The sequence below is a fragment of the Microtus oregoni genome, unplaced genomic scaffold, assembly GCF_018167655.1.
Source record: "Microtus oregoni isolate MIOR12 unplaced genomic scaffold, Mior012 000015F_ref0000493, whole genome shotgun sequence".
NCBI lineage: Eukaryota > Metazoa > Chordata > Mammalia > Rodentia > Cricetidae > Microtus > Microtus oregoni.
In genome coordinates this window covers 18,553,811-18,688,386 of record NW_024543074.1, presented here as the reverse complement: position 1 = coordinate 18,688,386, position 134,576 = coordinate 18,553,811, and the positions used below count along the sequence as shown (strand labels likewise).

General features: G+C 42.9%; 3 protein-coding genes across 9 annotated transcripts; all 3 read left to right on the top strand.

The window, feature by feature from the left end:
• The first annotated feature begins 6,699 nt into the window (after positions 1-6,699).
• Adap2 (ArfGAP with dual PH domains 2) lies at positions 6,700-35,593 on the top strand. Its single transcript, XM_041664629.1, has 11 exons — positions 6,700-6,856; positions 7,512-7,642; positions 9,684-9,775; positions 13,475-13,554; positions 14,917-15,029; positions 22,661-22,807; positions 26,078-26,161; positions 30,171-30,233; positions 32,049-32,126; positions 32,994-33,222; positions 34,551-35,593. Exons 1-11 carry the CDS (start codon positions 6,763-6,765, stop codon positions 34,583-34,585), a joined length of 1,146 nt encoding a protein of 381 aa, XP_041520563.1. The 5' UTR covers positions 6,700-6,762; the 3' UTR covers positions 34,586-35,593.
• A 5,874-nt stretch (positions 35,594-41,467) lies between these two features.
• Rnf135 (ring finger protein 135) lies at positions 41,468-53,187 on the top strand. Of its 2 annotated transcripts, XM_041665137.1 has the most exons (5): positions 41,468-41,815; positions 44,461-44,607; positions 46,906-47,068; positions 50,689-50,766; positions 52,461-53,187. In XM_041665137.1, the coding sequence occupies exons 1-5, from the start codon at positions 41,474-41,476 to the stop codon at positions 52,988-52,990; spliced, it is 1,260 nt and encodes a 419-aa protein (XP_041521071.1). In that variant the 5' UTR covers positions 41,468-41,473; the 3' UTR covers positions 52,991-53,187. The 2 variants fall into 2 exon arrangements, with proteins under 2 accessions (XP_041521071.1, XP_041521072.1); XM_041665138.1 differs by lacking the exon at positions 44,461-44,607.
• Positions 53,188-61,821: 8,634 nt separating this feature from the next.
• Rhot1 (ras homolog family member T1) lies at positions 61,822-134,106 on the top strand. Of its 6 annotated transcripts, XM_041664743.1 has the most exons (22): positions 61,822-62,072; positions 76,106-76,164; positions 80,407-80,488; positions 83,183-83,226; positions 83,646-83,699; positions 84,922-84,974; positions 91,245-91,353; positions 91,712-91,813; positions 100,729-100,827; positions 101,276-101,384; positions 102,386-102,506; positions 107,294-107,378; positions 108,965-109,110; positions 110,738-110,838; positions 113,632-113,762; positions 114,544-114,627; positions 117,222-117,341; positions 118,529-118,731; positions 119,708-119,803; positions 121,383-121,505; positions 131,534-131,677; positions 133,035-134,106. In XM_041664743.1, exons 1-22 carry the CDS (start codon positions 61,997-61,999, stop codon positions 133,150-133,152), a joined length of 2,259 nt encoding a protein of 752 aa, XP_041520677.1. In that variant the 5' UTR covers positions 61,822-61,996; the 3' UTR covers positions 133,153-134,106. The 6 variants fall into 6 exon arrangements, with proteins under 6 accessions (XP_041520677.1, XP_041520678.1, XP_041520679.1 ...); XM_041664744.1 differs by lacking the exon at positions 119,708-119,803; XM_041664745.1 differs by lacking the exon at positions 131,534-131,677.
• Positions 134,107-134,576: the final 470 nt, after the last annotated feature.

The following is a 134,576-nucleotide window of genomic DNA, read 5'->3' as shown; positions in this document are numbered from 1 at the left end:
TGGCAGCCTGACCCAGTGCAATTCACAGACCGTCAGTGGGAATGATGTTTTCTCTGTGTTTTCTGAGTTCCCTATAATTATAGTTTTCTTGAAAATTCTAAAACTAATAAGTACAATTTTTTATTACATTTTCAAAGGGGTCATGCTCTATTCCCTGGAGATCTCAAGCCTGTTCCTGGGAATGTTGTGGAAATCTTTCTTCCAAGCCGGCTGTGGTTAATCTCAGCTGGACAGCATGATCTTCCACCAGGGCTAAATGTTTGTGTCCTGAGGAGCCCTGGGAATTTTGTTTACAGAGGACATTCTGTCCCGGGGTCCTGACTTCTCCATCCCCCAGCAGCTGCTGTCTGGACTGAGCACCCCAGAGAGGCTGCCTCCACCCACCCCAAGTTCTGGTGTCAGCATCATCAGTGGCCTGGGGCATGACAGTCCTGTTCCCTTGGGTACAGCTTCTAATTTCTTTTCTTCTTTTCTCTGCTCCTCCCCTCCCTTTTCCTTTCTTTTAAAAACATTTTAGGTTTATTTATGTGTGAATGTTCTGTGCACCATGTCTATGCCTAGTATCGGTGAAAGCCAAAAGAGGGTGTCAGATCCCTGAACCGGAGTTACAGGCAGTTGTGAGTCGCTGTGTGGGTGCTGGGAACCAAATCCAAGTTCTTTGCAAGACCAGCAAATTCTCTTAACCACCACCTCCACCCTCCTCTCCTTTCCTTTTTTTCAGTATTGAGCATTGAACTTAGGTCTTGTATGTGCTAGGCAAATCCCTTCCACTAAGTTACAAAGCCAGCTTTCTTTTTTCTTTTCTTAAAGATTTATTTTTGTCCTGGGTCTTTCAGCACCTCAAGCACAGCACAGTTGCTCCGCTGTGTCTGTGACATCAGGGCCAAGAGCAAGTGTCTATTTCTACGTTCAGAAGCCAGTGAGCGTTAAGGATGTTTATAGCCTGACATATTGCAGAGCTATGATGAGATGGCCCTGGGGTTTGGCTTTGATGCTCTTGGTCAGACCCCGGTGTCAGAGATTTCAAGGGCTCAGCAAAGGGTCACTTGGTCAGCATTTTAGCAAGATACAACTTTAGAGTTGAGGGTGTGTGGAAACTGAGTTTTCTGGGGGTCCTTCAGAAGGGTCAGGAAAACACAAGGAGCTATCTATCCATCCCTTTCCATTTTTCCAGATCCAGAAGCTGGGAAAAATAAGTCTCACCTCTTGGCCATGTGATGGGTCAGGACAGGTTCAGGTATGATTTAAGGCCATCGAGCTCAGGTGTGGCCTCTGGAACCTCACCAGGGACCTACTGAACCAGCCACCCACACAGGCTCTGGGCAGCTCCGCACTTACCGTCCTGATAGCCCACATCCTAAATTATGAAGGACATTTGGGTTGACTTGGGTTTGACTGTTCTTCCAAGACCGGCGAAGTGAGGACGGTGGTAGTGGCACTAGGGGTGGGGGACCTCTAAGACCCAACCTTCCCATCCACTCAACTGAACAGGGCCTTTGAAGTGAGAATTATATAGGAGGGGAAACTGGCCTATAGGTGCTGTGGCACAAATTTGTTAATTCTTGGAAGAAAAAAAAAAGATTAATTTTAGGGCCAGAGAGATAGCTCAGAAGTTGAGTGCTTTGGCTCCTATCAAAGACCAACGTTAAATTTCCAGCACCTTCACAGTGGCTCATGAGTGCCTTTAACTCTACCTTCAGGGGATCCAGTGCCTCTGGATGTTACAGGCACCTGCACTCACAGACACATAACCGCCCACAGACATATACACATAATTTTAAAATGTTGAATATTTTTGGGGCTGGAGAGATGGCTCAGAGGTTAAGAGCATTGCCTGCTCTTCCAAAGGTCCTGAGTTCAATTCCCAGCAACCACATGGTGGCTCACAACCATCTGTAATGGGGTCTGGTGCCCTCTTCTGGCCTGCAGCAGACAGAATATTGAATATATAATAAATAAATAAATAAGTAAGTAAAAAATAAATAAATAAATAAATGTTGAATATTTTAAAATGAGTTTTATACACACATACACATGTGATAAATAATAATATAAAGACTTTAAGATTATGTGATGTACTTTTATATATGTACTTATATGTGTGTGAAGTGTGATGTATGTAATGAAAAGAGTATCAGATCCTCTGTAGCGGGAGTTGTAGGTTGTTGTGAGCTGTCTGAAATGGATGTGGCGAATCATGCCTGGGTCCTCTGCAAGAGTAGCATGTGCTCCAGCCCCCCGAGCTGTCTCTCCAGCCCCTCTTTTTACTTTTTATTTTGTTTCACTTTTTTTTGTTTTTGTTTTTCTGAGACAAGGTTTCTCTGTGTACCCCTGACTGTCCTGGAACTCACTCTGCAGACCAGGCTGGCCTCGAACTCACAGAGATCTGCCAGTCTCTGACTCCAGTGTGCTGGGATCAAAGGTGTGTGCTACCACCACCCAGCTTTACTTTTTACTTGGAGACAAGGTTTTTTTTTTTTTTTAAGTTATTTATTATGGATACAATGTTCTGTCTGCGTGCATGCCTGAAGAGGGCACCAGACCTCATTACAGACGGTTATGAGCCACCATGTGGTTGCTGGGAATTGAACTCAGGACCTCTGGAAGAGCTGGCAATGCTCTTAACCTCTGAGCCATCTCTCCAGCTCCTGGAGACAAGGTTTTGCTGAGGTGCGTTGGGAACTCACCATGTAAGTCAGCATGCCTCAAGCTCTCAGCCTTCCTGCCTCTGCCTCTTGAAGAACTGTGTGGAAAGGACCATCACTATACCTCTGAGTTGTGACTTCTGGACACAGAAACAGAGGGAAACTTTTATCATGCCAAATCCAGGAGTGAGTAACAAAGTTTCTGTTGGAGGTGATGAACATACTTTAAAAATCAGCAGTAAAAATGTAGACTACAAACTTTTAGTTATAAGATGAACACAGCAGGCTAGTGGTGCATGTGGATTTCTGTTGTTCTGGTATTGATGTGTGTGTGTGTGTGTGTGTGTGTGTGTGTGGTTTTTTTAAATTAAGGTTAATTTTTAAAATTATGTGTAAGTCTATGTGTCTGCACATGATTGTAGGTGCACTCAGCAATCAGAAGAAGGCATCAGATCTCTGGGAGCTGGAGTAACAGACAGTTGTGCACTGCCATATGGATGCTGTGAATTGATCCTGGGTCTTCAGGAAGAGCAACCAGTGCTCTAACCCCGGAGACATCTCTCCAGCCTGGATGTGTTGAATCTGATGATTATTGCACAGTGTACCAAATCATCACTTTGTATGTGTTATGGGTATTCATATGAAAGGATAAGGAGCAGAATTATGGTTCAGCGGCAAAGTGCTTGCCTAGTATGCACAAAGTCATAAGTTCAATCCCCAGCACAGAAAGATAAACAAAAATCCAGGATGAGAAGGAAGAGCAGACTAAATGATACCATGACAGGAATTCGGCTGTAGGCCCGTGATGCATACACCATTTGACCACAAGACCTTAGATAACCATTCCCCTGGGGCTCAGCCTCTTGCCGAGATGTCCCACCAAGAGACATCCTGAAGCACAGATATCGATGTCTGGAGCTCGGTCTGCAGAGCACCAAGCCAGTGTTATTTACCTCCCCACCTCCAACACAGAGCAGGAGGTAGAAACAAACCTGGCACAAAGTACCAGGGTACTATCATTTTTCCTTCTTAGGATGGGCTGCAAGTCCGCCTTAAGTCTTTGCTAGCTTTTCAACTAAAACCTCCAAAAATGAGGACGGGAAGAGAAACCTGAGGGGGGCTTGCAGTCTTGGACTCCTCTCTGAACTGACTGCTGCCATGATGCATGATGGGCCTTCCAGGGAGGGCACAGTTAAGAGTCCAGATGCTAGAAGAGACTGAGAAAGGCTGGGGCTCCAAACAGCCCAACTTTGCCCTGAAGACAGCAGAGGACAGATGTCCTTGGCTTGGTCCTCTTTTCCCCCTACCCACTTCCCCTCCGTTCATACCTTTCATTGTTGTCTTTCCCATCCTCCCCCTGGGAGACGCATTTCTGTCTTTTTTTTATCTAATGCGGCGGAAATGAATCATCTCTGAGTTTGTTTAGTAAATAGTTTTCATGCCTCCGGACCCCAGCTGTCTCATCTACTGGTTCCTTTATTATGGGTGCTCCTGACCTAGCAACCCCCAACCCCAAAACCTAGTCAAGACCTCTAAGGATTGACTGCTTCTGGAATGCGCTTCTTCTCCAGGTCTGGTGGCTCTACCTCCTCCACCGTGGGAATGATGAGAAAGGCAGCCTAGCCTTCCAGATGAGTCCCACCGGCTGAGCAAGAGGTAGAAGAAGCAAGGAAAGCATTGGATGCTGAGAGCTTTGTGTGCTCTCTCAGGATTCCTCAGAACCCTCATCTTACATATGAGACCAAGGTTCGGAGAAGCGATGGCACAAACTTCCTTCACAACAGCTAGGACAAGACAGAGTCGGAGCCAACACTCATATCTCGAATTTGTGGAATCCTGGATTCATCCCAATATATCATGCTACAGTGTGTGCACGTGTGTGTGTGCATGTGTGTGTGCACGCGTGTGTGTGCGTGTGTGTGTGCATGAACGTGTGTGTGCACGTGTGTGTGCATGTGTGCGTGTGCGTGAATGTGTGTGTGCACGCGTGTGTGTGCGTGTGTGTGCATGTGTGTGCACGCGTGTGTGTGTGCATGTGTGCGTGAATGTGTGTGTGCACGCGTGTGTGTGTGCGTGAATGTGTGTGTGCCTGTGTTGAATGTGTGTACTGGAAAGGCTCAGGTCCTTCGGGATAGAAACCCAACATCTCTGTGCATTAAGCTTTATGTGTGTCATGGATGAATGACAGGAGCCGAGAGAGTTATAGGGGATGGAGCCAGAAAAGGGATGTAGTGAAATAGGTTCGAAACCCCCCAAGCCCTGCCCACCTCACAGTGATGGAATTTCACAGGCTCCAGCTTTGGCTGGGTTGGTCTACTTCCTGGTGAATCCAGTCCTGAAACTTTCAGTTTCTCAAAATGGACAGAGGCTGTTTCCCTGAACAGAGTCTTCTGTTTCCCAGATCAGAAAATGGGCACTGAACTCTCGTGAGGCCACAGGGATTGGAATGAACACAGGTATCTAAGCTGCTGTGGTGCGGCATAGATCACCGGTGTGGTCAGGGCTACAGAGGGTCGATTACCCTGTGAAGGAATTGTAGCAGGACCGATGGAGGGATGGAGACTGGGAATCATGGAGGGTGTTCTGAGGAGAGGGCAATGGCATCTAGCTGTCTCTAAACAGATGTAGGACCTGCAGAACACTTTAACACAAGTTAAAGCATGCTCAGTGTTTCCAAGGAGCTCTGGAGTGCAGACATGCCTGCTGTGTCCCTTTCCTGAAGAGACATGAGCAAATGTCTCTTCGCCCTATGCAGGACAACAATGATAGACCAAAGAAGCTGTACCCAAGTCTAGCTTGACAAACCAATGGGTTTATTAAGGCTACTTATAAGAACATGGGTGACTCAAAAGAAGCAGCATTGCCAAAAAGCCCATCCAGTGTGAACGCCCACCCACAAAAGCTATTTAGCTGTATTTCCTGCTCAGCTTACAGGCAGCTCCAACAAAGGGTCTTCTCTCCCCAACCTTGTGAGTCTTCTACTTTCTGAACTTTATGAGCCACTCTTATCCGCTCAGAACAGAATGTTTCATGAAGAAATAGTTACACGCTCTTTTTTTTTTTTTTGGTTTTTCGAGACAGGGTTTCTCTGTGGCTTTGGAGCCTGTCCTGGAACTAGCTCTTGTAGACCAGGTTGGTCTCGAACTCACAGAGATCCACCTGCCTCTGCCTCCCGAGTGCTGGGATTAAAGGCGTGCGCCACCATCGCCCAGCCATGCTCTTATTTTTTATTTATTAGTTTTTTGTTTTGTTTTGTTTTTTTTCCTGAGACAGGTTTCTCTGTAGTTTTGGAGCCTGTCCTGGAACTAGCTCTTGTAGACCAGGCTGGCCTCGAACTCACAGAGATCCGCCTGCCTGGGATTAAAGGCGTGCACCACCACCACACGGCTCTTATTTATTTTATTTCATGTGCATTCGTGTTTTGCCTACATATGTAAAGGTGTCTGATCCCCTGGAACTAGAGTTACAGACAGTTATGAGCTGCCATGTGGTTGCGGGGAATCAAACTTAGGTCCTTTGGAAGAGCAGCCAGGGCCGGGCGGTGGTGGCGCACGCCTTTAATCCCAGCACTTGGGAGGCAGAGGCAGGTGGATCTCTGTGAGTTCGAGGCCAGCCTGGTCTACAAGAGCTAGTGCCAGGACAGGCTCCAAAGCTACAGAGAAACCCTGTCTCGAAAAACTAAAAAAAAAAAAAAAAAAAAAAGAAGAGCAGCCAGTGCTCTTAACCACTGAGCCATCACTCCAGCTCCTCTACTGTCCTTACATGCCCCCTTTTCAGATGTGGAAACTGAGGCTAGAGAGACTGGAGACTGAATAAACCATGCACTCGCAGTCAGCAAGTAGCCAGTCAGGATTACATCTGGTGCATTCCTGTCCCTCCCCTCAGGTTGTGGAACTGGACTGCCGGCCGTGGGGGCGGGGTATATTGTCCAGGGGCGTGGTCGAGGACCTGTAGGCGGGGCATGCCGTGCCGGGGGCGGGGCGGCGGGCTCACACGCCCGCAGGCTTGGCGAGCTGAGTCCTTCTCCAGAGCTGGGCAAAGACAGGACCATGGAAGTCCAGGAGCGGGAAGCGCGGAGGCGGAGCAGCTAAGCCCCGCTGAGACCTCTGGTCCGGCCATGGGCGACCGTGAGCGCAACAAGAAACGGCTGCTGGAGTTGCTGCAAGCTGCGGGCACCGGCAACACACACTGTGCCGACTGCGGGGCTGCGGGTAAGGGCACGGCGTGCGGGGCAGGTGCAGCCAGGCATGGCCCTAGCCCCTGGCTCGCCGGCCCCTTCTCTAAGAGCCCATCCAAGCGCGACCCATACTCGTCCCTCGCCTGGGACCTCAGTCCTTCTCGCTGGAGCGTCTCCGGCGGCCCCGACGGTTCTCCGTCTCCCTGCTCCCGAAACCCGGGACCTCAGTCCTCACTTCGCAACAGATGTGGTCCATACCCCTGGTCCCTCTTACTTTCCCACCGGGCATCCTACCACTCTGGACATCATCTCCGACCCTGGGCTCTTCCCGTACCCTCGGACCCTGAGGTCCTCACCTCCGATGCCTCCTGGGCCCCCGCGACCCTTCACTGCGGCGCGTTGACCCTGAGGATGCTGATGCGGCTCCCAGTCCTGAGCCTCCGAGCGGGTCCCTCACTTGCCCCTTCTCGGTTCCTCCTTCCGAGGTCTCCTCGGTGTCGCTGTGCCAAAGGGTGGGCTAAGCACGGTTTATGATGTTATCTCAGTTGTCCAAGGTTGGGGACCAAAAGAGAAAAGATTCCCGGCGTGGGCAGAGCTGGCCTCCGAACCAGAATCCGGCCCAGCCTGTCCCTGCACCCCAGCCCAGTCCTGCCTCGGCTCAGCGGAGATCCTGCCCTTCCACTCCGCAGATCCTGATTGGGCCTCTTACAAGCTGGGGATTTTCATCTGTCTTCACTGCTCTGGCGTCCACCGCAACTTCCCAGACGTCAGCAAAGTTAAATCCGTGCGACTGGACTTCTGGGACGACAGTATGGTGGAGGTAGAATGACGCGCGCGTACTCAGATTCTTGGAGTTGGGCGTGGCGAGAGGAGGCGGGACACAGGTGTTCCTCCTAGTCCTCAGAGGAGGAAATGGAGCCTAGAGAGGTGCAATGAGTAATGAGAGGAAACAGACTAGACGGTGGTGGCTTAGACGAAGATCCTGAGTTCAAATCCTAGCTAATCACTTGCTCCTCTTACAAGGGACGAGGCCCTAAGGAGTGCCTTTAAGTGTGTGTGTGTGTGTGTGTGTTTAAAGATATATGTGTACCTAAGTGTATGTGTGTGCACGCCACATATATGCAGGAGCCCACAGAGTTCAGAAGAAGATAACAGATCCCCTGGAACTGGAGTTACAAGCCGTTGTGAGCAGTCATAGTGGCGCTGGGAATTGAATTCAGGTCCTCTACAAGACCAATAAGTGTTCTTAACTGCTGAGCCATCTCTCTAGCCCTTGGGCTAATTCCTTAACTTAGCTATGGATTCTATTTCCACACCCATTTTATGGACTGCACCACCCTCTCACTGGCTGCTGTAAGAATAAACACAGTCCGGCCCCGACGGTGGGCCTGCCTTTGATCCCAGCACTTGAGAAGCACAGGCAGGCGAATCTCTGTGAGTTTGAAGCCACCCTGATCTACAAAAAGAGTTCCAGGACAGTCAGGGCTACACAAGAAACCCTGTCTTGTAAAACTGGGGGTGGGGAGAGAAAAGAATACACAGGCACTAAGTGAATCAACAGTTGCTGTCTTTCATGGGAGCCAGGAACTGAGGAGAAAGACGTCCTGTTTCATAGCCCACGGTCCTTCACACCTCCCCAGCCTACTCTGCTTGCCTGCCCAGTTAGCATGGAGGAGCCCTCTGAGGAGAGACAGGTCTCCACCACACTGGTGAGCTGAGGGGCTCAGGGCCACTGGGGAAGCAGGTAACACCGTTGAGCATTCCTGTTCTGTGGCAGGATCTGGACTGTGCCTGTCACTATTCAGTCCACACAGATGTGACTCTAAAGTCCTTGACGGGGAGGAGCACACACAATGAGACAGGCTGTCTAGCCAAGGCATTCTGTGCAGGGGAAACACAGGGACTCTGCCAACCAGCCCACACGCCCACAGGTTTGCCTTCGAACTCCCCTGTAATGTCTTCACTGGGACAGGTGAACTCCCCAGAGTCTCTCATGCTCAGTGGGGGTCCACAGGCAATACACGCTTAAGCCATAGCCCCAGAGCTCCCAGGGAGGGGGACAGTGCTCACTGTGTCCAGAGATAGGATTTACAAACCTGCTGTTCCTGCCCTTACCCCAGCTATGTCCCTGTCCACTGACACATCAGCATATCACTGGACAGAATGCCCACTCTGAGTCTCAGACGACGGGGGTGGGGTGGGTATTATGTGGAGCTGGCAGCCACTTCCTTGCTCCAGCTAGCCCAGTCTCCTGTAGACTTTAAGGGCTGGAGTGGGGGGAAGCTTGGCTGTCTGTGGAAAGAGGGAGAGAAAGAACATGAGCTTTGGGACCCAGCAGAAATGGGTTGACATCATCACTTTGTATCAACTAGCTGTGCTGCCTTGAGCAAGCCACCCAACCTCTCTGAGTCCAGTGCCCTCTTTAAAAAAGAATAGCAGTGTTTAAATGGTTGAGAGGACCCAGTAAACTATCGTGTGTGAACTGTAAAGAGTGTTTCTATATAAACCGTGGTTATCAGCCCCCCATGTTAAAACAAACTGAGGCTTTCCATGCCTGGTGAGATGCCGCCTTAGAGGCAGGTTCTCCTGGCCCTGCCTCAGAGCCAGTGAAAACCACAGGCTTTTTACTTTTGATTTTTATTTTTTGAAACAGGGTCTCTCTACGTGGCCCTAGTTACCTTGGAATTCACTATGCAGAACAGGCTGTCCTCGAACTCACAGAAATCCACCTGTCTCTGCTGGGATGGAAGGTGTGCACAGCACCACGCCCAGCCACCACCATCTTCTGGGTAGACCGTGGTTTCATTCCACATATTTTTTTCTAGGTTCTAAAATTACGTCCATTTGCTCTTGTCTTACAGTTCATGACCCACAATGGGAATCTCAATGTGAAAGCCAAATTTGAAGCCAGAGTCCCAGCTTTCTACTATGTCCCTCAGGCCAGCGACTGCTTGTAAGTCAGGGACTCCCTAGCATCTGGGGAGGGTCTTCCCAGCCCTTCTCTGTTCCTGGTACCTTTGTCTGAGGTGAGTTCTCCTGTGACCTGGTTGGAAGGTTATTTCAGGGATGAATTTGGTGTCTGGCACACAGGAATCCTGGATTCAACCAGGTGTGGCGACCGAAGCCTGGAATTCTGGTGCATCGGAGGTGAATAAAGAGGGTAGGGTCAGGAATTGAAGGTCAGCCTCAGCTACTTGGAAGACAGCTTGGGCTACCTGAGGCTCCGCCTCAAACAAAACAAAAGCCGTTAATATTTGTGGAGCTGTACCCGTGTGCTGTTGTCAAACATTCTCAGCAAGTGTGACTGTTACCCTCTTTTTGAGAGACAGGACGTGATGGGTGTGAAGGAGCACAGACTTGGGTGTGGATTATCTGGTACCATGAGATCATAGTATGACATTAGGAAAAAACAATATGGCAGGAGGGTTGTAAAGGTGAGGGCTGAGGAGGACCATAGAACCTAGTGACCCCAAACCTCTAAAAAGCTGACTCCCTGAGCCTAGGCCTCCTTCTCAGGGATTCGGTCTCATTCAGGGCTGTCAGGTAGCGTCCTGTGGACTCAGGAAAGGGATTCCTCTGGGTAGACACAGTCTCATGCAGGCATGTCTGGAAAGTAGCATTGGAACCTCTGAGTCTCTGCGTGGTGCTTTCGGGCCTTGCACAAATGCATAACTGTAATGGGTGGTTCTGTAGCTTTGCAGTTACGTGGCCCGAGGGTGGCTTGTACCACGTGGAAAGGCAGGGAAGCTTTTTTTTTTTTTTTTTTTTTTTTTTTTTTTGGTTTTCGGAGACAGGGTTTCTCTGTAGCTTTGGAGCCTGTCCTGGAACTAGCTCTTATAGACCAGGCTGGCCTCGAACTTACTGAGATCCGTCTACCTCTGCCTCCCGAGGGCTGGGATCAAAGGTGTGTGTTATCACCACCCAGTAAGGGAAGCATATCTTTTTATGCAGAAGACCTCAGGTCCCCCCCACCACCACCAACACTACTGCTACCCAGCTATAAGAAGCTGGCCAAGCCACCAAGCCCCTTGGATGTCCTACTGCATGTAGTGCAGGTCCCTCTTCAAAAGTATAGACAACAAAACCAACGAAATGTAGATAAAATGACATCATTTGTTAAGCATCTCCCCTGTCAGCTAGCATGGTAGTGTTAATGCATTTCTTAGTGTCAGCCTTACAGTGATACCAGGTCCCTGGCGCCTCTGAGGGCTATGTTGGCCATCATTTGAAAGAGCCTCTCCCAGCTTGCCTCATTTGCCACTGTTCAGCCTTTGCTCCAAGCCCTTAGACAGCATCTCTTACATGGGCTTTCTACCCTGTCCCCTCCAGCCTTGTTACTCATGACTCCTACAACTGTCCCTTCATTTTTATTTTTTTCGAGACAGGGTTTCTCTGTGTAGCTTTGGAACCTGTCCTGTAACTCACTCTGTAGACCAGGCTGGCCTCGAACTCACAGAGATCCATCTGCCTCTGCCTCCCAAGCGCTGGGATTAAAGGGGTGCACCACTACCACCTGGCTATGTCTTTGTATTTTAATCCCCGTTGTTTAGGGCTGGTGGCTACCTTCCTCCAGTTCTAAAACAAGGAAAAGGAGAAGGGGAGATGGAAGAACCACACCAGGGGCTCCAGTGTGACCCCGTCTTTCTGATTCATGTGGCGCTTGTCCCTCCATCTCCCTCAGTCAGACTTTTACCAGCAAATCGCTTGCAGGTTCATGCTGCTTTACCCAGCACAGCCCAGAGAGGACTTCCAGTCAGTCTCTTAACTTTTGATCCCTTTAACCCCGAAAGGCCAGGGCAACCCAGAGTTCCAAGTGACCTGTTTAGGCCAGATGCACAGCTCCAGGTCACTCCTGGTCCCAGGGCATTTGGTCAGCTAACCTTTGAAACATGTACCTGGAAAAGATAAGAAGGTACAAACTGAAAATAAGTTTGTTCTCAGCTGCCCAGTTTTACTGCAGCCAAGAATAACATTTGGTTGACATTAGCATTAAGAACCTACTGTGGGCTGGGTAGTGGTGGCACTCGCCCTTAATCCCAGCACTTGGGAGGCAGACAGAGGAGGATCTCTGTGAGTTCAAGGCCAGCCTGGTCTACAGAGCTAGTTCCAGGACAACTAGGGCTACACAGAGAAACCCTGTCTTGAAAACAAAAATAAAAAACAAAACAAAAAAAAAAAAAACAAAAAAGACAAAACAAAACAAAAATAAACCAGAGCCTGCTGTGGGCCTGGTATTGTGAAGCGCACCTTAGCTATCTGGAAACAGAAGCAGGCAGAGCTCTGCTATACAGTAAGACCCTATCACCTTCAACAACAATGACAAAAGCCTATTGTGTTTTTAGTACAGTGCTAAGTTCTTTGCATACAACTGCCCACCCCAACAGCACTAGGGAAGGCAGGTATATTGCTAGCTCATTTCCCAAGCTTAGAGATGTTAGGTAATGTTCAGTAATTTGGTCTAGGGGTGTAGCCCAGTCGGGAGAGTGCCTGCCTAACATGTTTATATCCCTGAGTTGGGTCCCCAAGCTACATATAGCTGGTGTGGTGGCACATACCTGTAATCTCAGCACTTGGGAGGTGGGAGCAGGAAGATCATGAGTTCAAAGTCATCCTCAGTTACTTTAGACACCTCGGGGTCAGTCTACTCTAGGCAGTGTGGGGATTCCGAGTCCATCAGGAGGTCCAGGACGTTTTTGGCTTAAGTTTACAAGCAGAGTAAAGCACGGTTAATAAAAACTCAGAGACAGAAATTGGGGTTCAACCTAAAGGTCAGAAAAGTCAAATAGCCAGTCACTGGCTCTTACCTCTACCTCAGTCCAAAATGGCGATCCTGCCTCCAGGAATCTCAGAATGAGACTGAACATGAGAGCTGTTTCCTCCCCTTTTTTTTTTTTTTTTTTGGTTTTTCGAGACAGGGTTTCTCTGTGGTTTTGGAGCCTGTCCTGGAACTAGCTCTTGTAGACCAGGCTGGTCTCGAACTCACAGAGATCCGCCTGCCTCTGCCTCCCAAGTGCTGGGATTAAAGGCGTGCGCCACCACCGCCCGGCCTCCTCCCCTTTTATAATCCTCTCTAGGACAGGAACTAAAGGTGTATACCACTGGGATTAAAGGCATGCATCGCCTGGTCTCTATGACAAACTAGCGTGGCTACTGGGATTAAAGGTGTGTGTCGTTGTTGCCTGGTCTGTAAGGCTGGCCAGTGTGGCTGTTTTACTTTTCTGGTCCTCAGGCAAACTTTACTGATTAAAATACAAGCGAAATGCCACTACAGCAGAGAGCTGGGGTGGGGGTGCTGGGGACATGGTAAGTGTCTAGGGAGTCATATCTTCATCATTGACTTAGAGGGCTAAGGGACAGTCTAGTGCTTCTCAACCCACTAGAAGACAAATTTCCCTGGTGTGACGTCTGGAAAGCAGAAGCTCCTGGAATCTAGGAGGTTGAAGCTAGAGGTACTGCCACACATTACATAAACCACCCACCCCCACTACAGAGAATCATCCAGCACCAATGTTAACTATCCTAAGGCCAAGCACCTCCGGGTATCCTGAGAAGGGGAGGCTGTCCCCACCCTCCACTGATGGGTCTTGGAAAGTCACTGTGGGAACGGGAAGACAATGCATCAGACACAGCTAACCAATAGGTCTCTTTTTAGGGTCTTAAAGGAGCAATGGATTCGAGCTAAGTACGAAAGACAGGAATTTATAGCTGACGAGAAAGCTGTCTCAGCCCCAGGTAAAGTTACCATGTTGTCTGCATGTATGTATGTGCACCACGTGTATGTAACGCACCCAGAGGCCAGGACAGGGTATTGGATCCCCTGAGACTGAAGTTGTGACAGTTGTGAGCCGTGTGGTTGTTGGGATTTAAACTTGGGTCTTCTGGGAGAGTAGCCAGTGCTCTCAGCCCTGAGTTATCTCTGCAGCTGAAGTTTTTTGTTTAATGTTTTGAGGTCTATGTTCTAATGAGCTCTAGAGAAATGAAAGGTAGGGGTAGACTTGGTGAGGGGCTTGAGCCTCTCTTTCCACATTCATGCAGGGCACAACCTGGCTGGCAGCCCTAGACCCAGGACAGCGTCCATTCCACTGACTTGAATTCTCAAGCTGCCGCTGCCCCAAGAACAAAATTTTCCAGGATTTCCAGAATTCAAACTATTCCTCAAACGAGTATCTTGGGGTCACTCTTATACTCTTCTTTTTCTATGAGGCAGGGTTTCTCTGTGTTGCCCTGGCTGTCCTGGAACTCACTCTGTAGACCAGGCTGGCCTCAAATTTAGAGATCCACCTGTCTCTTCCTCCTGAGTGCGGGGATTAAAGTCATGAGCCACAACTACCATCCCTAAATTAAAAAGAAAAGAAAAGAAAAAAAAGAAAACAAAGAAAAAGTCGGGTAGTAGTGACACACACCTTTAATTCCAGCACTCAGGAAGCAGAGGCAGGCGTATCTCTGTGAGTTCAAGGCCAGCCTGGTCTACAAAGTGAGTTCCAGGATAGCCAGGGCTGTTACACAGAGAAACCCTGTCTTGAAAAAAAAAATAACCTTATTTTTATGTGTATGATTTTATGTGTATGGCCTGAATGTATGTGTGCACCACATGCAACACTAATACCCTCGGAGTCAGAAGAGAGTGTTTGATCCCCTGGAACTGGAGTTATGAATGTTTGTGAGCAGTTATGTGGGTGCTGGGTCCTGGGTCCTCTGCAGAGCAAGTGCTCGTAACTGCTGAGTCATCTCTCCAACATCTTGTCCTTTCTTTGCTTTGGCAAGCTGTGTGGCCAAGGCTGGTATTGAAATCATGACCACTCTCCTTCCTCAGCCGAGATGCTGGGATTACAGGCCCTGCCACATCTGTCTTCCAGTGAAGTGGGTTGAGCTCAGGGAGAGTCAAGACAGAGAAGTTTTGTGCAGTAGGTGGCTACTGAAAGTCTATAAAGTTGGCCCAGGTAGGACCCTGTGTCCTGCACCTGAAATAGCCCAGTTAGGTTGGCCGTATTTGAGTGGCAGGTGGGGGCACTTCCTACCCTCAGGAACTTGAGGCATTCTTTAGCTTTTTATGTTGACTTCATGATTTACTTCTTCTTGCCCTTGGTGACTCAGGTGACAGAGAAGGGTTCCTGTGGAAGCGGGGGCGCGACAATGCCCAGTTCCTGAGAAGGAGGTTTGTCCTTCTGGCAAGAGAAGGCCTCCTGAAGTACTACACGAAAGAGGAGGTAAGAGGCCAGGCTGCCTGTGCTTCCTCAAAATTGCTCCGCTCGCCAAGGCCTTCGTGGACAGTTTCTTGTCTTTTTTTTTTTTTTTTTTTTTTCGAGACAGGGTTTCTCTGTAGCTTTGGAGCCTGTCCTGGCACTAGCTCTGTAGACCAGGCTGGTCTCGAACTCACAAAGATCCGCCTGCCTCTGCCTCCCAAGTGCTGGGATTAAAGGCGTGCGCCACCACCGCCCGGTTTAAGAATTTTTTTATTGATATTTATTGAGCTCTACATTTTTCTCTGCTCACCTCCCTGCCTCTCCGAGCACCCCCCTTCAAACCTCCCCCAAGGTCCCCATGCTCCCAATTTACTCAGGAGATCTTGTCTTTTTTTACTTTCTACTTCCCATGTAGATTAGATCTATGTAAGTCTCTCTTAGTGTCCTCATTGTTGTCTAAGTTCTCTGGGATTGTGGTTTGTAGGCTGGCTTTCTTTGCTTTATGTTTAAAAACCACCTATGAGTGAGTACATGTGATAACTGTCTTTCTGGGTCTGGGTTACCTCACTCAAAATAATGTTTTCTAGATCCATCCATTTTCCTGCAAAATTCAAACTTTCGTTATTTTTTTCTATTGTGTAGTATTCCATTGTGTAAATGTACCACATTTTTCTTATCCATTCTTCGATTGAGGGGCATTTAGGTTGTTTCCAGGTTCTGGCTATGACAAACAAAGCTGCTATAAACATAGTTAAGCATACGTCCTCGTGGCACGATTGAGCATCCTTTGGATATATACCCAAAAGTGGTATTACTGGGTCTTGAGGAAGGTTGTTTTCTAATTTTCTGAGAAATCACCACACTGACATCCAAAGAGGTTGTACCAGCTTGCATTCCCACCAATAGTGCAGAAGTGTTCCCTTTTCCCCACATCCTCTACAGCATAAGTTGTCATCAGTGTTTTTGGCCATTCTTACAGGTGTAAGATGGAATCTCAGAATTGTTTTGATTTGCATTTCTCTGATGACTAAGGATGTTGAACATCTCCTTAAGTGTCCTTCAGGCATTTTAGATTTCTCTGTTTAGGTCTGTACTTCATTTTTTATTAGATTATGTGATCTTCATTTTTTATTAGATTATGTGATCTTTTGGTGTTCAATTTCTTGAGTTCTTTGTATATTTTAGAGATCAGACCTCTGTCTGATGTGGGGTTAGTGAAGATCTTTTCCCATTCTGTAGGCTGTCGTTTTGTCTTGTTGATCATGTCCTTTGCTTTACAGAAGCTTTTCGGTTTCAGGAGGTCCCATTTATTAATTGTTTCTCTCAGTGTCTGTGCTACTGGGGTTATATTTAGGAAGTGGTTTCCTGTGCCAATGCGTTCAAGTGTACTTCCCACTTTCTCTTCTATAAGGTTCAGTGTGGCTGATTTTATGTTGAGATCTTTGATCCATTTGAACTTGAGTTTTGTGCATGGTGATAGATAGGGGTCTATTTTCATTCTTTTACATGTTAATATCCAGTTATGTCAGCATCACTTGTTAAATATGATTTCTTTTTTCCATTTGATATTTTTTGCTTCTTTATCAAAGATCAGGTGTTCGAAGATGTGTGGATTGATATCCGGGTCTCCTATTCGGTTCCATTGGTCCTCCTGTCTGTTCTTATGCCAATACCGAACAGTCCCTTGTCTTACAGAGGACTTCAGCCCTGGCCAGCAGGACATTCTCGTACGTTTCCTTGGCTACTGTCAGTCCAGTCTACTCAACAACCACACTCTGGTCACTTAAAATCACTTAGCTTGGTCCATTTCATTGTTGTTGTTCTGTACTTTTTTTTTCCTGTGTGAGACAGAGTGTCACTACGCAGCCCTTACAGCCCAGAATTTGATATGTAGTTCAGGATAGCCTTGGGCTCATTGAGAGCCGCTGAGGTTTACTTCTTGAGTCCTGGGATTAAAGGAGTATATCACTATGCCTGGCCGAAAACAATTTTCATTGAGATATATTTACATATGTGATTTCCTCATTTAAATGAGACTAGACAGAGTGGCAGGTGGGTGGGTGTGAGCTAGGGGCCAGACTGGGGACATCCAGGGGCTTCAGGGTTTTTTAGAGAAACCCTGTCTCAAAAAAAAAAAAAAAACTGTTATAAGACTAAGTAAAACAGAACTTTCCCTCGCTTGCCCAGGTACCCAGAACCCCTGTGGCCAGACAGTTGCCTCCTCTTCTATTTTTTTCCCTTGTGATGTTAGGGATTGGGCTCATGATTTGTGCACTCTAGACAAGCGCTCGGTCACCGAGCTCTTTCCTAGTACAGCTGGCTCAGTTTCTTTATGGCGTAAAGGCTGTTTTCTTTCTTCTTTTTTTTTTTTCATATTTATTTATTGCTTTTTTTTTTTTTTTTGAGATAGGGTTTCTCTACGTAACAGCACTGGCTGCCCTGGAACCCACTTTGTAAACCAAGCTGGCCTGGAATTCACAGAGATCCGCCTGCCTTTGCCTCCCAAGTGCTGGAGTTAAAGGCATGCGCCACTACTGCCATCGGAGGCTGGCTTCTAAGCCAAAGCGATTGCTGCTGGATGTGGTGGTGTTTGCCTTTAGTCTTTGCCCCCTGGAAACAGAAGCTGGTAGATGGATCTCTATGAGTTCCTAGACAGCCTGATCTACATAGTGAGTTCCTGTATAGCCTGGGTTGTATAGAAAAACCCTGTCTAAAAAAGAGCTGGCAAAATGGCTCAGCAGTTAAGAGCACCCTTGCTCTTGCAGAGGACACTGGTGTGGATCTCAGCACCCACATCCTGACTCCTAACCACCCGCAACTCAAGTTCTAAGGGATTTCACACCCTCCTCTCAACTCTGCAGGCATCAGGCGTGCGTGTGGCACACATACGTGCACGAAGGCAAAACACTTACAAGTCTTGCAGCCAGCTTTGCTTAACGGAAGGGATGCAATTTTACATCTTTATGGGTAGAGCATCTGGGACCTACTGGGAAAGAAGGAAGTGGTGAGGATATCTTTGGAGGCTGGCTACCACACTGAACTCTGGGGCATTCCAGATTAGAGAACAGAAAAACAAAACGTGCTAACACGTCAATGGGAAGAAGCAGCTGAGCGAGAGAGCGAGCGGATGGGGAAGGGCTGAGCTCTTTGGCCGGCACTTGAGGCATTCAGCCTGTGTGTTTCCTCTGTGGCTTTCCTAGAGGAACAGGCAGTGGTAGAAGGCGAGCTGCTGTGTTGCGGTCTGGGACGGAGTGTGTTTCAGGAGCAGAGTGCTAGCCCTCCCAGTGGAAGTGAGGACCGGACCTGCAGTTTCAAGGTCTGGCAACTTGTTTATGTATATATGTGGGGTTTTTTGCATGTACATTTGGACACCTGAAAGTGCTGGATCCCAGGGAACTACAGTTATAGACAGCAGTGATCCAGCGTGTGTGTGCTGGGATTTGAACTCAGGACCTCTGGAGAACAGCCAGTGCTCTTAACTGCTGAGCCATCTCTTCAGCCCCACCCCACCTTTCTTTCCCCCCAAGACAGGGTTTCTCTGTATAGCCTTGGCTGTCCTGAAACTCACTTCAGACTGGCCTCAAACTCACAGAGATCTGCCTTCTTCTGCCCCTTGACTCACCCAAAGGCATGTGCTACCACTGCCTGTCTATAAAAAGTTTCTTATTTATTTATTTATTTATTTATTTATTTTGGTTTTTCGAGACAGGGTTTCTCTGTGACTTTGGAGCCTGTCCTGGAACTAGCTCTTATAGACCAGGCTGGTCTTGAACTCACAGAGATCCGCCTGCCTCTGCCTCCCGAGTGCTGGGATTAAAGGCGTGCGCCACCATCGCCTGGCTATAAAAAGTTTCTTTTTTTTTCTTTTTTTCTTTTTTTTTTGGTTTTTCGAGACAGGGTTTCTCTGTGGTTTTGGAGCCTGTCCTGGAACTAGCTCTTAGCTCTTGTAGACCAGGCTGGTCTCGAACTCACAGAGATCCGCCTGCCTCTGCCTCCCGAGTGCTGGGATTAAAGGCGTGCGCCACCACCGCCCGGCAAAAAGTTTCTTAAACAAGTTTTTCATAGAAACTTTATTTAGCTGGGTGGTGGTGGAGTATATAAAAAAAAGCGGGGGGGGGGATAGGGAGAAACTTTATTTTAGCTAAATTCTGGGGAAAAAAAGCAAAAACAAAATCAACATCCATGTCTAACTAGCTAAACAAATGACGACATAACTGGAGAATAGACTCCCATCCAACAGCAGAAAGGGAGGGGCTAGGCTTTAGAGAACAGCTCAACGGTTAGGAGCGCTCGCTGCAGCTCGGTGTGGCAGTGAGCACGTAATCTTTGTTAGGAGCGCTTGCTGCAGCTTGAAAGAGCGCTTGCTGCAGCTTGGTGTGGTAGTGAGCACTCGTAATCTTTGTTAGGAGCGCTTGCTGCAGCTTGGTGTGGCAGTGAGCACGTAATCTTTGTTAGGAGCGCTTGCTGCAGCTTGGTGTGGCAGTGAGCACGTAATCTTTGTTAGGAGCGCTTGCTGCAGCTTGGTGTGGTAGTGAGCACGTAATCTTTGTTAGGAGCGCTTGCTGCAGCTTGGTGTGGTAGTGAGCACTCGTAATCTTTGTTAGGAGCGCTTACTACAGCTTGGTGTGGTAGTGAACACGTAATCTTTGTTAGGAGTGCTTGCTGCAGCTTGGTGTGGTAGTGAACACGTAATCTTTGTTAAGAGCGCTTGCTGTAGCTTGGTGTGGTAGTGAGCACTCGTAATCTTTGTTAGGAGCGCTTGCTGCAGCTTGGTGTGGTAGTGAGCACTCGTAATCTTTGTTAGGAGCGCTTGCTGCAGCTTGGTGTGGTAGTGAGCACTCGTAATCTTTGTTAAGAGCGCTTGCTGCAGCTTGGTGTGGTAGTGAACACGTAATCTTTGTTAGGAGCGCTTGCTGCAGCTTGGTGTGGTAGTGAGCACGTAATCTTTGTTAAGAGCGCTTGCTGCAGCTTGGTGTGGTAGTGAGCACGTAATCTTTGTTAGGAGCGCTTGCTGCAGCTTGGTGTGGTAGTGAGCACTCGTAATCTTTGTTAGGAGCGCTTGCTCCAGCTTGGTGTGGTAGTGAACACGTAATCTTTGTACTCGGGAGGCAGAGGCAGGAGAATCTGAGTTCAAGGCCAGCCTGGTCTACAACGTGAGTTTCACAACAGTGAAGTCTATACAGAGAAACCCTGTCTTAAAAAACCAAAACCAAACCAACCAAACAAACAAACAAAAAACCCTGACAATTGTAACAATATAAGTAAATCCTAAAAATATCTTTCTAGAAAAAAAGGACAGGCAGGGGTGGCACATGTCTTTAATCTCAGCACTCAGGAAGCAGAGACAGGTGAATCTCTGTGAGTTTGAGGCCAGCCTGGTCTATGCAGTGAGTTCTAAGACAGTCAGGGCTACACAAAGAAATTCAATCTCAAAAAAACAAAACAAAACATAAAACAAGAACAACAGCAGAAACAAAGAACTCAGTGAGTAAGTGAAGCCCTAGATTAGTCCCTAGTACTACAAATCAAATAGATAAGTGAACACACAAATAAATAATGATGAAAAGGAGCTGGAGGTGACCTTTAGGGTAGAGCACTTGTCTAGTAAGCTCAAGGTCCAGTGCTTGGTCCCCAGTACCACAAAGCAAATTAAAAACCTACATAGGACAATAAGTTGATCATAGATACATGCCTATGAGCACACGTGTGTGTTTGTACAAGTATGAGAAAGGAAGCAGAAGAATAGGCTTGAAACTTATGACTGCCTTCCTGTGGGAAACACAGAAAGGGTGGAGTAAGCTTCAGGTAATGAAATTGTCTTTTAGTAATGGGATATGTGTGTGTGTGTGTGTGTGTGTGTGTGTGTGTGTGTGTGTTGCTAGGGCTCAAACCCAGAACCTCATGCAAACATTGTAGGCAGGCATTTCTGTCCCACCAGCCATTCCCCAAATAACCACACAGAGACTTAATATTAATTATAAATGCTCAACCAATAGCTTAGGCTCGTTTCTAATTAGCTCTTATAATTTAAATTCACCCATTAATCTACTGCCCCAGGCTCCTTTGCCTCGTGAACATACTTCCCATCTCATGTCTCCTCACAGCTCCTCAGACTCTACCCTTCTTCCCAGCATCCTCCTAGTCTGGTTCTCCCACTCAATCCTATCTTCTTTTATTAACCAATGGGAGTAATGCATATTTATAGAGAATAAATATTGTTCCAAAGCAATACATGCTTTACCATTGAACTGTAACTCCATCCTGGTGATGTCATATTTCTTTTGAAATTAGAAAGAAGGTTGGCATGATGACACACACCTTTAATCCCAATATTCAGGAGTCAGAAGCAGAGGGATCGCTGTAATTTCAAAGACACCTACGACTGCATAGTGAGAGATTGACTCAAAATAAAGAATGAATATTGGTATAACTATATTTTTAATGTGTTCACAAATAACCTTCATATATAATATGCGTATTTATGTGTATTTTTTTCTAGCCAGGCTTTCTCTGTGTAACAGTGCTGGCTATCTTGGAACTCACTTTGTGGACCAGGCTGGTCTCCATCTCACAGAGACCTGCATGCCTCTGCCTCCCAAGTTTGGGGATTAAAGATGTATGCGACCTACCTCAGCAATATCTCAGCAAAAGTCGTTTAGCGTATGTTTGCATAGTCATGCAGTTACTTCCTTGTGGTAAGTTCTTGGATGCAAACTGTAGGTCAGACATCATGCTCAGGTCATGAAGATGACTCAGTGGGTGAAAGGGCGTACCCCACATGCCTGGCAGTCTGAGTTCAAATCCTGGAACAGAGGGTGGGAGGGAAGAACTGACTCTTGTCCTCTGACCTCCACACATGTTCTGTGGCTCGTGTGTACCCACAGTCGCACACAACAGCAAAAGTTTCCCTCTAGAGAGATTTTGTAGAACTTTCCTTGGTGATGACGTAATTCTGTGTAAGCCCTGTCTGGTTCTCATGAGCTGGCTCATGAGCACTTGACATGAGGAAATTTTTGTTTTGTTTTGTTTTTTGAGACAGGGTTTCTCTGTAACTTTGGAGCCTGCCTGGAGCTAGCTCTTGTAGACCAGGCTGGCCTCAAATTCACAGAGATCCTCCTGCCTCTGCCTCCCGAGTGCTGGGATTAAAGGTGTGTGCCACCACTGCCTGGCACCATGAGGAAATTCTAAGGATGGAATTTGAAATTGTGTCTAAACAATCTGTGGCGCAGAGAGATAGTTCAGTGTGGCTCCTGCAGGTCTAGGGGCTTGGAAACGTCGTGTCTCTGGTCAGGATCCCTTGGTATCAGTTAGTGCTCCACCGTGTTTCAGAGTCCAAGGGACAGGCGCAGAGAATGTGAGTCACGGGTGCTCTGAGCCCCCACGACTGCTTCTACTGGCCTGTTTATTTCACGCCAGTGGTGGATTTCCTCCAGCAAAGTTTCTGTGGCTGAAACATGTGAAAGTCCACAGTACAGGCTTCCTAGACGCCTCCGGGTCAGAGGAGCCAATGTGACTGGGCAGGAGGAGGAGCACAGGCTATTGGTAGGGCAGCTGTGCCTTTGGCTAGAGCAACCCAGGGCTATGTACTGGGGGCTTGTCGAGCATAAGGCACCTATCGCCATCAGTATCTTGAGAACTGCTTTTCTCTCTTCTAGGGTAAAGCCCCCAAAGCAGTCATCAACATCAAGGACTTGAATGCCACCTTCCAGACAGAGAAGATAGGACATCCCCACGGTCTGCAGATCACCTACAGGAAAGAGGACCACACCCGGAATCTCTTTGTGTATCATGACAGTGGGAAGGTGAGATGGCTCAAGTAGTTTCTGCATTCTCCGGCGTGGCGCCCAATCCTTTGGGCTCTGCTCCCGCCTCCACTGCACAGTTCATCGCGTGCTCACTCAGCTGCCCCTGAGACATCTTTGCTGCGGCTGCTGAGGCTGCGGCTGCTGCTGCTTGCCCTGTCTAGTGCCACCTTGTAATGCAGCAGAGATCTTCGGAAGGCAGAAGGGATGTGGGAGATGAACCTTTCAAGTACTGGGAACATAGCTGGGCTACCTAAGCAGTACTATTTGGCACAATAGCTGGGCAGTGCGTAGTCATCAGAGAGAGAAAAGTTAGCGGAGGGGACCATGGCCAGAAATGGCAAATCTGAGGCTTGTGGGTGGCACACACCAGGCCCCGGCACTCAGGACCCAAAGTCAGGAGGATCTCTGTGAGTTTGAGGCCAGCCTGCTCTATATAATGACTTACATGTCAGCAAGGACTACCTAGTGAGACAACGGCAACACACCACACACACACACATACACACACACAACAACAACAACAAACAAATGAACAAATGAAGAAATGGCAAGTCCAGGTAGGGCTGGAGATTGTGATTTGGGAGGAAAGGTGGATAGACTGGGCCAGGGCTTTTTTTTTCCATGTGCCACACACTGGACCCATGTTACCGAAGACCTCGTGAGCCTTGGGGCTGGAAGAATGGCTCAGTGTGGCATTTGCTGCTTTTGGAGAGGACCTAGGTTCAGTTCCCAACACCCACATGCTGGTTCACAACAGACTATAACTTCAGTTCCAGCGTAGCCAGTGCCCTCTTCTGGCCTCTGTGGGTACAAGGCACGTATGTGGTATATAGACATGCATACACACAGTCCGGCACCATAGCTATCAGAGCAAATCTTTGAGCCTCCTCATCCCAAATTCCTGGGAGAGAGCATACCTGATAAATACAGTCCAGCCTCTATAACAGTCCAGCTGCCGTAGCCAGGACAGGGTGGGGCTTGTAGGGTGTGGAGTTGAGGATCAGGGCGCGGCAGTTCTCAGAGGAGAAAAACTTGAACAGGAGAAATGCCTGAGAATCTATTCCAGCTAACCTATGGGGTGGGTGGTCTGTGGTAGGTAAGGGGGGGGAGGGCAGGAGGGAGGAGGAGCACGAGGTGATGTGAGTGTGGGGGGTGAGTGGCAGGCCTGCAGGACAGGTGCACTGCAGAACCTAGGACATGTTACTGTCTGTGCACCAGGGACTATTGAGCATCTTTATATTTTATTTATATATATAAATGCATATTTTAATATGTAAAATATATTTGTTTATATATTTACATTTTATATAGCTTTATATTTATATTTTAAGTTATGATACTTGGTTGATAGCAACTCTTAGGACTAGCAGACCCGGGTCCTTCTGCAAGGTCTCAGGTCGGAGGAGATTTAGTGTTTAGAATACTTGGAGACGTTCCAGTGCAAAATGACACATTGCATTACATTCTTGGCACTATCTTACCCTGTGCTTCATTTTGCTGTTTTATGTACATAGGTATTTTGTCTGTGTGTATTATCTCTATGCCGTGTGCACGTACTGACTGTGGAGGTCAAAAGAGGTCATCAGATCCCCTGGACTGCGAATTACAGATGGTTACAAGCTGCCAGTGAGTCCTGAGAATCAACCCAGACCCTTTGCAAGAACAGCCAGTGCTCTCAACCCCTGAGCCCTCCAGCCCCTTGCTCTGTATTGAAGCTACTAATTGTCTCAGTATAAGTTTTCTTCTGGTTTGTTTTAGGCAGGGTTTCACTGTGTAGCAGCTCTGGCTGTCCTAGAACTCACTATGTAGACCAGGCTGGCTTCAAGCGCATATAGATTTACCTATCTCTGCCTGCTGAGTACTGGGATTAAAGGTGTGTGCTACCATGCCCAGCCTCAGTAAAAATTTTAAAGGAAAATTTCTCTAGGGAAAAAGGAGAGAAAGACAGACAGAAAGGAAGGAAGAACTGAAGAAAAGATGGATGTGGTGATAATAATGCTAGTACTTGGGAGGTAGAGGTAGGAGGCTCACAAAAAGGTTCAAATGTGGGCTACACAGCAAGAGCCTGTATCAAAAATAACAATAAAATAAAAGGTGTGGTAGTGCACACCTGCAGTCCCAGTACCTGGGAGGGAGAAGCAGGAGAATCAGCAGTTAAAGGCCAACCTCTGCTACTTAGCTGTTTGAGGCCAGCTTGGGCTACGTGACTGTATTTAAAAAACAAAAGCAAACAAACAAAAAAGTAAAAAGGGCTCTGAAGATACCTATTAGCTGTAGCGGGCTTGCCTAAATAATGTAAAAAAGAGTTGGGTGGTGGTGGCACACGCCTTTAATCCCAGCACTCAGGAGACAGAGGCAGGCATATCTCTGTGAGTTCGAGGCCAGCCTGGTCTACAAGAGCTAGTTTCAAAGTTACAGAGAAACCCTGTCTCGAAAACCCAGGAAAAAAAATACTGTAAAAAGAGGCAGAGTCTGGCTGGAGAGATGGCTCGGCAGTTAAGAACACTTGCTGTTCTTGCAGAGGACCTGAGTTCAGTTTCCAGTGCTCACATGATGGCTACAGTCACAGGGTTCCGAGGCTCTCTTCGATCCTCTGCAGGCAGCACACACACTCTTGGGGGCACATGCGTACACGTAGGCCCTCACACATACCCGTAAAGTGAATGAAGAAAGGAGAAGGATGTCTGATCAGAGAGCAGCTGAGAAAGCCATGGACCATCTCCAGGTGAGATGATGCTGCCCCACGGTCATGAGGGATGTATTCTCTCACTGTGGCAATACAAAAGATCATCTAGTTGTGGCCTGTGTGCATCCCAGGTCCTGAGTCTCTCTGATGGAGGAATGTCTCTATATGTAACCCCCACACACCCAAAGACCAAAGAAGTATGTGTGTCCCCACAGCACCGAGAGTCTTAGGGTGAAGGGATGTAGTCTCAGGCCCACTCCACACCAATGAGTCTCCTAATAGGAATCCAGGTGATTCTCAGAAATGTTGGGAAGTATACTAAGCCATGTTTGCAGGTCACACTGGTCTTTTTCCGTGGCTGGGAGCTTTTCCTGTTGGTGACTTCCGACTAGCTCAGGGCAGCCCCCTGGGCTCTGACACTGTCCTCTCCAGATGTCTCTAAATGGGACTGTGTGATGCATATGTTGGCTGAATGCACATGCGTGTGCTGTAGCCATGTTGCCTCTGGCCCTCCCTGCCACCAGGGTCCTCCCACATCCACCCATCTCACCACTGTGTGTACTTTGGATTTTCCCTGGCAGGAGATAGTGGATTGGTTCAACGCTCTCCGTGCGGCCCGCCTGCAATACCTAAAATTGGCCTTTCCTGATCTCCCGGAGTCTGAGGTGAGCTAAATGTGGGCTTGGCTTCTTTTTTTTTTTTTTTTTTTTTGGGTTTTTTTCGAGACAGGGTTTCTCTGTGGCTTTGGAGCCTGTCCTGGAACTAGCTCTTGTAGACCAGGCTGGTCTCGAACTCACAGAGATCCGCCTGCCTCTGCCTCCCGAGTGCTGGGATTAATGGGCTTGGCTTCTGAGTCTCTCATCCCTTCCCTTTTTTTCTTCCTGTCTCCAGACCCCTAGATACTTGGAGGCTAGACTAGGGTTATTTATAAAGCCCAGGGAGACCCTCCCGCTACAATGTGCAGGTGAGCCCTACATACTGTAGACAAAGTGCTTTTGACCCATTTCAGCTCATAGCTCTTGCTAGACAGTAATTACTTAGAACAGGCAATGGGCTGGGTGATCATTCCTGTTACATGAGTAATGGACCAGGCCCTTCCCTGGCTATCCCTGCTGTGTGTTGTGATGCCCTGTCCTTGGAAAGATTGGGGCCTTCCTTATCACAGGATTATATCTGCCTGTGCTGGCAAAGGTAGCAGTAAGCTGAGAAGTTGATTTTGATTGTCCCTAGACAAGTGGGACCTCTGTCTATTTCCTGATGGAGAAGCTGGAATGACATGGGCAGAGGATGATGTTTTAAGTCAGTAGGCCTAGGCTCTCATGGATGCTCTGTCTCTGACATGCTATGTGACCCTTAGAGGTCACAGGCCTTTCTTTCAGAAAGATGGTAATTGGCCCATGTCTCCTTGAGGTTCCCTCTACTTATGAAGTTCTGTGACTGAGGATGTGGGATTGCTTTTTGTTTTTTTTTTTTTGATAGTGTTGTTTATTTAAGACAGTCTCAGTGTAGCCCAGGCTGGCCTAGAACTCACTCTGTAGACCAGGCTGGCCTAGAACTCACAGAGATCTACCTGCCTCTGCCTCCTGAGTGCTGGGATCAAAGGTGTTCACTACTACTATGCCAGCCTTGAGGATGTTTAAGCTTCCAATTAAAAAGATTGTTGTTTAAGTGATAGGGACAAAGGTACCATGCTGATCCTTGGATCTGACTGTCTGTCTTTTTGACAGAATCTTCTACAATCCAGGCTGGCCCAGAACTAAGAATGACCTTGAACTCCTAACCTCTACCAGGTCCACTCGCCACACCTGAAATCCTGAACTTCCTTTTCCTTGGGTTTTTTCCTTTCCTTTCTTTCTTTTTTAAGTTTTGACATATGTTTATTTATTCTGTGTGTGCACTAAGCCATCTTATCAGCCTTAATCCTGGGGTTTTGTGTGTGTGTGTGTGTGTGTGTGTGTGTAAGCCGGAAGTCAGCCTCATGTGTCACTCCTTAGCTGCCCACCCACCTTTATTTTCTTGAGACAATCTCTCTTCATTGGCTTGGGCTCTCCCATCAGGCTAGGCTGGCTGGCCAGAGAGACCAAAGGACCCTCCTATCTGTGTCCCCCCAGTGCTGAGATTACCACACTCACAACAATGCTCAGATTTTTTGATGGATGCTGTTGCTCAAAGTTGGGTCCCCAGGCTTGCACGGCAAGCATTTTACTCCCGGGACCATCTCCTCAGCCTGATCCTGTAGTTTCTTAGTCTCATTTGTTAGGCCTTCATTAAAGTCTAAATGTTCCTCAATTCCCAGGGTTTACAGGGAACTGAGTTCCCGGGATAGGGTCGACTTCAGGCCTAGTGATGTACCCATTGAGAAGTTCCCTAGACACAGTTTCAGCAAGGCTAGGGGTCAGGGCTCAAAGCTGAAATCACTATGCTTAGTCAGCTCCCCGCTCCCCAGCTGGCTGCTGCTGGCTCAATGAGTCCTGAGAGTGCTGACCGCAGCTGACCCAGCAGAGGAGAGGGGATGGAGCAAGTGCTCAGCCTTGTTTAATCCAGCCTGGCTTCCCATGTTTGCTAACTTGTGTGGAAGAAGTTAGTCTTTGACCAGTGTCCTCCATGTTCCCTTCATCAGCCTTTACCACCGTCCCTGCCCTGCCTGCCCCTCTTTCTTGTCTTCCCTATGTTTAGGGGTGGCATAAGAATTTGGTGCTGGAAACCAATGTTTTTTGCAGGGTTGTAATGGTTTCATCTGAAATGCTGTGTGGGTCAATAGTAAAGCGCTTGTCTAGTTTGTGTTAGAACCCGAGTCCCATTCTCAGTACAAGGGAGAAAAGCTAGGCTTGGTGGCCTATAATCCCATCACTCTGGAGGCTGAGGTGGGAGGGTTGTTGAAGGTTTGAGGCCAGCCTGGGCCACATAGTGAGCTCACAGTCAGGCCAGCTTGGGATACACAGGAAACGTGTCGGGGGCGGGAGAAGGGAAGAAAGGAGGAACAGAGGGAGGAAATGATAAAAGTACACAAAATGTCCCTGGAGTCAGAGAGCCCAGTGTGCTGCCCAGCAAGTGACATCACCCCTAAGCTTCGGGGTGCCCATCCGTCATGTCACCATGGCCCCATGCCACCTTCCAGGCTATCGTGAAAACAGACTGAGCCAGTGTCAGAAGTACAGGAAAGAGTCCTGAAGGGAACTCCAGCCAACACGTGGCTTACCTTGTTTCTCTTGCTCCCCTCGGCCTAGACTAGCCCTGAGCTGGCTCATATTCAGAATACAGAACACAGGGGGTGGGGGGGCTTGAGAATAAATCCTATAGACTATGTCTGAGGAGAAATGGAATAGTCTAGTGTAGATTTTCTTTTTTAAAAAAATATTTATTTATTTTTTTATTTATTATGTATACAGTATTCTTTCTGCGTGTATGCCTGAAGGCCAGAAGAGGGCACCAGACCTCATTACAAATGGTTGTGAGCCACCATGTGGTTGCTGGGAATTGAACTCAGGACCTTTGGAAGAGCAGGCAATGCTCTTAACCGTTGAGCCATCTCTCCAGCCCCTCTAGTGTAGATTTTCATTGTGGGCTGCAACTTCTCTCTTGCTTCCTCAGCTTTGCCCCTGCAACTCCAGGGATCCTGCTGCTGTTCTGGGCATCTAGGTTGCCATTTGAAGTCCTAGATTTGTCTGGTTCTCCTTTCCCTACTTCTAGGAAGCACAGGAAGACATGGTCAATCTCTGGGAACTTCTCTGAGCATAGGAAAGCGGGCTGTGAGGGCTGGTGGAGATCAGGAAATGGAGACAGAGCCTTACCAAGTAGCAGCTGGTCAAGGCTATGGTGCTAACATTCTGGTCTCCTAATGCCCAATCCAGAGTTTTCTCTATTTGTCCACCCTGGCATCACCTCTTCTTGGCCTGTGTCACATTCTGTGACCAGGTCTCAGCTGGCACGGTGGGGCGTCTGGTCAAAGGGCTCTGCTATCCTTACATTTCGGCAGCATTGTGTGATGATACACAGGCCTGCTGCCTGCCAACCCTGAGTGTGAATCCCACCTCTGTATGTTAGCAGTCACGTGACTTCTGCAAAGTCTCCACTCACATCTCTATGGCCTAGTTTCTTAGTGAGTTTGGTGAGGCTGATAAAATCTACCACCCAGGGGAATCAGGGATTGGACCCAGAGCCTGCTACAGATAGGTAGGGATTCCCTCCTCCTGCTCCTACTACCCAGGGGGGGTCAGGGATTGTACCCTGAACCTGCTACAGCAGGCAGGTGGGTTTTCCTTCCTTCTGCTCTTCTTCTGTTTGGTTGTTTGAGATAAGGTTTTTCTATGTAGCCCTGGCTATCTTGGAACTCACTCTGTAGATGAGGCTGGCCTCAAACTCAAAGATCTGCCTGCCTCTCTGCCTCCCAAGTCCTAGTGTCAAAGGCATTCGCCACCATGCCTGTCGACAAGTGAGTCTCTTGACAGCCTTGCCTGCATCTATAATCTGGGATGAATGAAGTATTTAAGTCACGACTGCACCATGCTGGAAAACTACAGATGAATCAGGGCTCGTGCACTGGCTTTGTTGAGCTATTTGCATTACACCCAGCACACACTCCAAATATGATCCATCAGCCATGAGGACGCTCCCTTCTCCACTCCACACTTCTCCTGGCTCTGACTAGGGAGTCAACCTTGCCTCTCCTTGCAGCTCGTGCCTCTCATTACCAGGAACTACCTCAAACAAGGCTTCATGGAGAAGACCGGTCCAAAGGTAAATTTTCTGGATTATTTAACGTGGTCCTATCCCAACCACCAATAAAGCAGAAAAGCATGGATGGGAGCGGAAGGAGGGCTGAATAGAGAGGAAGAGGAAGAATGCCAGTATCTGTGGGTCTCTGTACTGAGGGATGGAGTAGGGACCAGGAGTTGGCTGCTGTGTGAAGCCCGCATTGCTCCCGCAATTTCTTCCCCTCGGGTACCACTTTATCGTCTTCATCAGTGTCTTTCCTCTGTGACCACTAGACTTCAGCTAACCCTGGGAAAGCAGTGCTGAGTAGGAATCCCCTAGAGAGACAGCTCTAAGTGCTAGGCGTCCACCAAGACAGAGCAAGGGAGACAGCCTGAAAAAAAACTTGACCCTGTATCCTGTCTCCTCCCCCTCACCAGGGCCTGTGCTTTCGCTATTATCTCTCCTATCTAAGGAGGAAGAGGAGCTGCCCCTGAGGGGAGGAGCCTGGGGTTTCCTGTGAGCCAGAGAAGGGTTGTACAAACCCAGATTCTTAGGCTGAGGCAGAAGAATGCAAGCTAGCCTGGCCTACATAACAAACTCAAAGTCAGTCTGCACCATTTAGTGAGCACCCCCTCCCATCTCAAAATAAAAAAAATAATAAGGTGAGGTGGGGGTGAGGTGTGTAGCTCAAGGTAAAGGGCTTGCTTAGCATGTGGAAGGTCGGGTTCAGTGTAAAAATACAATCATAAGGAGCTGGAGAGATGGCACCACCTGCTCTTCAGAGGTCCTGAGTTCAATTCCCAGCAACCACATGGTGGCTCACAACCATCTGTACTGAGATCTGGTGCCCTCCTCTGGCGTGTGGGCATACATGGAGGCAGAATGTTGTATACATAATAAATAAATAAATCTTAAAAAAAAATACAATCATAATGTGTTACAGGATGACTGTTAGGAGGACCCTGAAAGGTGTTGGGGGACAGTGTAAAAGAAAACCTTAGGAGCCAGGTGGTGCCTGTAATCCCAGCAAGGCAGGTGGATCTCTGAGTTCAAGGCCAGCCTGATCTACAGAATGAGGTCCAAGACAGTCAAGACAATAAGACAATACAGAGAAACCTTGTCTCAAAAAAAAAAAGAAAGAAAAGAAAAAAAAGAAAAAAGAAGAAAGAGAAAGAAAGAAAGAAAGAAATCCTCAGGAGTTGAAAATGTGGTCGAATGGCGGTTGGTGTACAGGCTCCTTCCCTCAGAAACCAGGCACACAGGCTTTCGCCTCAGGCCTTTCTCTCCCCTGACCTAGATTGCACTTTCAACTTTGTGAGTCGGAGCCACTTCTGACTTCCCTAGCTTCCTTTTTCTGAGACTTCTTTGTCACAGTCCGAGAAAGAGGGAAGTACCCCTTCACTCCTAGGCAGCACCTAGCAGTATGGAACAAAGCAAGGGGGAGAAAAGAGGTGAGGGCAGAGAGGGGCTGGGCTGAGCCCTCAAGAGTCTGAGCAGGTGCTGGCTCCTTTCATTCCAGCATCGTGAGGCAGAAGTTGGGGGAATCCCTGCAAGTTCCAGACCAGCCAGCACTACACAGTGAGACCCTGTCTCAAAACAAACAAACAAACAACCCAGAGTCTGAGGAGGTGTTCAGACGCGTGGACCCTAGAACCAATTTGGCTGGACTCCAATCTCAGCCCTGCTCTAAAACTGGGGAGGGTATGCATGCCTAGGAACTGGCGCCAGGGAGACACTCCCAGTGTCTGGTTGCAGAAATCAGGCTGGAGAACCAGTGCAATGACCTCTTCTCTGAGCTGGCCCTGACCTCTGTGCCTGGCTTAGCCAAGTCTGGTAAAGAGGTTCCTCCTTTTGCAGCACAGAGAACCCTTCAAGAAAAGATGGTTTGCTCTGGATCCCTTGGAGAGGAGGCTGCTGTATTATAAGAACCCTCTGGTAAGAGCCATCCCCAATTTCCTCCTTAGCATATCCCCAGTCAGAGGGGCTTGTGCTGATTTCAGAATATACAGAAAGGCCAGCTCTCAGAATCCCAGGACAGGGGAACCTGTAACAGGAAAGCCTGTACCCCAGATTCTCACTCAGCTCTGTTCAGGATCCCCAGTGCTGGCAGCTGCTCTTAAGGTAAGGTGGAACCAAGCACTCCCTTGTAACCAGGAGGTCTGGAGTAGAGCGGTTAGGCTTGTGGGCTCAGGAACCAGTTTGCCTGGAGTCTGGGGTCTAGTCTCAGCCCTGCCAGTGTAGAGCCATGCCCTGGGCAGGGTATGCACTTAGGTTGCCATGCTGCATTTCCCTTCTGACCAAAATATTGTCTTACCATGAATGCCTTGCTCAGAAGGGGCCGTGATAAGTATACAAGTTGCTAACATGTAAACCACTTGAGCTGGGGCTGGGGCACCATCCTGTAATCTCAGCCACAGGGGAGGCTGAGACAGTTGGATTGCAAATTCAAAGACTTCCTGGGCTTCAGAATAAATTCAAGGCCAACCTGTGTAACTTAGAGAGACTCAAAATTAAAAATTAAAAAGAGATAGAGGGCGGGGATTAAGCCCAGCAGTAGAGGACTTGCCTATTATGTTTGAGACTCTGCTCAATCCCCAGTGCCTAAAGCAAAGCAAGAATCCAGCCTTTGAGTCCCCAGTGCCTGGTCTAGTCTCTGCGTGTTAGTGTTTTCAGCAGACTAGTATGCAATATCCTTGAGGTTTTAATTTGATGTCACATCTGGCAATGGCGTGCACACGGCTCTTTACCGAGCTTGACCTTGGGCCTGGCAGGGCTGGATAACCACGTGCCTTCCATTTTCAGGATGCTTTCGAGCAGGGCCAGGTTTTCCTGGGAAGCAATGAGCAGGGGTATGAAGTATGCGAAGACCTGCCCAGGGGCATCCGAGGGAATCGCTGGAAGGTTGGACTCACTGTCATCACTCCAGAGCGGAAGTTCATCTTCACCTGCCCCAGTGAGAAGGAACAGCAAGAATGGCTGGAGAGTCTGCAGGATGTCCTGTCCAGTCCCCGGTCGCCCCTCCACCTCCTCAGTAAGAAGCAGGCGGGAGGGGGGTGCTTGGGGGTTCCTTTGGTTGAGGGCAGAAAAGGGCTCTGTCACTGTGGTCCCGGAAGGGCCTGACTCAGCGTTTGGAGTTGCCCTTACTTCCTGCCAGAGAAAAGCACACGCATTGCACATTCTTGCCAGAAAGTCCCCTCTGCACCAAGTTCCTCTATGCAACTGTCCTCATGAGCTTCAGGTGGAGTCTGGCCCCAGCAGAACTGTGGAGGCTGGCAATACCAAGCTCTCAAATTCCCCACACTGTTGTCCTTTTTCTCATATGTGCTGGCCTGGTACCCTTAGCAGAGGTGTCCCTGCCAGCCACCCTCCCAGGATTCTGGATTCCTCCCCACGCAGAAGGAAGGCTATTTTTAGTGTTCTCCCTGTCCTCAAGCCTTTATTCTGCTGTCTCCGTCCCCTGCTCCTTCTTTTCACCCCGCATGTGTCACAAGGAGACTGTTCCCCTTTGTTGACAACCCCATGAAAAGCAGAGATGTGCTGAGTTCAGGAGGAAGCATCTGGCCCAGAGCCGAGCTTCTGGAGCAGAAAGGAAAAAGTTCTCTGTTTGGAAAAGTACAGACTGAACAGGTGACCCCAACAGTCCCAGGGGGAAGCTCTTGTGCCTTCCTAGACTCACCAGTATAAACACAACTGTCAGACTGGAGAGATGGCTCAGCAGTTAAGAACACTGGCTGGTCCTCCAGTTCAATTCCCAGCAACTACATGGTGACTCACAACCTTCTATAATGGGATCTGGTGCCCCCTTCAGGCATGCAGGTATTCATGCAGGGCACTCATACATAAAAATTAAACTGTCACATCCTTGTATGGTGGGTAGCTAGTGCTGCCTTTAATCCCAGCACTTGGGAGGTAGAGGCAGGTAGAATTCTGTGAGTTCAAAGCCAGCCTAGGCTACACACTGGGTTCCAGGACAGCCAGGGTTACACAGTGAAACCCTGTCTCAAAAAACCAAAACCAAAACAAACACCCAACCCACAACTGTCTTCACTCACTGTCCAGTTCCCGAAGCCAAGGACACAGGAGGTAACTGAGGACACACTTCAACCTTGCACTCTGTCCTCTCTGCGCCCGACGCTCTGGGTCTCTGCCCTGCTTCCCTCTTCCCTTTTCTCTATGTGTCTGCCTCCTGTCTATGTCCTTCAGTCTCTTTTTCCTGTTTATTCTCATGTAAAGTTTCTCTTTGCTCTCAGTGTTGCTCTGATCCCTCTGTCATGGCACCTTTGTCCCCCTGGCTATGCCTTCCTTGCTGCAGGACCTCACTAGCACCGCCTCCTTACCCACCTTCCTGCTTCCCTTCAGCCACATCAGCAGAGAGTGCCTGTGGCCTCAGGTGACCCATCTCGGAAGAGTCGGCTGGCCACCGAGCACCTGAAATCCCCGAGAAGTGTTCACCTCTGCCCTGGTTGTCCAGAAGGAAGCCCCAAGACCAGCAGCTGCTGCTCCTGTCAGTGAACTCTGTCAAGATCGAGGGTGTGGTTTATCTTGTGGCTCCCAGGATCCTTCCAGCAAACATTTCCCAGTCTTGGGGAGCTGGTACTGAGAAGAATGTAGCTCTCCAAGCTTAGAAGACCTGAAGGCTTTCTCATATTTGCACCGAGAGCAGGGTGTAGTGATGCATGCCTGTGGAGAGGCAGGAGTGCCATGAGTTTGATGCCAGCTTGGACCATACAGGGAGTTCAAGTGCAGCCTGAGCTGCATAGCAAGACCTTGTTTCGAAAAACAAAGACAAAAACAAGCAAACAACAACAAAATCTACAGAGAGGGAGTAGAAACATTGCAATATAAAAAACACCCTCAGCATCAAGATTATGCAAGTAGAAAAAAAATGTAAATGTTTAATCTGAACCTAACTATGAAGAAATAATAAGATCTTTCAATATTACTTACATGTTGATATACAACTAGCCTGGACTTTTCAAATATCAATATTAAAAGATAAAATTGGCCATACATGGCAATACATGCCTTTAGGCCCTTGCACTCAGCAGGCAGAGAGAGGTAAATCTCTGTTGTTCAAGAGCAGCCTGGTCTATATATCAAGTTCCAGGACAGCCAGAGTTATATAGAGAGAACTTGTTTCACAAAACAGAGGGGAGGGGAAGAAAGACAGACAGACTAAAGACAGGGCTAGTGGTACCTATAATTTTTGCATTGGGGAACTGGAGGCCAGAGGATCAGAGGTTCTGCTATTATCCATAGAGAGCTCAAAGCTAATGAGACCCTGATTCAAAGGAGAACAAACAAAAACCACAAATTAGGGCTGGAGCGGTGGCTCAGCAGTTAAGAGCACTTGCTGCTCTTCCCAAGGTCCTGAGTTCAATTCCCACAACCACATGGTAGCTCACAACCATCTGTAATGGGATCTGGTGCCCTCTTCTGGCCTGCAGGCATACACGCAGGCAGAACAGTATACATAATAAACAAACAAACAAACAAACAAACAAAACCTCCCAAAAGCCAATACCAAAACATGGTAACCAAATACAGTTGGGAAAATAAGAGAAGCCCAGGCTGGAGAGATGGCTCATGATTAAGAGCACTGAGTGCTCTTCCAGAGAACCTGGGTTCAAGTCCCAGCACCCACATGGCAGCTCACACCTGTTTGTAACTCTAAGATCTGACACCCTCGCACAGACATACATTCAGGCAAAGCAGCAGTGTACATAAAAATCATAAAAATAATTTTAAAAAGAGAGGCATTGGAGTTGGAGAGGTGGCTCAGCAATTAAGAGCACTGACTGCTCTTCCAGAGGACCCAGGCTCAATTCCCAGCACCTTCTTGGTAACTTACAACTGTAATTCCAGTTCCAGGGGATCTGATACCCTCACACCATACACATGAAATAAAACAAAATGATTTTTTAAAATCCACTGTAAAGGACATAATTGATGTCGGAGCAATTAGGATCTGGATGTCGATCAGCTAACAGTATTGTAAAATTGTGATACGTGTGTGTATAAAGTGTTCCTGTTCTCAGGGGATGCGCGCTGAAGTAAAATGGAAATGATGTCTGCAGCCAACTTTTAAATGGTTCAGCTAAAAAAGGATCAGTATATGTCGACATGCACACAAATAGCATGCACATGTGTACATATCTATGTCTGTCTGCACAGAGCACAGCACTGATGAATCCAGGCGAAGTGTAGATGAGCATTTATTTTCTTACTTGTGATCATTTTTTATAGATTTGAATTTTCATATTAAAAAGTTGATAAATCGCCCAGTTGTCACTCTTGAAAAGCAAAGGTTTTCCTTCCGGAATCCAATATCCATGGAGCCGGGCGTGGTAGGTACATCTTCAGATCACGTAGACAGGGGTTTCGGCAGGACCGCTGGAGCCAGAGGGTCTGGGAGCGTCCTAGGCAACCTGATGAGAGAGTGTCTCAGATTTCCTAGAAGGGGCTGGAGAGACAGCTCAGTGGTAGAACGTGTGCTTGTGTTGTGCCAGGAACAGTGGTGACCAAAATTATTTACCAAACTAGAACAGATAGAAAAAGATTAAATAGGGGCTGGAGGGATGGCTCAGTGGTTAAGAGTACTGGCTGCTCTTCCAGAGGTCCTGAGTTCAACTCCCAGCAACTACATGGTGGCTCACAACCATCTGTAATAAGATCTGTTTTTTTTTTTTTTTAAATATTTATTTATTTATTATGTATATAATATTCTGTCTGTGTGTATGTCTACAGGCCAGAAGAGGGCACCAGACCTCATTCCAGATGGTTGTGAGCCACCATGTGGTTGCTGGGAATTGAACTCAGGACCTTTGGAAGAGCAGGCAATGCTCTTAACCACTGAGCCATCTCTCCAGCCCATAAGATCTGTTTTTTGTTTTTGTTTTTTTTTTCCCCCCGAGACAGGGTTTCTCCGTAGCTTTTATGGTTCCTGTTCTGGAACTAGCTCTTGTAGACCAGGCTGGCCTCGAACTCACATAGATCCGCCTGCCTCTGCCTCCCAAGTGCTGGGATTAAAGGCGTGCGCCACCACCGCCCGGCTTGTAATGAGATCTGGTGCCCATTTTTAGCGTGTGGGCATACCTGGAGGCAGAATGTTGTATACATAAATAAATAAATAAATCTTTAAAAAAAAAGATTAAATAAAATGCTGCCAGAGAGACAAAGACTTGGAGAACTCTCAGAGAGGAGTCCTCTGCTGCCCAAGGAAAGGGCGTTCCTTGATCACCTCTCCTGTGCTGGTTGTGTGTGGATATCTGGGCGGATAAATGACATCTCTCTCTCCATCTTGATAACTAGTCCATTTACAGCGCTGTGGCTGTGGAGCTTCTTGAGACTGGCTATTCACGGGTCATTAGAGTTAAGCTCTAAATGTTTGTATAAGGAATTGCAAGTCATTGGGGACAGGGACAGGCTCCAAGCAGTCAGGATCTGGTCGTTAAAGTGTGGGAATTTCTCCTTTTAGTTTTAGCCCCCTCCCCCACCCCCACCTCCACTATGCTTCGAATACTTCCATCATTAGCACTTAAATAAGCAAAATAATAATTAGTTTTCCCCAAGAGGGTTGGAGAGACGGCTCAGTGTTTAAGAGCACAGAGGACTGTAGTTCCTAGCGCCCACATAGAGGCTCACAACCGTAACTCCAGTTCCTTGGGATCCATCGCCCTCTGCTGGCCGCCTTAGGCACTGTATGTACAAGGCGCGCTTACATACATGCAGATCAAATATATACACATACAACAAAAATAAATCTTTTTAAAAGATTTTTTTTTATTTTTGGTTTTTCAAAACAGAGTTTCTCTGTATAGCCCTGGCTGTCCTGGAACTCCCTCTTTAGATCAGGCTGGCCTCTTCGAACTCAGCGATCCGCTTGCCAGTGCTGGGATTAAAGGACTACCGGCTAAAATATAGATTTTAAAAAGTTCCTCAGAGAATTTCATTTTTGTGCACACTTGAGAAGAGATAGAAACACAGATAATGAGAAAATGATGCCATCTTCATTATCACAGCGCTTTGGGGAAAGAAAGCAGGCTGGGGAGTTATCTGGGTCCAGTTCTGTCTTTCGCTTGAGAACACAAGAAAAGTCCCTTCACTACTTGCCTTACTTTCTATATTTAAAATGAGGAAGTCGGGGAAGTTGGATGGCTCAGCAGTTAAGAGCACTTTCTGTTCTCCCAGAGGATTTGAATTCCCAGCAACCACATCAGACAGCTTGCAAGTACCTGTGACTTCAGCTCCAGGAGGAATCATCCCCTCTGGCCTTCATGGGCGCACACATGTTTAAAAATTAGTTTTGACCTTATTTTTAAGAAAGAATAAGAGGAATCTACACTGATTGTCGAAATTCAATGTAAGTTACCTGCATTTCATCACTTGCCAAGTGCTGGGCTGAGCCCCACTTACTAAGCCGGTGAGAGCAGGTGGTCCCTGCTGTTGCACATAGCAGCCTGCAGGGGGCAGCAAGTGGCGATGGGTGTGTGGCAACCAGCCAACAGGAGCGTAGGGGGCGAGAAAGTGACGTTAAAGCTGAAAATGTCCAAACTGTGTAGAGGCTAATCAAAGGGAAGGGGTGAGGAAAATAACTAAAGTTGAGGAAAGAGAATGCTCAAAGGCAGGCTGTCGTCAAATTTACAGAGATCTGCCTGTCTGTCTCCTGAGTGCTGGGATTACAGACGTGTACCTTCAGGTCTCGTGAGTCTCTGAATCTACTGGACTTCCCTGAATTCCCCAAAGAAGCAGCAATACAAATTCTGGATGTCTCTTTCCAGAACGAAGCTCGCTGGGGAGGTGGGTCCTGTCTAGCTACTAAAATTCTTTGACTTTATTGGCTGCAGTGCCTGCTGGAGAAGTGATTCTCAAACTCTGGGTCGCAACCCCGTTGGCAAACCTTTATCTCCAAAAATATTTTCATTGCGATTTATAAATAGTACCAAAATTGCAGTTATGAAATAGCAACGAAAATAATTTTATGGCTGGGGATCACTACAACACGAGGAAATGGACTAGAGGATCGCATCCTTAGGAGGACTGAGACCTATTGTAGAGCGCGCATTAAGAGCCACTGGGCTGCCTTTTCCACCACTGTGCACTCCTTGGGGTCTACGTGGCTAAGTTCTCGGATGGGGGAAATGAGTAGAGGCACAGCTCCGGTGCTCAAGGAACTCACCACCTCAAAGGGCAGGAAATAAGCAGTAATACAGCTGATTGATTACAAGGGAGGGGGGCTTCTGTGTGGGTGTGTTCCTCAGAGCAACAGGCGAGGACAGACAAGAAAGCCCAGTGAGATACAGCACATGGTCTGGCCCGGCTCCTGACCTCTGTCTGAATCCCCCTCTGTCTTGGTCTCTGAGGTTATCTCTTTATTTTATTATTTTACTCATTTATTTTTTTTTATTAAATATTTATTTATTTATTTATTAAGTATACAATATTCTGTCTGTGTGTATGTCTGCAGGCCAGAAGAGGGCACCAGACCTCTTTACAGATGGTTGTGAGCCACCATGTGGTTGCCGGGAATTGAACTCAGGACCTTTGGAAGAGCAGGCAATGCTCTTAACCACTGAGCCATCTCTCCAGCCCCCCATTTATTTTTAAGCAGAGAAAATGTAGATTTTTTTTTAAAAAGGAAAAATGAGGAAAGAACTTCCAAGAGTAGAAGAGGTCTCCAAAGCAAAAAAATGCCATTTTTCCCCTTTGTGTTTATTAGATGTTACTACTGTGTGCATGTTTGTATGTGTGAGGGAGTGTGTGTCACAGCACACATGTTTTAAGAAGACAATCCTGTGGGGTTGCTTCCTCTTTGCCCCTTTCTGTGGGTTCCAGGACCACATTCCTGTGTCAGGCTTCACAGTGAGCACTTCACTCACAGCCATCTCACCAGGCCCATTTTATTCTTTTTTTTAAACAAATTTTTAAAAATGTATTTATTTATTATGTATACAATATTCTGTCTGTGTGTATGCCTGCAGGCCTGAAGAGGGCACCAGATCTCATTACAGATGGTTGTGAGCCACCATGTGGTTGCTGGGAATTGAACTCAGGACCTTTGGAAGAGCAGGCAATGCTCTTAACCTCTGAGCCATCTCTCCAGCCCCACTTTATTCTTTTTTGTATTGCTTTTTGTTTGTTTGTTTGTTTTGCTTTTTCAAGACAGAGTTTCTCTGTAGCTTTGGAGCCTGTCCTAGAACTCACTCAGTAGACCAGGCTGGCCTCAAACTCACAGAGATCCCGCCTCTGCCTCCTGAGTGCTGGGATTACAGGCATTTGCCAGCACTTTATTCTTTGAGAGAAGTTCTTATGCATTCCGGGCTGACCTCCAACTGACTGCGTAGCTAAGGACAGCCTTAAACTTCTGCTCCTCTTCCCTTACCTGAGTGCTGAGATCACAGGCCTGTGGAACCATGCTGGAGATCAAACCCGAGGCTTCAGGCACACACGGGGGTGAGCGTTCTACCAACTGCTTCCCATCGCTAGCCCACCAACCCCCTTTTTAACTTGAACAACAGATGAATTTGATCAGACAGACAGCTTTTATTTAAAGGGTAAGTATTCTTCATCAATTTAATGAGCTCAATAGACACCTCCAAACATTCAAACGTATTTCAAACATGTAAGATAAAATCCTCCCAAAAATATTAGACTGCCAAGGGTGTATTGAAATGAACAATGCTCTAATTTTTCTTTCTGAATATATCAAGTTAAACAAGAGTATCTCTAAGTAAAAGCTTAACTGGTTGAATTGAGAGTCACTCGACAAGCCTTAGAAAAGGGATTTTTGGCATGATTTCTCAAAAATAAAAATAGTGAGTTTTGTTTGTTCATTTGCTTGCTTACTTCCTTGGTTGTCTGGTTTTTCTATTCATTCATTTATTCATTTATATACTTATCCATTCATTCACTTGTTTATTTATTTGTTGGTTTGTCAAAGCAGAGTTTCTTTGTGTAGTCCTGACTGTCCTGGAACTAGCTCTGTAGACCCTGCTGGCCTGGTTTTGTTTTTGTTGGCACAGATCTCCGAAAATGAAATACGACACCGAGTAGGTGCAACCCTAAAATGAGTTCCTGAAGCGAACCCTCTTCATAGCTTAAGTTGTTAGGGTTGCATGTTGATGGATAGATGAGCCAGAAGATTGAGAGAAATGACTTTCCAGGCTGGAGGACAGCCTGCGCTTTTAGAGGCTGGGAACACTGCGAGCGGCTGGGCGGGGCGAAGCTGGGGAAGTGGGTGGGGCGTAGCGGAACCTTACTGGGCATCCTGGCCACCGCCCAGTATGGCGGCCCTTGCCCTAGGCGGTGCAGTCCCTGTGTGGCTGAGCGAGGAGGACCTGAGCTGCATTATCTGCCGAGAGTTGCTGGACTGGCCCACCACGCTGCCCTGCGGCCACAGCTTCTGCTACCAGTGCCTCGATGACTTGTGGGTCAAGCAGCGCGCCGGCGTGGGTGGCCGCCCCTGGGCTTGCCCTACCTGCCGGGAGGCCCTGGAGGCGAAGCCCACGCTGCGCAAGAACCCGCTGCTGCAGGACCTGGCGGACAAGTACCGCCACGCGGCGCTCGAGCTCGAGCCTGGCCCCGAAACCGCGCCCGTTCCGCCGCGTCGCCCCGCGCCGCCGCCGGTAGGAAGCCCGTACCGCTCTGGCAGTCCGCGTGCGCCCTCTTGGGCCTCTCCTGCCTTCCCGATCTCTTCTTCCGCTACGTGATTTAATCCGTGTAATCTTTGAAAAGTTCAGAGTTGTATAAAGAAGCTGAAAAGTCCGGCGTGGAGAATGCACGCCTGTAATCCCAGGATTTGAGAGGCAGAAAACAGGGACATGCCCCACACCATCCAGATCTCCGTAGTAAGGTCTGGTCACAAGCAATAGTTAAAAATCTCACAAGTAATAGTTATTCTAAATCCCATCTCACCGAGATGTCGTGCACCCTTCCATATTACCATTTTTTTTTTCGCCAGCTTTTCTGTGGTGTCTGAAAATTTTTAGTGTGGTAGAATATATTTAATTTTTTATTATATATGTGTATATATATTATATATACTCACCATAAAATTTGCCACTTTAGCACTATTTAATTCTACTTATTTATTGAGACAGGCGCTAACTAGTGTAGACCACGCTGGCCTTGAACCTGAAGTGAGTGATGACCCGTGCCTGCCTTACCTTTCCAAGTCTGCGATTACAGGTGTGGAGCACCTGAACTCAGAGCTCTGCTTGCCTCCGCTTTTCAAGAGCTGGCATTAAAGGCATATGCCACCATGACGGTCCAACGATTTGCACAACTTTTTTAGTGTACAGTTCGATGGCATTTGTCACCTCTCCGATACTGTGCTTCTGTCACCGCTGTTTCCAAAGCAATTTCATCACCACAAATAGAACCTCTGTACCTCCTAAGCAGTAACACGTGATTCCTCCAGCCTCTGCACACGTCTCATCGTACCCGGCTTTTTCTTTTGAGTGACCAATCAGCTCTCAAATCATGACATGGAGCCTTTTTAGTTTTTTATTTTTGGTTTTTCGAGATAGGGTTTCTCAGTGTAAGAGTCCTGGATGTTGCTATCCTAGACTTCGCTTGTAAACCAGGCTGGCCTCGAACGCAGAGAGATCCGCCTACCTCTGCCTCCCAGGTGTTGGGATTAAAGACGTGCGCCACCACGCCTGGCCTGCTTGTCTTTTTCTACCTTTCGCCTCAGGGCTTTTTACTTTTTTTTTTTTTTTTTTTGGTTTTTCGAGACAGAGTTTCTCTGTGGTTTTGGAGCCTGTCCTGGAACTAGCTCTTGTAGACCAGGCTGGTCTCGAACTCACAGAGATCCGCCTGCCTCTGCCTCCCGAGTGCTGGGATTAAAGGCGTGCGCCACCACCGCCCGGCTACTTGTCTTCTTTTTATCTTACTTTCCACTGCTTCTCTTGTTTAGTTGGCTGCTTGGCTTCTTGGTTCTTGCCTTGGGTCGGCTGTTCAGTTGGTGGGTAGCTCGCTTGCTCTCTCTGCCTGCCAGCCCTGCATTTCCTTTCTTGCCTAGATCTTGCCCATTCAGCTCCTTATTAGACCAACCAGGTGCCTTAGGCAGGCAAGATGAAACAAATGCAACACATGTTTACATAATTAAACACATCTTTACATTGTTAAACAAATGCAGCATAAACAAATGTAACACATCTTTATACAGTTAAAATAAATATTCCGCAGCAGAAACAAATGTAACACATGTTTACCTAGTTGAAATTGTATTCCACAACAATCTATTTTATGTCTCTGAATTTACCTATTCTACATGTTTCATATAAATGGGGCTCTTCCATGTCCCCTTGTGTCTGACTTCTTTCATCCCAATAATATTTTCTGGGCTGATTCATGTTGTAGCATGTATCAGCACATCCTTGCTTTAGGTCACTGTCTTATCATTTGTGTGGCTATATCACTAATCAATTTATCTAGCAATGAACATTTGAATTACTTCTACATTCGACTATTATAACTATGGCTACAATGTACATTATCTTACAACTGAGTTCCTATTTTCAATTTTACTGTTACAATTTTACTCAGTTCGGGACTGATCTGAGGGCCTCAGATGTACCGGGCATGCACTTTCCCCCAGCCTCCTCATTTGATTTTCTATATAGTGTTAGGTAGCATCTAACTTCAAGCAGGGCATGGTGGCAAATTCCTTTAATCCCAGTACTCAGGAGGCAGAGACAGCCAGATCTCTATGAGTTTCAGGTCAGCCTGGTCTACATAGAAAGCTCCAAGACAGCCAGGACTGTCCTAAAATCAATCCAAAGAATCTAGCCTCATTCATTGGTATACAGATACACATTTCTAGTAGTATTTGCTGAAAAGACTGTGCCTTTAAGCAGTCTTGGCATTATTTATTCATTTATTTATTTATTTATTTATTTATTTATTTATTTATTATGTGTACAGCATTCCTTCCATGTGTGCCCGCAAGGCAGAAGGGGGTGCCAGGTCTCATTATAGATGGCTATGAGCCACCATGTGGCTGCTGGGAATTGAACTCAGGACCTCTGGAAGAGCAGTCAGTGCTCTTAACCTCTGAGCCATGTCTCCAGCCCCCCAGGTCTTGGCATTCTTGTAAAAATTTATCTTCGGGTACATCTGAAGATTTGTTTCTTGACTCTCTAGTCTTTGCCATCACTCTGAATGTTCTCTTTCATGCTGCTGCCGTGGCATGGATAGCTCCCTTTATTGAGTGGTGGTCCTGGGTCCAGTTTTTAGAAATCAGAAACCCCGTTTTGCTCTTCTAAAGGTGACAGTGCAGAAAAGCACCACGGAAGAAGTCATCCAGAAGCTGACAGAACTGGTGCGACAGCTTGTGGATGTTGTCAAGAGCCTTCCAACGCAAAGTCCTCTGGGGGGATCCGGACCGGACAATGAACGAGGCATCCTGGGCATGGTAGGTTCAGGTGGGAAAGGAAGGGCCAGGGTGAAGGACCGCTTCCAGCTAGAGCAGTCTGAGACATGGAATCAAGGAAAGCAACAGGTCTCACGCTTTACTATTTCTTTTTCTTTCTTTCTTTCTTTCTTTCTTTCTTTTTTTTTTTTTGTTTTTGTTTTTTGAGACAGGGTTTCTTAGTAACTTTGGAACCTGTCCTGGAACTAGCTCTTGTAGATCAGGCTGGCCTCAAACTCACAAAGATTCTTCTGCCTCTGCCTCCCGAGTGCTGGGATTAAAGGCCAACCACTGCCCGGCCCCATTCAGTGACTTCTTAAAAAATATTCTATAATCGTATGGAAGAAAGAGTTTGTGTGTATGTGGGAGAGAGTGTGTGTAGCGGAGGGTGTGTGTGTGCAAGCAAGAGCATGTGTAGGGGAGGGTATCTGTGTGCAAGCGAGAGCATGTGTGTGTAGGGGAGGGTGTGTGTGTGCAAGCGAGAGCATGTGTGTGTAGGGGAGGGTATCTGTGTGCAAGCGAGAGCATGTGTGTGTAGGGGAGGGTGTGTGTGTGCAAGTGAGAGCATGTGTGTTTAGGGGAGGGTATCTGTGTGCAAGCGAGAGCATGTGTGTGTAGGGGAGGGTGTGTGTGTGCAAGTGAGAGCATGTGTGTGTAGGGGAGGGTATCTCTGTGCAAGCGAGAGCATGTGTGTGTGCAAGCGAGAGCATGTGTGTGTAGGGGAGGGTGTGTGTGCAAGCGAGAGCATGTGTGTGTAGGGGAGGTCAGAGCACACCTTTCAGGAGACTGTTCTCATTTTTCACTGTAGGTCCCAGGGGTTTAACTCAAGGCATCAGCAGGCTTGTGCAGCAAGCACCGCCCCCTTTCTCCTTTAGTAATGGGATCTTGTTGTGGCTTGTTACCTCTTGCTTCTTGGGCAGCTTCATGGTGTCTGCCTGACTCCGCCTTCTTTCTCCCTGTATTCAGTTTAGTTTCCCGCCTACCTGTATTCTTCCCTGCCATAGGCCACAGCAGCTTCTTTATTAACCAATGGTAATAAAACATATTCATAGCATATAGAGGGGAATCCCACATCATGTGATACATATATACAAATAGATAGGCAAAACATTCATAAACATAAAATAAAAAAAATAAATGTTCTGGGTGGTGGTGATGGTGCATGATTTTAATCCCAGCACTTAGGGGGTAGAAGCAGGTGGATCTCTGTGAGTTTGAGGCCAGCCTGGTCTACAGAGCTAGTTCCAGGACGGCCAGGGCTGCACAGAGAAACCATGTCTTGAAAAAACATTGTGAAAAAAAAATACTCCAGTATCATGATTTTTGTTTTGAGACAGAATCTTACTTTGTAGCCTAGGTTAACCTTGAACTCATAGCAGTCTTCTTGCTTCAGGACTTCTTTAAAAAAAAAATTTAAAAGATTTATTTATTTATTATGTATACAGTATTCTCAGTACTCTGCCTGCAGGCCAGAAGAGGGCACCAGATCTCATTATAGATGGTTGTGAGCCACCATGTGGTTGCTGGGAATTGAACTCAGGACCTTTGGAAGAGCAGGTGGTACTCTTAACCTCTGAGCCATCTCTCTAGCCCCCTTCAGGACTTTTTAAAAAAAAATATTTATGCAGGAATCTTAAGTGCTTGAGTTATAAACATGACTCACTGCATTCTGCTAGGGAATATTATTTGTTTTTATGTGTATGGTGTTTTATCTGCATGGATGTCTGTGCCCATAGGCATGCCTAGTGCCTATGGAGGCGGCCATGTGGGCCCTGGGAGCTAAACCCAGGTTCTAGAAGATCAGCCATTGTTCTTCATCATTGAGCCATCTCTCCAACCCCTAATTTTTTTTTTATTTTTTTTTTATTTTTTTTTTTTGTTTTTTTTCGAGACAGTGTTTTTCTGTGGTTTTGGAGCCTGTCCTGGAACTAGCTCTTGTAGACCAGGCTGGTCTCGAACTCACAGAGATCCACCTGCCTCTGCCTCCCGAGTGCTGGGATTAAAGGCGTGCGCCACCACTGCCCGGCTTAATTTTGTTTTTAAAAGCCTGTTTGCACTCGGGAGGCAGAGGCAGGCGGATCTCTGTGAGTTCGAGACTAGCCTGATCTACAGAGCTAGTTCCAGGACAGGCTCCAAAGCCACAGAGAAACCCTGTCTCGAAAAAAAAAACAAAAACAAAAACAAAAGCCTGTTTGGACTTAAATGAAACAAAACAAAACTGTGGCTGGAAGGTGGCTCTTGAGTGTATTTGATGAGTTCCATAGTTGGCTTTTCTTTACTTGTTTCCTCGTTGATCAATAGGCTTCTTCCTCTGAGAAGGAACATTCCTTGAGTTCTCCAAAGGCAGTAGCGTCCAGTGCCTCCGAGAGGAAAATTCGAGAGATTCTTCATAACTTAGAAGAAATTCAAGAAAAACTGCAAGGCGGAGTCACATGGAAAGAAGCTTCTGGAGAACAAGTTCCCGGTGAGCTGAGGGAGCCGGACTGACTAAGAGAGTTGGGTGCTGTAAACGGAGAATGTGCTTTTGTTTCTCGGCCGCCCAGATCTGAATAATCACAGAGCTATATTAATTACAACACTGCTTGACCAATGGCTCAGACATATTCCTAGGTAGCTCTTACATCTTAAATTGACCCATTTGTATTAATCTATCGCCTGTGGCTTACTGGTATCGGTGGCTACATGGTGTCTCCTTGACTCCGCCTACTCTCTCTATATATCTATGTTCGGATTTCCCGCCTGACATTACTCTGCTAAGCCATTGGCCGAAACAGCTTTATTCATCATCCAACAAAAACAACACATATACAGAAGGACATCTCACATCAGGATAGAATGGCCAAGTGCCCCTGGCTTTGTCCTTTGGGGACAGGACCTAGAGCATGTCTGCTTTTTTCTGTGGCGGTGTTGAGTAGGAATAGGCTGAGGTATGGTCGCGGCTGTGGACAGTTTGGGATATGGACATAAGGGATTTTTCTGTAGCATAGGCCCCGAGTAAAGCAAAACTCCCGTTTTTAAGACTCGTGACCCTGGATCCCAGCACGTGGCTCATCTTTACTGTTTGCCGGAGGAGTTTGCAGATAGGCTGATTTGGACTTTTTGTTTTCATTTCTACTTACATATGTGGTGGTGGTGGTGGAGGGCATGTGCCTGCCACAGCTCCCACGTGGAGGGAAGTCAGGCGACAACTTGCAGAAATGGTTCTCTTCTTACCCCTTGTGTGATCTGGGAATCAGCTCAGGCTGTTGGGCTTGGCAACACGAGCCTTTGCCCATTGAGCCATCTCTGGTCCCTGCTATCACTGTTTTAGTTCTAATTCCTTTGTGTAGGTGTTTGCCCGCATGTATGTCTGTGCACCCGGTATATGTCTCGTGTCCTCAAAGGTCAGGAGAGGGTGAGAGTGTCAGGGTCCCTGGGGCTGGACTTAGGGATGGTTGTGAGCATGTGGGTGCTGGGGACCAAACCAAGGTCTTCAACCAGAGCAACAGTGCTCTCAAGCTGAGCGGTGGTGGCGCACGCCTTTAATCCCAGCACTTGGGAGGCAGAAGCAGGCGGATCTCTGTGAGTTCAAGGCCAGCCTGGTCTACAAGAGCTAGTTCCAGGACAGGAACCAAAAAGGTTCAGAGAAACCCTGTCTCGAAAATGAAAAAAAAAAAAATACAGTGCTCTCAACTGCTGAGCCATCTCTTCAGCCCCCTCGCCAGCCCCTGTTCTCATTTTTGAGATGAGGTCTTTTTATGTTGCCCAGGCTGGCCTCAAACACTAGACTTAGGCGACTTTTCTGCCTCCAGAGTAGCTGGACCACACATGTCTTCTACCTCCTCTAGCTGCTTTTTATTTTGTGTCTTTTTAAATTTTTTTTCAACAAGGCTTTTCTGTGTAGTCCTGGCTGTCATGGAACCCACTCTGTAGACCAGGCTGACCTCAAACTCAGAGATCCACCTACCTCTGCTTCTTAAGTGCTGGCATTAAAGGTGTGCTCCACCACTACCCAGCCTTATGTCTTTTTAAAAAACAAACATATATATATATGTGTGTGTGTGTGTGTGTGTGTGTGTGTATGTATATGTGTGTGTATGTATATATATATATATATAGTGTATGTGTACATGTCTGTGATCTTGTGTACACACTTGCCACAATATGTGTGTAGGTAAAAAGATAATTTTGGAAAGATAATTCTCTCCTTCCATCCTGTGGGGATTGAAATGAGATCATCAGGCTTGGTGATGATCATCTCATCAGCCCTCTTTTTATTTTTTAATTAGTAAATGTTTTACTAACCAGACACGAAACTAAGCGTAGCAGTACATACCTCTAATCCCAGCACTTGGGAGGTAGAGATGGGCGCATCAGGAGTTCAAGGCCAATCTGGGGCACATAGAAAGATCCTGTCTCAAAAAGAGTGTGTGAGTAGGGGGTGGGGGGGAATAGTAGTAAGAAGGAAAAAAGTGTATAACTATATAATTCTTTTTGTTTGTTTATTTTTGCTTTTTTGAGACAGAGTCTCTCTTTGTAGTCTTGTCTTGGAGTTTGCTACTTCTTGATACATACTATCAAAAATACAGTTTTGGGAGGGGTGGGGAGTGGGAGGGGTGGCTCACGCCTTTAATCCCAGTACTGGGGGGGGGGGCAGAGACAGGCAGATCTCTGTGAGTTCCAGGCCAGCTTTATATACATATATACATATATATATATATACTTTATATACTAGCTTTATATACTTAAGAATATATATCTTATTATAGCTGTTCCTAACTGTTCATTATATTTACAGTATTTGCATGGTTGTAGTACCCATCTTGATGAAGCTTTTTCTTTTTCTTTTTTTAAATATTTATTTACTTATTATGTATACAATATTCTGTCTGTATGTCTACAGGCCAGAAGAGGGCACCAGATCTCATTATAGATGGCTGTGAGCCACCATGTGGTTGCTGGGAATTGAACTCAGAACCTTTGGAAGAGCAGGCAGTGCTCTTAACCTCTGAGCCATCTCTCCAGCCCGATGAAGCTTTTTCATCTTGCAGAATGCAGAAGTGAATCTTTATTTCCATCTGGCAGCTCTGTATTCTCCCATTCTCCAGCCTCTGGCAATTTGATTCTACCTTTACCTTTTTCTTTCTTTTTTGGGGGGAGGTGTATGTGCGTTTTGTAGGGATGATCAAAACCAGGAGCTTCATGCATGCCAGGCATATGATCTATTGCTGAGTTACCCACTCAACCTCAAAGTATTTGTCTTTTTGTGGGTTTTTTTTTTTTTGATTTTCGAGACAGGGTTTCTCTGTGTAGCCCTGGCTGTCCTGGAACTAGCTCTGTAGACCCTAACTCAATGAATAAGCTGAAAGAGTGGTTGAGGGTGAGTCTCAGCATCAGTATCAGGCCTTCGCATGTCCCCATGTACACACACATGCACAAGCACCCACACACGCAAAAGTTTGCATATATACATGTACACACACCACACACATGAAAATGGAAAAAAAAGATTCAGGTGGAAGATTTCCCCTCTGCCATGCCATAGGGTTTCTCTCCCTTTCTCTGTTCCCTCTTTCCCATGGTCATTGTAGTCTAGCATATATAATTGCTTACGTTAATAATTAAACTTTGGAACAATGAGAGGAAGTTGGAGGTGTAAGCAGTTGACATGAACCTTACACCAGCCCAGGTTACCAGCTTATACAATGATGGTTTAGGGCTTTGACGGGGGGTTGTGAGTATTCTGGATATGAAGGGCTGTAATCCCCTGGAACTGTATTAATTTACCTGATAAATATGCATAAAACACTTTCTGTCTATGGGGTGTATAGGGGTCCTAATACTTAGAATATAGAGATGAATAAGATCTCTGCTAGCAAGGAGTTTGTGGCTTGTGGGAGAAACAGTTTAAAAAAAAAAGTCCCACAGTGATAACTTGGGGCTAGATATACTTGGTCAGAAAGTGGTGTCTGGCATAACCTGAACACCCAGAATACGCTAATGAGAAAGATTGCGGGCCTGTTCCTATATCATGACAGTTGAATACCTTCAGTTTGCCTTTTGCTAATGGGCCTTCCTCCTCCCAATTATTCTTTTAATTCCTAGAAATGCCATCTTCTTCCTTATGTCTGCTGCCTGTCCAAAGATGTCCTGTACCCAGGAGAGCTTCTCAGTTTGCCCTAAGTAAGTATGAGGTCCACTTCGGCACACTTTACTAGGATTAGGATATACTCAGTAGATCAGCCAGGTCAACACACTTACTAGGACTAACATAAAACTCAGTAGATCACACACTTTACTAGGACTAGGATATACTCAGTAGACAGAGTACTTTCCTAGCATGCACAAAGACCCCGGATTCAGTCCCCAGCACTGTATAGACCTGGTGTGATGGTATATATTCTTGTAGTCCTAGAACTAGGGAGAGAGAGGCAGGTGGATCAGTTTCAAACATATCCTTAGCTACATAGTTTGAGGCCAGCCTGGGCTACATGAGACTCAATCTGAAAAAAAAAAAGAAAACCTACTTATAAGCAGTAGGATTCAAGAATGTGCTGTGGCCACCTCCTTGCTGTGGGACCTAACCTTTGATTTTTATACTCTTGGACTTTTTTCTTCTAGACGAGGTCCCTCTGTATGGAGAGCTTAATATAAAGACAAAGATGATTTGAGAGTCCCAAATTCCAGGCTCAGCTAGGTCCTTGAACACTTAGATGCTGAACACATCCCTGCTGATGTCACCAGTTACAACTGCCTGCTTATTTCCCCACTTACATATATACTGTGTTGTCTCAGGCTAGTTGATCTTTAAGAGTGCATGCACCCTGGAGTCTTGAGTTTGTCTGCAGCACCTCTGTTAGACAGCTGTGCAGGCCTGGACAAGTCACCTCTTAGGGCCTCCGTTCTCTTATCTTTGCAGTGGTCATAACATGGTAGAGTTGGCTTATGACTAGAGGAGAGCTCGGGAGGGAGGGAGAGAAAGAAGTACCTGGAGTAGAGAAGACATGATATTCAGATATTAGCACTTAACAATAGGGACTGGGAGTGGGATTCAATAGTAGAGTATTGTCTAGTATGTGCAAGACCCTGGGTCTGATTCTCAGCACTAGACAGACAAGAAGCGGGGAGGAGAAAGGGAGGAAGGAAGGAGATATTACATATAGATGAATAACACATAGACCTGGGCATAGATAGCTATCATACTCACAAAGTACAGGTATTGAAAAAACTAAGAATGACCTTGTACTGCATGGGATTCAGAGATAGCTTCTGGATGGGAGGTAAAAACAATAAAAGCAGCCGAGCGGCGTGGCACATGCCTTTAATCCCAGCACTCGGGAGGCAGAGACAGGCAGATCTCTGTGAGTTCGAGGCCAGCCTGGTCTACAAAAGTCAGTTTCAGGACAGGCTCCAAAGCTACAGAGAAACCCTGTCTGGAACACCCCCCCCCCAAAAAAAAAAACAATAAAAGCAGGAACAGGGTATTGATTATACAACATGAAGGTTATGTAGAGCTTTCTCCAAGTTTATGTATCAATTTAACCTAAACACTACCCCAAAAGATACAATGTTACTTCTTGCTAGTCAGTAAATGACTTCCAGCAAGGATGGTCAAAAACTAAGTATCCCTGACTGGACGGATGGCTCCGTGGTTAAGAGCACTGGCTGCTCTTCAGAGGACCCAGGTTTGATTCCTAGCACCAACTTGGTGTCTCATAATGGTCTGAAACTCTAGTCCCAGAGGATCTAATACACTCTTCTTGACTTTGTGGGCATTGCATGCGTGTGCTGCACAGACATCCATGCCGGCAAAATACCCATACGTACAAATGGAAAAATAACTGACTGTCATGTTCTTGTGGTTCATGTCTCCCCAGGGGCCATCAGTCCAACCTTTGACCTGAGGAGCCTCTCCTGTATCCTGGAGGTTTCCAACAGTTGCCGGACGGTGACTGTGTCGCGTTGTCCACAGCCCTATTCTTGGGGTTCAGAGAGATTTTTAATTAGCCAAGTCTTATGTTCCCAGGCCCTCTCTTCTGGCCAGAACTACTGGGAAGTGGACACTAGGAACTGCAACCACTGGGCTGTTGGGGTGGCTTCGTGGGGCATGAAGCGGGATCAGATGCTGGGAAGGACTATGGACTCTTGGTGCATAGAGTGGAAAGGGCCTGGCCAGTTCTCTGCTTGGGCTATGGTGAAGAAAACTGACCTTCACTTGGGCCGCCCTGAGGTTGTGGGCGTGTGGCTGGACCTTGAGCTGGGGAAGCTGGCCTTCTACTCAGTCTCTGCTCAGGAGAGGCTTCTGTATGAGTGTGAGGTCTCTGCCTCCTCCCCTCTGCATCCTGCCTTCTGGCTGTATGGGTTAAGTCCCGGAAACTACCTGGAAATAAAGCAGGTAAACTCATGAAGCTTCCCCAGGGGTTAGAACACGGGCTTCCTAGTCTCTCTGTTTAGAGGCAACTAGAGCTAGGAAACTGAAGGAAATTGCATATGGTAGTACATGTCTGTAACCCTAGCACATGGGAAGCAGAGGCAGGGGGATCACTGCAAGTTTGAGGCTAACCTGGTCACCAAAATCAAGGCTAGCTTGGACTACATGGTATGGCTCCACCCACTTTTTTTTTTTTTTTTGGTTTTTTTGAGACAGGGTTTCTCTGTGGTTTTGAAGCCTGTCCTGGAACTAGCTCTTGTAGACCAGGCTGGTCTCGAACTCACAGAGATCCGCCTGCCTCTGCCTCCCAAGTGCTGGGATTAAAGGCGTGCGCCACCACCGCCCGGCAACTCCACCCACTTTTGAAGTTAGTCATTTTTGTGTGGGATAAGATTAACTAAACGGGTTTGTGCTCTTTGAACCTTGGGCATTTAAGAGAAAGAGCTGGCCTGGCCTGTCTCCTGAAGGTGACCTCTAAGGCCTTAGACTAGCTTGACTAATAAGCGGGACTTTGGACTATTCTGTCACTTAGGACTCATCTGGGTCTGACTGTTGGTTCAGTCACCCTGTGGTCAACGAGTCATGCTTACACGACTGACCCACCCCTAATTAAAAGCCCAGCCCCACAGCATAGCTGGGTAAACACCACTAGCTAGCATACACTAGATAAGTCCCCAAGTACCACTGTTGGGAGGACAGAGCACTGTCCAGTGACTTGTGAGAGGGAGACTTCCTGGATCCTACCTTGTGTGCCTTATCTATTGTTCCTGTTATTCTGTGGCCTTTCAGTGTAGTAAACCGAAATCATGAGTATCACAGCTGTGCTGAGTTCAGTGTGTTTTCAGAGTGATATTGGAAGCAGACCATTAAGGACACACAAAAAAAGTGCTCTATATTACTTAGCAATTGCTGTGTAATAATAGTTCCATGAATTAGTGCTTTAAAATAACACACAGGCTGCGGTGTAGCTTAGTGGTAGAGCCTTTACTCTGCACACACAAAGCCCTAAGTTCTGTTCTCAGTCTCTCTTGGTATTAGAACCAGGACTTGATGGTGGATTTGAACTTAATGATGGCTGTTACCCAGTGCAGTCACCTTGAAATTTTTTTTAAATTTGTTTTGTTTTTTGTTTTTGGGGTTTTTGTTTGTTTATTTGAGACAGGGTCTCTATATGTAGCCCTGACTGTTCTGGAACTCACTCTGTAGACCAGGATGGCCTCAGAACTCTAAGAGATCCACCTGTCTCTGCCTCTTGAGCACTGGGATTAAAGGTGTGTGGCACCACCGCCTGGCTTCTTCAATATTTATTATCAGGTTCTCTTGAAATTTCCATAGCAACTCAACCATGGATGAAAAATACTTAGAAAACAGCCAGGCATGATGGAGCAGACTTTAATCCCAGCAGGTAGAGGCAGGCAAGTCTCTGTGAGTTTGAGGCCAGCCTGGTCTACAGAGCGAGTTCTAGGACAGCCAGGACTGCCACACAGAGAAACTTTGTCTCAAAAAACAATGACAAAAAACCTTTAGAATAAATCATTACTGTACTGACCATCTGTGAACTTGTTGTCATTATTTCCTACATGGTATCACCTGAAGAAATTATATAATCCAAAGTGTTGTAAGTGATTAGCTTCCATGCAAACATCATGAATCTTCTATGAAGAACTTGAGAATCTTCCAATTTTGGTATGTGAGAAAACCCTGGAACCAACTCTGTCTATAGTGAGCGACAGCTAAATGTATACATTTGTATATGTGTATATACATACATACACACACATATACACATATATATCTTTTTCTCATTACTGTCTTGGGGTATATTTAATTTTAATGATTTCTTCTCAGGAATAAGCAAAAAATATCAAATTACTATTCATTGAATTTTTTTGTTTTTCACAAATGTCTTGTGACCTACATAGTTTTGAGAATCATTGGTTGGTACATCTAAGTTAACAAAAAAAATTTTTTTAAGAGGTAACTTTTGAAAATATTTATTTATTATGTATACAATATTCTGTCTGTGTGTATGCCTGCAGGCCAGAAGAGGGCACCAGACCTCATTACAGATGGTTGTGAGCCACCATGTGGTTGCTGGGAATTTAACTCAGGACCTTTGGAAGAGCAGGCAATGCTCTTAACCTCTGAGCCATCTCTCCAGCCCCCTTAACAAAAAATTTTAATGTGTCTAAGGTGATTAAAATTTATACTCAGATTTCTAGTGTTGTGGGTAAGGTAACCACTTTGCCCTCAGGAAGACAGAGAAGTCAGCAAATGAATTCGGAGTTCACAATGAGCTGCTATCTGTAGCACGTGAGCCCCACACTCCACATCAAGCAATATGATGAATTCTTTGCCAGCGTTGTTTTCTTCTCAAAGAGAGCCCGTGAGATAGTTTTGTTTTATAGATGAGGTTTATGCATTTCAGACACATTATGCTATTTACCTAGTGCTGAACAGCTAGGATGTGTTGGAGAAGAAATGCAGAATTCATAGTCTGTGCCTTCACTGCCTCCTAAGGGATCTCAGGCCATTTGTGGGGAAGGTGGTCGGATAGCTTCTCGATATCGATTATCTCTTAATCAAGAGCCCTTGTTTGCCACTGTACTTGAAGGAGCTTGAGAAAACTCAGAAGAAAAAAAAAACTGGATTGTCTCAATCAATAGAGGAGGTCTGAAAAGTTTTTCCCACCCGGTATAGTGACGCACACTTTTAATCCCAGCACTTGGGAGTAGAGGCTCGCGGAGCTCTTTGAGTTCAAGGCCAACCTGTTCCACAGAGTGAGATCCAGGATAGTCAGGGATACACAGAAAAATTCTGTCTAGAAAAAAAAGACAAGACAACAAGTCTTTCCCTACATAGCTAACTAATGATTGTGCTGAGTGATTTACCTTCAAGCCAAACCTAGCAGAGACTTTGTCCTCTAGGGACTGACCCTTGGTACCCCAAACCACCCATTTTCATCTTAAGGGAAATAAGCATTTATTCTGGAGTCATTTTGAATGATCATAGCCTGGGAACAGAGATTTAGGTTACCCTGAATACTACATGTTCCGATGTGGAAGCAGTTTCATGAAAGAGAAAGTCATAAATCAAGGTAAGTTTAAAATACATTGGTGGGAACATAGACGACACAGGTGTAAAGGGATGAGGGAAGATATTCTATGGGTCAGGATGCTGTCTGATGGTATTCTTAGCTTTTGGATTGCTAGAAGCTAGTTGCCTGTAAACCAATAGATTCTAAAAGGCTTTATCTATTATCACAAGATGTTAGTTCCCATGGGGTGGGGTGAGAGGGCAAGGAATGGCTGTTCTGGGAGCCAGAAGATAAGTAGCCTCTGGACCTGCAAAATTCCAATCTCTCCACAGTACCGAAATTCTAATCAGCCAATCGGTCTCTGCAGACACAGATTCCTTTAAGGGTCTTTGCTTCTCAGGGCCCTGTAGAGGATGTGGATGCTTGAACACTGAATCAAGATCGTCTTTGCTGAAAGCTTTGAGAATATTTACCAGACACAAAAGCATTGAAGTTTTTTGCTCCATGAAAACAGGCATGGTAGGAAAAGCAGTAAGACTTCTTGCAGAACAGCAGTGAAGAAGGGGGGCCCATTGACTCCTGGTGGCACAGGACTACAATCCTGGCTACTTGAGAGGCTGAGGCAGGAGGATTGCCCCATTTAGGTTACATTGTGAGTTCAGGGTCAGCCTGGGCAATGTGGTGAAGCTCTACTTCCTAAATAGGAGAGTGACAAAGGAGGTAGGGCTGTAACTCAGTGGTAGAACATTTTGAACATACAAAGCTCTGCATCCATCCCCAGCACTGAGAAGGGGAGAGAAAAAGTGAGGGCAAAGCAGATACTTCTTTGGGTTTAGTTTGAGAGCCCACGATAAATGGTTCTGAAGGGTGGGACTGAAGCCAACCCAAGTTTTATCTGGCCTCTTGCTCAGGCCAGTGAGGAAGTTGAGAATCCTAGATGAAGCCCTTGTCCTGCCCAATGTCAGTCATCTTCCTGGCATCCTCTCTTACCCAGCGGGCCTGCCTCTGGGATGCTGCACCCTCCTGGGACTCAAGAGGTTGTGTTGCAAGTTCTCTCTTTGATAGGCACAAAAGGTAGATCCTCTTATCTCCAGGCAGAGGGAGGCACTTTGCTCTGACTACTCAATGGTCTCTCCAGGGCAGCGGCATAAAGGTTGCCTTGTGAAAGAAAAGTGCCCCGTTAGCACACTGGAGTAAAATTCCATCGCTGCCTCCTGGCTGCCAGCTTGTCCTCTTGGCTTCACCCAATCCTTTCAACACCTCTAATAAAACTGTGATGTCCCCACAGTAGGTTTTTCTGCCGGGGATGACTTCTACCTTGTGTTTTGTTGGTGTGTGGTTTTTCTTCTTTTGGTTTTCCAAGACAGGGTTCCTCTGCTGTGTTTTATCATGGGGCTTGATCCTCAGACTGAGAGGTAGACAGAAGTTAACGACCCTCAACTGGGTGTGGTGGCCCGTGGCCCTGGAAGGTGAGGGAAGATGAAAGCCAAACTCAGAGTTCAAGGCCAGCCTAGTCTAGTCTATATACTGCGGTCCAGGACTGCCAGGACTACATAGACCCTATCTTAAAAACAAAACAAAAAAAGTTTCTTCACTCAGAATGTATTTTATATTCAGTGTTTAAATATCATTTACCATGTACCAGGCAACATTAGGGATTTCTTGTTACTTAGGATAATTAATTTTCATAGCAGTTTCATATAGTGTGTCCTATTGTTACTTCTGTTTGGCATGGGAGGCAACAGAGAGGCTAAATAATTTGACTAATGATGCCCAACAAGTACTTGGCAGAGTTGATGCTCAGAACCAAGCAGGGTGACTCCGAATTCCCTGTCTGTATGACCTCTGCTGGGCATGTTAACATCATGAGAAGGACATACGGCTCAAGGCAAGCCATGGGGGTTCAAGGATGGGGGTAGGGGATGGAGGAACTCTTCAGGTGATGAAAACCCCAATGTGTCAGTTTCCCTTCTCCCCCCTTTAACAAAGTGCTGGTCTTGGTTTGTACTCGTGCATAAATAAATATTGTCAGATGAAATGATGAAATTGCTTGGTGTCGCCTCTTTCTTATAGTTCTAGTTTGTTTATTTATTTATTTATTTATTTATTTATTATGTATACAATATTCTTTCTGCGTGTATGCCTGAAGGCCAGAAGAGGGCACCAGACCTCATTACAGATGGTTGTGAGCCACCATGTGGTTGCTGGAAATTGAACTCAGGACCCTTAGAAGAGCAGGCAATGCTCTTAACTGCTGAGCCATCTCTCCAGCCCAGTTCTAGATTTTTTTTTTGTTTGTTTGAAACAATATAACGCCCAGGCTGATCTTAAACTCCAGCTTCAGCCTCTTGAGTGCTGTGATTATACCACATTCTGCTTGGACTGTTTTATTTTATTTATTTTATGCGGATGGGTTGTTTTGCTTGCATGCATGTCTGTGTTGTGCGTGCATGCTGAGTGCCTTCAGAGGCCAGAAGAGGCCACCAGATTCCCTGAAACTGGAGTTTTAGGCAGCTGTGAGTTTTGGGAACCTGGGTCTCTGGAAGAACAGTCAGTGCTCTTAAAGGCTGAGCCATTTCTCCAGCCCTTCTGCTTGGATTTTAAAGTAAGTGTTATTTACAAAGTGCTTTTTCAAGAAAACAAACAAGCCTGGCAGTGGTGGTACACATCTTTAATTACAACACTCTGGAGGCGGAAGAAGGCAGATAGATCTCTGTGAGTTCAAGGCCAGCCTGGTCTACTGAGAGAGTTCTAGGACAGGCCCCAAAAAGCCTGAAACCTTGTCTCAGAAAAAGAAAAAAACAAAAGAACAAAAAAAAACCTCAAAAAAACCAAAGTGCTTCTTCATAACAACATCTACAATGTCCTCCCAAGTAAACTTTTCTCCCTAGATCCCTGCCTAGCAGACATTTTCCCTTGATTACAGCATGTAAAAACTTTTAGCCAGCACACATCTACAGTACCGCCAAGGTCTGAAGAATTAAAATTAACCTTGCTTGCTAGCCATCACAGTGGTCCAGAAAACTCCTAAGGCCTGACCCTCTGTGAAATGTTGCTAGAAGTGGCAGTCACCTAAAGTGCTTGTCCTTCTTGTGGTTAATGATCTGATAGTTGTGTAACTTTTATTTTCTCAAAGAAGTTTTGGATGTGCCGGGCAGTGGTGGTGCACCCCTTTAATACCAGCACTCAGAAGGCAGAGGCAGGTGAATCTCTGAATCTCTGAGTCTGAGGCCAATCTGATCTACAGAGCAAGTTCTAGGAAGGTCAGAGTTGTACAGAGAAACCCTGTGGGTGTGGGGGAAAGCACATGGTCTCCAACTTACTTTGATTTGTCTTAAATTTTTCTTTCTTTTTTTATGTTTGTTTTGTTTTGACACAAGTTCTCTCTTTATATCTCTGGCTGTCATGGAACTCACTGTTTAGAGTAGGAGGACCTCAAAATATAAAGATCTGTCTGCCTCCTGAATACTGGGATTAAAGGCATGTGCCACCATTCCCAGCTATACAAAAAAAAAGAACTATAATAGTATCAATTGTTTCTGTTTTGGTTAAGATCAAGTGTTATTTTGGTACCCAAGTGATAACATAATGAGTGGAATTGTATTTCAAAAATTTGAATTCTTGGGCTGCAGCAGCAAGTCTCTCTTGGCTCCATGATTGGAAAGATACACAATTGTGTATTAAAATATGGCGTTTGGTAGGTTAGATGTGTTTTATTTTACAGTGCGTTCATTTAAATGTGATTCCATCAGGAAACAACAGAGCATCTCTATATTACTTCATGAGATTGCTCCAAACAACTCTGCAAGGAAGGGTGTGAAATCTTCATTTGGTAGAGAGGAAACAGGCATAGAACCCTGAGGACTTTACGGTCACCCTCCTAGGGACTTTTCCTTGTATGTAAGAGGTGTGTCCTTCCCATCTGAGTGGGGTTTTGTTGTTTTTTTGAGACAGAGTCTCACTGAGTAGCCCAGGTTGGCTTCTGACTCACGATCCTGCTTCAACTCTTGAGTGCTGGTGGGATGGTTTATATCACTCCTTCTGCCATCCCAAGCAATTTTTAGAAAGGATTTTCTTCTCTATACATATCTATATCCATATATATCTATATCTATATATATAGATATATATCTTTACATCTCTCTATATATTTATATAAAATCAGACAAATAATGGTGGACTACAGTAGGGAAGATAAGGTATTTGCCTTCAAGCTCAGGAAGAACCCTTTGTGGACTTTTATGATCCTGATGCTGCCTGAGATCAGTAGAGTCCATCCTGTTCTTGTCATGAATGCTGGACATGGCAAAACAGAATTTTTCCTTTACAGCCACCTAGGAGGAAGCCATCACTGTGAGTGCCATGCCACCTAAGGAGGAATAGGCTCAGGGAAGTCAGTGGCCTTATTCAGGACTGGGTTTCTGGTAGGTGGAGGAATCGGGATTGAAATCCAGGAAACTGCTCAGCATCTCTGAACTGCTGTACACCACAAGACTTACAGAGATCACATACACATTTGAATCTCTTTAAATTAGTTTCACATATGTATAATGTATGTATAATTTTTGGTGGGTGTGTTGTTTTGAGACGAAGTCCCTTGTAGCTCGATTGGCATGAAATTTCTCTATGTAGATGATATCTTTGATTGCTCAATCCTCCTGCCTCCACTTTTTCAGGTGTATAACACCATGCCTGTTTAGGTCTCATTCTATAGTCCAGGCTGGTCCCAAACTCGTGGCAATCCTTCTGCTTCAGCCTCCCAAACGCTGGAAATATAGGCATGAACTATCATGTTCTTCTTTTAAAAATGTAATTAATTGGGCGGTGATATGGTAGCGGGAAAAGTGCTTTCTGTTCAAGCCTGATGACTTGAGTTTTGACCTCTGGAATCCCAAGTGGAAGTTTGAGATAGGTCACTTTTCATAGCCCTGGCTGTCCTGGAACTTACTATTAATGTTACTACATACTATTACTATGTAGACCAGATCTCTCACAGAGATCCACCTGCCTCTGTTCTCCAGTGCTGGAGCTAAAGGCATTTGTAATCACACTGGCTAAGAATCAACTCATGAGAGCTCCCACACTCACCGTGGAAGGCACTCAAACGCACACGTCATACTCAAATACACAAAATAATACATTTTGAAAAACAACAAATAAACAGAGTGATGTGCTCTGGGGAGTATACACACCCTGGGAGCCAGTCACTTGTTCAATAAATCATTCTGAAAACCAGATGGGCAGGCAGGTCGCTTGCCCTCCAGGACCTTATTGTTTAGTGAGAAGGTTTCATGCTCTGAGTCACGACGAAGCTCCCGTTGTGTGACCCTGGACAAGGAACTTCTTATTCTGTAAGACAGTGGCATCTGCTGCTCGAGAGATGGTGAAGGAGGTTCAGGAGCACTGGCTGCTCTTCCACAGATCCGGAGTTCAATTCTAGGCAACTACATGGTGGCTCACAACCACCTGTAGTAGGCTCTGATGCCCTCTTCTGGCATAAAGATGCATATACAGAGCACTTGCATACATTGAATAAATAAACATTAACTATTTAAATTAAAGACACACAAACAAACAAAACGGTGGGATCCAACTACGGGATCTGCCACCTACATCTCTGGCAGTGTCCGTCGCAGTCCGGGTTTTGCGTTACCGTCTGCCTGCCCGCGAGGGCGCTAGTTGCAGCCATGAGAGCGTTCGCCTTGCGAAAGCGCATGTCCCTTGCCGCACGCCGTCGTCCGCGTCGCCGCCCGCGTCCGCGGAGCCGGAGGAGGCGGAGCTGGTTTGTCCCGGCTCCAGAGCGGAGCGGCAGCCGGGGAGGTGGTGTGCCGAGTCCGGGCGGCCGAGGATCGGAAGCAGAGGCCTGAGAGGCTGGCAGGAGACGGCGGTAGCGCGGGGAGAGCGGCGCCACGGGCTGGGAGCTCCCGGCGTGAGGCGTGCGCTCCATGCGTGCGGGCCGAGTGCGGCCCCTGCGAGCCTCCAACATGAAGAAAGACGTGCGAATCCTGCTGGTGGGAGAACGTGAGTCCGCGCCCTGCCCGGCCTCGCAGCCCGGGTGCCCCCTCGAAGCCTGCCAGCCCCTCAGCTCGTCCCTTCCCAGGGCTCTGCCCTGTCCCTTCGGTGCTCCTCGCAGGCCTTGGTCCCTAACGCCCGACTCTTCCGCTGTCAAGGTTCTCGCCTTCGCCTCCCCGAGTCCTTTCCTCTTGGGCCTCGGCGTTTCTCGGGCCATCTCCTGTCGGACCCTCTGGTCGCCTGTCAGTCTCTGACTGCCAGGCAGATGTTGGAACAGGCCGACTGAGCACTTGGGACTGCGGGATTAGGCTCGCGGGGACACTAGGGGGAGGAGGAGTGCAGAATTAGGCGACTTGTGGACAAGGTCAGGTTTCTGGAATTTTTTTTTCACTTGCTGTCTTCCCTGCTACTGTGCATGGGCATTAAGAGAGAGCGCTGAGTTGCTTGAGTAGCTCGGTAGTAGCGCTCTAGGTACATACATAAAGACCTGGGTTCCGTCTCCAGCACAAGGGATAAAAAAGACAGGGCAGTTTAAGATAGCGGTTTTTTTTTTTAATTTAAATTTTTTCTTTTGCTTTTACCATTTGCCATTCTTGTGCCTTGCGTTGGACTAACTCCTGGTAGTCGCGATATTTCTACAAAAATTGACTCGCAACTTCAAGTTAATACGAGCTAGTACTCAGTGAGCGGTACTTAACCAGGGAGGAACCTTTAGTTGAGGCAGTTGTTACCCTAAAAGTCTTAATTTTCGCCCTTGTTAGCCATTCCATAGTTATGTGGTATTTTATGAACAAGAGCAGGTATATAAGTCAGCAAACTATATCCACGCGTATCCAAGACTCCCTAGGGATTTTAGATTTTAGTTTTTGCGGGTAAAAGAAAGCAAAACAGACAACAAACACAGCGCCTTTGCTGACATGAAGACAGTAGAGCAGGGGGATTCCTGCTCTCAGTCATGGGAACTAAAATTAAAAGAAGGCTACAGAGGACTTGTAGTGGTTTAAAAGCTCATTAGTTAATGTTTGCCATTGCTGATTTGCGGCCCGTTATTCTAAGCCACATTGCCTTTGGAGTAGCCTCTATAGGTCACTGTGATATACTCCAAAGGAGAAAAGTGCACGCACACATTAAAAAAAAAAGTGGTTTTGTTTTGTTTTAACTTGGGCAAGGATGTGCTCTTGGAACCTAGACAGCGGGAGCCCGAAATCCTAGAGCTTGAGTTACAGGTGCTTTGAGTTGCCCTACTGGGTGCTGAGACCTGAACTTGGGTCCTATGTTCTTATGCTCTCCAGCCCCAAGTCTGCACATTTTTACTATGGTTATAGTATTCTTTGAGAAGCCTACTGTGGTGGCTCATGTCTGTAACTCCAGGATTTGGAAGAATTAAGACAGGAGCATTGTTGTGAGTTCCTTGAGTTCCGTGCAAACCTGGTCTACCTAGAGAGTTCTAAGCCAGTCTGGGCAGGGTGGGCCTCAAACAGGAGAGGGGGTGCATGACTATGATGATGAACTATTTACTCATGTAGCTGTAGGTTTTGTTTTGTTTTTGACAACACTGTACTCAGAATTTGGAAGCAAGCTTAGCTAAGCATAGTGTGCTTTTGGATTTCAGTTTTGATTTTTAGATTTTATTTATAATATCTTAATCTGTATTTTGCATCAAGTTCTCTGATAGTAAAGGAAGGCATTATTTAAAGTATGATTGATGCTGATACATTTGGGGCAGAATATGGGAAAGTGAGCCACTGAAAGCTTAATTGTATTTTGTAAAAGTCTGGTACTTTTTTTTTTTAATGTGTTTTTAAGAGAGATAGGTATGTGTTTTGGATTTAGTGTTGATTATAGGAACCAATTATATAGCATTAATGTATAAACTGTCCAAATAGAAACACCATACACCTGTAAGATCCAGTGGCACTCTTAGGACATTTTTATTAAACTTTAACAGCGTTATTTAGGAATATGCAGAAGTTTAAATTTTGTTAGAAAAGTACGTCATTTAATAATGAAAGCAAACCAGAGAACTACGTATGAGTTTTCTGATCATAGAGAGAAACTTGATATAAGAGAAAGCTTTCAGTGGCGCATGCCTTTAATCCCAACACGTGGGAAGCAGAGGCAGGTGGATCTCTGTGAGTTCGAGGCCAGCCTGGTCTACAAGAGCTAGATCCAGGACAGGCTCCAAAGCTATACAGAGAAACCCTGTCTCGAAAAACCAAAGAGAGAGAGAGAGGGGGGGGGGGAGTGTGTGTGTGTGTGTGTGTGTGTGTGTGTGAGAGAGAGAGAGAGAGAGAGAGAGAGAGAGAGAGAGCAAGCTTTAGTTTTTGAGGGAGACACTTTTCCCCACCTAAAAGAGTGATACCAATCTCGCTAATGGCACACATCTGTATTCCATTACTCAGGAGTCTGAAGCAGGAGGATAGCAAATGAAAATTTTAAAATGGTTAGGGTATATAGCTTAGTGGTAGCGCATTTACCTGACATATATGAGGCCCTCGGTTAAGTCTCCAAGTAGGAGAAGGTTACCACCAAAGCTTAGGCCATCTGCTATTAAGAAAACAAACTATAGCCGGTGTGGTAGCACTTTTTTTTTTTATTTGAAATAGGGTTTCTCTGTGTAGCCTTGGAGCCTGACCTGAAACTCATTCTGTAGACCTGACCTCAAACTCACAGAGATCCACCTGCCTCTGCCTCCCGAGGGCTGGGATTAAAGGTGTGCATCACCACCGCCCGGCTGTGGTGGCACTTTTTAATGTGCCTTTTAATCCCAGCCCTTGGGAGGCAGAGGCAGGCTGATATCTGAGTCGAAGCCTGTCTGCTTTACAGAGGGAATCTTAGAATAGCCAGTGCTACACAGAGAAACCCTGTCTCAAAAAACCTCAAGCAACCAAACAACAACCTCTCCTTTTGTCCTCCCCTCTCCTCTCTCCTTCCTTTTTCATTTGAAATAAAGTATTAAATTTGCTAGGCTGCCTGCCTTGAACTTTTGACCCTCCAGTTGTCCTGCCTGAGAGCTGGGATTATTGGTTTATGCCACCTTCTTAGTTTATGCTGTGCTTGCTATTAAACCTAAGACTCGGTGCTGGCTAGGCAAGCACTCAGGTGAGGTTCTCAGCCCTTATATACATATGTTTTCAAATTTTATTTATTTATTTATTTTTTAAAAAATAATTTATTTAACTTTATTTTATGTGGATTGGTGTGAAGGTATCAGATCCCCAGAAACTGGAGTTATAGACAGTTGTTAGCTGTCATGTGGGTGCTGGGAATTGAACCCGGGTCAGGTCTACAGAATGAGTTTCAGGTCAGGCTCCAAGGCTACACAGAGAAACCCTATTTCAAATAAAAAAAAAAAAAGTGCTACCACACCGGCTATAGAACAACCAGTGCTCTTAGCCGCTGTGCCATCTCTCCAGTCCTGTTTTCAAATTTTAATGTTCGAAATATAGTTATACTCAATTGATTGTAGGATTTCAGTTATTTTAATGGCTGGTATTTGGTAGAGAAATCCTTTTAAACCTTATTTTCTTTCTTTTTTTTCCTGTTTCTTCTTTTTTTTTTTTTTCTTTCAAAACAGGATTTCTCTGTGTGTAGCTCCGGCTATCCTCAAACTTGGATATCTACCTGCCTCTGCCTAGTGAGTGCTGGGATTAAAGGTGTGTGCTGCTACCATCTAGCCTAAACCTTACTTTTAAAATTTATTTCTTACATTTGTTTATTTGTGTGTATGTAAATCTGAGCACAATTTATGGGAGTTTGTTCTCTCCTTCCACCATGTGGGTTCTGGGGATTGAACTTTGGTAGTTAGGCAAGTGCCCTTCTCTGCTGAGCAGTCTCACAGGCCTCCTTTTGAGATTCCTCTAGTGTTAGAAAAAAGTGGTTAGGATTTAAGCTTTTAATGTATTTAAGCATATTAAGTTTCCAGTTGCTTTAAGGTAGTTGGGAGTGGAGGAGGCAAAGAGAAAGAAGCCAGGTTGGCTTCCAGCTCACAGAGATCCACCTGCCTCTGCCTCCTGAGTGCTGGGAACTAAAGGTGTGTACCTACACCATCACATTTGGGTAAGCCACAATACCTTTAATAGTTCCTTGGGAACAACATAATTACCCCCTCCCTTCCTTTCTTCCTCCCTCCTTTTGAAAGTATTACTTTGTAGCCCAGGTTTGTTTGGAAAGCTGATGTAGGTCAGACTGGCATCATATCCATGGCCATCCTTCTGCTTTACTCCCATTATGGGGAAAATCCTCGCTGGGATTATTTTTCTGAATGCTAAAAGTTGCTAGTTAATAAGTTTAACTGTATAGTTGCCTTCCTCCCCACTCGCCACTTTATTCTTTCTGATTACAGTTGTTTAGGAAGAGGCTTTTTGTTTGTTTGTTTATTGAGGCAGGGTTTGAGTAGTCCTGACTGTCATGCAACTTTCTCTGTAGACCAGGCTAGCTTTGAACTCACAGAGTTCTACTTGCCTGTGCCTCCTAGGTGCTGGGATTAAAGGTTTTCACCACCACCACCTGGCCTGAACTGAGAATTCTTAATAAAGAAACACAAGATGAAAAGAACCATTTCTTTTGCCAATTGAAGGGTGTTTGTTAGCAAGGAAATTGGCCAATATGGCTAGAAGGGTGATAATTAGAATGGCAGAATGGTTACTTCTCCTTAATAAATATTAGGAATTTTCTGTCATTTGGAACTAGACATTCAAAAGATTTGACAAAAAGACAGAAATTTAGCCAGGCGGTGGTGGCGCACGCCTTTAATCCCAGCACTCGGGAGGCAGAGGCAGACGGATCTCTGTGAGTTTGAGGCCAGCCTGGTCTACAAGAGCTAGTTCCAGGACAGGAACCAAAAAAGCTACGGAGAAACCCTGTCTCGAAAATCAAAAAAAAAAAAAAAAAAAAAAGACAGAAATTTCAAACCCAGATAAATCTGTTCTGTATTATATTTTCCCAAGGATGACCTGTTTAGAAGCATGGAGTCTCAGACAGGTGGTGTGCTGTAATGAATTAGATCAGAGGCCTCTGTCAGAATAATTTTGACCTTGCATTTTATAAATCACTGAACTATTTCTCAGGCAAAGTAGAATAGAGAACATTAGATTGTTGGCTAACAAAAGATAATTTTTATCCTTTGTATTAATATGTCAAATATTTATATCAAATAAGCTTACATTTCAGTTTATATATTGGTTGTAACATTTTGTTTGTAATACATTGTCATATATTTTATTATAAATATATTTTATGTAATATACTATAATCTTTATAGCAAATATAAATTTTAACTAGTATAATATATTTAAAGAATTGAGGATTTCTTTTCCTCATGGAAATGTTTCTGGAGCAGTTGAAAGAGAAAAGTTTTATTTATTTTTGAGACAGAGTCTCACTGTGTAACTCTAGTTGACCTGAAACTCCCTATATAGACCACTGGACTCAAAGAGATCCTCCTGCCTCTGCCTCTCAAGTATTGGGATTAAAAGTGTGCCATCATGTTCGGCTCTAGATGGAATTTTTAAAACGTAGTGTGTTAAATTGTTTTCTAGATGAGGTAGGATATGAGCAAATAAATAAAATCACACCCTGAGAAGTGGTAACAAATGACTTTAATTGAGTTAGCCCCTTTAATTGGGCGCCATGTCTTGTGTGTCTGTGTCTTCAAGCACCAGTGAAGTTGTTTGATTGTCTTCTTCACTCCCCAGTATCTCCTTTGCTGTGTTAGAGGCTATGAATGTCTAGTCACAGATCTGTAGCTAGAGAGAAGCCTGCTGCTTTTGAGGAAGCCAGGACTGCCCTATTTCTTCATAGTGCTGTTCTCTCTATTCTGGAACTCATAGGAGACCAGCGGGTCTGAGGGAAAGAACACAACCGTGACTAGGAAGAAGGTAATTCTAATGAGTTGGCCATTTGGTTTGCTTAATGCGAGGGATGCTGTACTGAAAAGCAAATAGTCCTGCTCTTAAGAATTTCTAGGGGGCTGGAGAGATGGCTCAGAGGTTAAGAGCATTGCCTGCTCTTCCAAAGGTCCTGAGTTCAATTCCCAGCAACCACATGGTGGCTCACAGCCATCTGTAATGGGGTCTGGTGCCCTCCTCTGGCCTGCAGGCATACACGCAAACAGCACACTGTATACATAATAAGTAAATAAAAAAAAATGTAGCTGGGCGGTGGTGGTGGCATACTCCTTTAATCCCAGCACAAGAGATGTATCTCGGAAAGCAGAAGTGTATATTCTTCCAGTGTTTCTTAGTTTGAGGAAAATAAACAGCTCTCCGGGCGGTGGTGGCGCACGCCTTTAATCCCAGCACTCGGGAGGCAGAGGCAGGCGGATCTCTGTGAGTTCGAGGCCAGCCTGGTCTACAAGAGCTAGTTCCAGGACAGGAACCAAAAGCTACGGAGAAACCCTGTCTCGAAAAATCAAAAAAAAAAAAAAAAAAAAAGAAAATAAACAGCTCAAGGAGTCATGTGTTTATGTGGTACTAGAGTTCTTGGATACAAGATTTGTTGTTCTCTGGTCTTTTTATTTTGTTTTTTTGTTTGGAGACAGGGTTTATCTGTGTAATGGCTCTGGCTGTCCTGGAGCTCACTTTGTAGACCAGGCTGGCCTTGAACTTGCTTCTACCTCCTGTATGCTGGGATTAAAGCCATGTGCCACCAAAATCTGATTTTTTTCCTCCCAGTTTTTTGAGGCATATTTTACTTTGATAAACATGAACCTCTCATGCCCTCTGCATTCTAATACCAGTTTTTGTTATCAGCTGTGGTGTCCTGAAAAATTCTATAGTGGTGTAGTGTACCGGCGTAAATAAATATAAGGCTGATATTAAAGAATATATACAGCTTTAATGTTTAAATAAACTTACAGAACCGAGGTTCCTGCGCAGCCGGTTTCACAGGAGGCAGGAAAAGGGAGGAGCCACCTCCCGTGCGCCCGATTTATTCATACGCATTCGCCCGAGGCAAACCCGCCCCCTAAAGGGGCTGGCTTAACCCTACAGTGTAGTATTTGTGTTTTAATAAATAAAGCTTGCTTGAAAATCAGAGGGCAAAGCAGCCACATTAGTCAGCTGTACAAGGCCAGGGAGTGGTGACACACTTGAAGGCCACCCTGGAGGTGATCCCAGCACTCTGGAGATGGGAGGAGTACTTGGAGGACTGCCCAAGAGTTTCATACCATCTTGGGCAATATAGTAGGTTAATATCAATGAGAAAAATTTAACAGAATTTCAATGCAAAATAAGAAACCACATCAGGGGGCTGGAGAGATGGCTTAGGGGTTAAGAGCACTGACTGCTCTTCCAGAGGTCCTAAGTTCAATTCCCAGCAACCACATGGTGGCTCACAGCCATCTGTAATGAGATCTGGTGCCCTCTTCTGGCCTGCAGCAGACATGGAGGCAGAATGTTGTAGACATAATAAATAAATCTTAAAAAAAAAAAAGAAACCACATCAGGGATGGTAGTTTATCCTGCTTTGTAAAACAGTGTTCACTTTATGAATGATTAAAGCCAGTTAAGATGTAATTTTTTAAAAGGAAGGCACACAGTGACGTTGTGCAGTGTTGTGAACACCTAAGACACACAGAAGTACTACTGAAGTACTGCTGGGTGGGCCTATTCTTTCATAAAGATGCCGTGGTGGGGACTGGTCCCCCAGGCCTCAGCCAGTCCCCTTGGCGGCGGTGGGTGAGAGACAGACAGATATGCCAGAGAGAGTTTGGGTTTATTTAGTGGTTATGGAGGGAAAAGGGGAAGGGAGAAGGGGAGAAGGGAGAAGAAGAGAGAGAGGCAGAGAGAGAGAGAGAGAGAGAGAGAGAGAGAGAACATGCCCACACCCACGCAAGCGGGGTGGGGGGATGGGGGATAGGGAGTAGGGGGGCTTGTCTCTTAAAGGGACAGGGTACCTAGGTGACAGGCTTGCCCAGTAAATCATAACACTAGGGAAATAGCTATTGGCAGTGTACTTGCCTAGCATTTGAGAGGCCCAGTGTTTGATCTGAACACACACAAACTCCATACACACAAGAAGACATATTTGTTGAAGACATAAAAGAAGGTATCTAATTTGTCAAATTTAAGATCAATTTGTGTTCATATCTGTAAAGCTAGAATTTGTCGATTTTTACCACTAAAATAACTTAAAATAGTACTTATTTGGCAGTTTTTAGTAGCATGGTGACAAACACCTTTAATTTCAAGAATCAGAAGTCAGAGTGTCAGAGTCAGGGTGATTTCTATGGCCAAGGCCACCTGGTTTACATAGTGGGTTTCAGGACAGCTGGAGTCACATAATGAGACCCTGTTTCAAAAGAAAGAAATTCAAGTTTGTTCTAAGCTACATACACATTGTGAGTTCAAGGCCAGCCTAGGCTACATGAAACTATCTCAAAACAAGAAATGCTTTCAGTTGTTTTTTTTTTTTTCATTTTCTATAAAGGATAGTAATGAATAAGATCAATATATTGAATAGTGGTACTATGTTGGTGGTTAATTTCCTATCTCTGATGTGGTAGTTTATCTACATAGAAGAATAAACTTACCTTTGGGAAATATATACTAAGATATAATTATTGGTGCTGGAGAGATACCTGAGGGGTTAAGAGCACTGGCTACTCTTGCAGAGGTCCTGAGTTCAATTCCCAGCACCCATATGGTTGTTCACAACCACTTATAATGGGATCTGATGCTCTCTTCTGGCCTGCAGCTACATGCAGACAGAGCACTCATACTCCCCCTCCCAAAAGATAGAATTATTCTCAAACGGTCCTGTGTCTGCTTCTGACCATTCATTATTTGCTAAGCTTATATGATGTAGTAGTTACGGATACTGCTAGAATAAGAGTGAAATAGATAAAGGATAATGCACACACAATAGTGTAAAATGTTATGTTATGTGGGAAATTTGGATTAAGGATAGACATAGATTCAGCATGCTGTTTAAGCACTTCAAAGACTGAGGCAGGTAGAATGTTGTGCGTTTGAAATCAGCCTAGTTTACACTTTGAGGCCCTTTCAATGGGAGGGAAAAAACAAACCTGTGAGATGGCTCAGTGAGTAAAGGGTCTGACACCAACCTTGAAGACCTACGTCCCATTTCTGGGACCCACATGGTGGATCTCCATTCCCAGGTCTTAGCTCAGTTGTGCTCATACACAGATGTATATAGATACATAAATAAATTTTAAAAAATTAGACACAAATTGTTGTAGGAAATGTATTTTCCATAAATCTGAACTTTTCTCAAATTGTTTGAAAAAGTAAGCAAAGTAAAAAGCCAGGTGGCACACACTTTTAATTCCAGCCCTTGGGAGGCAGAGACAGGTGGATCTCTTTGAGTTCCATCCTGGCCTGGGCTACAGAACAAGTTCTAGGCCAACCAGTGTTGGTACATAGAGAAACCCTGTCTAGGAAAACCAGTAAGCCTGGTGTGATGGAATACAAATTAGAAAGGCAGAGACAAAAGACCAGCCTGGTCCAGGCCTGCCAGGGCTACATAGAGAAACTTTGTTTCAAAACACATTTGTAAAACCATACATACACAAAAGAAACAAACAAACAAAAAAGATTTGACATAACAAGCTATGAGCCTCGTGGTAAAGTATAGAATAATAGAAGTGGGTTAATTTAAGTTGTAAGACTTCACTAATAGTAAGACTGAGCTAATAGATCAAACAATTTATAACTAATATTAAGTCTCAGAGTGATTATTTGGGAACTGATAAGAAACCTCCAGTTATAAGAGATGACTCAGTAGTTAGAAGTGCTTGCTGTTCTTCCAGAGGACCCAGAGATATTTCCTAGCATCCATACAGGGCAGTTCACAAGCATAACTCCAGCTTCAGCACTATCTTCTGGACTCTGTGGAGAGCCACACGCATGTGTGTATATTGTGTATGTATGAGTGTGTAATATATATTAAATATTATTTTATGTGTTCATGTGTATGTATATATATATATATTACACACACATACACATGAACACATAAAATAATAAAAGAATAAAATAGTCTATAAAAACTAGAGCTAGAAGCTACCTATTAAGCCATATAATTTGTCTCTCAACTTGCATAAATTCTCCATGCTGTTTGGACCAGTGCACTCTCCTGTGTGTTCTGGCCATTTCATCATTTTCTAGGATCTGTCTTGTGCTTTCAGTTCACTCTTTCTTTTAGTTATTTAAGAAGGGACCGAAGTTGTTCCCAACTCTTAAAAATTACCATCTTTCATATTTGGACTTGTTTTTGAAATTGTATTTTGCCACTGTGGCAGAGACTAACATAACAGGTAGATGTCTGTTTTTCTCCAGGAGCTTGGACAGACTTGGTTTGACTGTGGTAATTATATGATCAGAAAAGTTACTGCAATAGAGAAGTCATATAAAGAATAAAGATTGAGATTTTAACTTTCTTTTATTATAAAGATCACTGGGACAGAAAATTTTTGTTTTTTTGCCTTGTTCCCAACTCTTAAAATGTAGAACAAAAAAGGAAGGAATGTACATGTGTATCTTCTGTTGGTAAGGATGTAAATTGATGTATTCGCTTGTGAACATAATTAACAGTGTCAATTAAATACAGAACAGACCATGTGCTAACTTGAATCCCATTTCAAGGAATTTATGTGTAAAATATGAATTACATTATTATTTGTAGACGGAAGTTTCCGTCTTGCCCAGTTCTGCAGCTGTTTAGTCCCAAGGAAACACACAGAGGCTTATATATTAATTTTAAACTGTTTGGCCTATTAGCTCAGGCTTATTATTAACTAGCTTTTACAACTTAAATTAATGCATAATTCTTATTTATGTTTAGCCACTTGGCTTGGTACCTTTTTTTTGTTTTTTTTTTTTTCTTCTTCGAGACAGGGTTTCTCGGTAGCTTTGGTGCCTGTCCCAGAACTAGCTCTTGTAGACCAGGCTGGCCTCGAACTCCCAGAGATCCGCCTGCCTCTGCCTCCCGAGTGCTGGGATTAAAGGCGTGCGCCACCACTGCCCGGCTTGGCTTGGTACCTTTTATCAGTGAGGCATTCTTATCTTGCTTTCTCTACTTTTGGCTGGTGACTGCATCTCTACCTTTTCTCTTCTCAGAATTCTCCTAGTGTGGTTGCCCCACCTTTGCTTCCTGCCTGACATTTTATTAAACTGATATGAGTGACAAATCTTAACAGTACACAAGAGCATTATCCCACAGCATTTCCCCTTTTTTCTTTTCAAAACAAAAACCTTAAATCTAATATTCTTTGTTTCACTTTTTCCTGATCATTATCCATAACAACTTGTAACTGGCGCTCTAAACAAAGGCAAACATTCATAATCCATTTTTTGGGAATGTGGGCATAGTTTTTTAGGCTACTTCCTGCTGATTGGGTGCACTGATAATCTTACGGTGAAACAAAGAAAATTTAAGATTATGGTCAAGTTCAGACTGGAATAGTCTGTGAGGCTGGATCATCTCAGGTAGCAGTCTGTTGCTCCATCTTCAGCAGTTAAACAACTCAAAGTCAATACAATAACATATAGTATCCAAATTCTTTGTGTATTTTAGATCTGTATGTGGCATTTTTTTCTTACTCTATTTCTTTTATTTTTACTTTTTACTTTTTGGTTTTTTGAGACAGGGTTTCTCTGTGTATCTTTGGTTGTCCTGGATCTTACTCTGTAGACCAGGTTGGCCTTGAACTCTCAAATATACTCCTGCCCCCTCCCAAGTTATGGGTTTAAAGGTATGTGTCACCACGCTCGACAACTCTATTTCCTTTTTTTCCTTTTTCTTCCTTTTTTTCCTTTTTCTTTCTTTTTTTTTTTTTAGGACTTTCTCTATTTTTCTTTTCTCTTCCAAGCCTATGCATATTTTTAAACACACTGTTAACCATTTAGGGTTTTTTTTTGGGGGGGGGGGCGTGTTCAACACAAAGACCAGAAAAGCAAAGCAGCCAGCCCATTGGCTCTTAGGTCTACCTTTTACTTGGTGATTCTTTCTGGATAGCTATCTTTTCTTCTTTGGGGATCTAGATGTCCTAGGTCTCTTGACTTACCAAAGATGGGTGTTTTCTGTTTTCCTGCAAAGACAAGAACCAAACCCTGCCCCAACCCTTATGAGGTTCCCTTACCACCTGTATGATTGTCATCTCTGTGGATGAGCTGTTATTTCTCTTTCTCAAGAGGTTTCTTCTTTTAAAATTTAATCTTTTTTTAAATATTTATTTACTTATTATGTATACAATATTCTGTATGTATGTCTGCAGGCCAGAAGAGGGCACCAGACGTCATTACAGATGGTTGTGAGCCACCATGTGGTTGCTGGGAATTGAACTCAGGACCTTTGGAAGAGCAGGCAATGCTCTTAACTACTGAGCCATTTCTCCAGCCCTAAAATTTAATCTTGATTAATTTTGATGGTATCCGTAGCTTTTCTTCTCCTGTGGAAACAAGAGAGAAACCCTTCCCCAATGCAGCATCTCTAGTTTCCATTCTGAGGTCACCAGCTGATTTAATTCAGAAGTTTTTCCCATTATCCAGTGTCTTTCTGCAGCTCTCTGAGGGCATCCGTATCTTTAGGTGATCCTGAAAAGATAATCTTTTGGGTTAATTGTCAAGTCCAGAGAGAGGTAGCTGTATCATTTTTTCCAGTCTGTGTAATGGGAAAGTGCAGGGCTTGTCTCAACTCCTGGTTAGAGTAATTTGTTAGTCTGGATCATCTCAGCTATCCACCTTGAAATTTTTCCGAGCAGTTTGTTGTCCAGTGGTGATCTTCAAGTGGTGCTATCAGCTGTATGACAATATATGAACCAGGTATAATCTTTGTTGTAGGTCCCCATCTTCTTCCTGGAGACTTCAGATATTATTGTAGGAAAATTTTTGTTCACTGTGGAAAATTGAAACTTTATTCAGATCAAAACGGAAAGTTTGAATTTTGATAGACATATATCCAAAGAAAGGTAGCACAGCTAGGTCAGTTATTTGGTAGAGCATGAGACTCTTAATCTTAAGGTCGCAGGTTCATGCCCCAAACACTGGGTGCCAATTGTAGTGCGATTAATAAAAACCCAGAGACAGATACTGGGGTTCCACCTGAAAGTCAAGAAAGCAAAACAGCCAGCCACTGGCTCTTACCTCTACCTCAGTCCAAAAAGGCAATCCTGCCTCCAGGAATCCTCAGAATGAGACTGACTGAGAGCTATCTTCTTGTGTCTTATATTCCTCTCTAGGCCCCACACTGGATGCCATTTTTAGATGGAAGTTTCTGTCTCACCCAGTCTCATAGCCATTCAGTCTCAAAGAAACACACAGAGGCTGATATTAATTATAAATTGTTCGGCCTATTAGCTCAGGCTTGTTACTAACTAGCTCTTACAACTTAAATTGTCTGTGGTTAGCCATGTGGCTTGGAATCTTTTATCAGTAATGCATTCTCAACTTGCTTCCTCTGCCTTTCCTCTTCCCAGAATTCTCTTAGTCTGATCGCCTTGCCTGGCTGGCTAATGGCCAATTAGCATTTTATTAATCTAATATGAGTGACAAGTCTTTATAGTGTACAAAAGCATTATTCCACAGCATTTATAATAGTGAAAATTTAGGAATTTTTGGGAACATTAGTGGCTGGAGAGAGCACTGCCTGCTCTTCCAGAGGTCCTGAGTTCAATTCCCAGCAACCACGTGGTGGCTCACAGCCATCTACAATGGGATCTGATGCCCTCTTCCGGCACACAGGTGTACATGCAGAGAGCACTCATACATAAAATTAATTTTTGGGAACATTAAACAGTTTATATTAAGGATCAGTTCTTATGCAATTCTCAGTAGGTAATGCAGGAAGGTTTTTGTTACTGTTTTGTTCTTTCCTCAAACCTGACTCCTATTTCCTCAGCCTCCCCAAGTAGTTGGTAGAATTACAGGCAAGTGCTGATACACCTGAGCTGCAGGAGATTTTGTGAAATGGGCTTATTCTTTCTCCAAAGAGCTAATAAACTCCCTATGTGGTTACTGGATTTGGCTTCCTGCGAGACCAAAATAGCTTATTAAAGTAATGTACTTTTCTTCTTTTAACAGCTAGAGTTGGGAAGACATCACTGATTATGTCTCTGGTCAGTGAAGAATTTCCAGAAGAGGTAAACATTTTATGTTCCTATTTAGTGCTTTTTTTTAATTTATGAAAAATAAGTTAAAGTGATATGTCAATACTACCTTCTTGTGTTTCTTCCAGTCAGGACTTGGGTTTCTCTATGTGTAGCTCTGGCTGTCCTGGAACTCTCTCTGTATACCAAGCTGGTTTTGAATTCACAGAGATCCGCCTGCCTCTGCCTCCTGGGTGCTGGGATTAAAGGTGTGCACCACCACTGCCCGACTTCAGGACTTTTTTTTTAAATGTACATTAGTGTGAAGGTGTCAGATCCCTTGGAACAGAAGGTACAGACAGTTGTGAGCTGCCATGTGGGTACTAGGAATTGAATCTGGGTCCTCTGGGAGAGCAGCCAGTACTCGTAACCACTGAGCCATCTCTCCAGCTCCCAAAAGTCAGGACTTTTAAAAAGCTCTTATTAGTTTATAGAGGACATCATCTTAAGAAAGAGCCTAAGTTCTCATTTTGTGCCTTTGCCTTTGTCATTAAAATTTTGTATTTTACATTGTGTGTGTGTTTGCCACAGCACAGCAGCTATCAGGACACCTAGTGTGAGTCAGTTCTCTACTTCTTCCACGGAAGCCTCAGTATCAGCTTCACACTGTCAGTCCTGTTGGCAAGGCCCTGAGCTATCTCACCAGCAATGGTCGTGCCATTTGTCATCTCTTTGTCTTAGTTGTTTCATTTTTAAAATGGTAGCAAAAATGATCACCTGTGTGACCTGTTCTTAAAAGTAAAATGTTTTCCAGAACCCCAGTCGTGAAAGAGATGCTGAGTGTTGTATGAATTGAAACTAGATTTACCATCTGGGTACCGTTTATCTTCTGCCTGGTGCTGTCAGTTTGTGAGATATTTTTGTCTGAACTACTAGAATCTTGACAGAACTAATATTATATACCTGCTTCATATTACAAGTTAGAAATGAATTCATCTATGTTGCCTACAGATCCAAAGAATTGTGTTTGACAATAAATTAATAATAGTGAGGTGCTACCAGGAACAAGGTGGTATTATTAATATATATGTATCTGTAATATATCTATTATTGGTATTTTGAGACAGAGTCTCATGTAACTCAGGCTAGCCTCAAACTTACCGTGTAGCTAAGGATGGCCTTGAACTCCTGATCTTCTGCCTCCACTTCCTGCTGCTGTGACTGCATGTATGCACTACCATACTGGGCTACACAGTGTGAGGAGATGCTGTAAAGTTATGATATTGTTAGAGAAAACAGCATCAGTGCCACAGCATAACAAAATTTTGGATTTTCCCATGCATGATGGCACATACCTTTTGTCCTAGCACTTGGGAGGCAGAGGCATATGGATCTTTGTGAGTTCGAGGCCAGCATGGACTACAGAGCGAGTTCCAGGAAAGGCTCCAATGCTATACAGAGAAATCCTATCTCCAAAAAAAAAAATTTAAAAAATTTGGATTTTGTTATCATTAGTTTATTCTGTTTATTTTTGAGGCACAGCACAGGTTGCATAGCACAGGTTGGCCTCAAACTTAGTATGCAGGCATGGCTGGTCTTGAACTTTTTTTCTGATCCTTCCACCTCTGCCTCCCAAATAGTGAGATTACAGGCCTGGCTTATCTTTTGTTTCTTCCAAAGTAGTATTAATGCCAGAATCTGAGGCTAGAGAGATAGCTCAGTACCTAAGAGCTGTTCTTCCAGAGGACCCGCATTCAATTCCTAGTACCCGTGTTAGATGACTCATAACTATAATTTTAGCTCCTGGGCATCCACCTCTCCCCGCGACACATGTGGCATATAAGTGCATGTGCACACACACACACACACACGTAAAAGTATAATGAATGTTAGAGTTTGCCTTTACCCTTTCCTTACTCTTCTTAGAAAGACATAGCCTTATGGTTTTATTGCTGAGCTAGGCAGTGTCTTTGTTTTTCTGGATTCTTGTGGCTGGGATTGAATCCAGGGTCTCGAACATAGCAAGCAAGAGCTTTATCTCTCATTGGTAGCATTTTCAGCGTTCATAATTCTATGGCTGCTTTTTTCCTTTGTTCCCCCTAGCATTAACGAAGAATCAAATAATTTGTTAATTTGAAAAATGGAGTATATTGTGGAATCGTTAACATTAAATTGAAATTATTTAGGTTATAATATATAAAATTCTCTGCTAAGATGGATGAGTGGGAAAAGGCACCTGCTGCCAACGCTGACAACCTGATTTTAATTCCCAGGACCTACCTACATGGTGGAAATACAAAGCTGACTCCACACTGAACTCCATTTGTATGCTGTGATACTAATGCCCACAAATAAATAAACACATTTAATGAATCACAGTGAGTTCCAGTCCAGCTAGCACTTCATGAGATAGTGGGATCCCGTCTCAAATATTTTTTTTTTTAATGTGGGAAGTTTTATTAAGAAAGAAGGGTGGGGGAAGACTGGCATCTGGGGACAGGAATGGCGGAAGAGAGAGAAAGAGTTTCAGAGAGAGAAGAAGAAGAGAAGAAATAAATTTTAAATGTTTAACTGAAGTTAAAATTGTTTAAGGGTATTCCTTTTTTGTGTGAATATGGGTTTTTCCCCTAATTGAAAATCATGCAATTGGGGCTGGAGAAAAGGCTCAGCAGTCAAGAGCACTGACTGCTCTTCCACAGAAGAATCTGGGTTTGATTTCCAGTACCCAGAGAGTGGCTCATAACTGTCTGTAACTCAAGCTCTAGGGGATCCAGTGCCCTTTTCTAGCCTCCAAGAACACCAGGCATGCTTGTAGTTCACAGATACACATGCAAGCAGAACCCATACACATAAAAGATAATCAAAAAGAAAGGATCGAACCACCACACTTTGCAGTTTTGTTAAAACTGTGCATCTTTCTGAAATGTGGAATTATTAAACACAGGCTACCTTAGCCAACTGGTTATCTAGCCTACATAAAATTAATATTTATTGGTTACCTTGAAGGTTGTGATTTTGTTTTGTATTTTTGTGGGTTTTGTCAGGATGAGGATTAAACCCAAAGCTGCATGTGCTAGACAAGTTCTCCACCCCTGAGTTACACTCGTCAGGACTGCCTTGGATTAACATAGCTCCTTATTTGTAAAGTGTTTTAAATTCTCAACAAAACAGAATGAGAATCATATTTTTTAATTAATTTATTTATTATGTATACACATGCCAGAAGGGGGCACCAGATCTCATTATAGATGGTATTGAATCACCATGTGGGTGCTGGGAATTGAACTCAAGACCTCTGGAAGAACAAACCTCTAATATTTGAATACAAAATTAAGAATTGTTTTAAGTTTGTGAAAAACTCGAGATGTCCTTATTATAGCCTGACTGTGTCCTAGGGCTGGACTTTTGCTAGGCAAGCACTCTACCATTGTGCTATATCTCTGCTGGAAACTTACTTTTTTCTTGTTTTTTTTTTTATTTTTTTTATTTTTGTTAATTTTTATTACATTTTTATTTGTTATCTGTTGTGGGAACTCCTTCAGCCTATAGCCTTTAAGATACCTGCCCACTTTGGGCATGGTTTCATGTACTATTAGTGCAGACAAAAAGCGTGCGTGCGTGTCCCTCTTTGCTGGATTTGGTTCCAGTTCCCAGTGCACTGTGAATTTATCCCCAAATAAATAAACCTTTGTTATACTCCATTCTGGGCTTTTATGGAACTATTTGGTACCTACTACAGTTATCTGTCTATGTGCATACGTACCACAGTGCACATTTGGAGGCAAAAGGACAACATGTGGGAGTAAGTTCTTTCTTTCTACCATGAGGGTTTTAGGCATCAAAGGTCTGATTACCTGGGTGGTTGGACTTAGCAGTAAGCATCTTTACCTACTGAGCCGTCTTGCTGGTCCTTAAATGTTTTTATGGGGCTGGGGAAATGGCTCAGCAGTTAAGTGTACTGACTGTTCTTCCAGTGAATCTGGTTCAGCTCCCAGCAACTACATGGCGACTCACAGCTCTCTGTAACTGCATTTCTGGTGGACCTGACACCCTCACACAGACAATACATGCGGACAAAACACCAATGTAAATAAAAAATAATTTAAAAAAAATGTGGTTATTTTGTAGTTTTATATGATAAAGCACCCCAATGAAAGCATTTTAGAATATAGTGCATACCTAACATAATAGCTTTCAAAGAAGGGCCTGATATAGACAAATCTACATGCTCTGTTAGTAAGTTTGATGGATAATTTCTCCACATTTATCCTTTTTTGTTTTTGTTTTTAAATAAAGGTTCCTCCTCGGGCAGAAGAAATCACCATTCCAGCTGATGTCACTCCTGAGAGAGTTCCAACACACATTGTAGATTACTCAGGTAAGATCGGTGGTCTCTTGTGAGTGAGGCTCTGGAGTTAATTTTTAATAGCCCTGAAAATAGAACCTACCTGAGCTTTTAGAAATGTTCAGAAGTTCAGTGTTTAAGATCACATACCACTAAGACCCAGCAATACCTCTTTTGGGTATATACCCAAAGGATGCTCAATCATACCTCATAATAGCCAGAACTTGGAAACAACCTTGATGGCCCCTCAACTGAAGAACGGACAAAGAAAATTTGGTACATTTACACAGTGAAGTATTACTCAGTGGTAAAAAATAATGGCATCTTGAAATTTGCAGACAAGCCAGGCGGTGGTGGCGCACGCCTTTAATCCCAGCACTCGGGAGGCAAAGGCAGGCGGATCTCTGGGAGTTCGAGACCAGCCTGGTCTACAGAGCTAGTTCCAGGACAGGCTCCAAAGCCACAGAGAAACCCTGTCTTGAAAAACCAAAAAAAAAAAAAAAAAAAAAAAAAAAAATTTGCAGACAAATGGATGGCTCTAGAGAAAGTTATATTGACCGAGGTAACCCAGACCAGAAAGACAAATATAATATGTACTCACTCATATGTGGCTTTTAGACATAAAGCAAAGAAAAACCAGTGTACAGTTAACAACCTCAGAGAACCTAGACAACAAAGAGGACCTTAAGAGAGACATACATAGATCTACAAGGAAGGAGAAAAAGACACGATCTCCTGAGTAAATTGGGAGATTGGAGGTCCTGGAAAAGGGTAGAAAGGGAGAGGAACGGACAAAAATGTATAGCTCAATAAAAACAAAACAAAATCATATACTATTCTTTTTTTTTTTTTTTCTGAGGCACAGTTCCTTTGTGTAGCCCTGGCTGTCCTGGAATTTATTCTGTAGACCAGGTTGGCCTCAACTCAGAGATCTGCCTGCCTCTGCCTCCTGAGGGCTGTGATTAAAGGTGTGTGCCACCACCACTTGACTTGGTCATATACTACTCTTGCTGAGGACCTGAGTCCAATCCCTTGCACATACATCGGGTGGCTGTAACTCCAGCCTCAGGGTTATCCAGTGCCCCTGGCCACTGCAGACACATGCGGTATTGTACACTTGTACACTTGTAGTCACACAAATGTGACTATGCATATACATATGCATGTATACCTTACACACATATATATTCAAATAAGTAGATTCTGAATTTTAAATTCATTGAGGGGCTGTGGCTGTAAATCATTTACAAAGTATTTTCCTAGCCCTGATTTTGATCACCAGGATTTGTTGAATTCTGTATGTAACAAAAGGTTTAGAAATTTAAGAACACATAAAGAATTCAACAAGATGGCTACTTTGGGAGCTGAGGAGATTGCTCAGTAAGTGAAGGCCTTGCTGAGCAAGCATAAGGACCTGAGTTCGGGTATCTGATAGCTGGGCACTTTGGCAGTAATGCCCGCACTGGGAAGAGGCAGAACCAGGCACATCTCAGAGCTCACTGGCCAGCCAGTTGAGCGAGCCAGTTTGTGAGCTGCAGGTTCAGTAAACATACCAGTCTGGAAAAATAGAGTGAGGATGATAGAGGAAGACACCTGACATCAATGTCTAGTTTCCATACACATGTACATGCACAGACATGTACACATGTTCACACCACAGACACAGAGTTCATCTTACTGTTTCTGATGATTGTCAACTATACATATTACTGAGTTTATTTACTTACTTAGTATGTATGTGGATATCAGTGAGCTGCAGTATGTGTGGAGGTCCGAGGAAACCTTGTTGGATTTGAGTCTCTTCTTTCACCATGTTGGGTTCCAGGGATTGAGCTCGGGCCTGGCAGCAAGAACTCTTATCCACTGAGTCATTTTACCAGCCAAGAAAGAAAAGCTCTTTCTTCATTCTCAGGCCGTAGTTTTGCCTCTGGGCCTTTGTTGTTATTGCTCCTATCCACTATGCTGATAGTGTCTAGTCTTGGGCTCTGTGTCCAGATTCTTGTCTGAGCTTCTGGCCCCGAAGTACTCAGTCTTCTTTCTCGAGTTGCTGATCTCTTTAGCCTGGCTCTTATTCTTTTCTTTTCTTTTTTCATTTTCAAGATAGAATGTCTCTGTGTAACAGCCCTGACTATCCTAGAATTCACTCTGTCAACCAGGCTGGCCTCAAACTCAAAAATACTCCTGCCTCTGCCTCCTGAGTACTGGGATTAAAGGTGTGAGCCACCACCACTCGGCCTCCTGATCCTTTTTCAACTCTACACCAGATACTGGCCTAGATCTTTGATACAGTGCCTCTGCCCTTCAGTGCTAGAATCCTCTCCAATACTCCTTCCTTACTAACCACCTTCCTTATCTTGGTTCAGCTTTTTCTTCTGGATTATTCTTATTTTGGTAACTTAACTTGTTCTATATCATTTTGAATATTTATTAATTTTTATGAATATGTATCTGTGCCTGTAGGTATGTAAATGTATCACATTCATACCTAGTGCCTATGGAGGCCAGAAGAGGTTGTTGGATCCCTTGACTCTGGAGTTAGAGAGAGTTACGAGCTGCTATGTAGGTGCTGGGAACCAAATCAAGGTCCTCTCAAAGAGCAACAAGTGCTCTTAACTGTAGAACCATCTATGTCAATTTCTTTAGGTGCATATTACATAGGTTTTTTTTGGCTTGATTATTAGTTATGAAAGTTTTTGAAATACAAAATCTGACTTTTATCATTTATAGAAGCAGAACAGAGTGATGAACAACTTCATCAAGAAATATCACAGGTATGTGTAAAAAAGTCATTTTGTGTGTGTGTATACATGTACATGAACAGTGATAATCCTATGAGTCTGTCTTCTTAGGGGCAGTTGTGGATTGAGACAGTTTCTTGTAGCTCAGACTGTCCTTGAATTCCCAGTGTAGTTAAGGCTTGTATTGATCCCCCTGCCTCCACTTCTTGAGTGCTGTATAGGCATGTGCTACCATGCTCAAGTTTAACAGGAATTTCTCAACTCTTTGTTGTTATCATGGGTATTTGAGTTTGTATTTTTTGCTCTAGTTCTTGAGGGATACTTTCTTATAGACAGGCTTTTCTTCTTCAAAAAATTTCTTCCTTTGGCTCAGATCTTAGGTGGTTGATAATTAAATCTTGTTGTGTATATTTTATTTCAACATGCCATTAATTTATTAATTTTTCTTCTAGGCTAATGTCATCTGCATAGTTTATGCTGTTAACAATAAACATTCTATTGATAAGGTATATTTAAATTTTCTTTATATTTAAATTAAATGTGATATGGTTTATTTATTTATTTTGAGGTGAGTCCTTTTGTATTTGTTTTTCAAGGCAGGGTTTCTTTGTGTAGCCCTGGTTGTCTCCTAGAGCCAGCTCTGAAGATCAGGCTAGCCTGGATATCACAGAGATCCATGTACCTGTGCCTCCAGAGTGCTGGGATCAAAGGCGTGCTCTGCCACTGCTCCAGATTTGTTTTTGATTTTAAGATAGGGTCTTACTCTGTAGCCTGGGCTGGCTTAGAAATCATGATCTTCCTGCTTTAGCCTGGGATTCCAAATATGTGCCACCCTGCCTAGTTTTAGTGGGACATTAAGGACTCTTAACAAAGTAGAGGAGATATGACTCAGAATAAAATGACTCAGAGGCTACTCTTTGTCTGTAATTCCATTTGAGTTCTAGGGGCTCTGACACCCTCTTCTGGCCTCTGGGCACCAGGCATGCACTTGCAGACAGAACATTCATAATCATATAATAATTTTCAGTAAAGTATGCTTTTTCTTTTTTGTTCTGCCACCTTTTTGCAAGAGGGGGATTCGAGACAGGGTTTCTTTCTTTCTTTCTTTCTTTCTTTTTTAAAGTTTTATTATTATGTATACAGTATTCTGCCTGCAGGCCTGAAGAGGGCACCAGATCTCATTACAGATGGTTGTGAGCCACCATATAGTTGCTGGGAATTGAACTCAGGACCTCTGGGAGAGCAGCTCTTAACTGCTGAGCCACCTCTCCAGCCCCATGAGACAGGGTTTCTGTGTAGCTTTGGAACCTTTCTTGGAACTCGTTCTTACAGAGACCTGCCTGTCTCTGCCTCCTGAGTACTGGGATTAAAAGCATCTGCTACCACCGCCCGGCCTGCCACATTTTTATTTTTATTTTTTGGTTTTTTGAGACAGGGTTTCTCTGTGGCTTTGGAGCCTGTCCTGGAACTAGTTCTTGTAGACCAGGTTGGCCTCGAACTCACAAAGATCTGCCTGCCTCTCGAGTGCTGGGATTAAATACATGTGCCACCACTGCCTGGCTATTTTCATTTTTTTTTTTTAAGACTGAATCTCAGTATGCCACCCTGTCTTGCCTGGAGCTCCAGGTTGGCCTAAACTCAGAAATCTCCGTGCCTCTGCCTCTTGAGTGTGCAGCTTTTCAAGGAAGATCTGCATCATGGCATAACTACTACTTATTTTCATTTTAGGTAACAAGCCGATGGATTCCTCTCATAAATGAAAGAACAGACAAAGACAGCAGGTATTTTTCTTTCAAACTTTTTTTTTTGGAAAATTTCAAACTTAGAGAAAAGATGTAAGAAGCAGTAACAAACATATCTGTTAAGTCTTTACTTAGATCTACTGATTGTTAACATGTTCCCAATTTGGTTTTTCTTTCAAATATTTATTTATTTGTGTTGTGTGTATTTGTATGTGTGTGTGCACACGTAGGTGTCAAAGTACAATATGCTGGATTTAAGGCTGAAGTGGTTAAGAGCACTTGTTGTTTCAAAGGACCTGGATTGAATTCCCGGTGCCCACACAGAGACTCATCACCTCCTCAGGCACCAGGCAAAAGTTTGGTACACAGGTATACATGCAGGCAAAACACTCACATAAACTAATAAATAAATCTAGGTGGGGAATGGTGATGCACGCCTTTAATCCCAGCACTGAGGAGGCAGAGGCCGGTGGATGTCTTGAGTTTGAGGCCAGCCTGGTCTACAAATTGAGTTCCAGATATTGCCAAACTCTTTTTATGAGGCTACAATTACCCTGATACCCAAACCACATAAAGACATTACTAAGAAAGGAATTACAGCCCGATCTCACTCATGAACATTAATGCAAAAATACTAAATAAAATACTGGAAAATCAACCGGGTGGTTGTGGCTCATGCCTTTAATCCCAGCACTTGGGAGACAGAGGCAGGCGGATCTTTGTGAGTTCGAGGTCAGCCTGGTCTACAAGAGCTAGTTCCAGGACAGGCTCCAAAGCTACAGAGAAACCCTGTCTCAAAAAAAGACAACAAAACAAAACAAAGAAATACTGGCAAATCGAATCCAAGAACACATCAGAACCATCATCCACCATGATCAAGTTGGCTTCATCCCAGAGATTCACGGATGGTTCAGCATATGAAAATTTGTCAGCGTAATTCACCATATAAACAAACTGAAAAATAAAAACCACATGATCATCTCATTAGATAGTGAAAAAGCTTTTGGCAAAATACAACATCCCCTCATGATAAAGGTCTTGGAGAGAGCAGGGAGGGATACAAGGAACGTACCTAAACAATATAAAGGCAATATACAGCAAGCTAACAGCCAACATCAAACTAAATGGAGAGAAACTCCCAGTGATCTCACTGAAATTAGGAACAAGACAAGGTTGTCCACTCTCTCCATATCTATTCAATGTAGTTCTTGAGGTCCTAGCTAGAGCAATAAGACTACAAAAGGAGATCAAGGGCATACAAAAATGGAAAAGAAGTCAAACTCCACTATTTTCTGATGATATGATAGTTTATATAAGTGACCTCAGAAATTCTACCAAGGAACTTAACATAAACATTTTCAGTAATGTAGCAGGATACAAGATTAACTCAAAAAAATCAGTAGCCCTCCTGTACACAGATGATAAATGGGCTGAGAAAGAAATCAGAGAAACATCACCCTTTATAACAGCCACAAACAGCATAAAATATCTCGGAGTAACTAACCAAACAAGTTAAAGACTTGTATGACAAGAACTTTAAATCTTTGAAGAAAGAAATTGAAGAAGACATCAGAAAGTTGAAAGATCTCTCATGCTCTTGGGTAGCCAGAATTAACATAGTAAAAATGACAATCTTACCAAAAGCATTCTAGATTCAATGCAGTGCCCATCAAAATCCCAGTAAAATTCTTCACAGACCTTGAAAGAACAGTACTCAACTTCATACGGAAAAGCAAAAAACCCAGGATAGCCAAAACAATCCGGATATTAATCCACACACTTTTGAACACCTGATTTTTGACAAAGAAGCAAAAAATGTCAAATGGAAAAAAGAAAGCATATTTAACAAATGGTGCTGGCATAGTCGGATATCAACATGTAGAAGAAAAAATAGATCCATATCTATCACCATGCACAAAACTCCAGTCTAAACGGATCAAAGACTTCAACATAAAGCTAGCTACACTGAACCTCATAGAAGAGAAAGTGGGAAGTACACTTGAATGCATTGGCAAAGGAGACCACTCTTTAAATATAAACCCAGTAGCACAGACACTGAGAGAAACAGTTAATAAATGGGACCTCCTGAAACAGAAGCTTCTGTAAAAGGACACGGTCAACAAGACAAAATGACAGCCTACAGACACATCAGACAGAGGTCTGATCTCCAAAATATACAAAGAATTCAAGAAATTGGTCATCAAAAGAACAAATAATCCAGTAAAAAAAAACGGAGTACAGACCTAAACAGAGAACTCTAAATAGAGGAATCTAAAATGGTTGAAAGACACTGAAGGAAATGAGATTCCATCTTACACCTGTAAGAATGGCCAAGATCAAAAACACTGATGACAACTTATGCTAGAGAGGTTGTGGGGTAAAGGGAATACTCCTTCATTGCCGGTGGGAGTGCAAGCTGATACAGCCCCTTTGGATATCAGTTTGGTGATTTCTCAGAAAATTAGGAAACAACCTTCCTCGAGACCCAGCAATACCACTTTTGGGTATATATCCAAAGGATGCTCAAATGTGCCACAAGGACATGCACTCAGTTATGTTCATAGCAGCTTTGTTTGTCATAGCCAGAACCTGGAATCAACCTAAATGCCCCTCGACCGAAGAATGGATAAGGAAAATGTGGTACGTTTACACAATGGAGTATTACACAGCAGAAAAAAATGACATCTTGAATTTTGCAGTCAAATAGGTGGAGCTAGAAAACATCATTTTGAGTGAGGTACCCAGACCCAGAAAGACAATTATCACATATACTCATAAGTGGTTTTTAAACATAAAGCAAAGAAACCCTGCCTACAAATCACAATCCCAGAGAACCTAGACAACAATGAAGACTCTAAGAGAGACATATATAGGTCTAATGTACATGAGAAGTAGAAAAAGACAAGATCTCCTGAGTAAATTGGGAGCATGGGGACCTTGGGAGAAGGCTGAAAGGGAGGAGAGAGGCAGGGAGGGGAGCAGAGAAAAATTTTTGTAGATCTCAATAAGAATCAATATATATATCCCTGTTTCCCCCCAAAAAAAAAAGTTATCTCATTAAAAAAATTGAGTTCCAGGACAGCCAGAACTATATAGAGAATCTCTTTCTTGGGCAGGGGGTGGTGTAGGGTGTGGGGTAGGAGGAGCAAACCAAAATGATTTTGTTCTCCCCTTTTATTGTTGGTTCTAGAATGGAATTGAGAGTTGGCAGCAAGTGCCCTTACCTGCTGAGTCATGTCCCTGGCCCTCTATACTGGTTTTGTCAGTTCTCTGTTTACCTACCTTAGTAAGCCACCACATACGTGTGCAGGGGACAGGAGTGATTAGAAATAGATTCGAGAGCAAAGCAGAAAACAGCTCTGACACTGTGAAGATTCGCAGTTACTGACAGGTTAAATGTTTTAGTAACCATCCGTTTCTGATCACAGACAGCTTGAGTCTGTTTAGGAGTCTCTCTTTGCCAGCGTTATGTGCCTTCTTTTGAGTTGTTTCTTTAATGAGGTGTGGAATTGCTCATAGTGTACACTGGGCAGAACATAGGACTTGGAAAATGTTGAGCAACCTTTGAGATCTGGTTTGGCCACTAGAAACTGTAAGCCTCTGACTTCATTTGACTCTCTAGTTTCCTCTTCTATAATGGGGATAAAGGTTAATATCTGTCCTGGATGCGTGTGGGTGTATCAAGAATCAAATTAGCCGGTGGATCTCTGTGAGTTCGAGGCTAGCCTGGTCTATAAGAGCTAGTTCCAGGACAGGCTACAAAGCAACAGAGAAACCCTGTCTCCAAAAAAATAAATAAATAAAATTAGATAGATTATATATAACTTCTCTAATACGCTCTGGAAATCTTTATTTAGGAATTCATGCAAGGAGGTTCTATGCAGTTCCTTGGAAGATACAAGTGTGATGGGAGAAAGGCAAGAGAACACATTCAGTAACTTTTACATAGAATGGTAGTTCTCTGCATAAATGTTTTCAATTGTTTTTGGTGTTCCAAGATAGGGTTTCACTGTGTATTTCTGGCTGTCCTGGAACTCACTATGTAGACCAGGCTGGCTTCAAACCCACAGAAATCTGCCTGCTGCCTCTGCCTCCTGAGTGCTGGGACTAAACGCATGCGCCAGTACCACCAAGCAGATGATTTCAGTTTTAAGTCAAAAAAAAATTTCCTTCCAGTATTTAATTGGACAAACATTATTTTTTATTATCCTTCCTTCCTCTTTCTTTCTCTTTTCCTCTTTCTTTCCTTTCTCTTTTTCTCCCTTCCTTCTGTTTTTTTTTGTTGTTGTTGTTGTTGTTTTGATAAAATCTCACAATATAGATTGACTTGACTTCACGGAGCTCCACTTGCCTCTACCTCCCAAGTGCTGGGATTAAAGGTGTCTGCCTCTGGTACATTTATGCCTGGCATTCATTCATTCATTCATTCATTTTAACCTTTGAGACAGATTCTCACCTTGTAGACTGTGCTGAACTCAAACTCACAAAGATCTGTCTGCTTCCTGAGTGCTGCTGTTAAATGTTTGTGCCACCACTCCTGGCACCACTTTTTTTAAAAAATGATTTATTTACTTGTTTTTTTATATGTATGTGTGAAGTTTGTTGCACTTTATGCATGCTGTAGAGGCTATAAGAGGTCATTAGATTTTCTGTAACTGGAGTTAAAATTGTTGGTGAGCCCACCATGTGGGTGCTGCGAGCAAAATTCAGGTCCTTTGGAAGAGCACTGAGCCATCTCTCCAGCTCCCATTTTAATCTTTTTATATGTTAGGAAAATCATGTTTTAAATATTAATTGTATACATCCGGCTCTTGGCTCAGTTTTCAGAATTCTTTTTCAGCATTTTTGTTCTTTCCTACTCTGGAAATCTGATGCCCCTGTCTTTCTTCCTTATGGACGGGAAACTGTGACTTTGGGCCTTCTTTGACTCTTCGTTGTTTCTTGAGCTTTGCAGTGAGTTACTGACAAATTGGAAGGAAAGAGTGACTCTCAGCTGTCCAGTGCTGTTACCCACTTGTCTTTGTGGCAATTTAAGTTAATTGAAATGAAATAAAACTTATTCTAAGTTCTCCTGATGTACTCGTCCACATTTCAGAAGCACAGTACCTATCTGTGACTAGTGGTTATGGTTAATAGTGCTGCTAAAGACAGTCATCTTCTCAGGAGGGGTCAGCACATGCCTTTAGTCTCCACAAGGGATTCCACGAGTTTTAGCTAGCCTGGTCTATATTTCGAGTTCTAGGACAGCCAGGATTATTTAGAAAGACCCAGTCTCAAAAAGCAAAGAAAAAAAGACCTTCATCATAGAATGTTGTATTGGACAGTCATGCCTTAAAGGCCACAATGCCTTCATGCTCTTGCCGCTCTCTCCTTGTTGGAGCTACTTCTAGGAAGGCCTCTCTGGAGAAGAGCGTACTTTGGCCAGTATCTTAGGAAGAACCAACTTTTGCCACTGAATTTAGAAACTTTGACTAAATTTAGAAATCACCACTAAAATACTGTGGCTGCTTTGTGGACCTTGTTTTATTTTTATTTAATCTCATTTCATTTTACAGATGTAGACTCTCATTATATTTCCCAGGCTATTCTCAAACTTGTAATTTTCCTGCTTTTGTCTCCAGGTAGTCAGGATGAAAGGTTTATACCGCTATGCTTTGCTGGTGGCCTTTGTGGGGCCATGTGCAAATGTCTTTTGTCGCTTGAAGCTGTAGTGTGTGTAAATGCAGTCATGGGTGAACTTGTCCTTGATTTTCACGTTTTCCTTCCTTGAAGCACATGAGGACACTTACTTTCCTGAGTATTGATTTTTCCCCAGACTGCTGTACTTTTTCACCTTATTGTTTATTTGTTTTGAAACAGGTTCTCCCCGTGTAGTGTAAACTGATCTTAAACTCAAAATCCTCCTGTCTCAGTCCTCCAATTGCTGGCATTATATGTATGCACTGCCATACCTGTATAAACCTTATATTTTCCAGTAACTTTTCCCCTAAGCCTGCAGTTTATTTTTGGTTCGTACCTGATCTTCCTCCTGATCACCCCCACCCAGTCAGGAACGTTTTTCTAAATGCCCTTATACTTAGAAGAGTTTGTGACTTGAAATAGGTCTTGACTGATTGAATGAACCTACTCTCTAGGGGCTTTGGCCGTGTGTGTGTGTGTGTAAAGAGAGAGAGAGATAGAGTATAGAAGAGAAGTTATGTTGGGAAGACTAGATTAAAATTTTTTAGTTAGAATGGGTAATGATTTAAGTTAAAATATAAATCTAACGTCTTTTTTTTATTTATTGCATTAATGCCCTGTTTATTTCAGGCTGCCTTTGATATTGGTTGGGAACAAATCTGATCTGGTGGAATATAGCAGTATGGAGACTATCCTTCCTATTATGAACCAGTATACAGAAATAGAAACCTGTGTGGAGGTATGCCTCATGGAAAGCAGGGATTGTGTGGGATGGAGTAAATTTTCTGTTCTTTGTGAAGTCATATAAACCAAATAAAACATAGAATTTAAAAGTTTTTCTCTAAGGCTCTATGGAGACATTTGTACTTTCTACAAAGGAAAATGTATTTTTCAGTTTCTTCAAGGAACCTTAATTCTTAACTTACTGGCTTTTATTTTCTTCCACTAAACCGAGTGGATGTAGCTGTAGAGAAATTGAGAAGTCCTGAGAATGGGAGGGGTTCCAAGGAGGAATTGGTTTTAGCTATCATAATTGATTCAGAGTTTAAAATTTAAAAAATTTAAAACTTTTATTTTTTTATTTATTTTTTTTTTAGTGTTCAGCAAAAAACCTGAAGAATATATCAGAGCTGTTTTATTATGCACAGAAAGCTGTTCTTCATCCTACAGGGCCTCTTTACTGCCCAGAGGAGAAAGAGGTAACCCAGGCTGTGCTCTGTTGGCCTGAATGATACAATATGCTTGTGGGTTTTAGTAGTGTTAAACATTTTAAAAGATGAAGCTATTGAAATCTAATTGTGTTGCTTATTAAATTGTTAAATTGAGTGTTCTGGTTCAGGGATGCTGACATTATGTCTCCATAAAGTTTCCAGTTTAAGTTATTTTCAGATAGTGCTACCGACACATAGAACTGTTTACTTACTTGGCAGCTATAAAATCTATGAACTTCTCCCCTAATTTTTTATGTATATATTTTGTGAGTTGGACGTATGCCATGACGTGCCTATAGAGGTCAGAGGACAGCTTGTGGTAGTCAGTTCTCTCTTTCCTCTCTTTGGGTCCAATGTCAGACTTGGTAGCAGATATTCTTTACCCGCTAATCGATCTCATAAGTCTGAAAAAAATCTATGAGTCTAAACAAAAACTCAGGTAGAATTTTGGTTTTTTTGTTTTGTTTCAGTAATTGATCTCAGGGTTTCTTTCTTTCTTTTTTTTTTTTTTTAAAGATTTATTTATTTATTATGTATACAACATTCTGCCTCCATGTATGCCTGCAGGCCAGAAGAGGGTGACAGACCTCATTACAGATGGTTGTGAGCCACCATGTGGTTGCTGGGAATTGAACTCAGGACCTCTGGAAGAGCAGCCAGTGCTCTTATCCTCTGAGCCATCTCTCCAGCCCCTCAGGGTTTCTTTCATGCATAGTAAGTGAGTGTGCTACCCTTGAGCTACATTCTCGGACCTCTTAAAAGTTTTTTTTCCTGGGTACATGTGATGTAACTTGGATATGCTTTCATAGCTAAGAAATACAGTAATTCCATTAAGAAATACCCAAAATTTAATAAAAAATTTGTAATAGATTTAAAACTCATTTCTTAAAGATCTATAACACAGAGTTTACATCTTTCATACATACAGTTGAGTTTTAGTATATTCAGAAAGTTACATTCCTCATAAGGAACTCCACTGCCTTCTATTCTTCCCTGCCCTCTTTTTCCTCACCCCTGGCAACTGCCGATCCGCTTTGTCTCTCCTGGATGGTCCCTGACAGTGGCATCACCAATGAGTAGCTTTTAATTCTCTCTGTTTCACTAGCACTGTGTTCAAGGTTCAGTCATGTTGTAGTGTGTATCTATTTAGTTTCTTCTAGTTAAATAAAATGTCATCATATGGAGAGAACAACTCTTCTTTATCCTTTGGTGTCTACTGAAGTAGTCTTCCTTTTGACTATTGTGAATGACTGCTGTTAATATTAACTTGTTCACAAGATTTTGGTTTTTTTTCTTGAAGCACCTGTTTTCAGTTTTTTTTAAATATTTATTTATTTATTTATTATGTATACAGTAACAAGACCATTGTATGTTTAACTAAGGGGGGAACCACCAGATAGATATTCCTACAGTAGCAGCGAAATTGTCCATTCCCACTTGCCACATAAAGATTTAATTTTTGTTTGTTTGGTTCTTTTTTTGTTTTTTTTTAAATATTTATTTATTATGTATACAATATTCTGTCTGTGTGTATGTCTGCAGGCCAGAAGAGGGCACCAGACCTCATTCCAGATGGTTGTGAGCCACCATGTGGTTGCCGGGAATTGAACTCAGGACCTTTGGAAGAGCAGGCAATGCTCTTAACCACTGAGCCATCTCTCCAGCCCTGTTTGTTTTTTTGAGACAGTTTTTCTCCATGTAGGTTTTACTGTCCTGAAACTCATTCTGTAGACCAGGCTGTCCTCGAACTCACAGAGATCTGCCTGCCTCTGCTTCCTTAATACTGGGATTAAAGACATGCGCCACCATGTCAGGCAATATCCAATTTCTTTTTCTCTTCTTTTCCCTTCCTTCCTCCATTTTCCTCCTCTTCTCCCCTCCCCTCCTCTCTCTTTCCCCTCCCCTCCTATATCTCCCCCCCCCCCCCCCCGCCCCTCTTATGTATCTCTGGAGTTTACTTTGTAGACCAGTCTAGCCTTGAACTCACAGGTATTCCCCTGCCTCAGCCTCCCGAGTGCTGGGATTAAAGATGTATGCCACCACTCTTTTTCAGTTTGTGTCCTCTCCCCCCATTCTCTCATTCTCATGCATCCTGGGGTTTGTTTATATTATGTGATGTATAGCTGAGGATGACTCGGGAGTTTCTGATTCTCCTACCTTTCTTTCCCAAGTGTTAGGATTACTGGTATTCACTGCCATACCCAAATGAAATTTCCAACTTATTTACATCTTTGCCAGCTTTTGGTCTTTTGGTTTATTACATTCATCCTAGAAAATATCACTTTGGAGCTGGAGAAATGGATTAGCAGTTAAGAGCACTGATTGCTCTTCCAGAGGACCCATATTCAACTCCAAGATTTGACTGACACCCACACACAGCACACAGACATACATGCAGGCAAAACACCAATGCACATAAAAGAAAATAATAAACTAAAAAAAAAGAAAATACCAGTTTATTTCATTGTTATTTTAATTTATGTTACCCTAATGGCTAATAATCTTTTTTTTTTGTTTTTTTTTTTGTTTGTTTGTTTTTGTTTGTTTTTTTTTGCTAATAATCTTAAACAATTTTTATGTATCTATTTTGGAGAGATATCTACTTAAGGACTTATGCCCACTTTTTAGTTAGGTTAATTTTTATTTTATTATTTTTTAAAGATTTATTTATTATATAGTGTTCTGTCTGCATGTATGCTTGGACACCAGAAGAGGGCACAAGATCTCCTTACAGATGGTTGTGAGCCATTATGTACCTGCTGGCACTTAAAACCCAGGGCCTCTGGAAGAGTAGCCAGTGCTCCCTTTCTGTACCTCCCTCCCCACCCAAACTCAGGGTTTCTCTATAGCTTTGGAGCCTGTCCTTAAACTCTAGACTGGCCTCAAATTCATAGAGATCTGCCTGTCTCTGCCTCCCAAGTGCTGTAATTAAAGGCGTGTGCTATCACAGCCTGGCTTAGCCAGTTCTCTTAACCTCTGAGCCATCTCTCCAGCCCTAGACTAATTTTTATTGAGGTTTGTTGTTGTTGTTGTTTTTGTTTTTTGCTTTTCAGGACAGGATTTCTTTGTAGCTTTGGAGCCTGTCCTGGAACTAGCTCTTGTAGACCAGGCTGGCCTTGAACTCACAGATATCTGCCTGTCTCTGCCTCCTTAGTGCTGGAACTAAAGGTGTGTGCCACCACTGCCCGGCTTGAAGTATTTTTTTAAAAACAATTTTAGATTTACTTACTTAGTATATGTGAGTATTTTGTCTGCATGTATGTATGCATACCATGTGATGCCTGGTCCTGAGAAAGTTAGAAGAGTGTGTCAGATTCCTTGTAATTGGAATTACAGATGATTGTGAATCAGCCTGTGGCTGGGAATTAAACCTGGGTCCTCTGCAAAAGCAGCAATTGCTCTTAACTCCTGAGCCAACTCTCCAACCCTGAGGGTTTTTGTTGTTGTTGTTTTTTTTTTTTTTTTTTTTTTTTTGGTCTCACTGTGTAGCTCTGTCTGTCCTTACACTCACTTTATAGGATCCACCTGCCTCTGCCTTCCCAGTGGTAGGATTTCTTAATTCCTTAGTCCTATCACTGTCCTGACGTGAAATAAAATTTTGGAGGGCTGGAAGGATGGCTCAGGCGATAAGTGTTTTCCAGAGGTCCTGAGTCCAGATCCTAGTGCCCACATCCTTGTCCTTCTCAGACACTCTCACATATGTGACATGTTGACAGACACACAGAAAGAAATCTAAAAATAAATAAAAATTTGAAGTTCATAATATTGTTGAGTAGTTGGTAAAAGAAAAAAAAGTTGAGAACCACCAGGCAAACTTGGCTTTTTTACAGCCCATGAGCTATGAATACATTTTATGTTTTTTTAATTATTGAAAAAAGTAAAAATGAACTGTGTTTTGTGATATGTAAAAACTGTGTTCCATTGGTATACCAGCCATCCTTGTTTATGTTTGTGACTGTGGTAAGCAGTTGGAGCAGTGCTGCTGTTTAGTACTGCCAGTTCCACTCACTTCCCGAGTGCCACTCTCCATTCCAGTGCAAGACAAATGGCAAGGAGATGTTCAATAGCAAAACTACTGTTGTAAACCCAGACTTCAGTTGCAGCATTGTTTTTTAGGCTTTGATGCAGGCCCCAGGAAATTTCCATACTCCATAGTCCATCTCACTCTGTAGCTGATTTTCTCCCAGACCTCTAACTGGAAGTGCTGACTCTGCAGTGTCGTCACATCCACAAATACAGATGCCTAGGGAGGAGTCTAATGCATCTATAGATGCCTTCCAACTCATGGATTTTCCCAGCTAAAATCATGTGGAGCTAGCGAGATGTCTCATTGCATAACATGCCTTGCCACTAAGCCTGTCAGCCTGAGATCAATCTCTGGGACCTGCATAGCAGAAGGAGAGAACCAACTTTTGAGACTTGACCTCTGACCTTCATGCTTGTGCTGTGGCACAGTCATGCTTCTCCAAACCCCCAATAAATAAATAAAGATAATTTAAAAAATATGTTGTGCAGCTAGGTGTGGTGGCACACACTTTTAATCCCAGCACTCAGGAGGCAGAGATAGAAGAAAAAAAAAAGCAAAAGACATGATGATGATAAATATATATCAGTATTTGGCAATAGAGATCACTACAAAAAACAACAAAAACGTGAAATCTCTTTTCAGATCAGCGATGATGTATAAGCATTTACAGCTGATCTAACATTGAATCCCAAGTTAGTAAAATTTGATCCCTTCAGGAGAATTCTTTGGTTGGTTGGTTGGTTGGTTTTGTTTTGTTTTTTTTTTTTTTCATTTTTGTTTTTGTTTTGTTTTTTTAAGACAGGATTTCTCTTTATAACTTTGGAGCCTGTCCTGGAACTTTGTAGAACAGGCTGAACTCATACACCTGCCTCTGCCTCCTAAGTGCTGGGATTAAAGTTGAGCATCACCACACCCAGCTGCTTGTATTTTTGAGACAGGATGTCTTTGTGTAGTCCTGGCTGTCCTAGAACTCTGTAGACCAGGCTGGCTTTAAGCTCAGAGATCCTCCTATCTCAGCAGTGTGCCACCACTGCCCCGCAAATTCTGTTTTCTCTAGTGACCTACTTGACAAAATTATACTCACTTGTTACTATATTAACATTTTAAATGTTTTCAGGAAAAATACGGGAATTTGTGCTATGCAAATAAAACCTACATGATATCTGTGATTTTGTATATTTGGCTCCAAAGCTTAAAGTATTTGCTATGTTGCCCTGACAGAATAATAGAATTATTATCCCTTAATTTGGCTGTGGTTTTTCATTTTTATTCCTAATTCATGATTCCTTAAGTTTTTTTAAAATTATCCTTAACCTGGTGCTTTCTAGACTTGTCTCACCACAGTTAACAAGTTACAAATGCATTCCAGACCAGTCCAGCTATATGCTATATTTCATAGTCAAGGAAATTTAGAAAATATTTTGAATTATTAGAATTTACCTCAGAGGCCTTTACCTCAGTGATACATTAAATTCCCTATTAGTTTTTTTGTTTTTTGTTTTGTTGAGACAGGGTTTCTCTGTGTAGCTGTTTGTCCTGGAACTCACCATAAAGTGCTGGGATTAAAGATGTATGCCAGTACCTCCTTGGTTTATTCTAAGTTCTTGAACTGTTGCTCTGTACTTAGGCCTATTATTAGTTCCGCTAATCTGCTGATCCCCTGCCCTTCCTCCAGTCCCTGAATAAAACTATCTGCTACCAGCCCACAGGTATATCTGATAATAAATACCATAGAAAGTTTTCAAGTTTTAGACTATATATTGTTTTATATGTGTACAGGCTTTAAGTTTAAGCTTTACTAGAATTTTTTTGACAGGGTTAAGAGTATGCACTACTCTTGTAGAGGACCTGAGTTCAGTGCCCAGAACCACATGTGCTGCCTCACACTGGCTGTAACTGCATCTCCAACAGCTCTGGCCTCCAAGGGCACTCACACTCAAGTGCATATACCCGAGCACACACAATTAAAAGTAATTTTTAAAAACATTTTTTTGTTTCTTCCCTCACTTATTTGTATGTGTGTACACAGTGTGTCTGTCTGCATGGGTGAATATAGGTCAGAGGATAACAAATTTGGGAGTTGGTTCCCTTATTTCCACCATGTTCGTCCTGATGGCCTAACTCAGGTCTTTGGGCTTGTAGGCAGGCATCTTTACTGCTGAGCTATTATCCAGCCCCAAATTCTGCAACTTAGTTTCATATTATAGTCACAACTATTCTCATTATTTTTTTCCTCTGGGTAGTCATAGGAATGGCATTATAAGTTAATGAATATGTCTTATCATTCTTCTGTCTTATTTCTCTGATTCTCTGGTAAGAAATGGGTTCAGAAAAGGGTAAGAAAAGGCCAGGTGGTGGGCCTTTAATCCCAGCACTCAGGAGGCAGAGGTAGGCTGATCTCTGTGAGTTCGAGGCCAATGTGATCTACAGGACGAGTTCCAGGATAGGCTCTAAAACTACAGAGAAACCATGTCTCGAAAAACAAACGAAAAGGCTCTACTTCCAGAAAATATATGTAAAACTTAGTAAGCACTCTTTATAACAAACTGTACTAAAAATGACTTCAAAGAAATTATTGCGGTTTCTTTTTAATATGACATACTCTTTCTGAGAGAGGGTAGGGAGCCGATATGAATGAATCTACCTCCAAGTTCAAATAAACTTCAGTGATCTTCTTCAGGTGTGACAGTATATGCCCTTAATCCCAGCATTTGGGAGGCAGAGGCAGGTGGATCTCTGTGAGTTCAAAGGCAGCCCCATCTACATTATCAGGAAGACACAGAGAAATCCTATCTCAAAAAAAAAAAAAAACAAAAACAAAAAAAAAAACTTCCTGGTGATTTTTTTACCCCATGAATAGTGTTCAGGATTGAACCCATAGCCTCGGGTGCACTACACAAGCATTCTGCCGCTGTACTACATCCTACATCATTAGTCTCCAGAAGTCTTTTGTTCAGTATTGTTGACAGTGATCACCCTGGAGACGAGTATGGACCTTTGTGTGGGGTGCGTTTGTCTATGCATGTGACCAGAGATTAATGTCAGGATGTTTTTCCTCAACCACCATCATACTTTGTTTTGTTTGTTTTTGTTTTTCAAGACCGGGTTTCTCTGTGAAACATTCCTGGCTGTCCTGTAACTTTCTCTGAAAACCAGGCTGGCCTCGAACTCACAGAGATTCACCTGCCTCTGCCTCCTAAATGCTGGGATTAAAGGCTTGCACCAGCACCGCCCAGCTCCTTCATATTTTTTGAAATAGGCTCTCTCACTAGACCTAAAACTTGCTCTTTCATCTAGTCTTGTTGACCAGCATGCTCAGAGACCTGCCTGTCTCTACTCCAGCACTAGGTTTTCAGACATGTGCCTATGCCAGGCTTTTACATAGCTTCTAGAGATCCAGACTCAGGTCTTCATGCTTCTGCCAAAAGTACTGACTGAGCTATCTCAATAGCTCCATGAATTTTATTCTTGGGTAATCAGATATTTTATCCTTTATATGTCCTAAAATAATTAAGGAATTTGCCAAATAAATTGCTCACCATTACTTATATGTTTTATAAATCTCAAAAAGACAAGATTCACTTTCAAAATGTCAACAATCTTATAATGGCAACCAAGTAAAAGTCATATACTTACTAACCAGTGATATTTTGTAAGCTATTTGTGAGTAATCTCATTTTTTACCCAACTTTTACATATGCATGGAGTGAATAAAAACATTGAGTTCTTTTGCCTGAGCTTATAACTCAGTGCTTGCTTAGCAGGAGGCTCTGGGTTTGATGCCCAGCATGTATGTATTCTGGTATCCACACATACACAGAACCAGGCCTGATTGCATATGCTTGTAATCCTTGCACTCAGGCTGAGGCATGATGATTCAAAGTTTGAGACTAGCCTGAGCTATATTATTGCAAGACCAGGTGTCAGCAAAAAAGGGGAAGGGGGAGAGAGATAGAACATAATAAAAGTCATGGGCTTGCTTTGCTGTTCATGCTGTTCATGCTGGGTCGGACATGATCCAGTTACTTGGGAGGCTAAGCTTGGGCAATTAAGTGAGACCTTGGCTCAAAATACACAGTAAAAAAGGTGGCTGGAGTAAACTGCACAAGTGTGAGGGTCTGAGTTCAGATCTTCAGAACCCACATAAAGCTGGATACACTAGCCTGTGTCTATAATCCCAGTGCTTCTCTGTCAAAATGTGAAGGTGAGAAAGGAAAATTCCCATAAGCACTTGTCTGAGACTCTCAGACAAGGTGAAGATGAGCACTGACAGGCAAATTGTACTCTGATTTGTACATGTAAGCACCATGGCACATGTACAAAATATGGGGGGTTAAGTTAAAAAAGGATTGCAGAAAAACCGAGCGGTGGTTGTGCATGCATTTAATCCCAGCACTCAGTAGGCAGAAATAAGTGAATCTCTGTGGCAAGCTTGGGCTACAAGAGCTAGTTCCAGGACAGGCTCCAAAGCTGTACAGAGAAACCCTGTCTTGAAAAACCAGGAGTTAAAAAAAAATAAGAAAAGTTTGAGGAAATTACTTAGCTTCAGTTCATTTCTTTATGTTATCAGTTTTATTTATTTTTATTTTTAAGATTTATTTTATTATGTATACAGTGTTCTGTCTGCATGTTTGCTTACGTGCCAGAAAAGAGCATCAGATCTCATTATAGATGGCTGTGAGCCATTTTGTGGTTGATAGGAATTGAACTCAGGTCCTCTGGAAGAGCAGTAAATGCTCTTAACCTCTGAGCCATCTCTCCAGCTCCCTATATTATCAGTTTTTGATGTTAAATAAAAACTATCAAAAGTTTTCTAAACTTTGTCTGTGAAAAATGTATTTTAAATCATTTTGTTTCTTTTCTCACTGTTGTGTAGATGAAACCAGCTTGTATAAAAGCCCTCACTCGTATATTTAAAATATCTGATCAAGATAATGATGGCACTCTGAACGATGCCGAACTCAACTTCTTTCAGGTAACTGTCTTTAGCTTCAGATTAAGAATGGTTAGATTAGCAGTATGCTACTAGCAACCTGTTTTCTTATCTGCAAAGCGATCACGTTCAACTATTAAATCTTAACGTATGAAAAGCCTATTATGCCTAGGAACTGAGACTTTTTTGATAATTTGGGGTTGTGGTATTCAGTGGGTGTGTGAAGAATGATGAACTCTGAAGCGCTGTGCTTTCTGGATTTTGTATTATGTGACCACACAAAGACTGTATGTTTCTGAAAGAGAACGAGGAGTGCTACAGGTTTCTTTCTTCAAGTAGGACATACTTTGCTTAAATAATAGGAAATAGAGATGACATTTACTTGTTTATTTTGGTTGAAGCACTTAGTTTTTTTAAATAAGCACTTTTATATTTGTGTATTATATGATGGTTTCTTTTTACATTTATTTTATTTTATGTTTTTTGCTAGAGAATTTGTTTCAATACTCCTTTAGCTCCTCAAGCTCTGGAAGATGTCAAGAATGTGGTCAGAAAGCACTTAAGTGACGGTGTGGCTGACAGTGGGTTGACGCTGAGAGGTAGGGGATGGCTTCTTCATCACTTTCTCCTCAGGGGCCTTACATGTAGGGCCAACACTGCATCAATCGTATTTCTGCACATTTCCCACCCCTTTAAATTTAATATTTCCAATTAGTATTATACATTAGGGAAATGTTAGTATTGGTGGGAGATTATTATCTTTATTGTCAGTATAAATTAGAGGTAGGGATATAAGTTAGATTAGATATGCAGACAATATGAGGGAAAGATACATACAACAAGCATGTTACATGTTATATGTTACATGTAACAAGCATGCTACATATTAAGCTGTCTTTAGGCAAAAATTACTTTTAGGGACTGTGCATATGAGTCAATTTTCCAATTGTAGTGTTTCTTGTTGAGTATATTGCTGAGTTATGATGTTGTAATTTTAAAAAATGCCATGAAGAAAAGTCACATTGTGCAACAAGGCTCACATAGGAGGGTTAATGATAGAGGAGAGAGAAGGGAGCAGCGAAGGGGGGCAGAGACCAGACCCTGGGGACAGGAGTGGCAGAAGACAAAGGGGGAGAGGAAGAGAGAGGGAGAGAGAAAGAAGGAGAAAAAAAAAGAGACTGAAGGTGAGCAGTAGCACAGGTGCACAGGAGGTGCTCTTAGTGGCTGCAGCTGAAGTCTGTCCTGTCAGGACCCTAAGGGCAGGCCAGTACAGATGCCTGAATACTAACATATGCTATAATAAAAAATGAAATTAAAGCCCAGACTTTTCCATTATAGAAGTAAGCGAGGGGGCCTGTACATCATTCTCATTTGTTTTCATCATGTGGCTCTGGCTGTCATTGTGCTTCTTTAGATGTTACTTTGTCTCTTTTGTTCGTTGCTTGCTCTTGCAGAGCTGGGTGTTTATGGGAAATGAGTCTGAAATGAGCTCTTCCAGACATTTGAGTGCTCACAAATCCAGCTCACATAGTATGCTTTCCTCCCTGCCATAGTTAACACTCTTCACATCAATTGTATTTACTGATTTACTTTATTTCAGGTTTTCTCTTTTTACATACACTTTTTATCCAGAGGGGGAGGCATGAGACTACTTGGACTGTACTTCGACGATTTGGTTATGATGATGACCTGGATCTGACGCCTGAGTACTTATTCCCCCTGTAGGTACCTCAGCTTTCTGATTTATCTCACTTGCCAAGTATTTTTAAGTTTTATTTTGTTTATGCATAATTTTTAAGTGCCTTGTGACTAATTTAGAATTATAGGCAGTTTCTCAACTTTGGCACTCTGACATTTTGGAACAGAGAATATTTTGAGTCTCTCTATTTAGCTCTAGCTGTCCTGGAACTCACACTGTAGACCAGGCTGGCCTAGAACTCAGAGATCTGCCTGCCTCTGCCTTCCAAGTGCTGAGATTGAAGGCATGTGCCACCATGCCTGACCAAAAAATTGTTTATTGTAGAGATTGTCCTGTCCTCTTCACTATAGGATCATGGTGAGCAGATGCTTAAATGACAGTAACACCTCTTCCTTCAGTGGTGACAAGTGAAAATGTCCTCTCATAAGCAAAATCATCCACAGTTGAGAGTTGGTACTTAATACAGCACTATGTAATAAGCACTTTTTGTTTCTCTTTCCTTTTTGTTTTTTGAGACAGGGTTTCTTTGGGCAACAGCTCTGGCTTTTTGTAAACCAGCTTGCTCTGTAGACCAGGCTGCCCTTGAACTCACAGAGATCCCTGTGCCTCTGCCTCCCAAATGCTGGGTTAGAGGTGTGAACCACCACCACCTGACTATTTTTCTTTATCTATTTATTTACCTAGTTGAAATTTTGTTGTTTTAGGGTTTCCACTGTGTAGATGAGGCTGGCCGTGAACGGCCTTTGCTTTTCAAGTGTTGGGATCACAAATTTGTGCCACCACACCCAACCTTACATGTCTTTTGAAAAACTTTTATTGAGAACAGAGGGAATAAAGATACTGTGTAATCATAGTTTTAGAGTCAAAAAATGATGCTTCCCCCTCCCCTTTTGGGTTTTTTTTTTTGTTTGTTTTTTTGAGGCAGGATTTCTCTTTGTAACAGCCCTGGCTGTCCTAGAACTAGCTCTACAGACCAGGCTGGGCTCGATTCCCCATCACTTTTATGGCCTGTTTTTAATTCATGTTCAGCATTTTTTCACTGAACAACTGATGTGTGTAGATATTTTCCTTTGGTAATACTGTTTGAGTCTTACATATTTAAATGCGGCCTCAATGATGCCCTCTTAGGAGAGACTGGTTGTGGGTGCCTTTTCTCTCCTTTTGGGAATTGTGGTCTGTCATAATTGGGCCTTGATATCTTCTGGCCTTTTTTTCTTACCTTTTACTCATATTTTACCTTCAAGGTACCACTTCTCTGTCTAAGAATCACACCTCCAGCTATATGTATAATTGATTAGATTATTGGTCCAATTCTATATTCTAGGTTGAAACTTAAGGAACCGAATGTCAGCTAAAGTTCAACATAGTTTTTCAATACATATCCACTACATACATACATGCTGAACGGTTGAGTTTATCTTCCCTATGCTGTTATGTGATGGATACATTCTGCAGGAGATTATTCTTACTGTGGGGATGCATGTTGAGTGTGACATCAGAAGAGGACATTGGTTTTCCTGTGCCGTCATTCTCCTACTCGTTCTCTTGAGATTGGTTTTTTTCTGAATCTGGAGCAACTCTGGCAGCCAGTGAGCCCCCTCGATAAACTTCTTTCCATTTTACTCTGAACCTAGCCCTGGGGTTATAGGTGTTTATGTTACGACACCCAACTTCTTATGTGGGTACTGGAGATTTGACCCCACTGAGCTATCTCTTCAGTTCCAATTATTACTTCAAAAATTTTTTATTTGTATGGATATTTTGCCTGCATGAATGTCTCTGCACCATGTGTATGCTTGGTGCCCACAGAGGTTAAAAGAGGGCATCTGATACCCTGGAACTGGGATTACAGCAGATGGTGGTTAGCCATCATGTGGGTGCTGGGACTCAAACTGGGATCCTCTGGAAGAGTAGTCTTACATACAGCCTGATCTTATGGAGGCGTTTTCTCAATTGAGGCTCCTCTCCAATAACTATTGTGTCAAGTTGATGTAAACTAGCCAGCACATCTAAAAATAAAAATTAGCGGTGGTGGTAGTATGCTCCTTTCCCCAGCACTGGTGAAGCTGAGACGGTGTTCAGAAGAAAGGAAAAGTGTCCGCTCAGCACCCCACGATGACTTCTCAGACCAAGTTCTCAGCACAAAGATTTATTTGCCCCAGAGGGACAGAGGGCAGGGATGGGATAAGAGACAAGGAGAGGAGATGGAGATTGAGGGAGAAGGGAAAGAGGGCAGAGGTATTTGTCACAGAGGACAAAGGATTGCCTCTGCATAGAGAGGTAACAGATGTGGTACATAGGAACATGGCAGTTTATAAAGGTATAAGGGGAAACCCGGCGTTAGGATGATGTATCTAATTTTAACTGGGCATGTTAATTAAGTGAGCCAAATGGGGCTTCTGATTGCTGGACTTCAATACTTTGATAGATGGACCTTGGTAGTTAGCTCAGGAGAAGGAAATGGAAGCTAGAAGGACCTTGGTGACTAGCTTTAAGAAAGTAATATAGGGACTGGAGGGATAGCTTAAAGGTTAAAGCACTAGCTGCTCTTCCAGAGGACCTGGGTTCAATTTCCAGCACCCACATGGCAGCATACAACAGTCCGTAATTCCAGTTCTACACAGTGTGACACCTCACACACTCATACAAATATACATGTAAGCAAAATACCAGTGCAGATAAAATAAAAATAAATTGTTCAAAAAAAAAGGAAATTTTAAAAAAGAAAAGGAATGTAATCTGCCAGATTTCAACAAGGCAGAGGGAATGGAGAGAGGGCAAGGTTTGCCAGAGCCACATGCTGGAATGAGCTAATGTCCCTTCAGAGTCCAGGGTCATTTTGGTCTGTGTAGTTCTGGGCCAGTCTTGTCTTAATAGTGACATCCTGCCTCAAAAATAAATGAACAAACAAATGAAAAACTCCAAAGCAGCAAATAAACAAAAATAATTTTTAAAAATTCTAAAGTAGAAAGCACCTAACCTTTGACAGTTGTTAAATACAACTCATTACAATGTTGCCAGAACTCACAGAGATCCGCCTGTCTCTGACTTCCGAGTGCTGGGATTAAAGGCCTGTGCCACCACTGCCTGGCATGAGTATTTATATATATTTTATGTATGTGAGTGCTTAATTTTCATCCATACCAGAAGATGGAATCAGATGCCATTACAGATGGTTGTGAGCCACCATGCTGAGGATTGAACTCAGGACCTCTGGAAGGACAGTCAAGTGCTCTTAACCATCAAGCCACCTCTCCAGCCCCAAATATATTTTTATAAATTCACAAAAATATAGTCTATTACCAAAAAATAAAAAAATCCAATGAAAACTTAGAACTAGAAGACAATTACCTTTATGTTCATTACCTACACTCAGTCCTTCCCTATCCCTAATTCTGACTGACCATTTCTTGTCTTCTTCTGCATGTTATATTGTACCCACCTGTACATTTGTTTATATATAATAGGGTAAGAATTCAACAGTCAAACTGTAAAATCTGCTGATTGTGGTGATGCATGCCTTTAATCCCAGCATTGGGGATGCAGAGGCAGGTGGATATCTATGAATTTGAGGCCAGCCTGAGTTATAAGAGCTATTCCAGGACAGCCAGTGCTACACAAAGAAATTCTATCTTGAAAAACAAACAACAGTAACAAAAAACAGCTGCCCTTTTACATGTGTGCTGGGGATGGAACTCAGGTTCTGATGTTTTTATGACAAGAATTTTAATGACTGAGATATCTATCTCCCCAGCCCCTATCTTTAATATTTATTTATTTGTACGTGTGTCATATGTGTGACTTTGGCTTATATGTATGAACATGTTTATGTATGAGGGCAGGTATGTGTCATGCTACATGTTTGGAGGTCAGAGCACATTGTTAGGTATTGGTCTTTGCCATCTACCATTTTTTTAATTCAAATATATATATATTAATACATTTATTTATTTAGTTGATTAGTTAGTGTGATCAGGGGATTACGGACACCTGCACCTGTAACATCTTTTGGCCCCTGTTTTGTTGTTGTTTGTTTTCAAGACAGGATTTCTCTGTGTAGCTCTGACTGTCCTCAGACTTGTTCTATAGACCAGGATGGCCTCAAACATAGAGTTTCACCTGCCTCTGCCTCCTGAGTGCTGGGACTAAAGGCGACCATTATCTCGTTGTTCCCTGTTTTTTTAAACATGGATATTGTTGATTCAAATTTAGTTTTCAGACTTGCTCAGCAAGTGCTTTTAGTCATCTCCTGGTACCTTTCTAAATATTCTGTGTGTGTGTGTGTGTGTGTGTGTGTGTGTGTGTGTGTGTAAGAGAGAGAGAGAGAAAGAAAGAGAGAGGGAGAGAGATTGGGTCTAATTTTGTACAGGCTAGCTGAAGATACCCTTGAATGCTTGATCCCCCTGTCTCCACCTCTTGTGTGCTTGGATTATAGACATATGCTATGACTCCCAATTTATGTTGTTCTGGGAATGAAGTTGAGGGCTTTGTGCATAGACAAGCATTCTACCAGCTGAGCCACATTCCATCCTATAATAGGGATTTGTAAAGTTGTTATTTCAACCTCCCTAATAATATTTAGTAAAATATGTATGTGTCCCTTTGTAATGGACATTATTAATAATTCTTATGAAGAATGCCATAACTACCCCAGAGACTTTTTTCTGAGAATGTCTATGTGACTTCAGAGATGGTATCTTTGCTCATGCTGCCATCCCACGAAAATACTTGTTTTAACTATTTTATTCAGTTTTCATATTAAATTTTAATATTTGATTAATGATTTATTCTTAATTTTTTCATCAACAGGCTAAAAATACCTCCTGATTGCACTACTGAATTAAATCATCATGCATATTTGTTTCTCCAAAGCACCTTTGACAAACATGATTTGGTAAGCCTTTGCCTGCAGTTTTCCAAAGTACATGGTCGAATATTTTTCTATGAGTGGTTTTCTTTTATCCTTTGAGCTACCCAATGTTTATGAGAGAGAGAAATTGGGTTTTCAACCTGAACACCAGAACAAGAAAGCAGCCAGCCACTGTGACTCTTCTTCTACCTCATTCTGAAAATGGCAATCCTGCCTCCAGGAATCTCATAATGAGACTGTGTGTGAGAACTGTCTCTTCCCTTCTTCTAATCCTCTTTAGTGCTGGGATTAAAGGCCTGAACCACTACCACCTGGTTTCTATGGCAAACTAGTGTGCCTACTGTGATTAAAGGTGTGTGTTACCACTGCCTTTTCTGTAAGGCTGACCAGTGGGGCTGTTTTACTCTCTGATCTTCAGGCAAGCTTTATTTATTATTTTGTTTGGGTTTTTTTTTTCTTTCTTTTTTTTTTTTTTTCTGTTGTTGTTGTTGTTTTTTGAGACAGGGTTTCTCTGTAGCTTTGGAGCCTGTCCTGGAACTACCTCATGTAGACCAGGCTGGCCTCAAACTCACAGAGATCTGCCTGCCTCTGCCTCCCAAGTGCTCGGATTAAAGGTGTGCGCCACCACTGCCCGGCTGTTTTGTTTGTATTGTTTTTTTTGTTTTGTTTTGTTTTGTTTTTTTGTTTTTTGTTTTTCGAGACAGGGTTTCTCTGTAGTTTTAGAGGTTGTCCTGGAACTAGCTCTTGTAGACCAGGCTGGCCTCGAACTCACAGAGATTCACCTACCTCTGCCTCCCGAGTGCTGGGATTAAAGGCATGCGCCCCCACTGCCCGGCTGTTTGTATTGTTTTTAAGGATGAAAAAAAAAAAAACTAGTTTTCTGGTAGACTGTTTCAAAATGTGAGGAAATGTCTTTTTTTTTTTTTTTTTTTTTTTTGGAGACAAGGTTTTTCTGTGTAATAGCTCAGCCAGACCTTGCTGGCCTTGAACTCACAAAGATCCACCTGTCTCTGCCTCCTGAGTACAGGGATTAAGAGTGAGCACAATCACTGCCTGACTTGAGGAAATGTCTTAATAAAATAAATAAAAAATTCTTATTTGGGGGCTGGAGAGATGGCTTAGAGGTTAAGGGCACTGGCTGCTCTTCCAGAGGTCCTGAGTTCAATTCCCAGCAACCACATCACAAGCATCTGTAATGAGATCTGGTGCCCTCTTCTGGCCTGGAGGTGTACAGGCAGGAGAAACATTGTTAAGTAAATAAATCTTTAAAAAAAAATTTTTTTTTTCCTTATTTTGGCTTGGGTGGTTGTGGTACACACTTTTAATCCCAGCACTGTCTGGAAAAATAAACAGAAAAACATAGAAGAAGTTCTTATTTTGGGGAAGTTTTTCTGTGCAGCCCTGGCTGTTCTGAAACTCACTCTGTAGACCATGCTGGACTTGAACTCACTTAGATCCACCTGCCTCTGCTTCCCAAGTGCTGGGATCAAAGGTGTGTTCCACTGTGCCTGGCAAAAGTCCTGGCAAAGTTTTACTAGACGGGGTAGCTTGTTTGGGGATTTTTCTGTCGGGTATCTGAATGTCAATTTCCTTCCTTAATGTGTCTTCAGGACAGAGACTGTGCTTTGTCACCTGATGAACTTAAAGATTTATTTAAAGTTTTCCCTTACATACCTTGGGGACCTGATGTAAATAACACAGTGTGCACGAATGAAAGAGGCTGGATAACTTACCAGGGATTCCTTTCCCAGTGGACGTGAGTATAGAGTTCACCTCTTTGCTGTTGCACTTGTCATTTTGTATGTCTGTTGAATTTAGGAAATCCTTCAATCCTAATTTCCCTCTAAGCAGCATAACTCTGAGATGAACTATGGAAGTTTGTGAGTTTTTGAGACGTTGCTATATTCTTGTAGGAAATGGTAGCATTACGTCAAAATGAAACTAAATTTTATACTTTTTATTTGATTAAGGAAATTGGAGCTGTTGTTACTGTCAGCAAATGGAGAGCAGCATGCTTTACTGGGCACTAGAGTTTGTATTCTTTGTTTTAAATGATTTTTAATTCTCTATAAAAGTTAATAAGGATATGTTTAAAACCTACTTAGAGCATGGTTGGCATTGTGCCAAGAATGTGTAATGACTTCTCTGTTCAATATGATGTCATTATTATTTTAGCATTGCTGGAAACTTCTTTTTTTAGATGAGGTAGATGTGTTGAGGAAAACCAGGCTTCTCCTTAAGGAAGGGTACCTAAGGCATACTCTACAGCATTCTCTCTCTCTTTCTCTCCCTCTTCTCTCGGCACCACCGCTCCTCCATCTCTGTCTCTCTCCCTCCTCCCTTCTTTTCCTTTCCCCTTCCCTCTCTACTCCCTCCTTCCTCCCACTGCCCCCTTCTTCATACCTTTTTTTTTTCTTGGTTGTGAGCCTTTAACAGCTGAGACATCTCTTCCACCTTGTCTCCCTTCTCTGAGTCCAGGTCTTACCTATCCCGAGCTGGCCTGGAATTTACTATGTACCTGAGATTGACCCTGAACTCCTAATCCTCCTGCCTTTACCTCATAAGTGACTGGGATTTTAACCTTATTTTATGTGCTGCTAGGGATCAAATTAAAGATTCTACCAACTGAGCTACACCCCAAACTCTTCCATCCCCCAAGTATATAAGAAGGATCTATTTCGGGTACTCTCAGGAGGTATATTTTGCTTTTCTGTCAAACCTTTTCATATCTGCTTAGGTTTTGTCTGGTCAATGTACACAGGACGTTATGTTAGCCTGGGAAGCAGATAATACGGTATGATATCCGTGGTGTAGGTTGTGCCAGTATTCATCTGTGCAGCAGTTCATTGCATAGGGCTGCCTTCTCCGGCAGGTGGAATGGAGGAAGTCCCCCTTATCCTGTGGTTTTCTACCAGCTTTACTATGGGAATGGCAGTGTAGGGAAAGTTATGATCGGAGAGGCTGGGGAGATAGCTCAGTTGGTAAAGTGCCTAGAAGGACCTGAATTTTATTTTCAGAACCCATGTAAAACAGTACAGATTTGTCATGTCCTTATCATCCGCTCAGTGAAGGTGGACGCAGCAGACAGATTCCTGAACCTCACTGGCCTTCAGCTTAGCTTTCTTGGGAAGTTCCGATTAGTGAGAGACTCTCAAAAAATGAGGTGAACAGCTCCTCTGGCCTGCACACATGTGGACACCCACCTTTACACTTCCTTACATACAGACACATACACACAGAGTCATAGTTGAACACATAAGACAATAGAGCAACCTGACAAATATTATCTGAAACCTAACAGTGGGAAAATTTTTTTTGAATTATTGGAATTTTTTTGTGAATGTTCATTTAGGACATAAACCTTGTTAACTTCCTGGTTTTAGGCTCACAACCTACTTAGATGTACAGCGTTGCTTGGAGTATTTGGGCTATCTAGGCTATTCCATACTGACGGAACAAGAGTCTCAAGCTTCAGCCATTACAGGTAAGCATATAAGGATGCTATTCAGTGATGTGAGATTCCCCTCTGTGTACTGTGATTACCATTGATGAATAAAGAAACTGCTTTGGACCTATAGCAAGGCAGAACCTAGGTAGGCAGGGAAAGCTAGGCTGAATGCTGGGAGGAAGATGGGTGGAGTCAGAGAGATGCCATGGAGCTGCCACCAGAGTCAGACATGCCAAAACTTTTCTGGTAAGCCACTGCCACGTGGCAATGCACAGATTAATAGAAATGGGTTAAATTAATATGTAAGAGCCAATAAGAAGCTAGAGCTAATGGGCCAAGCAGTGATTTAATTAACAGTTTCTATGTGATTGTTTTGGGACTGAGCAGATGGGAACCAACAAGCGGCTCACTTCCTCCTACAGTTCAGCTCATGCCTATGAATTATTTTTTAACTCCAGTTCGGGGGCTAGGGGTGTGTAGCTCAGTTGGTAGAGTGCTTGCCTAGTGTGAATGAGGGTTTTATCCCTAGTGTGTGCTGTATAAACTGGGAATGGTGATGCATACCTGTAATACCAGCAAAATTTCAGTGCCATTCTCAGCTACAAATCCAGTTTGAGGCCAACCTGTGCTATGTGAGAACCCTCTCTCAAAACAAAAACAGACCTGGACAGATGGCTCCGTGGAAAAGAGCCCTGACTGTTCTTTTTTTTTTTAATATTTATTTATTTATTATGTATACAGCATCCCTTCCATGTATGCCTGCAGGCCAGAAGAGATCACCAGACCCCATTACAGATGGTTGTGGGGAATTGAACTTGGGACCTTTGGAAGAGCAGGCAGTGCTCTTAACCTCTGAGCCATCTCTCCAGCCCCATGCCCTGACTGTTCTTGCACAGGACCTTTGTTGGATTCTCAACACCCCCATGGTGTCTCATAGACATCTGTAACTATTCCCAGGGATCCAGGATTCTCTTCTGACCTCCATGACCACAAAGCACACACATACATAAATGCAGGCAAAACACCCATACACATAAATAAGTTTTTAGATGAACAAGAACAAAACCATTGCATTGAACAGAAAAGCTATGAGTACTTACACCGGGTCTGCACAACATTGGTAGGTACCATCTACCTCAGGGTTTTTTTTTTTGTTTTGTTTCTCTGTGACTTTGGAGCCTGTCCTGGAACTAGCTCTGTAGACCAGGCTGGTCTCGAACTCACAGAGATCCGCGTGCCTCTGCCTCCCGAGTGCTGGGATTAAAGGCGTGCGCCACCGCCGCCCGGCGACCTCAGGGGTTTGTGAAGTCTCACCTTTCACTGAGGATATGTAGGTAGTTAATAGTTGCTGGGAGGAGGAGAAGACATTTTCTTTAGTGGTGTGGCCACTGACAAGAGTGAGATGCCATTCCCTATAAATAACTCCTCATGTTCCTGTAAGCAACACTAATGAGTCATAAGAAAACAAAAGCATGAAAATGAGGCTGGAGAGAAGGCTCAGTGGTTAAAATCACAGGCTGCTCTTCTAGAGGTCCTAGGTTCAGTTCTCAGCATCTACATGGCAGCTCACCTCTGTCTGTAATTCTAATTCCAGGGGATCCAACACCACCACACAGACATACGTGAAGGCAAAACACCAATGCACATGAAATAAAAATAAATCAATTTTTAAAAAGGACACGAAAGACTGATCAGAAAGGAGAAGGGGATCAGTGAGGGGAAAAGAAATGAGAGGGAATTGGGAAGGATAAATATCATAATGTACTATGTACATGTGTGAAAATGAGACATTTATTTATTTATTTATTTATTTATTTATTTATTTATTATGCATACAATATTCTGTCTGTATGCCTGAAGGCCAGAAGAGGGCGCCAGACCTCTTTACAGATGGTTGTGAGCCACCATGTGGTTGCTGGGAATTGAACTCAGGACCTTTGGAAGAGCAGGCAATGCTCTTAACCACTGAGCCATCTCTCCAGCCCGAGACCCATTATTATTAATATATACTGATATAAATGTTTTAAATGGATTTAGAAATATGAACAAAGTTATCATGAGGCAAAAAAAAATGAGAAGAAATCATTTTCAAATATTGCAGAGTGAAAATAAACTCATCTCATTCTATGTCTTTATTAGTTTTGCTCATGACTTGACAGTTTCTTTTTATTATTTATCAAAGGGGTTAGAGTTCATTTGCTTCTTTTCTGTTCTCTGGTACTCCAATGATGAAAGTGAGGAAGAGGTCATCCTCAGCTACTAGGGACTTGGACGCCAGTCTAGGTGACATGAAATCCTGCCTCAGACTTTCTCCACCTACCCCATCCCCAAAAGAAAGAAATATAGTGCTTTATTGTGCTGATTGCATAGCTTTGACTTTGTTTTGTTTTCTTTTTTTTTGTTTTGTTTTTTGGTTTCTTGTTTTTGTTTTTTTTCTGTAGTTTTGGAGCCTTTCCTCCTGAAACTAACTCTTGGAGACCAGGCTGGCCTTAACTCACAGAGATTTGCCTGCCCTGCCTCCCGAGTGCTGGGATTAAAGGCCTATACCACCACCACTGGGCTTTGTTTGTTTGTTTGTTTTGAGACAGTTTTTCTGTGTAGCCCTGGCTGTTCTGGAACTCACTCTGTAGGCCAGCCTGGCCTCCATCTCAAAGATCTGGTGGGATTAAAGGCTTGGACCACCACTCAACATTATGCTTGTTTGTAAAGCAAACACTTCTAAAAGTGAAATGCAGCAATACCTAATTTTATAATTTATAGATTGTGGGGGAGAGGCTTAGTGAGTCTCAGTGGTACGTGTTCATGTTTTTGGTTTTGTTTTGTTTTTAGTAACAAGAGATAAAAAGATTGACCTACAGAAAAAACAGACTCAGAGAAATGTGTTCAGATGTAATGTAATTGGAGTGAAAGGCTGTGGGAAAAGTGGAGTTCTTCAGGCTCTTCTTGGAAGAAACTTAATGGTGAGGATTGTCAGAATATAATTTTTTCTAACAAATATTTATAAGTTTACTAAAGTTTTTGTAGGCGTTATCCCTTTTTGGTAATTATTAGAAGTTATTGATCGGTCTACTTATATTAGTGCTATACAATCTAAACTGTAACAATTGGTACACCCAGAACTTGGAGTCTGAGGCTAGACTTGGAACATAGCTAGTTCTAGGTCAGTTTGAGCTACTTAGTGCAAACAAAGTAACAGTAATCCTGTTGAAATATCTGTCTTGCCCAGGACAGGCTCCAAAGCTACAGAGAGACCGTGTCTCTGGGGGGGAAAAAAAGAAAAAAAGAAATATCTATCTTGCTTCATTGGTGTTAGCTGTCTTTTAGAAAATCAGTGTTTAGATAGAGATTAAATGACTGCACACATGAAGGCACCTAATGGAGTATGGCATGAAGTTCGTTATCAAATAAGTGCTGATACTTAGTTCTGACTATTTCCTTGACTAAGAATACTGTTTACATAGGGTTCTCATGTGAGACTAGATTGCACTATGAGAATTGTCAGCAGATGGCTCCGGAGTCTGCTTACTAATCCCGTTTGCTACCTCTTCAGTTACTGCTTTTACTTTATGCAAAATAAATGCACCTTTTGTATAAGAAATATAAAACCAGTATCCTGTTGTTACTGATAAACAGCAATCTAGAGAGGGATGAATGTGTTTTTGTTTGTTACATACCCACACATGGACAAAGGTATGTGCTAATGAAGTTACTTTAATATTTTATTTTTGGTTCTGTTTTTAGAGGCAGAAGAAAATTCGTGATGATCATAAATCCTATTATGCAATTAACACTGTCTATGTATATGGACAAGAGAAATACTTATTGGTAAGATCTTCTATAATAAAAGACCTAAAGTATTGGGTACATTTTTAAATGAGTCTGAAACAAATTAGCTTTCATTTAATGGCTGTGTATAGAATGTATGTGATACTTTTCATTTTGGTTTACTCATTGGAATATTAATTCCATTGATTCTGTGTAATGAGTACGTGAGTATACATAAAGGTGGAACTATGAACTTTTTTGTTAGCTACCCCATAATAAGAAACTCAGACAGGTGGCACACACCTTTAATCCCACCACTTGGGAGACAGAGGCAGGTGGATCTCTGTGAGTTCGAGGCCAGCCTGGTCTACAGAGTGAGTGCCAGGACTGACTTCATAGAAACCCTGTCTCCAATAAATAAATAAATAAATAAATAAATAAATGGAAGGAACTCAGACAGGTGGCTGGAGAGATGGCTCAGCAATTAAGAGCTCTGACTGCTCCTCCAGAGGACCTGGGTTCAATTCCCAGCACCCACATAGCAACTCACAACTGTCGTAACTCCAGGACCCACCCAACACCCTCATGCAGACAGACATACATACAGGCAAAAAACAACAATAAAAACAAATAAATTTAAAAAAGAAAGAAAGGGGGCTGGAGAGATGGCTCAGCAGTTAAGAGCATCGCCTGCTCTTCCAAAGGTCCTGAGTTCAATTCCCAGCAACCACATGGTGGCTCACAACCCCCTGTAATGAGATCTGGTGCCCTCTTCTGGCCTTCAAGCATACACACAGACAGAAGATTGTATACATAATAAATAAATATTAAAAAAATAATAAAAAAAATAAAAAAGAAAGAAACTCAGACAGAAGGGAAACAAAACAAACCTTCCCCCCCTCCCCCTTTTTTTTGCCACTTTGATTTTATAAATCTGCAGTTGGGGGACTAGAGAGACCATGTACTCCTCTTGTAGAGGATCCAAGTTTGATTCCCAGCACTTCCATCTGGAAGTTCACAAGCACCCTGTGACTCCAGCTAGGAATCCAGAGCCCACTTCTGGTCTCTACAGGCATCCTCATGTACATGCACGAACAGTCACTCTTACCCATCTCCATTCCCCACACCCCACAAACAAGGAAATCTTTGGTTGGTTGGTTTTGGTTTTTATTTATTTAGATTTATTTATTATTATGTATATAGTGTTCTGCCTACATGTACACCTTTATGCCAGAAGGTAGCACCAGATCTCATTACAGATGGTTGTGAGCCACTATATCATTGCTGGGAATTGAACTCGGGACCTATGGAAGAACAGCCACTGCTCTTAACCACTGAACCATCTCTCCAGCCCCCTGGTTTGGTTTAGTTGTGTCCTTGGTTTGCCTTGAACTCACTATGTAGGCTAAGCTGGCCTCAAGCTCACAGAGATACACTTGCCTCTGCCTCCTGAGTGCTTTTGTTTTTTAATTTTCTTTTTAAGTTACTGTTGTTTTGCTTGCCACAAAACCTGATGGCCTGAATTTGATCCCTGGAATCCCACATAAAGATGGAAAGACAAAACCAACTTCAAGAGTTATTCTCTGATATTCACACACATGCAATACATAGGTGTCATCCATGCTAGTAAACTAATTACGTCAAAATATTAACTTTAAATTCTATTATTATTGGTTAGAAATTAGTATAAAATCAGTGCTGGTTCTTGGTGGTTTATCTATAATCTGAACCAGGCTTATGTGTTTATCAGGGAGGAATATAGAAGTATAAAAGTATATGAAAGCCGGGTGGTGGTGGCGCATTCCTTTAATCCCAGCACTTGGGAGGCAGAGGCAGGTGGATCTCTGTGAGTTCGAGGCCAGCCTGTTTTACATGAGCTAGTTCCAGGACAGGCTCCAAAGCTACAGAGAAACCTTGTCTTGAAACAAAACAAACAAACTATATATATATATATATATATATATATATATATATATATATATATGAAAAGAAAAAATAGTGGTGAAATAGAGTAGAAAGGTTATATGTTCTCTTTGGGTACTATGGTTTCAGTTTCAGACTTGGTTCACAGTAGATTAACTGTGTGATGAGACAAATTTCTAACCAAGTTGTATTCCTATGAGGAGCATTTAACAAATAAATATTAGAAAACATCCACAGTGGTAGCACTCGCCTTTAGTTCCAGTACTTAGAAGGCAGAGGCATGTGGATCACCAAGTTCAAGTCATCCTGGTCTACAGAATGAGTTCCAGGACAGCCAAGACTACACAGAAACCCTGTCTCAAAACAACAACAACAAATAAAAGCACCAAAAATAATAATCATAGTCATAATAATCAGAATACATCCATGCTTCATTTTTGGAAATAGTTTCTCAGATAATCACATTAAACAAATGTTATGCATTTTATGATATAAAATTTTACTATTTCTGATAAAGGTTCTGTAAGTTTTTATTAAATCTCGTTTGCCTCGTGTAGTTTTAAATATTAATACTCAGTAGGCATTGCTGACTATATTATTCTTATGTTCTTTTGAATCATTTTCCATGTTTTGGAATACGCTTGCTTTTATGTTTTATTTGAAATTTGTCAAGTTACTTTTATATCAATATTGTGATGCTTAGTTTCCCATTGTCTTTTTGTTTTTACAAGCTGCACGATATTTCAGAGTCGGAATTTCTAACTGAAGAGGAGATCATTTGTGATGTTGTATGCCTAGTATATGATGTCACTAATCCCAAATCCTTTGAATACTGTGCCAGGATTTTTAAGGTTTGTTTTTATGGCCATGACTAATTGTAGCTTCATATAGGATTTTCAGAATCTGCAGTGTGGTGTTTCCTAGTCAGAAAATAAAACAAAATAGACTGCAGAGGGCTTTCTTCTTGTTGTTGTTTAGTTGGCTTTTAAAATATATGCATCTATGTGTCCTTATTTCATTCTACACTAATAAAGTCCTGGTCATAGGAAGTAACATGTTTTTATCTACATGTGACTTCGGTGTGTATTTCTGATTGAGAACTTTTGCATTAATATAAGGCCTTCTTAGCTGTTAGGAATGCAAAGGATTATATATATTGCCAGTTACCCAAAGAATAACAACCAGAACAAGGGAATAAACCAAAGGTTTGCAAAATGTATCATTTGCTTTGAGGCTATCAACAAGAGTCAATAGGAAGAGAAAGCTATGTGTACAAAAGTATTTATCATAATATTGTCTTTAATATCAAAAACTTTGAAAAAATCCAAATAACTAACAGTTGAAGAATGGCTTTCCAGAAAAGATAAATATCTTGTGAGATATTTTGCAAACACTAAAAACAATTATCTTAAAAAAATAAATAAATAAAAAATAAAAACAGTAATCTTCATTCTACAGTACAGAAATGATACAACTATATATTTTTAAATGTGTACAGCATAACTGCAGCTATATGTATATAAATGTATGTGTGGTAAAAGTATAGTGGCAATATAAAGAATGATTTTTCCAGTATAGAAAATAGATATATATTTTAACATGTTAAAAATTACTGTCACTTGTGTTGGAGAGATGGCTCAGAGGTTAAGAGCACTGACTGCTCGCCCAGAGGCCATGAGTTCAATTCCCAGCAACCGCAGCCATCTGTAATAAGATCTTGTGCCCTCTTCTGGTATGCAAGCATACATACAGACAGAACACTATATACATAAAAAATAAGTAAAATCTTAAAAAAAAAATTAGAGTGACTCTTGAGAATTAGGATAGATCTGTTTTGTCACTCCAGAAAAGCAGTCCTGGTCATGCATAACAACAGGAGACGGCCCTAGTGCTACCAAACTTTGCTTCTCACTTCGTTTTCTGCCTTTGCAATTATAGTTGCTTTGCCTGTCTTGGGAAGTGTTTTTCATTTACATCTAGTTAAATAGTAATTTTTGAATTTGCCATCCATATTTAATTTCATTTTTTTATTCCATAGCAACATTTTATGGACAGCAGAATTCCCTGCTTAATTGTAGCTGCAAAGTCAGACCTGCATGAAGTTAAACAAGAACATAGTATCTCACCTACTGATTTCTGCAGGAAACACAAAATGCCTCCACCTCAAGCCTTCACTTGCAACACTGCTGATGCACCCAGTAAGGATATCTTTGTTAAATTGACAACAATGGCCATGTATCCGTAAGTACTTGCTCTGTCTCATTTTCATGTTGCATGGTTCATAGTAACATTGCATGCCATTAGCCATGAAAGATGTTTGTCATGTAGACATTCATTGTTCAGCAACAGAAAGAGACTTTGTAATGAGAAGGGATAAATTTGAGCAACTGCAAGTTGCTTTGAGTGTCATAAATGATATAAACTGTGCTTCTAGAGTACTTGTATATTTTCTGAGCAGACTGTAGCTGTCCTAACAGGATAATATAATAAAGCACAGCTACCGCCCAGCATTGAAAAGTAATCCTGCTATAATAAAATGGGGTTGATTTTTCTGTTGATTAATTGGCCTTTGGTGTATGAAGAATTCTAAAGTCTTTTGAGAATTTACATTGAACTTTATGTTTGAATTCAGGATTTGTCTTTTTTTTACGTGCTGTAAAAAAATTACAGTGGAATATTTTGTATTATTTTAGCCACAAATTTCATGTACATTTATTATATCTATACATGCATATGTACAAGCATATAATTATGGTTATCTTCATAGTTCACTAACTGCCTTAAATTTGCATGATCTTAATGACATCCTACTCAAGTAGTGTGTGTGTATAAATTCTCTTTGATAACAAAACAGCTTTTCAGGCAGTGCGTTTCTCGGGATTTTAGAGCAAATTCTGTTTATTATTCTTTTAACCTTGAGGTCATTTTCTCATGAAAACTAGATAGAATAAAGCATAATTAATACAGAACTCTTATTCAATAGTAATAATTAAACATTGTTGCAAACAAAGACTGAAGTTTTCCAAAAAGGTATTAATTTATACAGATTTTTGAAGTCATAATATACTGGTATTCTATTAAAACACCTTAAAAAAAAAGCAGCAGGCCTTTGACTTTCTGTTTGTATTGGAAGACAAATCATTCCTATTAATATAAGAGTTAAACCCTTCTTTCTGTTTCACCTTGGCTTTTCAACTCTCATGTATGTTATCTACAGAGAGGATCATTACAGAGGCAGCCTCTCCCGAGACATGGGCAACACTGATAGAATAGAGAATTTGAGAAAAATCTGGTTCTTTCTAAAAACTGCTTTGTAAGTTGCTTTTTCTTTATGATTCTGTGGGATTTTGTTTACATTTTCTTATAGGGTGGCCAAATCTCCTTCCTTGCTGTTAGTATTTAGAAATATCTAGAAACGCACTGCTTGGTTAGATTCACTGCTAGCTGTAACTTCTGGTGCTGTCTCTCTTATGTCAGTGTACCTCTCCAGCCGCAGAGGGCTGCAAGTGTGCCTAGAGCTGCGTCTCTAAACACTTTATGCTAACTCGCGTGTGTGTATATATGATAAATGTACATACATAGACACTTCTTGTGTAATTAATACCAAACTACTTCTCATGAAGCATCTCCCTGTTGCTCAGCATACTTTGCATCTCTCCTTTTTGGTGGGTGGAGCCTTGTGGATATGGAAGTTAGATTCAGTTTATAAAATCACAGATGGATTCCAGTATGACAGCTGGCAGTGTCTTGTTAACAGTGATGTAATTCCTCATCACAAGCCAGGTTTTAAAAAGAAATATCTTAAGCATTGATTCTCAAAATTCTTGTTTTTCTTTATATTGGAAATTAGGCACTATTGGGAAGCTGCTAATGCCCACAGCCATGCCACCATGCACTGTGGTGTCATCAGCTCTCACAAGCTAAAGCCAAGGCAGATTGGACCACTTATTTGACTGAGAAGCCTCTAAAAATGATCAGATGTCACAAGAAGTGATGGCATTAATTCATCAGATGATGCTCTCTCAGTGGGTTCTGCGCCAGTCAGTACCTCGTCATGGGTGTAATGGTTTTGTCTGACCACTGAGCAGTCATTGAAGGTCCTGCATTGTAGTCAGGTCTTAGGTGAAATGGGTCACCCATGTGCCTGCGCTAACCAGTGACTTCACTCAACCAGAAAGGAGTTAGAAAGCCCCTCAATTTCATAACTGATTCAATTGGCTCACGAGATTTTTACATCCTTACCAGAGTCTCATCCATCATACTTACAGCTGCTGTGTTTTGTAGCTGAAATTAGCCCTGTGTTTCTTCTAGTACAAATTGCTGAAGCACTCTGATTTCCTTTGGGAGCCAGGGTGCTTGGTGAACTAAAGACGATGTTGTTCATATCTTCTCGGGGTTGAATATACTCGTCTGTCGACTTTCGTGGTTTGTCACCCTTCTCCTTCCTGGTTCAGGCATGTGTGTATGCTGAGGGAGGAGGTAGAGGAGGGAGTGGCTATTCAATGCTAGCAAACCTTGTCCTTTCAGTTGGCGCTATGGCTTACTCAAGTTTCATTTTTATTAATTTAGATGAGGGTGCCATCTATTGCTGTGCATATTTATTCCACTAAGACTCATCTAATAACGATTCCATTCCCCCTTCAACGTTTTTTTAAAGTATTAGCTAATATTCCCTAGATTTTCTATAGGGAGAGAGGAAGAACTGTTGCTGCTTACTATGTTTTCAGCAAATGTGGAATTCTGCACAACTTTAGCATGCCCCACACTGTCCTTTTCCTTTCTTCAAAGAGTGTTGCATATGCCTAAATCTTTCTTTTTTTAAGTTGGCACACTCGACTTGTGCCATATTTATAAGAAAGAACTCAACCCTGTCCTTCTGTGTGTTTTCACAGCCATGCCCGGTTACGCTGTATGTGCACCTGCAACAGGTGTACATTTTGCATCTGTCAGAACTTCCTCAACTCAGACTTGCTGCAATCTGTAAAGAACAAAATCTTCACTGCAGTTCTTAACAGGTTCTTAACTTTATTTACTGGGTACCAGGCATTCTGTTAAAATACAAAAGAAAAAGTGGATAAATATTTATTATACAGCTACTCACTATAAAGGCAACAAGTCAGCTGACCCCTACTAACTCCCACTGAAAGTCTCAATATGATGACAATGTTTAGTTTGGGAATCACCATTAATAATGTTTTTCTAATTAATAGATCTATTTTGGGAATTATTAAACAAGATTTTGAGTCTTTTCACTAGGAACGTTAGCCACCTGTTCCATTTTAAGAGGTAGTGTGTATATGGATCTTTTGGGTGTCCGGTGTTGACTAGGAGGTTTTTTTTGTAGTGAAGAAAAGACATGTCAATCCAGAATCAGAAACATTGTACAGTACTTAGTCTGTGTTCCTGTGATATATCATATGCAAACCATACTAATATGAACCAGATTCTCTCTTCTTGAAACCATTTGTAATTCCAGTATTCCTTTTGAGGGAATATTTATTTGAAAGAACATATTTCTGGAAATGAGAGTAATAACGAACTTTAAGGACTTTAAGGAATATGGAAAAAGAGAAAAAAGAGCTATAATGCTAGATTCTGAGCCCCCCCCCCAGGTTTGTTAGCCTTGCTTATTCCAAACGGGCAGATTACTTATTGAAGTCATTTTAAGTAAGTTAAACTATGACATAGCCCTATAAAGCAATGTATTCTTTTATAAATGAAGGGGGGAAAGTGATGCTTTCATTCTCTCAAAGTAATGAACTTTATTCTTATTCTGATCTTGCTACCCTTTTGTAAATCAATGATTTTTTTTTTAATTTAAAGCCTACATAATGTTTAGTTTCTATCTGTCTAAGGATGATGTTGGTTTTTGAAGTCATCTAAATATCATTAAGAGCCAGGCTTGATTAAACAGATGGTCAAGATGGCCTAGCTACTTGGTTCTTTCTTGAATACTCTAACTACATCTATATCCTTGCTAGAGTCTAGCTAGATCAAATATCATCATATATGATCACCACTGACACAGCAGCTGAACCCATGAAATGTTGACTGATATGCAAGAGATGGAAGCTAGTTTTGACAGTGTTCTGTAAGGGTTTCAGTGGTGCTTTGAGCACTAGCACCTCCAGAATTAGGATGCAGCCCCCTGAAGACACTACTGTGAGGGGATTACCTTGTTCTTGCCTCTGTCCTTTGAGAGCATCTTGTAAAAAAGTGACCAGACTCCACCATGATGACTGACAGAAATACAAAGCTAGTTCAAACTGAACAAACCTAGGAGCTCTGGATCTTAAGAGTTGGAAGATTCTGGAATTCATCTGGCTAATCCCATGAGAATGCTTCCCTGCATGCCTTCCTGAGAGGCAGCTATTTGCCTGTGGCTTTCATTTTTAGAGAGAGGCTTTGTTTTTTGCTTTTGCTTTTTTTTTTTTTTTTTTTTTTTTTGGTTTGTTTTTTGTTTTTTGTCCCTCACCCCCGAGACAGGATTTCTCTGTGTAACAGCCCCAGCTGTCCTAGAACTCACTCTGTAGACCAGGCTGGCCTCAAATCCACAGGCATTCACCTGCCTCTGCCTCCCAATTGCTGGGATTAAAGGAATGTTGCGTCCACTATCCTGCTTGCTTTGAATTTTTTTAGCTAAAATGTTTTTCCTGTAGCTTTCTCTATTCCTTTAGGTTCTGTCCTTTAGAACAACATACAACCACTCTCCCTCATCAATATAACAATCCTTCAGATACTTGAGGACAGCCATCATGTCTCCCCTTGTTTTCTCTTCTCCAGGCAGAACACCCCATTTCTTTTAGCTTTCACTTAAATTAGGTGCTTTTAGTGACTTCATCATTCCTGATTGTCATCATCTGAAATCCCCTTAAATTAGCGGGTGCCAACAAGATTGGTTAACAGTGCTCCAGGTGTTGTCTGGTCCAGAACTGAGAACAGCCATGTTCCTCACATGTTCAACACCTGACCAGTATGTGATTAAAGTTTCTGTCCCCCATCCCACTGTTGATGGTTTTATATATAATTAACTTGGGGATAGTTGAAATTGGACCATTTCTTCATATGAAATACTGTTGAGGCAAATGTCCCTTCCTCTTTAATTGCGCTTTTAATATCTTAGTTGACATTTTAAATGTAAATGTAGGTACATACATCTCTTTACTAAGTGTGATTTTTAATCCATTTGTCCTAGCTCAATCATTCAAACATTATTTTTATAATTTGTCCCGTTCTATAACTATCATTTTGTTACTTTCGAATTGCATAGATTAGATGTGTTTAAGTTTTTAAGTTACTGATAAATAATATTGACTACTCAGAGATTGAAAAGAGAGAGACGTGAACAAGCCATTGGGAACTCTGTCAGTGATAGACGTAAAATTCAGCTAGTGAAAAAAATATTCTTGAGCCATGTGTGGGGGCATACACCTGTAATCTGTTTTTCTTTATCTACGTTTTGCCTCTGAGCTGTTTGCCTTCCTTTCTGTATGTCTTACTTTCCTGCTGTCTCCATGGCTGACCGACTGACGGCTCCCTGGCTTCTGGCCCCAGGTGCATCCCTCTCTTTCTCCCTCATTCTCTTCTCCTTCTCTCTCTAGATTGCTTCTCCTCTTTATTCTCTGCCAGCCTCTCCTTTCCTCCCTCTGCCTAACTGTTGACCATTCAGCTTTTTATTTCTTGTTTTTTGTTTTTGTTCTTCAAGACGGGGTTTCTCTGTAGTTTTGGAGCTTGCCCTGGAACTAGCTCTTGTAAACCAGGCTGGTCCCGAACTCACAGAGATCCACCTGCCTCTGCCTCCCGAGTGCTGGGATTAAAGGCGTGCGCCACCACTGCCCAGCCTCAGCTTTTTATTAGACCATCAGGCCTTAGGCAGATAAGGTGAAGCAAATGCAACACATCTTTACATAATTAAACATTCAGCACAAACAAATATAACACATCCTTACATCATTAACAAAGCCAACAGAGAGACAGGCTGTGGTGGCGCAGGCCTTTAATCCCAGCATTCGAGAGGCAGAGACAGGCAGATCTCTGTGAGTTCAAGGCTAGCTTGGTTTGGAGAAGCGAGTTCCAGGATAGTCTCCAAAGCTATAGAGAGAATCCTTGTCTCAAAAAAAAAACGTAGCCGGGTGGTGGTGGCCCATGCCTTTAATCCCTTTAATCCCAGCACTCGGGAGGCAGAGGCAGGCGGATCTCTGGGAGTTCGAGGCCAGCCTAATCTACAAGAGCTAGTTCCAGGACAGGCACCAAAGCTACAGAGAAACCCTGATTCGAAAAAACAAAACAAAACAAAAAAAAAAAAAAAAAAACAAAGGTAGCAGAAGCATCTTTCCCTAGTTAAATTAGTATTCCACAATGGTGGCACACACCTGCAATCCCAGTACTCAGTCAGGAAGCTGAGGCAGGAGGATCTCCAGTTCTAGACCAGCCTAGTTTTCACAGTAAGTTTGAGGTCTGACTGAACTCCATTCTGAGAACCTAGCTCCAAATAATCAAAATAAAATATTTATTCTTACCTAATATTCATTGTATATTGTATTATAATCTAGTATACACTGCATATTATTACCTGTTATAAATTGTATATTACCTAGTATACACACGTTATCTAGTATACACAATGCATATCACTACCTAGTATACATTGCATGTTATTATCTAGTATACGTTGCATCTTCTCATCTATCAGGAGTTTCAGGGAAGGGTTTTCTGGATCAGTGTACAATTTTCATCACATTCTCCTGACTTACCAGTAGGTTATTTTATTAACTAGGAAGTGACATGCTTGATGTTTTATTCTTGGTGAACCTCTCTTTACTTACAGTAATTACTGATTACAAACCACCTATTTCATTATATATTCTAGAATCTCTTAATTGCTATCATAGCAGACTGATTTCTTTTCTGTATCATTGGTGACAATTTTCCCTTAGGTTGATGCAGTTTCCAGGTGAGACTGGAGATGTTTAAATTGATGTGCTTGCCCTACACTGCAATCTTCAAGCCAGCCCTATCTGTCACATCTGTTAAAATGGGAAGTGATTTAATAATGGTGTCAGCACTCCTCACTGGTAATCTGGTAGTCAAGATGGAAAGATGAGGAGGAAAACAATGTATGTTTCAGAGGACTCTTTCTTACCTCAGTTGCTGCTTTGCCGTATATTGGATAGAAATGCAGTGAACTTCGGGGGTTCTGTGCTAAATTTCTTCTGGGTTATAGAAGGGCGTAGAGAAGCAGCACAGGTGAGCTGAGGTCAAAACTCAGCTCCCAAAGGATCTAGCATTCTAGGTAAGTGATGTGGAGTGTGAGGAGAGATGGTGGCTGAGACGGTCCTGTCTATAACATAAAGGCAGTAACTATTCAGCTGTAGCCCTGTATAGTGTAGCACTGGTGTTCGCTAGCTTTCTATTCTACAAACGCTTAAAAATAACATTTTTATGTGACAAGAGCTTGGTATGGTGGGCCTTAGTTCTAATCTCAATACTAGGCAGGCTGAGGCAGGAAAATTATATGGGTTTAAGGCTAGCTTAACATACAGAATGAGTTCTAAATCAGCCTGGGCTAGAATGAGACTCAGGTCTTAAAAAAAAAAACACACCTAAGCCAGATGTGGTAGCACACACCTTTCCCAAGCACTTGAGAGGCAGAAACAGGCAGATCTCCAAGTTTGAGACCAATCTACAGAGTGAGTTCCAGGATAGCCCGAGTTTTGAGACCTTGTGTCAAAAAAAAAAACAAGCAAACAAAATTTAACATGAAATTTCCTGCTAACTGACAGATATCCATTACCAACTTTTGAAATTACCAAGACAAAGAATGTTTCCAGGCAGCTATTTTGCAGTCTTAGTTTTAAGGTAAAGTTTCCTGAGAATGGAGGCACACCAGAGTATGGAGTAGTGCTGAGGCAGAATATCGCCACAAGTTCAAGATTGTGTCACAAACAAATAGGACAGAAAAAAAGGCCACCCAAGGAATGGCAGTATCTCTGTTCTTCACCCCGTAGTTGTTGTTGTTGTTGTTATTATTATTATTATTATTATTATTCACCCAAGAAAAAGTGTTTGGATGGTGGGATGAGAGTGGAAACATCTCTGTTTTCTCAGGTTTTGACAGTGTTTGGTGGTTGGTCACTTACTGGTTTGCCAGGCTTAACATATCTTAATAATGTAATTAATATAAGCAGGAAAGAGAGAGAGAGTTACTTTATTAAAAGTCACCTGAGGACTTGTCACTGAGTCTCATTCCCTGAAGAGTGTTTTCACCTTCCGCTAAGTGATTTAAAGAAAGGACATGGCGGCAGGCTCACAGACACTTGCATTTAATCCCAGCACTCCAGAGGCAGAGACAGGAGGATCCCTGTGAGTTTTAACCAAGCCTGGCTTACATAGTTCCAGGACATCAAGGGCTGCATAGACATATATTTCATACCTGAATAGTTTTGTGTTTTCTTTAGAACTATGAATAACTAGAATTGTATGAATTAAAATACATTTGAATGATCATTACCATGTCAGATTGGGCTACACAAATGGCTCAGAGGTTAAGAGCACTGACTGCTCTTCCAGAGGTCCTGAGTTCAATTCCCAGCAACTACATGGTGGCTCACAACCATCTGTAATGAGATCTGGTCCCGTCTTCTGGAGGGATACATGCAGGCAGAACACTGTATACATAATAAATAAAAAATTTTTTCTTTTTTGGTTTTTTAAGGCAGGGTTTCTCTGTAGCTTTAGAGCCTGTCCTGGAACTAGCTCTTGTAGACCAAGCTAGCCTCAAACTCACAGAGATCCGCCTGCCTCTGCCTCCCGAGTGTTGGGATTAAAGGCATGCGCCACCATCGTCCGGCCAATAAATAAATAATTTTTAAAAATAAGAAAACGTAGTCAGATCATTATATCTTTGGAAAGGCTTTCATTTCCAAAAGTGCAAATTATGCTAATTGGGGAAAACACCTTTTGAGATTATTTTAATTTTTAAATACTTTTGTTATCTGAAAGTGATAAACTGAGTATATAAGAGTGAATTTGAGCCGGGCGGTGGTGGCGCACGCCTTTAATCCCAGCACTCGGGAGGCAGAGGCAGGCGGATCTCTGTGAGTTCGAGGCCAGCCTGGTCTACAAGAGCTAGTTCCAGGACAGGCTCCAAAACCACAGAGAAACCCTGTCTCGAAAAACCAAAAAAAAAAAAAAAAAAAAGAGTGAACTTGATTGTTTCTTTGAATTACCCAGAATTCTTATTTATTACCTGTTGTAGGAGCCTGCTTGTTTGTTCTCAGCCACTCAGACTCAAAATAACCACACAGAAACTGTATTAATTAAAATCACTGCTTGGCCAATCACTTAAGTGTATTGCTGGTTAGCTCTTACATCTAGAGTTAGCCCATTTCCATTATTTTATATTTTACCATGAGGCTTGTGGCCTACTGACAAGTTTCCTGCTGGCAGCTTGCGTCTTTCCCCACTCGTGGCTACACAGTGTCTTGCGACTCCTCCTTCTTTCTCCCAGCATTCAGTCTAGTTTTCCCCACCTACCTCTATTCTGCCCTTCGCTCGCCCAAGACAGTCCTTTCTTAACCTATGGTATTCACAGCATACAGAGGGGAATCCCACATCAATTGCCTATTATTCTAACTTAAGAACACCCCTGCTTTATGTGAGAATGTTATGGGAGATAACATATAGGAGAGTGCTGTGGAGTTGGTCTGTCCTTCGGGTGTTCTTTTTCACTCAGTCGCCTCTGCTACTTGGTGATTTTTTTAGTCGTCTTTTAAAATTTTTTTGTACAGTAGATTTTGGTCATATTCTTTCTCCCTTTTTAAATACTCTTGTTCTTTTTCAAAGCATGGTTTCTATGTGTAATCTTCCCACTTTTCTTAACTTACAATTTAATCATAATTGTTTATTTTACAATTCATTATTTTTGTGCAATTTTCTTTGTGCTTAGATTGCTTTAGGATTTTTTCATTTTATTTTATTTGCATTTGCCATATAAATTATTTATTCATGTTTGGTTTCAAAGTACATAATTCACACTATTTGCTGACTTAAAGATACTTGAATAGACATTTTCCCCATTGTATTTTTAATACATTTTAAAACTGATTATATATGGTGTTTATTTTAAGCTATTTACTAATGGACTACTACTAATTGTCTATGTTACTTTGATAATCACCCCAGCTTCTTTCCTTATAAAGTTTGAATTAATGTTTATTTAGGTGCCCTTTTAAAGGAAAGGACTTTTATTTATCAGACAAAAATGAATTGCTTTTTCATAGAATTATATTGTGAAAAGGATCTATTTATTCTTAGGATCATAAATACCAGAGCAGCCAGTGTTCTTACCTGCTGAGCCATCTCTCCAGCCCCTATAGTTAAATTTAAGATAACTCAAGAGCTTGTGTTACAGATTCTCAGTCAGCTGCTGCTGATTAGGATTTCAGATTATTTTCCTTCTGGTTCATATATTAAAGAACATGACACGGTAAAGTTTGCCTGATTTGCTCTTTAAGCATCCCTAGTCAACAGAGATCGTAGAGCATTTCCTGTATATCTGAATCATCTGTAAACTTGGGTTCTTACTGCTTGGGGAAGCATTACTTGACCCTGGGGCAAAGCTGTACCTCTCCCAAAGTGTATGACTGTTAGGCATGCTGCTCAGTTAACAGCTTGCTTGTGATTTCTGTCCCAGTTCATCTCTATTGCGTGCTGTGCACTGATTTCTTAATCTCTCCTGAGAAACCTGTTAAATATTTTATGCCTTGTAGCTCCATTAGGAGACCTGTGCTAGCAGGACCAGGACTATAGGTCAGTGTTAGCATGCTGGTCTCACATCCACACACACATACACACATAATGAAATCAGAGGAATAAACTGATAGCAGTAATGGCATTATTATTAGACATAAATGTAGGAAATGCCAGGTAGAAACACTGGGGAACTGAAGCAAGGAGGTCTAGAAACCTTTCTTCGTAGAGTATAACTCAAAAAACCTCATGCTTTATAGTTACCTAAGAGTACTTTCTTAAAAGTTCATCCCTGAGATACATAAATGGAGTTGTAAAATTAGAATACCACTTATATTAGTGCATCTGTTTCCTATGAGTTATAGTTAGAAAGTATAAATGGAAAGATGAAAGGAATGAAAATTAAAACTTCAAATTCCTTTCTAAGAAGTTACAAGAGAATACTAATTAAATAATACTGAAAGTATAGCAATGGGCTGACGAGCTGACTTGATGGTTAAAAGCACTTGTGGCTCTTGCATAGGACCCAGGTTTGATTTCCAGTACCCACATGCTGGTTCACTCCACTTCCAGGGTATTCTGTATACTGATACTCCCCTTCTGACCTCTAAGGGCAATAAGCATGCACGTAGTGCACATACATGCATACATAAAAGCAAAACACATTTTAAAAAATCCAATAAATTTAGCTAGGCAGTGGTATTGCACACCTTTAATCCCAGCACTTGGGAGGCAGAGACAGAGGCAGGCGGAGTTTGAGATTAGCCAGGTCTACAAAATGAGTTCCAGTACAGCCAGGGCTACACAGAGAAATGCAGTTCCAAAAAACCAAAACAATCTAGTAAGCTGTTTAAAAATAAAACAAACAAAACAAAAAGGAAGCTGACTATCGTGACACACTCTTAAAACTCCCAGAACTAAGGAAACGGGCTGAATTAGACCTTAGATACAGATGGGGGCCAGCAAGATGACCTAGTGGGTAAAGGCACTCTCCATTAAGCATGGCAACCTGAGTTCAATCCCTGGACTTACTAACGGAAGAGAGGACTAACTCATACTTGCCTCTGACCTTCATGTGTATGCCACTCTGCCCCATTTCCCTATCCCCTATAAGTAATAAAATTTGAAAGTGACAGCAACAAGCAGAGCTTTGTGAAACACATTCATTTCAGGGCTACTCATGAGAGGTAATTCTGACAGAACTAGTGTGACTATGGCTAACTTTAATACTAATACTTTCTCTCTGTACCTGTATGTTGAAGAACAAAGGAGAAAATTAAAAAGCAAAAGCAAGCTATCTGGACATAGTGACTCCTGCCTGTAAATCTAGCCCTGGGAGGCAGAGGTGGCAGGATCAGAAGCGCAGGGCCAGCCTAATCAACATCACAAATCCCTGCCTGGAAATAAGTAGAGCTGGGGATGTAGCTCAGTGATGGAATGTGCCAGGCCCTAGGTTATTCCCCACAAAGTAAAAACTCAAAATTGAAACAAAAGCTGTAATACACTTTCAACCGGTGCTAATACTTTAGGGCAATGGTTCTCAGCGTTCCTAGTGTTGTGACCCTTTGATAGAGTTCTTCATATGGTGACCCCCAACCATAAAATAATGTTTGTTGCTACTTCGTAACTATAATTTTGCTGCTGTTATGAATCATAATGTAAATATCTGTGTTATGCGATGGTCTCAGGCGAGCTCTGTGAAAGGGTCGTGGACACCCATCCCCCCAAGGGGTATAGACCCACAGGTTGAGAATCACTGCTTTAAGTCATCTCTTTCCCTACTGGAAATTCAAAATGCAACCTCTGTTTCTTTTTTTATGAAAACTTGATGAGCTAATAATTTGGAATGTCGGGATCATTTTTTCCATATATAATACTTTTATTTTTCAACATTCTGAAATTTTAAGCTTATAAAAGCTTCATGACTTATGATTGTTAGCATAAGTTGAGTGACTTCTGTGGTTGTCATATGTTGTCAGGCAATGCTTATGGTAAAGGTTTGAAAGGTTTTCTCAGTGTCTGGTTCACTAAGACCAGTCTCCTAGGGATATGTAGGAGATCCATGTAGCAGCTTCAGGTCTCCTTGTTCAGTGTATGAATGTTTTAATATAGTTTTTAACTCAGTAATTATCTGTGTGATGCATATTTTTTAAATATAGAAAGCATAAGATTCAATCTTATAGAAAAGGAACCCAAAATATATGTAGGATGTTTATTTGAGAGATGTTATTTTAAGTCCCGTTCTTTCGTGAGCCCTGCTGTGAACTGCCAACTGTGTGCATGTGTATGAAAGGTTAAAAGCCCGGGTAGCTGAATGGGGTGCCATGCTGTTAGCAGACGACGAAGGCAGTATCACTCACCAGGTGCACGCCGTCAGCTCTGTAGAAGATTCCATCTTCATGGAGTCATCTCATGGCCAGCTTTTTCTTGATGACAGGTAACATTTCCCACCATCAGTGGGTTGGCCGCGTTAGAATCTTTCCAGCTAGAAAAAACTGAGATCTAAATATTCTCTTCCCTAACCTTTTAAGAAAATAAAAACATTGCCTGTTGGAAAAACTAGCTTGCAATGTAGAATAAACCTGTGCTATCACTTTGCTTTGTCCAACATAACTGAGAAGAGACTTGTGGTGAGGAGGTGATGTGGAGTGCATGTGTTGTTTGGCTGTGCTGAGATGCATGGGGCACTGGCTTGTGTTGCAGTGGTTTCTAGAGAACAGATTGCATTTTGTGAAAGCTAATCCAAACATTATGACCAAGGCAAAGTAGCTGTGCACAGAGTTGACCTCTTGACTCTTAACTCCTTTGCATACAGCATCTTGGTTTTTTAGTATCCGACTTTTGCTTCAAATCTGCCTAATTGTAAAGTAACCGAGACTGTCTCACTAAGCTCTTCCTGGAAGTTTTTACATCACCTCAATTGTGTGCACTTACCTAGGAACCTGGCCTAATTCTCTTCATTGACACTTAAATAAAATGTTCCAACCATTTAAGCTTTATCCTTGTCATGGTAAGCTGTCATACTTGAGACACCTGAGGGTACTTAGCAGTATTATTAACTGAGTATGCCCACAAACTCAGTTTGTGGTATTAGACTGTCCCTGTTCTCATTGTATATAATATAGCTTCTTTGTGTCATCACCTTTTGATAAATCATATTCCATCATGCCATTTATTTGGTGTCATTATCACTGCCTGTCTAACATCAAGGTTTGTTGGGTTTAGTTTTAGTTTTTTTCTCTTCAATTAGCATTAACCAAACTAAGCATTAATCAGTCTTCCCTTCTTCTTTGGGGGGGATTTGGAGGGGGTGAATTTCTAAGTCTCAAGTTTTTCACATATTAAGAATTACTCTTGAGACAGTATTACTATCACTTGTCAGTTAACTGCTTACACGATAGCTTTTGATTCCTGAGAATAGAAGTTTTTGTCTTGCTTGCATTTCATGAATATGACCCTAAGAATTGTAAGACTACAGCCTAATTCTCCTTTTGAAGGACTGTGGTGACATTAAAATGTGTTCAGCTGATTTATCTAACTTTATTTCCCATGTCACAAAAGTGTATAAAATTTTAAGTGTCAACTTCCAAGTAGTAGCTAATTGTAAAGACATTTGTCTTTACTGATGTCTGTATTGTATGTATAGCCATATATATGAATGTTTTGGGTAAGCATTACTATATGTAATTAGCCTGACAAGTGTGCTAATATTTCACCCAGATAGAGGGTTAGGTTAGATGATTGCTGTAAATTTTCCCTACTAATAAAATATAAATTCTATTTTCTGACTGCAGGCACGTGACACAAGCTGACCTCAAGAGCTCCACGTTCTGGCTTCGAGCGAGTTTTGGTGCTACCGTTTTTGCAGTTTTGGGCTTTGCTATGTACAAAGCATTGTTGAAACAGCGATGATTAAAAAGTAATAATAATCGGCCTACCAAAAGCAAATACTTTTATGTACATTCTGAATGCTTTAAATTCTGCTAGAAATATTGAGATATTTATACATGCAGAGTTACTTTATTAATATTTGTAATTCATGCATAAGAGTATTTTACTGATAGTTGATGACTGCAGTATTGGCTGGCATGTGGAAGAAAACACCTTAGTAGCCAAATTTAAGTAAGTGGCTGAATTTCAGAGGCCAAAAGGGAATATTTTGTAAATAATGTATATATTCAGGCAAGATATGGTCTCCCACACTGAGTCCTAGAAATGGTGTTTGCAGACATTTCTACATTAGCGTCATAGTGTTCACTCTGCTCACTCTGCTAGGTTTCAGTCACCAGAGATCGCCTCACTCTTGAATCACATGTTTATTTCACGTTGACTCAGAATGATCCTTTGACTTCTACAGCCATTTCTCCCTGTTTCTAAGATCACACAGGAGTCAAGGTTCGCTTTCCAAAACCACTTGTTTCCGTCACTTATGCTAGGCCAGAATCGAAGCCATTGTGAAATCTAGAAAATTGTGTAGCTGAGGGTGTGACTGAGGAGCTGAGGCAGAAGCGGCTAGCAAAGGTGTTACCTGTGTGACTACAGTGCTCGTCAGTGTGCGGGATTTTATAGCCCTTTCAATCAAACGGGAAACAATTTGTATATTATCAATGTTTTTAGTCTGAACAGGCCGCCCTGACCACTGCTGATCTTCTCTGAAGTGAAACTGTTCTATGATGGCCGTGTCTGTTGTAGTCTCCGCCGTAGCTGCATGTGTCACCAAGTGTTCTATATCTGCCAGGATAATCTAGAGGCAGCACTTTTTTAATGGTAAAATAAATCTAATGAATATAAACTCTCACAATAAACCTATTTTTTCCATCATTGACCTTTTTAGGTATTTAAATAAATAATTGCTGTGTAATGTGATGTGGGGTTTTGTCTTATAAAGTATCTCTGTCCAGGTGGGAGTCAGCTCCTCTCTTTCTTCCTTTCTTAGTTTAGAAATTATTTTTTATACAAAAGCACCATCCTCAGGAGGAGGGAAACCGAGTAGGCTCTGTGTGTCCAAGATCTGTCTAAAGTCTAGAGATGTGTCCTCAGAGGCCAGCATACCCTGCATCGACTGCTATGGCTGCTGCTGGCTTAGGGTTAGACTTCACCTCTAACATGATGGCTCTTCCCTCTACTGTCCTGAGGACATTTTTTTTTTTTTATTAAAAATTTCCACCTCCTCCCATTTCCCTCCCACTCCCCTTACTCTCCTTCCCCCTCCCTCTCCAGTCCTAAGAGCTGTCAGGGTTTTCTGCCCTGTGGGAAGTCCAAGGTCCTCCCCCCCTCCATCCAGGTCTAGGAAGGTGAGCATCCAAACAAACTAGGCTCCCACAAGGCTAGTCCAT

What these genes read in the sequence shown, in the direction of transcription:
- Adap2 (XM_041664629.1), top strand. Translation starts at nt 6,763, where the DNA reads ATGGGCGACCGTGAGCGCAACAAGAAACGGCTGCTGGAGTTGCTGCAA. An exon ending in AGTACTACACGAAAGAGGAG is followed by an intron (nt 15,030 to 22,660) that starts GTAAGAGGCCAG and finishes TCTCTCTTCTAG; the next exon opens with GGTAAAGCCCCCAAAGCAGT. An exon ending in TGGAGAAGACCGGTCCAAAG is followed by an intron (nt 30,234 to 32,048) that starts GTAAATTTTCTG and finishes CTCCTTTTGCAG; the next exon opens with CACAGAGAACCCTTCAAGAA.
- Rnf135 (XM_041665137.1), top strand. Translation starts at nt 41,474, where the DNA reads ATGGCGGCCCTTGCCCTAGGCGGTGCAGTCCCTGTGTGGCTGAGCGAG. An exon ending in AACGAGGCATCCTGGGCATG is followed by an intron (nt 44,608 to 46,905) that starts GTAGGTTCAGGT and finishes GTTGATCAATAG; the next exon opens with GCTTCTTCCTCTGAGAAGGA. An exon ending in TTCTGGAGAACAAGTTCCCG is followed by an intron (nt 47,069 to 50,688) that starts GTGAGCTGAGGG and finishes TTTAATTCCTAG; the next exon opens with AAATGCCATCTTCTTCCTTA.
- Rhot1 (XM_041664743.1), top strand. Translation starts at nt 61,997, where the DNA reads ATGCGTGCGGGCCGAGTGCGGCCCCTGCGAGCCTCCAACATGAAGAAA. An exon ending in TTCTTGGAAGAAACTTAATG is followed by an intron (nt 113,763 to 114,543) that starts GTGAGGATTGTC and finishes TTCTGTTTTTAG; the next exon opens with AGGCAGAAGAAAATTCGTGA. An exon ending in TTCTTTCTAAAAACTGCTTT is followed by an intron (nt 119,804 to 121,382) that starts GTAAGTTGCTTT and finishes GTGTTTTCACAG; the next exon opens with CCATGCCCGGTTACGCTGTA.